The sequence below is a fragment of the Pseudophryne corroboree genome, chromosome 1 (genome assembly GCF_028390025.1).
Source record: "Pseudophryne corroboree isolate aPseCor3 chromosome 1, aPseCor3.hap2, whole genome shotgun sequence".
Taxonomy (NCBI): Eukaryota; Metazoa; Chordata; class Amphibia; order Anura; family Myobatrachidae; genus Pseudophryne; species Pseudophryne corroboree.
Window position 1 is genome coordinate 488,882,263 of NC_086444.1, and position 144,179 is coordinate 489,026,441.

A 144,179-nucleotide genomic window follows, 5' to 3' on the forward strand; every position below is an offset into this window, starting at 1 on the left:
AGCCACAGGGGTGGCAGAAAGAGGAGCAGAGCCATAGCCACTGGGGTGGCAGGAAGAGGACCAGAGCCATAGCCACAGGGGTGTCAGGAAAAGGAGCAGAGCCATAGCCACAGGGGTGGCAGAAAGAGGAGCAGAGCCATAGCCACTGGGGTGGCAGGAAGAGGACCAGAACCATAGCAACAGGGGTGGCAGGAAGAGGACCAGAGCCACAGCCACAGGGGTGGCAGGAAGAGGACCAGAACCATAGCCACAGGGGTGGGACAAAGAGGACCAGAGCCATAGCCACAGCGGTGTCAGGAAGAGCACCATAGCCATAACCACAAGGGTGGCAGGAAGAGGACCAGAACCACAGCTACAGGGGTGGCAGGAAGAGGACCAGAGCCATAGCCACAGGGGTGGCAGGAAGAGGACCAGAACCATACCCACAGGGGTGGCAGGAAGAGAAACAGAGCCATAGCCACAGGGGTGGAAGGAAGAGCACAAGAGCCATAGCCACAGGGGTGGGATGAAGAGGACCAGAGCCATTGCCAAAGGGGTGGCAGGAAGAGCACCAGAGCCATAGCCACAGGGGTGGCAGGAAGAGGACCAGAACCACAGCCACAGGGGTGGCAGGAAGAGGACCAGAGCCATAGCCACAAGGGTGGCAGGAAGAGGACCAGAGCCACAGGGGTGGCAGGAAGAGGACCAGAACCATAGCCACAAGGGTGGCAGCAAGAGGACCAGAGCCATAGCCACAAGGGTGGCAGGAAGAGGACCAGAGCCACAGGGGTGGCAGGAAGAGGACCAGAACCATAGCCACAAGGGTGGCAGGAAGAGGACCATAGCCATAGCCACAAGGGTGGCAGGAAGAGGACCAGAGCCACAGGGGTGGCAGAAAGAGGACCAGAACCATAGCCACAAGGGTGGCAGGAAGAGGATCAGAGCCATAGCCACAGGGGTGGCAGGAAGGGGGCCAGAACCTTAGCCACAAAGGTGGCAGGAAGAGGACCAGAGCCATAGCCACAGAGGTGGCAGGAAGAGGACCAGAGCCATGGCCACAGGAGTGGCAGAAAGAGGACCAGTCCAGTGCTATGTTATTCTGCATGGAGATTGTTCGGACAGAGTTGTGCAAGTTGCGGACCCAATTCTGCCTTGTGACAAAGGAAACCACATGTTGTACATCTCCCTGTTATAATGTGACATGCCTAACCTGCCATAACCATCTGCTGTTTGCTGCTTTTGCAGGGAGACCCCATGCTCATTATGCATCTGCTGTAGTGGTAATAGTAAATACAGAAAGTTAATGATGATTACTGCCGTATCTTTACTTCTACTGCAGTCACGTATTTAGTGTATTTCAAGTTGCTCATACCTTAAGGCTCAATTCTAATTTACATTTAGGCTGCAACCTTGCAAACCATATATTTTCCCATGACTCCGTTATTGCTATTTTAACACTTTCTTATTCTGATGATGTCATTACATTTCTGCAATGTACAGCACGCTTCCAGGTAGCTAGCGCAGTGTTGTAATGGAAGAAGGCCTTCTGAAAGTGAGACTTGCAATATCATTAGCACACTATGTAAGATCAAAGAGGACAAATGTAGCCAGTGAGATATGAAATCCAGACTTCTTGGTAGAGATTGGAATGGTAATCAGTGAATCCTCTGTAGATTACTGTTTGATTAATTTACAAAGTGAAAACTAATTGACAGTCAGACTAAATAATTATAACGGTGTGCTGTTGTCCCTAACTGTGTGTCTGGAAAAGTCCAGCTGTTAGCAGTGATAACAAGATACAGTATATGAGTTACCTATTGCCCTCTGCAGGGATTCTAAGGTCAGAGACGTCTGCTTTTGTGTTGATCACTTACATAACCTTCTGATTTTGGTACAGAAGGGCTGATATCTCTGCTATTGTTAAATATACTGATCAATCAGGTACATACATTCATTTTTCTCTAAATGGGCATTACTGTATTTCACAACTAAAAAAGATAATACATTATTATTTTTAGTGTATTTGAAATAGAAAAATACATTTTACAGAAAAGAAAATGAATTAATCCTAAATTAGCGCCATTATCATTTTACAATTGAGAAGAAAACATTAATAATTATGTTAATAGTTTCTGTACGGTACCTGCTGTTAGTGTATTGTTAGGAATACTCTGTTCCATAGAGTAGAAAAAGGACACTTATACAATATGATGGCACAAAGTATGTTGACACTTTCTACCCACAAGTGAATAATGTAAGTACTGGCAAGGAAATACTGATAATTTGGCCAAATTGAATTTACTAAGGGGGTCATTCCGAGTTGATCACTCGCTAGCAACTTTTTGCAGTGCTGCAATCAGGTTAAAACTCTGCAAAACTGCGCATGCATATGTACCGCAATGCGCACATGCGTCGTACAGGTACAAAGAGGATCGATTCTGGGCGATGGATTTAACAAAGAATCCATTCGCACAGTCGATAGCAATGTGATAGACAGAAAGAGGGCGTTTATGGGTGTCAACTGACTGTTTTCTGGGACTGTTTGGGAAAACGCAGGTGTGTCCAAGCGTTTCCAGGGTGGGTGTCTGACATCAATTCCGGGACCAAAAAGACTGGAGTGATCACAGCAGCTGAGTAAGTCCAGAGCTACTCAGAAACTGCACAAACTGTTTTTGTACCGCTCAGCTGCAAAGGTGTTCGCACACTTGCAAAGCAAAAATACACACCCCCATAGGCGGCGACTATCTGATCGCAGCGCAACAAAAAGTTGCTAGCAAGCGATCAACTCGGAATGACCCCCTAAGTAGCTTCTGATTTTAGTAGTAACACCAAGTGTATTATCTAAGAAAGTTTTCACAGTAAGGGCCGCCATGAGATCGGTTAGGTCCCCTTTACTTGAAGTGTGGAGTAAGGCCAAGCATGGGGGTGGGCTACAGCCCATTTTGTTTATCAGGAAGCTCTGAATAAGCTGTGTGCTAGCTTAGGGGGTCATGCCATCTTGTGGGTTACTCCTCCATGGTGTAACCTGTACCCGCCGCATTCTTCATTTCTCAATGTGAATGTTCTCCCATGTGATCAGTTTCAGAGCAACCTGTGCTGCTTAATTTTCAGCAGTAAATGAACAAATGAGCTCTGTGTTATTGATCTTCAGGACTGAACAATTAGTATTCAGGGTATTGATTTCAAATATTGGATGGATAAAAAAACGAGATTTATGGTAAGAACTTACCTTTGTTAAATCTCTACCTGCGAGGTACACTGGGCTCCACAAGGATTGGACAATGGGGTGTAGAGTAGGATCTTGATCCGAGGCACCAACAGGCTCAAAGCTTTGACTGTTCCCAGAATGCACAGCGCCGCCTCCTCTATAACCCCGCCTCCCTGCACAGGAGCTCAGTTTTTAGTTAACCAGCCCAATGCAGTAGCAGGAAAAGAGACGACAACGGTTAGTAGCCACATACACCACACTCTCACGACAAGAGAAGTGTCAGCGGCTAATGCCATACCAACCCAAAGAAGCTAAGTGCGTCAGGGTGGGCGCCTGTGGAGCCCAGTGTACCTCGCAGAAAGAGATTTAACAAAGGTAAGTTCTTACCATAAATCTCGTTTTCTGCTGCGGGGTACACTGGGCTCCACAAGGATTGGACAATGGGGATGTCCTAAAGCAGTTCCTTATGGGAGGGGACGCACTGTAGCGGGCACAAGAACCCGTCGTCCAAAGGAAGCATCCTGGGAAGTGGCAGTATCGAAGGCATAGAACCTTATGAACGTGTTCCCGGAGGACCACATAGCCGCCTTGCACAATTATTCAAGGGTCGCACCACGTTGGGCCGCCCAAGAAGGTCCAACAGACCGAGTAGAATGGGCCGTAATGTGAGTAGGAGCTGAAAAACCTGCCTTCACATAAGCATATGCAATCACCATTCTAATCCATCTGGCCAGGGTCTGCTTGTGAGCAGGCCAGCCACGTTTGTGAAATCCAAACAAAACAAAGAGAAAATCAGATTTTTGAACAGAAGCAGTTCTCTTCACGTAGATACTTAGAGCCCGTACCACATCCAAAGACCTCTCTTTGGGAGACAGATCAGGAGAAACAAGGGCTGGAACCACAATCTCCTGATTAAGGTGGAACGAAGAAACCACCTTAAGTAAATATCCGGGACGAGTCCTAAGAACCGCCAGGTCACAGTGAAAAATCAGATATGGGGAACTACAAGACAAGGCACCCAGATCCGACACTCTTCTAGCAGAGGCAATAGCCAGCAAGAACACCACCTTAAGGGAAAGCCACTTAAGGTCAGCTGAACCCAGGGGTTCAAACGGAGGCTCCTGCAACGCCTCCAAAACCACCGACAAGTCCCAAGGAGCCACAGGCGGGACATAGGGAGGTTGGATACGCAACACACCCTGAGTGAAAGTATGAACATCAGGTAAAGTCGCAATTTTTCTATGAAACCACACCGACAAGGCAGAAATATGAACCTTGAGGGAGGCCAGATGCAGGCCTAAATCTAGGCCCTGCTGCAGAAAAGCCAAAAGTTTGGCTGTACTAAACTTGGAAGCGTCATAATTATTAGATGCGCACCAAACAAAGTAGGAATGCCAGACCCTATAGTAAATCCGAGCAGAAGCCGGTTTCCGGGCCCGCAACATAGTTTTAATGACCTCTTCAGAAAAAACCCTTAGCCCTCAAGACGGAAGCTTCAAGAGCCACGCCGTCAAAGACAGCCGGGCTAGGTCCTGGTAGACACAGGGCCCTGAACGAGGAGGTCCGGGCATTGTGGAAGCAGAAGTGGACGCTCTGACGATAGGCCTTGCAGGTCTGAGAACCAGTGCCGTCTGGGTCACGCCGGAGCTATGAGAAGCAGATTTCCTTTTTCTTGCTTGAACTTCCGAATTGAGCATACTCCACCATGTCGAATGCTGAGACCATGAGGCCCAGCACCTGCATTGCCGAATGTATCGACACTTGCGGATGAGAAAGGAAGCAACGAATCCTGTCCTGAAGCTTTAGGACTTTCTCCTGAGACAAGAACAACCACTGGTTGTGAGTGTCCAATAGCGCTCCCAGGTACACCATGCTCTGAGCAGGGATCAGGGAGGATTCTTCCAGTTGATGAGCCACCCGTGGGCTTGTAGAAACCGGACCGTCATATCCAGATGAAACAGGAGAAGTTCTGGGGAATTTGCCAGGATTAACAAGTCGTCCAGGTACGGCAGTATCCTGACCCCTTGACGGCGGAGTACCACCGCCATCACCGCCATTACTTTGGTGAAGACTCGCGGAGCCGTTGTCAAATCAAAAGGTAACGCCCAAAACTGGTAATGAAGGTTGCCAATAGCGAACCTCAGGTATTGCTGATGTGACGCTGCTATAGGAATATGCAGGTAAGCATCCTGTATATCCAGGGAGACCATGTAGTCCCCAGATTCCAAGGCCAGAACTATAGAGCGAAGGGTTTCCATACGGAACTTGGAAACCTTCACAAACCTGTTCAATGCCTTGAGGTTGAGAATGGGCTGGAAGGACCCATTCGGTTTTGGGACTAGAAACAGCGGAGAATAGTACCCCCGGCCCCTCTGAGCAAGAGACACCTGTACTACGACTCCTGTATCCAGGAGGGTCTGTACCACCGAAATGCAGAGTGTTTGCCTTTGTCTGGTCCGACGGGACGTCTGTCTGGCAAAATCGATGAGGGGGTCGGTTTTTGAAGGCTATGGCCTAACCTCGAGTGACGACTTCCCGTACCCAGGCATCTAAAGTGGTCTTCAACCATTACTGGGTATACCCTAGAAGCTGGCCCCCCACCCTGGGATCCCACAGGGGGAGGCCCGCCCCGTCATGCGGCAGGCTTATCGGTCTTGGAAGCTGGCTGACGGGCAGCCCAGGCTCTTTTGGGCTTCGGCTTACCAGGTTTGAAAGTGCGGCCCTGCTTGTGGTACGCCAGACCTTTTGCTTTACCTGAAGGGCGAAAGGGGTGAAAGGACGTACCTTTAGCCTTCGACACAGAAGGAGCGGTATTTGGTAGACAGGCAGTTTTGGCAGTAGCCAAGTCAGCCACTATCTTGTTAAAGTCCTCCCCAAACAGAATATCTCCCTTGAAAGGGAGTACCTCCAGGGTTTTTCTAGAGTCCAGATCCACAGACCAGGATCTCAGCCACAATATCCGGCGAGCCAGGACTGACGTAGTAGAGGCCTTGGCTGCTAGGATATCGGCATCCGAAGCCGCCTCTTTAATATAGCGAGAAGCTGTGACAATATATGACAAGCATTGTCTAGCATGGTCAGAGGAGAATTCAGTATCTAACTACAAGGCCCACGCTTCAATAGCCTCGGCAGCCCATGTAGCTGCAATAGTGGGACTTTTCGCAGCACCCGTGAGGGTTTAAATTGCTTTCAGACAACCCTCCACATGCTTATCCGTAGGCTCTTTTAGAGACGTGATGGTAGTGACAGGCAGAGCTGAGGAAACCACCATCCTAGCCACATGTGAGTCCACTGGAGGAGGCGTTTTCCAATTCTTAGACAGCTCTGGCGCGAGGGGATAGCGAGCCAGCATTTTCTTGTGAGGCACAAACTTCGTACCCGAGTTTTCCCAGGGTTCCTGACGTATATCCACTAGGTGGTCAGAGTGAGGTAAAACTTGTTTAACCACCTTCTGACGCTGGAACCTATCTGGTTTCTTAGGAGGGACGGATGGCTCGGGATCATCCGTAATCTGTAGAATTAACTTAATAGCCTCCACAAGATCAGAAACATCCACATGTGAACTACACTCCCCATCAGCCGTATCTGAGTCAGAACCTGTGGGGTCAGTATACGTGCCGTCTTCATCAGACGAGGTGTCAGTGGATTGTGAGGAGACAAGCGCTCACTTAGAGGACCCCTTGGACTTAGGCGAGCGATGGTCAGACTTTTTAGTAGTCAGGGACTGGTTCAACTTCTTTAACTGAGCAGATAAATCGTCCGCCCACGGCGGGTTAGCTGCAGGGACCACATATGGTTGAAGGGGGTGTTAGTTTATGAACTAGCATATGCAGAAGCGTGGAAAAAGCATCCCACGGTGGGTCAGTATGTGCCTCCGTTGCCACAGTCCCACTGGGGGGCAAGGAGCCCCCAGAACCAGAGCCCACAGCTGCTATATTCTCCTCATATGGATCTGTGGCTTCAGCAACACCGGCAGTGTGTTCAGCCCCAGAACCGTTACCCTCAGAAGCAGACATGATATAACTTGCAGTATGAGGTAACACAGTACAATTATCAGCAGCACTATACCTCTAAACCCAAAACCCTGCGCAGTGTAGTCAGCACCAGCAGAGATAAAGGAGAGATATGGTGACTAAATCACAGAGAAAAATACGTAATACAGTATATCTTTGTGAAAATCCTATATTAGATAAAACCTGACACACCAAGCCCCCTCAGGTTATAGAATATAAGGATAGCAGGTTGAGTGAAAGACACGAAATGGACAACACTCAGCTATCAGATGCACACACAGATAGTCACAGTTTCTACAATGCAGAGGTTATTACTAACAATAATACTGCACTGGACTAGCTTACACAGCTATATAACAATAGATATAACAGTACACAGTAAGAACTGGATGTATATCACAGTCTTTATAATTGTACTATAAAACCCTGACTAAGTGCACTCTTTAAAAAGGCAGGTAGAATACTTAAGTGTCATGTAAAGTCACAGCACTGAGAACCAGGCGGCTTTACATAGGAGGATTTGCCCAAGCAGTCCCAGGAACAGTGAGCTGAGGGATAATGGCATCGCAGACACTGACAGGGAGTGTGGAAAAGACAGAGATGCAGCTCCAGGGCGGGAACACTTGCTAGAAATGGCGCCCTGGGGCTGGGGGAGGAGCTTCAGGTCTAAGCCTTATCCCCTCTGCTGGCAAAACCACCGGGTACTGTGGGCGATATAAGAATTGGTTTAGAGAGAAAACCTGACTTGCGCCCATGCCTTGATGATCTAGTGGGATCGCCTGTATCCACAGTGTCCACCGCCAGCGCGCGCGGACCGCCTCCCACTGACCATGCCAGATCGCGATAAAGACCGGGTCCTGCAAGCGGGACCCTCTTACCACCTCCCGAAGCGTGGCCACGTGATCCTGGAGAGCCCCAGCCGTGTGTGTCTAACGTGAAGAAAACAGGAGCCTCCGCTGTAGGTACCCGGCAACCAGGGCTCGGGAGTGTACAGCGCCGCTGGGGAGAGCTGGAGCTGCAGCAGTGAATGTCACAAGAAGTCTTCACTTTTTGCCTCATAAAAATATTTTCTTAGGGCTGCTTGGAGCAGCCCCTCTGTTAAGTGCCTGCTTACTGCAGCACCAACTTACAAAACTGAGCTCCTGTGCAGGGAGGCGGGGTTATAGAGGAGGCAGCGCTGTGCATTCTGGGAACAGTCAAAGCTTTGAGCCTGTTGGTGCCTCGGATCAAGATCCTACTCTACACCCCATTGTCCAATCCTTGTGGAGCCCAGTGTACCCCGCAGCAGAAATACAGCAAGTTGAATCCAGGGCAAATCCAGTATTTAAAGTCAGTGCAGTTAGTCATAGTATCCAATTATACTGATCAGTCTTTTGAGGTCAATTTGCATTAGCCTTGCTATCTGGTGTATACAGCATTAGGCAACACACCATTAGGGGTTTAGCGGTTGTACAACTGCTTGCTGGTTGTCTAATAAAGCAGTCTACAATCACAGTGATGGACAATACAGTCTATTTACACCTCCGGATCATGCTAAATATCTGAATAAATTGGATTTGATCTGGTGGAAAAGAATCTTTGAGTATGTCTTTATTCTAGTAGCCACTGACTGAATGCTCTATATAAAGGTAAATGAATATGGAACGGCTTATAATTTGGGACTTTACAATAATGATTATCTTTAGGCTACTCCTGTTATACTATGTATTTATTTATTTATTTTGGTTATCAACCAGTGTTATATCTGTCACATCTGGCAATGATGAATCAAGCTACTGTATACTAGGCATCAAAATATATCTAAAGTCACTCAACCTAATTGATAATTTAACATAAAGGTCTGTTTGGGATCTGGTCAAAATACAGGGATCCCGACAGTAAGAAGACCAACGGATGCCAGAGGTAAGTACGAGAGGTTAGGGTTAGGCACTAGGGCGAGGGTTAGGTTGCGGGAGGGGAGGTTGGAGTTAGCCTGCAGGAGGGGTGGGTTAGGGCTAGGATAAAAATACTTACCCCCATCTGTTGGGATTCTGAGCATCAGGATCCCACTGTCGATCTCCTGGCTAACAGGATCCCGACTGCCGGCATTTAGTACCCAACCCCAATGTTTTTCTTACCTAGATTATGATCACCAAATAACATCATCAAGTTCACCATAGCATCTTTTATACTTACAGCTGTCTTTTTTTACTTAATAAAGTAACCTCTTTTTGCTACTCACCTAAAATTAACATCGTCCATATTACTCACTCCCTCTGTTCTCTCCCCTGTTCTGCTCCTGTGATCTGTTTACATTTATAAACAGCCTCACGCCACCAACTCACATCACAAATCATATAAACCACACCACCATCTGCTTTCCTTCTTCCTTCTAATGCTTTTAGCAGCAGGGGACATTTCCCCTAAATCTGATCCTCCCTTTATCTCATATGTTCCTCATCTTTTTTTTCTGCCTGGCCAAGAAACCCCAATAACCTTATTAACATCTCCTGACAGCCCTCATTGCTGCCCCTTTTAAGTGTTCACTCTAGAACTTACATTCAGTGTTAAATACTGTAAACTTAACACGAACCATGATCTGTTCTTTTCCAAACCTCTAAACCTGTTGGCTCTCACTGAAACCTGATTCACTGACACTGAGACAGCCATCAGTCATACTTTCAAGGCTAGAAACAACAGAAGTAGATGGAATACTTCATTGCGCTATTCATTTTATCCTACCAGCCCCATTTTACCTTTCCATTCTTTGAAGTATACACCCTTTAAGGACGAGGCATATTACTGTAATATTTATAATATGATTTTAAAAACGCCTTTAGTAACATGTTTTTCAAACACAAACCTCATTTTTATTCATCTGCAGCAAAGTGCATGTGCCTTTATCGCACCTGACATGCAGTTAAGAACAAATCGCATGTAGTTTATGGCAAACTAAATGCAGACGCAGAGCTGTTTCCACAGAGCCCATGTTCATATGGAGATACTGCGTCTGCTATATCGTTGGTGCAAGTGTCAATGGTGGACGCAATCATACATCGATGGTGGACTGTCTGGAACCACCGGTGGTGCTATTACATACAGGGGTGCAGAAGGTGGGACGCTCAGTGCTTGCAGAGTCACAACACTGCACAAGGGGCAGGCTGATAGCATTTGCATCTTATCTCACCTGCAAATCCAGCAACGAGAGCTAGAGCATTTGCAGCAGCGTCCACCTCTGACCATGGGCGTGCGCAGCACATTTTATTAGGGGGTGCACCGTCGAATGGGGTGTGTCTAGCACCGCCTTTTGGGCGTGTCTAGCACCATCTATTGACGGTCATCGCAATATAAATTATCCACCCTTGTACCAATCCTAATAAAGCAGATACATTGTCAGATGTTGTGGTGTGCACCAAACAAACACCCCTGATGGCACTCACTGCAATTACACTGCTCATCCTCAGCCTGGTCTGGCTCCCCCTCTCTATCCCCTGCAAGCTGCAGCAGCTTACTTAAAAGTCAGTCACTCACTGACACTGACAGTCGCAGACTAGTACTGCTGCTGCTGGAAAAATGAGTGACGTGTCAATGCTGCTGCTGACCGCCTGCCAGTATTGAATTTGTCTTCCTAAGAGGAACGCTGGCTGCATGCTGCTTCTCATCAGTGGCTGGCATTGGCATAGAATAGAAGGAGAGAGGTGGGCGTGTGGCAGGTGGGTGTGTGAGCAGCATGACATAATCACGTCACAACACGCTGTTTTTATACATGGAGGCGGAGCCGGGAATTTGAAAGCCGGAGGCAGTGGCACACTTGATTAACCCAGGCGTCCGTTCAGTAATGCAGTCCTGGCAGGGTGCAGCGCAGAGGGGACAGTAATCAGCCTGCTCGGCTGCATCAGGCATGTGAGAAAGGGGTGCCGGACATTAGGGGGTGCCTGTGCGCACCAGGCACCCCCCCTGCGCACACCTATGCCTCTGACTCCAGGTCTGATTCATTATGGATTGCAAATGCAAAGCTGCTCGCAGCAGCTTTGCATTTGCAGTCTTAGCAATGCAAATGCAGGAGGAGGTGCATACCACCTCCTCCCTGCATTTGCAATGTGATTGCATATTAGATGAACATTGCGACCATCGGCTTACTCAGCCTTGCCGTTGCAGTGCGGCTTGCGGGGCCAAGGAAACTGTGTCTCACAACACAGTCCTCGGCCTTGCCACTCCCGAACGCCGGCCACCCCCTGCACCTCCCTGCAAACGCCTCTACCTATCAATCAGGCAGAAGCGTTTCACATATGTGCGCTACAACCGCAGGACACGTTCTGCACAGACGCAGAATGGATCCTGCGCATGTCCAGTTTTCCCACCATCGGGAAACTGTGCATAGACTCACATAAGTGATTGGTAAAGAATCAGGCCCTTAATCCACTGAAACTCATATAAATGTCTACAGATTATGATGACCACAATCATTATGTTTCCCCTAATATTTATTTTCCACCTATATGTATATTGAGAAAACCTTTAGCTCCTATAGTTATTGTTGAGTTTCCAAAGTATATTTGGTGTTGCTAATTTAGTGAACTGAATGTTAATAACTCCTATAACCTGAAGGACACTGCCCTATCCTGCCATCCTAGTTTTCATGTTTTCCTCTTAGCAATCTTTTAATGTCTTTTATTTTAACTCTTCCCCACTTCATCAGTTGGGAATCTTGTGCTGGACGTCTTCTGTTTTAGTTTCCTGTGCTAATTTGCCATTTCTATGTTGATGTCAATCAACTGTATGGCCGGGATGTAATGAAGTCCGAGTTTCGTGGCCATGTGGGATCCTGGCTGAACTCAGATGTTTTTTTAAAGGGGAAATCATGCACAAGGCTAAACCATAAAGAAAAAACAGATTGAGAGTGCGCTGTCAGCGGCAGCCTGTATAGGGAGGTCAATCCCTTATATATATATATATGTAAAGAATGGAGAAAGATATACTGGCGCCAGCTGATATTTCAAATGATAATGGACACTTAGACCAATACGTTTAAAAAACAATGCTAAAAATGTATTACACATACATTTAAAACAAAGGATTCTATCCCTATTTGTGCAAACCTAAGCAATTGCTAAAGGGTTAATCAGATTGTAATGAGGTACCACTGGTGATCCCTTCAGTAGATACTGTCCACTTTAGACTGGCTAGGAGTCTCACTCCACATTGCTCACAAGTTCAGTAAGTGCAAGTTGATTTACCAGACTTGTATCGGAGAAGTCCCTTGGGTATCTCTTTTATGCTGAAGATCCCATTGGCATACAGGGAAAGGTCCGGGTCTGCTGCAGAGCTTGTGTTGGTATTGAATCCGGTGAAAAACGTGAGAGTCCAAGAATGTCGCCAGAAATGTGGATGAAGGGAAACCTCACTTGTGGTCCTGCCAGGTATAGCTCAACGCGTTTCGCTGGACTGATGGCTGCCAGCTTCTTTAGGAGCATAAATCCAGTACTCAGTTGTCAGACTATATATACCCTTATAATCAAGGGACAATCAAGAACACATGTTGTCCCAATTCTAACACATCCTATCATTTTTAACCAAATCATTATATATTTAACACCAGAAGGCAGTCTTTTATTAGCTCACATATCAAATATATTTATTTGTAAAAACGAGGCTTAGAAACAAGTATAAAATTTAACAAATCTATTCAGACTATTCGTCATGTGATCATCCTCGATCACATGATTGTATTTCTCCAATAGGTATATAGTAACCTGGGCTTAAATCCGCCCACACATGGTCACATGACCCTCCTTGACCCTGTGAGTCATGGATGCGTCATCTTCCAACCACAAAACATCCTGGGTCTAAAAACATTGTCGCGCTCCGTGGAGCGCATACCGGAAATGACATCGCGCCCTATGGAACACACGCCGGAAATGGCGTTGCGCTCCACAGAGCGCACCGCCCACACCGGAAATGCTGTCATGCTCCGTGGAGCGCAGCGCCCACACCAGGATACGGACGTCGCGCTCCACAGGCAGTGTTAATGATACACGGCTGGAGACCAAAATGATCATAGAAACAGAAACAAATCTCGGAGATCCACTTATGTAAAAAATAAATCAACAGAAAAACATACAAAACTACTATCCAAATGAGATTTCTAAATATTTCATATACTCATACATTTATGAAACAAAGGTCCAAAATATAATATTTATATTCACGTGACCATTTTTAGACCACATGATGTCATAGGTAATTACGAGTAATTGTCACATCCCCATCTCCATTTTCTTAATAACAACACCATATTCAAGGAAAAACATAAATTAGTTCGTTATTATGGTGCTTATAATACAGCTCAGCAATTTATTCATTAATTGAAATTTCAATAAAGAAAAATGTATTTCTACATAAAAAAGATGGAGGGGGGAGAGAGAAAGAGAGAGATTGGAGGATGGAGAGCCATAAATAAATGAGGGAAAATCCTCATCATGAAAGGAGGAAGCGGGATGATACTTTCAAGATTCATATGTATATATGCACATGCATGTCCACACACACACACGCACATGCATATACACATGCACATACACATGCAGAACACATATCTATAGTTAAGGTTGGTTGGCCATAAATGACGCCATCCCTAAGGTATCATGAGCATCTAATATACCTATTGAACTGTATTTAGTTCAATACTTTCGTTTAGCCCATCTGGATGTAAAGAACCAAATTTCAACATCCAATAAATTTCCCGACTGCAGAGTTTGTTGAATCTATCTCCCCACCCTGGGTGTGGGGGCGATATGTTCAACACAAACTACAGATAAACTTTTTGGGTCTCCAGAATGAACCTGTCTAAAGTGTCTTGACATACTATGTTTCTCATTCCCATTAAGAATGCTTCTACGATGCTCCATAAATCTGGTGTGTAGAGGCCTTGTGGTCCTCCCTACATAGTGGAGCCCACAGCCACAAGTCAGTAAATAAATTACATATTTCATGGCACAGTTCATAAACGATTTTAACTTATATTTCTCATTGTCACCAGGTAAAGTCAGAATAAGTGTTTTCCTCTGCATGTAGGTACATGTTATACAGTGGGATTTTCCGCATTTAAAACACCCCATGGGTATAGTTGATAGCCACTTACATCCCATGGGTGTCTCGTTTTTCTTTTCAATAGGATTTAGATAAGTGGGGGCTAGTATAGATTTAAGAGATTTATTTTTCTTAAAAACCACTAGGGGTTTGGATGGTAATATTTGATTGAGTGTCCGATCTTGTTCAAGACCCTATAATTTTTGGATATGATGGATCTTATTTCATAAGCTGCATTATTGTATTTACATATAAAAGCTAATTGTTTCTCATTATTTACACTCTTTCTCCTATTCTCATTTTTATCATAAGTTTTAAGGATCAAAAGTTTAGTTCTATCCATGTGGTAAACTTCATCAAAAGCTTGTTTAAGTAGATATTCTGGATACTTTCTTTTTTTCAGGGAATCCATTAGTTCGCTTGCCTGTACTGAGAACATTTCTAGACTAGAACAATTCCGCCCGATCCGCATCAATTGTCCCTTAGGAATATTACACTTCCATGGGGCGTAATGTGCGCTCTCAAAATGCAAATAGGAATGTGTACTAACAGATTTTGTATAATTTGATGTAACAATTTGGTTATCTATGATCTCGAGGGTCACATCCAGGAAGTCGATACTTTCCCCACTGATGGTGGATGTAAAAACTAAATTATAAGTGTTGTGATTAAGATAAGAAACAAAAGAAGAGATACTGGACAGATCCCCATCCCAAATAATAAAAAGATCATCAATGTAACGGCCATAGAAGACCAGGTTCCCCTCCCAGCCGCTTCCCCACACAAGCGAGTCCTCAAGGTCTCCCATGTATAGGTTAGCATAGCTGGGGGCAAACCTGGTCCCCACGGCCGTCCCCATGACTTGTAGATAATAAGTGGATAGAAACAAAAAATAGTTGTGAGAAAGAATAAAAGAAATAGACTGAAGAAGAAACATCTGGTGCTCTGCGCTGAGGTCCCCATCCGAAGATAGTTTTTTTGAAATCACATCAATCCCTGCAGAATGAGGGATATGTGTATATAACGCTTGAACGTCTAGTGTCAAAAACTGATATGTGTCTTTCCATTCTACATGGGAAATTTTATTAAGAAAAAATTGTGTCTCTCAGATAGGACCTCAGCGCAGAGACCCGAGGCTGAAGATAAGAGTCAACATAAAATGAAAGATTACAAGTGATAGATCCTATACCTGAGATAATAGGTTTCCCGGGTGGTGTAGTGAGGGACTTGTTAATTTTAGGAAGAAAATAGAATGTGGGTAAAGTGGGAAAGTTGGGGAGTAAGAAACCGCATTCCTCCCTGGATATGACCCCCGACACCAACGCTGAATCTAACATCACCTTGATTTCTTTATGAAACACCTCTGTAGGATCTCCCTCCAATTTGAGATAGAATTTTGGATCCCCAAGTTGCCGATTGGCTTCATCAATGTAATCGGTTCTATTCATGATAACCAACCCCCCCTTATCTGCCTCCTTTATAACTAAACTACTGTCTTGCGTCAGATTCTTAAGTGCCCATTTCTCCTGTCTGGAAAGATTGGATGAAGATTTTGGATTCTTTTGATGTTGTCCTACCAACTCTTTAAAATCTTCAAGTGTGATTCTATAAAAGGACTCAATAGAGCTGCTCTTCGCATGTATGGGAAAAAACTCAGATTTCTTTTTAAATGTAATTGGTTCTCTTTCGCAATCATATATTTTTTGTGTGCGATCCCCTTCTATATGGTTCTGCTCCCATAGTTCTTCCAATGATGCCAATAAAATATCATCATTACTGTCCAGAACTATTGGGCTGGACAAATCATTGTCTCTAGATCATTTTTTATTTGCAAAGTATTTTTTCCTACACATAGTTCGAACAAATCGATTAAGGTCGACGAAAAGGTCGAACACGTTTGGTTCACTTGTTGGAGCGAATTTGAGACCTCTCTCTAGGAGAGAGATTTCTGAGCTGGTTAGATCCCTAGTGGATAGATTAAACACACTTCGTCTAGTGGTAGGGACATTTTCCACCAACCCTAGAATATTCTTGGATTTTTCCTTTCCTTTCCTATATCTACCTGCTCTTCTTCCTCTTGATTTGAATCTCTTCTCCTTTTGGAGTCCCCCATTGGTTGGTGTTCGGTACCTCTTTGAGTTTTGTTTTGGGGCGTGCCCCCAAAAAACACTCCCTGGATTCACTTATTTCACCACCTTTGGGGCTGTTTCTATAATTGCCCTTTTGTGAATAAGATCTCCTATGTTGTTGGTAGGAACTTTTCTCTCTATCCCAATAATTGGGTTCCCTCTCATATTGTTCTATAGATCTCTTGGTGGGGAAAGTGGTGGAGCGATTCCAGTTTTCCCCTCTATTTATCTGTGTCCAATTCCTCCTCTTATAGCCCTTTGAATCTTCCTGTTTATCCCCAGCTTCTATATCATTATGTCTCCCTTTCTCTTTGAATGTTCTTACTTTATTGCTCTCATAATCTGATAAATCTCTCCTAAATTTTTTCTGTTTCACTTCCATAATACTCCGCTCATATTTAATTATTTTATCATTAATTAACTTATCTTTTTCCTTCAGCCTCTTATTACTAGTGAATCTATCCATGGTTTTCTTAATATCCTCTATTCTTTTTCTATTGATTGAACCTTTGATGTTCTATATCTGATAACTAAACCAATCAGTGCAAAAGAACAATTATCCAATAATTGGTACCATTCTCTCTGATATTCCACATCATTTTGAAATATGGAGGATTTAAATAAACGAAGACCCCTAGGGATTATTTTCTTATCCAAGTATTGATGGAGGTTAATGCTATCGACCCAATTCCTTGACTCTGCTTTTAGCAAATACTCCAATTTATAAAGGTTTTTAAACATTTCTGATTCATCAGACACTGGAACATCCACACTGGGTTCTTCCAAATGTGACCAATAAGATTGCCTTCTGGTGTTACGTTCATTCAAATTTGAAAAACAGCTCATGACTGCAGCACTCAATGACCAAAACTACAAAGAAAAAACAGATTGAGAGTGCGCTGTCAGCGGCAGCCTGTATAGGGAGGGGACCTCAGCGCAGAGCACCAGATGTTTCTTCTTAAGTCTATTTCTTTTATTCTTTCTCACAACTATTTTTTGTTTCTATCCACTTATTATCTACAAGTCATGGGGACGGCCATGGGGACCAGGTTTGCCCCCAGCTATGCTAACCTATACATGGGAGACCTTGAGGACTCGCTTGTGTGGGGAAGCGGCTGGGAGGGGAACCTAGTCTTCTATGGCCGTTACATTGATGATCTTTTTATTATTTGGAATGGGGATCTGTCCAGTATCTCTTCTTTTGTTTCTTATCTTAATCACAACACTTATAATTTAGTTTTTACATCCACCATCAGTGGGGAACGTATCGACTTCCTGGATGTGACCCTCGAGATCATAGACAACCAAATTGTTACATCAAATTATACGAAATCTGTTAGTACACATTCCTATTTGCATTTTGAGAGCGCACATTACGCCCCATGGAAGCGTAATATTCCTAAGGGACAATTGATGCGGATCAGGCGGAATTGTTCTAGTCTAGAAATGTTCTCAGTACAGGCAAGCGAACTAATGGATTCCCTGAAAAAAAAGAAAGTATCCAGAATATCTACTTAAACAAGCTTTTGATGAAGTTTTCCACATGGATAGAACTAAACTTTTGATCCCTAAAACTTATGATAAAAATGAGAATAGGAGAAAGAGTGTAAATAATGAGAAACAATTAGCTTTTATATGTAAATACAATAATGCAGCTTATGAAATAAGATCCATCATATCCAAAAATTATAGGGTCTTGAAACAAGATCGGACACTCAATCAAATATTACCATCCAAACCCCTAGTGGTTTTTAAGAAAAATAAATCTCTTAAATCTATACTAGCCCCCACTTATCTAAATCCTAATGAAAAGAAAAACGAGACACCCATGGGATGTAAGTGGCTATCAACTATACCCATGGGGTGTTTTAAATGCGGAAAATCCCACTGTATAACATATACCTACATGCCGAGGAAAACACTTATTCTGACTTTACCTGGTGACAATGAGAAATATAAGTTAAAATCGTTTATGAACTGTGCCATGAAATATGTAATTTATTTACTGACTTGTGGCTGTGGGCTCCACTATGTAGGGAGGACCACAAGGCCTCTACACACCAGATTTATGGAGCATCGTAGAAGCATTCTTAATGGGAATGAGAAACATAGTGTGTCAAGACACTTTAGACAGGTTCATTCTGGAGACCCAAAAAGTTTATCTGTAGTTTGTGTTGAACATATCGCCCCCACACCCAGGGTGGGGAGATAGATTCAACAAACTCTGCAGTCGGGAAATTTATTGGATGTTGAAATTTGGTTCTTTACATCCAGATGGGCTAAACGAAAGTATTGAACTAAATACAGTTCAATAGGTATATTAGATGCTCATGATACCTTAGGGATGGCGTCATTTATGGCCAACCAACCTTAACTATAGATATGTGTTCTGCATGTGTATGTGCATGTGTATATGCATGTGCGTGTGTGTGTGTGGACATGCATGTGCATATATACATATGAATCTTGAAAGTATCATCCCGCTTCCTCCTTTCATGATGAGGATTTTCCCTCATTTATTTATGGCTCTCCATCCTCCATTCTCTCTCTTTCTCTCTCCCCCCTCCATCTTTTTTATGTAGAAATAAATTTTTCTTTATTGAAATTTCAATTAATGAATAAATTGCTGAGCTGTATTATAAGCACCATAATAACGAACTAATTTATGTTTTTCCTTGAATATGGTGTTGTTATTAAGAAAATGGAGATGGGGATGTGACAATTACTCGTAATTACCTATGACATCATGTGGTCTAAAAATGCTCACGTGAATATAAATAGTATATTTTGGACCTTAGTTTCATAAATGTATGAGTATATGAAATATTTAGAAATCTCATTTGGATAGTAGTTTTGTATGTTTTTCTGTTGATTTATTTTTTACATAAGTGGATCTCCGAGATTTGTTTCTGTTTCTATGATCATTTTGGTCTCCAGCCGTGTATCATTAACCCTGCCTGTGGAGCGCGACGTCCGTATCCTGGTGTGGGCGCTGCGCTCCACGGAGCATGACAGCATTTCCGGTGTGGGCGGTGTGCCCTGTGGAGCACAACGCCATTTCCGGCGTGCGTTCCATAGGGCGTAATGTCATTTCCGGTATGCGCTCCACGGAGCGCGACGATGTTTTCAGACCCAGGATGTTTTGTGGTTGGAAGATGAGGCATCCATGACTCACAAGGTCAAGGAGGGTCATGTGACCATGTGTGGGCGGATTTAAGCCCAGGTTACTATATACCTATTGGAGAAATACGATCATGTGATCGGGGATGATCACATGACGAATAGTCTGAATAGATTTGTTCAATTTTATACTTGTTTCTAAGCCTCGTTTTTACAAATAAATATATTTGATATGTGAGCTAATAAAAGACTGCCTTCTGGTGTTAAACATATAATGATTTGGTTAAAAATGATAGGATGTGTTAGAATTGGGACAACATGTGTTCTTGACTGTCCCTTGATTATAAGGGTATATATAGTCTAACAACTGAGTACTGGATTTATGCTCCTGAGGAAGCTGGCAGCCATCAGTCCAGCGAAACGCGTTGAGCTATACCTGGCAGGACCACAAGTGAGGTTTCCCTTCATCCACATTTCTGGCGACATTCTTGGACTCTCACGTTTTTCACCGGATTCAATACCAACACAAGCTCTGCAGCAGACCCGGACCTTTCCCTGTATGCCAATGGGATCTTCAGCATAAAAGAGATACCCATGGGACTTCTCCGGAACAAGTCTGGTAAATCAACTTGCACTTACTGAACTTGTGAGCAATGTGGAGTGAAACTCCTAGCCAGTTTAAAGTGGACAGTATCTACTGAAGGGATCACCAGTGGTACCTCATTACAATCTGATTAACCCTTTAGCAATTGCTTAGGTTTGCACAAATAGGGATAGAATCCTTTGTTTTAAATGTATGTGTAATACATTTTTAGCATTGTTTTTTAAACGTATTGGTCTAAATGTCCATTATCATTTGAAATATCAGCCGGCGCCAGTATATCTTTCTCCATTCTTTACAAGGCTAAACCATGCCTTGTACATGATTGCCCCTTTAAAAAGAACTGAGTTCGGCCATCATCCCGCACGGCCGCCGAACTCGAACTTCATTACATCCCACCCTATAACTCTTCTCGGGGGAAATATCCCACAAATTGTGCTATGGGATCTGCTGATGGTCCCCTTGCCAAGAGGAGGACTCTACTTTTCTGCCGTACCTATCTGAGCATGCATCAGACCCCATGCATGCTCAAAAGAACAGAGCTGAGACTTAAGTAGGGTAAACTAGCACTGGCAGACCCCCCCCCCCCCCCCCTCACGTCGAGGGGCCTAAATAAGCTGCACCCGTGCAGCGGTGGTAGTTCTGCCACTGCCTCCTTCAGTGATATGTCCTTCTCTTTTCACTAACCTCAATGACTATTTCCTAGCTAGTTTGTCTATCATGTCCCACAAAAAATTAATATGTCTAATACCAAACCACTTCCATTAGCACAAACACATACTGAAATCTCTATACAGTATGTGGGAGTAATTACCAATCCATTACATAAAAGCACACACACAAGTGCACTCTAGGACAGGGATGGATTAAGATTTGTGGGGGCCTCATGCCAAACTAACTTGTGGTTGCCCTTATCATAAAGGGAGAAATTGTTACACCTCTTTTTAAACAACCTAATTTAGATCATCCTGACTGCATGACCAACTACAGACTAGTATCAAACCTTTCTTTCCTAACAAAGGTTATTGAAAGTGGTGGCAACTCAACTAGAATCCTGCCTGCCAACCCCATGATATTTATAATCCACTAGCTGAATATCCTCATTATGGAATTTCAAGTATAATCCCAATCTTTGTCAGGCTGCACCTCCAGGGCGGGCCTTCCCCAGATTGATGCTGTCAAAAGGCTGACACTGAGGAGAAAAATCCGCCTTCTTCTCTGCCCCGCCCCACCTCTGATGCTGCCCTGCTTAGTGCTGTAAATGCTGGGATGACAGACCAAGCTCCGCCCGCTGTATGTTAAATATGTAAGGTTTGCAGGGATAGGCTGACTCTATTCCAAAGGGTCCTAGGTCTCCTTGCTTAACTTTCCGCTCTCCTTAGGGCGCCTGCTTTGAGGTAAAAAGGTAAAGATTTTTGCACAACACTTAAGGTCACTGGGAGAGCTGTCAGTACCCTTTACATAGCAGATAAGCAGTTGCTGACTATCAAGCTTTCCTTTAGTGTATTTAAGAGTCAAATTATCTATCTCTCCTTTCCTCCTTTTGCTCTCTGAGAGGTTCGGCAATGTTTAGTTCAAGTGACAAGTTTTCCTCTGATAAATGAGACACTATCCTCTCCTGTCTGGAAATAGGTTGGTAAAGTATTTAAAAGGCAAACACCACTGACTCATCACAAAATCTCCTGTACAATAAGGCCGGACTTCCTTGAGAGTGGCAGTTGCAAAGCAGTTCATTATTCAAATAGGGGAGGCACACCCATAGATGTTTGACAGTGTTTAGGGGAGGCAGTTGATGTGGCTCCCCTATTTCAATAATGGACTGCTGTGCAACTGCCACTGGTAAGGAAATCCAGTAACAGAGCATTGTGTCCTCCTCCATCCGCGACTTGGTATCGCTGGCAGCATGCATTCTTTAAAGCCCCGGTTGGGTGGGCTGTCTTAACTCTCATTTGTAAGGTGGTAATTCCCAATAATCATCTCACGCCTTTTAACCCCTTTTCTGGGCAGAATTTTTAAAAATCCCTTCGTAGTGGGTGTCCACGTCACAAAAGCAAGCTACTGTCCAAATGTCAAGTTCCTAGTCCCTATGGTTCAGGAGATTTTGTGATGAGTCAGTGGTATTTGCCTCAGATAGATAGATAGATAGATAGATAGATAGATAGATAGATAGATAGATAGATAGATAGATAGATAGATAGATAGATTCTATTCAGGATTCTGGAGAAGACACAGTCCTGAAACAGCCCTGGTATGTGTGCTTAATGATTTTTTGATGGCAAGAGACAAAGGTAACTGTTCAATCTTAATGCTTCTGGATCTGTGCAGCATTTGATACCAGGGACCACGGGATTCTGATTGAACCCCTGAAAATATTCTGTGGACTGGATGCTTCAAATCATTTCTCACCAGCAGGCCACAAAGAGTTTCTTCTGGTGCATACTCATCGTCGCCACTGCCACTGGGTTCTATACTATCTCCCCTGCTTTTTGCAGTATACATGCTACCACTGGGTGAAATACTCAGACATCATGACCTGGTCTACCACTGCTATGCAGATGATACATAACTGTACCTGTCCTTTGTTCAGGGTACTGATAGGAGATGTCAGCCCATGGCAACCAATCAGCTTTGAGGTAACATTTATCAAATGCTTTCTATAAAATTATAGGTATCATCTTTTAACTGCTTCATACGGGTGGTATTTAGTTTGCCGACTGTTGGGATCCCGGTGCACAGTAAACCAGCACCGGAATCTCGACACCCGGCATACCGACAACTTTTCTCCCTCTTGGGGGTCCGCGTAGTGCGCTACCGTGCCTACAAGGTGCTCATTTGCGCTAGCCCAGCTGTCGGGATTGCGGCGCTGGTATGCTGGCCGCCGGGAGCCCAGCCGCCGGCATACCATACTACACCCCTTCATACATCTCCCCTTGAGAACCCTAAATGGCTGTCTTGCTGAGCTCCAGGAATGGATGAGTGCCAGTTGGCTGATGATACAAACATGCATTTGTATCATCATGCCTAGACTACTGCAATGACCTCTACCGGGGTCTCGCAGCAAAAGAACTGCAACACTTGCAGTTAATACAAAATGCAGCTGCAGGCTATAAACTAACCAGCCCTGTTCCAGCCACATAATACCCATTCTCTACTGGCTGACTGTAAGGGATAAGGGATTCATTCAGGATACCTGCGTTCAGAATCCTGACTGTCGGAATGCCAACGTCAGCATCCCGACATGGATATAAATGCCGGCACCGGGATCCTGAATGTCAGAATCTTGAACAAGCCCTCTGCCCAGACTCCATTTTGGTAATCCATGGGGGTGGGGGCTAGGCTGCCGGAGAAGAGTTAGGGGGCCTAATTCAGACCTGGTCGCACGCAAGCGTTTTTTTGCACTGCTGCAACCAGGTAGTCGCTGCTTTCTTTGTTAAATCCGTTGCTGTCCGGTGATCCCCGTCGCCGGCTGCCGATGCGCCTGCGCATTGCAGAGCATACGCATGCACAGTTCAGACCCAATCGCACCGCTGCAAAAAAGCTAGCATGCGATCGGCTCTGAATGACCCCCGGGTTACGCTGCAGAGAAGGTAGGGTTAGGGTTAGGCTGCAGAGAGGGGGGTTAGAGTTAGGCACCCCTTGGGAGGGTTAGGCTGCAGTGGAGGGAGGGTTAGGTTTAGGCTACAGAAAGAGGGTGTTACGTTTAGGCACCACCGGGGAGAGTTAGGGTTCATCTTTGGAGGGGCTCAGGGTTAGGCTGCGGGAAGGGAAGGTTAGGGGGGTAAGGGGGAGGGTGACCATACTTACAGGATTCTCTGCTTCAGATTGCCAGTGTCGATCATAAGACTGCCGGCATCCCATCAGCTGGGATATTGGGGTTCATTCCGAGTTGATCTCTAGCTGCCTTTGTTCACAGCGCAGCGATCAGGCTAATAAACGGCAGTTCTGCGCACGCATGACGTACGGGCACAACGAACAATGTAGTTTTGCACAGGGTCTAGCAATGCATTTCAGTCGCACTGCTTGCCGCAGAGTGACTGACATGAAGTGGGTGTTTCTGGATGGCAACTGACCGTTTTCAGGGAGTGTGCGGAAAAACGCAGGCGTGCCAGGAAAAACGCAGGCGTTGCTGGGCGAACGCTGGGCAGGTTTGTGACATCAAATCCAGAACTGAATAGTCTGAAGTGATCGCAAGCGTTGAGTAGGTTTTGAGATACTCTGAAACTACACATAAAAATTATTGTAGCCGCTCTGCGATACAACCGCTTGCACTTCTGCTAAGCTAAAATACACTCCCAGTGGGTGGCGGCATAGCGTTTGCACGGCTGCTAAAAACTGCTAGCGAGCGATCAACTCGGAATGACGCCCTTTGTATGTATCCTGTCTGTAAGATGGCAAATCTATTCAATATTGATTTACTGATTTTCAAAGCCCTACAGGCAGGGCCGTAACTACGTGTGTGCCAAGGGGGCTTGGCACACAGCGCAGTTGCCCTGGGGGCGCAACGGCCAGCGGCATGTAATGAGTCAAATTGACTCATTACATGCCGCCTCTGTGTGCGCCGTGCGCCGCGCTGGAGGAGAGAGACCAGCGCCGGGTTCAAGGAGGAGGAGGGAGGGGGAGCAGGGAGCCGCAGCAGCGCTATTTGATTGGTAGTAAGCGCCGCTGCAGCATCCCCCTCTCCTTCTATATTGGCTGCCCGGCGCTGCTATGGATGCTGGGATGCGGTTCCTTCATCCCAGCATCCACAGCTGCGCCAGGCAACCAATACAGAAGGAGAGGGGGATGCTGCAGCGGCGCTTACTACCAATCAAATAGCGCTGCTGCGGCTCCCTGCTCCCCCTCCCTCCTCCTCCTTCTCACCTCACACAGCCTGCACCGAGAGGGAGCTGCACGAGGAGCCTGTCAGCAGGGAGAAGATAAGTATGTCTCTCTCTCTCTCTCTCTCTCTCTTTCTCTTTCTCTCTCTCTCTTTCTCTCTCTCTCTCTCTCTCTCTCTCTCTCTCAGGGGGACACCGTCTGCCGCAATGTGTAAAAAGGGGTCCTGGCTGCCGCAATGTATAAAAAGGGGGTCTGGCTGCCGCAATGTGTAAAAAGGGGGCCTGGCTGCCGCAATGTGTAAAATGGGGTCCTGGCTGCCGCAATGTGTAAAAAGGGGGCCTGGCTGCCGCAATGTGTAAAATGGCTTCAGGACAACTCTTTGAATGTCTTTGAGTGGCCCAGCCAGAGCCCAGACTTGAATCCGATTTAACATCTCTGGAGAGATCTGAAAATGGCTGTGCACCAACGCTTCCCATCCAACCTGATGGAGCTTGAGAGGTGCTGCAAAGAGGAATGGCCAAAACTGAACAAAGATAGGTGTGCCAAGCTTGTGGCATCATATTCAAAAAGACTTGAGGCTGTAATTGCTGCCAAAGGTGCATTAGCAAAGTATTGAGCAAAGGCTGTGAATACTTATGTACATGTGATTTCTTAGTTTTCTATTTTTAATAAATTTGCAAAAATCTCAAAAACACTTTTATCATGTTGTCGTTATGGAGCATTGTGTGTAGAATTTTGAGGGGAAAAAATGTATTTATTCCAGTTTGGAAATTGGAATAAGGCTGTAACATAACAAAATGTGGAAAAAGTGAAGCGCTGTAAATACTTTCCGGATGCACTGTATGTGTACAAAACAAAATGGAGGAAATGGATTACATGGACAAAAACCAGCATATATGATTATTTATTTATTATCAGTTATTTGTATAGCGCACACATATTCCGCAGTGCTTTACAGAGAATATTTGGCCAATCACATCAGTCCCTGCCCCAGTGGAGCTTACACTCTATATTTCCTACCACATGTATACGCACACACATTCATGCTAGGGTTCATTTTTGTTGGGATCCAATTAAACTACCAGTATATTTTTGGATTGAGGGTGGAAACCGGAGTATCCGGAGGAAACTCATATGAATCTGTGTTTAGTTAGCATGCAATGTGGATAGAAAGGATGGGACCTTGTTGATCTTGCTAGTAAAAGACACAATAATATGTAGTGGCCACTCCTTTAGAAGTTTATTCCTTCAATTTTCCATTGGACTGTGATAATCGTAGAAGGCCTTAAAAGGCATAAAAGGTCCACCTGTGTCTGTTTCATGGCCTTTGTTAATCTGGTATGGGCACATGTCATCAATGGTACTTAGGACTGTGAATGTGTATTGTGTAAACAAGGTGCATTTTATATTTGTTTATGCTGTGCTCCAACTGTGCAATGAACTGGGTATAACTCAGTGGTATCACTAGGTAGGTGCGAGCTGTACCTGGTGTCACTATCTGAGGAGGTGACACCAAAATAGCAGAGCTGCTGCTATTTTGATGTCACTGAGCAGTGGTGATAAATGACATACGTCGTCCACGCTGTGCCCGTATGGATGGAGAGGCTGTGGGTGTCTAGCAGCTGCCAAAGTGCTGTGTAAGCCCCCAGTGTGATGAGAAAAAACATCCTGCATCAGGCCCGTAGTTACTCCACCAAAATGTCTGGTTTACGTACAAATCCGATGGTTGTGGGGCTGCGCAGATGCAAGACCCGTTCTGCACCTTGGGTTGGGTATGGGAGACCAGCAGCCATCAAAATACCATATCCCGACTGGCAAAATCCCAGCAGAGCTGAGAACGGAAGGTAAGCCTAACCCTCCCTCCCCGCAGCCTAACCCTAATCCTGCCCCCCGTCATCCCAACCCAAACCCTCCCCCAGCAGCCTATCCCTAACCACCCCCAGATACATAAGTTTCAGATTCCGGCAGTCAGACTTCCAGGTTCAGTATTCTGACAGGTGTTGGGATTCTGGAACCAGTCTCCTGACCGCCAGCATCCTGTACGTCGGGAAGCCAGCTACATCCCCTTGTGATATTGCTCGCAGCACTGTCATTGATTGGGAGGGTTTACCCGGTCAGCCAAATGATTGAACAGGTGTGTACCCAGCTTAAGTGTTAGCTTAAATGCATGGTACCTGCTACTGGAAGCTACTGTATCTCTGCTTATGCAAAATACGATCATCAAACAAGGCTACATAAAGAAACTGGGCAGCTAAAAACACAGATTTTAACACTTGCTACTAACACATATCACTACAGGGCCCCATACACTTATACGACATGATGGTCCGTCATGTCGTATAAGATTTCCTCCAACCTCCCGGCAGCCTAACCGTTGGCAGGATAGTATTAGATACATTGTATGCGGGGTTTTTTGGCATACAATGTATCTTTTACTTTTCCATCCATTACTGCGGGATCCGACATATCACGAGTGCAGCACTCGTGATATGTCGGATCTATGGAGATCCAATCCGATGCACACGGGAGCGCGCTTCGGGTCGGATCGGGGGAAAAGCACACTGAAAATGCCCGATTTCACCCAATATATTGGGCCGAATGTCCGAATTGGCCTGAAATCGGGCATTATCGGTCTAGTGCAGAGGTTTTCAAACTTTTTTGAATCACGGTGCCCTAGAACATCAGAATTCTTTTCACGGCACCCCTAGGCCAAAAATTTCTTATTGAGAAATTTAGAAAGAAATATTACATTAAGTAGATTGTGTTTATATGTCATCCTTAGGGTCAGTTGTGTGGTGAGGGACAAGATTTGCTTCTGTTTGGCCACATATTTTATGACTGGCAGCCACCAGCACTGGTTTTGCCTATTATATTGACCATGAATAATTTGAATTGGTCCTGGACCACCAACCCAGGGCACCCCTGCAAGTGTCCCGAGGCACCCCAGGGAGCCACGGCACACAGTTTGGGAACCTCTGGTCTAGTGTATGGGGCCCTATCACATGTGCAAATGGCCCTAAAATTTCCAGTTTCCAAATATAAAAAAGAAAATACCTTAACATGAATACTAGTCCGTTTTAGACACTACCTGTCTGACAACTTTTTTTAGGTTACTCTACTATAAACATGCTTAAATGAAACAGGGCTTTGTGATGTCAGGGAGTTCATGTCAAATGCAATGTGATCTAATATGTGTCTGTAGTACGTTCACCATGTTATCTTATAATGTAGGCACCTGGAAATGCTTTATTTTGTGTGCGTATATATATATATATATATATATATATATATAAAATCTCCTCATGGGGATAGTGCGTGAGAATAGAGGAAACTTGTTATTTAGTAATAAAATAGGTCCCATGACTACAAATCCCCCTAACATAAGCGTAATGCAAATCTTTAACCCATTAGATAAGCTGCCTGGCCTGGGAATGCAAAGGCTCTTTGTACTCTTTTGTTTACATGAGCTTTTACTACAGCGCAGAACCTTGGTAATGTCACAAGTTATTGTGATGATAAGATGACAGAAGCGAGGCAATCAGTAAATACAAGGCATTTGCTCTTTATATATATATATATTATATATATATTACTAATAAGGGCAGAAAAAGTGGCCTTGTTTTTAATTTATTACTGCACATAATGATTGCAGGTTCATGTGTGCAATTATTAATGCTCAAACTGTAGGCGCTTAAGGCCCGAAGACTAACAGAAGGTCTATAAGCCAGCAGGAGCATTAATCACTATATTATCCCTAGTTCTGGAGGATTATTACAATTCTAAGCTAAATATGTTTTAATTAGACTTTAAGTTTTTAGTGTTATGTTTTTGCTCAAGTTGGATTTCCCAAGTAATTAATGCTCTCATTTAAACAAGGCAAAGAGCTCTGTATCCATATTTAAAAACACTTAGGTCTGTAATTGATGGTAACAACCTCACTGGCGTTCTATATACGCGGATATAAAAAACCCCAAGAGCTAATCGTGTTACGCTTATTATAAATAAGTCCGCTCTGCTCAAAGATCTTCCTAGAATTTAAAAGCACATAAACTATATGCTACACACCCCATTTCATGTGAGCTTGTGGTAAGGGTAATAGCTACATATATGTTTCCTTCAGAGAACTACAGCGCCATTTGGCACAGCATTTAAAGAGTGCGCATGCAATTACTTGAATGGACTATACAAAGGATTGGGAGCTATTGTACATGCACACTGATGGGTAATTGATTGTATTTTTTTTTAATGTAAGAGCACACACACATATCCACATTGTGTATTGTTATTGTGTATATGTATTATACATAATAACAGCAGTTGCACATCAATACACATAGCTAATCAATCCACAGAAATGACACTGGTGGGAGAGAAATAGGAAAGCTGTATGTAGACGGCTCTCTTTTCATCTATTTATAAGCAGCTAGTAGCATGGATGGCAGCCGCACAGCTACTCCCATAGACACATGAGCATATATTTTAGCATTATAGACCCTCACGCTGCCTGACGCTCTTGGCCCCACGTTACTTTGAGTGACAGCAGCCAGGCAGCTATTGCTCTGTCTCCCGCCCTCCCCTCTCTGCTGCCAGTTGGCCCCACCCCTCGCGCCTCCTGATTGGCTGGCTGTAGCACCGAGCAAGCCGGGTGGAAGGCTTCCCCGAAAACGACAAGGGGAGTATGGCGATTGGCTGCTGCGGCTAGTCACGTCACGACACCACGTTGGGACAGCGGCGCGGCGATTGGCTGTAACGTGCCGTGCCTAGAATGGCCGGGGCGGGGCCGGGCTCTGGTTAGCTGGAGGAGTGTGAAACCGCGTGTTAATGTAACCAGTTGTGGAGAGACAAGGGCGGGCCGAAACGTCTGTGTCCCGCGAGCGGAGGATCCCGCATAGCCGCTGCCAGCTGCCAGTCTCCGCCGGTGCTCGCGTCCCATCACACCCAGAGCCCGTACGGTGCGGGCTACGCGGTTGTGTGCTGCGCCCCGGTGTGCTGGGAGAAGTTTGCGCGGCAGGTCTGCCTGGCTCCGGTGCTGTGTGGCCGGGGAGGCGGAGGAGGGGCCGCCGGAGCTCAGCGCTGTTATTGTGTCTCTTCTGCCTGTTTGCCGGCGCCGGCCGCGCAGGATCTGTGCCCCCATCTGCCGCCTCTATCTGGATGTGTACGGATCGCTCCCGGGGCTGCAGTCACCCAGCCCCCACCCGTGTGCGCCGTCCCTCCCTTCCTCCTTTCGAGCATGAGTCCCCGGGGCCGCTGCTGCTGATGCCCCATCTGCTGGCTGGGGGTGAGCCGCTCTGAGCACCGGGCACACCGCCTCTGTGATCTACCTGCCCCGCATTTCCAGGGCCACTCCCGTCTCCTGCCTCCGGAACTTACCCGGGAAACTTTGCTAGGAACGTCAGCCCGTGCGCGGAGCAGCGGATCCCCGGGGAGCGATCGGGAGCGCCCGGGGTGCTGTCTCCTTGTTCTCTGCAGACAAAGGACGCCCAGGAGAAAGGAGGAGGAGGCGGCGGCAGGATGCTGGGCGGCTCAGCATAGTATCTCCGGCTCCCAGCTGTAGGGGCCCTTCTCTGCATATTGGGGCCCTCACGCTCTCACTGTCATTTGGAGTTTATAAAGTCGTCGAGAATTGAGCTGCAAAGGGTCAAAGCGGCGGCCGGGAGAGCCATGTTTCCCCAGAGCAGACACCCGGTGAGTTGTGTTACCCGTGGGGTGACGGATGGAGCCGTGTTCCCTTATTATATGTGCCCCCTTATTCTGTAACCTCATGGTGTGTGTATGAGCTGCCCCGGGGCCGCCGGCTGGCACTGCCCGCACCGTGTGCCACAGACCCCGTGGTCACTTCTTGCTATGGGCACATCCCTCTGTGGCTGTGCTGATGCCTAGTCTTGGATTCTATTGTGCCTATCAGGCCTGGTGTTGTGGTAACCATTTTCTCTTCCAGCCAGTGGGTTAACGCAAATCTCATGCCCACATGTCTGCCATCTGTTCTGTCCTCCAAATTGTTGGGAGGAGGGAGTCGTGGGGTGGGGGCCACTAATGGATGCCACATACCACCCACCAATCTTCTTTCTTGTTCTTCGTCATATGTTTGGAATACTCTTGGTTTTGAACTTTTATGCCATTTATTTAATTCGGTTGTTTCTGTGTTTGTGTTGCTGTTTTGTGGTTGCCAATTAGTCCTGAATTCCTGTTTAGCACAAATGCCCAGGGGTTTTGTCCTTTTAGAAGAAGAGGAATAAAACTAACAGGCCCTGTCCCCACGTGGGGAGAGCACAGCCCCACGTCTGTCTGCTGCCCCCTAGGTAGTTTGTTTAGATGTGATATGGCTTCATTCATCTTGGCCCTTCTAGACCATTGTTAAATGAGATAATTGCACGACTTAAAACGCACACTGCTCTGCAGTAATGTTACAATATTAATGTGTGTGCAGTTCTGCCTGCAAAGTGCTTTCAGTGTGTGGTTTTTCAATCAATGCCTTAGGAAGTTATAATAGTGAGGAGATTCTTAATATTGGTACTCCTACATTTTCTAGAATAGAAGTTATTTAATTTCACTTTTTGATGTACTTGTTGCTAATGTGTTTGTGCTCTAATGTACACTTCATGTATTAGGGGGTATCCAATTGGTGATGGATTTCTGTATAACAAGTTTGTAACATGTACAAAAGATATGCAGGATTATTATTAGTAGTATTGTTTGTTGTTGTTGTTATTATTATTGTTTGACTTAGCAAGTTCCAGTGAAAACACTTTTTAAACTAAGTATTGGCCTATTTCTTGTGCTGTTTTAAACATATTTTGCAAACAGTCATTTAGCTATCAGTAGTGAAGGTTTACAATGTTGATGATCAAGATTAGCCTTCATCATAATTTTTAATACATTCCCAAGGGACATGGGTTATGCAGCTTGTCATATATACATATTTACTCTTGCTCAAGTAGCCTGTTCCAGAAGTCAAACTTGTCACACAACATTAATATAATAATCTCTTTCCTGAGAGTCATTAGGGGGTGTGTATGCATTATGCACCTATTTATATCATGCAAGTAAGGCCTGCTCAGGTCTGTACTGGAACTTGGTTATGTATTTATTTTTTCTTTTACAATCTACATCTGTTATGTCTGCAGTGGAATTTGCAACAATGTGTGTCACACCTATTCCTCTTCTATTCATCCAGAGAACAATATTGGCTGTGTATGCTAGTAATGTATTCATTCTGGTGCTGGATGAGTTAATAGGCATTACTGCTTTGCTTGGCAAGTCAAATGGAAACATTTCTTGGTGGCTTCTATAAGACTGTTGTGGGAATAAGACTGCAGGGTATTATGTCTGCTTTGCCTTCAGTATCTTTCAAGTGGAAGCTGTATTGAAGTTTTTGTTTTTAATATTTAATTTCAATGCTGTCTTTTGGTCCTCCAGACGCCGCATCAGGCCGCAGGCCAGGCATTTAAATTCACCATCCCAGAATCCTTGGACCGGATTAAGGAAGAATTTCAGTTTCTGCAAGCTCAGTATCACAGGTGAGCAATTCCAAAAAGATAGCTGGACCCCCCTCCCCTCACTGTAGTGTATCTAGTTGATTTATTACCAGTTATTTATATAGCGCACACATTCTGTAGCACTTTTCAGAGAATATTTGGCCATTCACATCAGTCCCTGCCCAAGTGGAGCTTACAATCTATATTCCCTATCACATGTACATACATTCACGCTAGGGTTATTTTTTGTTGGAGCCAATTAACCTACCAGTATAATTTTGGTTTGTGGGAAGAAACCGTAGTACCCGAAGGAAACCCACGCAAGTACGGGGAGAATATACAAACTCCACACAGGGTCAAGGTGGGAATTGAACCCATGACCTCAGTGCTCTAATGCTAACCATTACACCATCTGTGCTGCCTACAGTGATGTTCTTTAAAAGCAAAGCAAACAAACATCCACGTAGAATATATTTCCTGGCATTGTAGACAATCTTTTGATATTTTATGTTTTGGAAAATTCCTAAAGAAAAATAATTTTAGCTATTTAGGATTGGCAATATTAGTTGAATGACGCAAATACGAATAGTTTATTTGTTTGCAAAGCATTGCTTGTGTTGGACTAGTCTGTTTTCTTTTTTATTTTATTATAAATGTTCTAGGAAATGTTTCAGTAGTATGATGCAACGTAGGTTCTTCCTGTTATGTTGTAATCATTTATGTACACTGGACAAATTTGCATTCAAGGCAGTTTTCAATTCTGTTCCTTGAATTTTGTCATTGAGCAGCTTATATTGCACTTCTCATAAGGGATCATGTTTTCTGTTTTACATATGCCTCACAATGAGTTTGAAAAATACAGTTTCAACAAAACAATTTTCCCTTTCATGATGAGTTCATTAGATGTAAATGTGTCTTGCATTTTTGTGCATCTCCAGTAGGTGGTGTTGCTTATCGTTTTTCCTCCATACTTGTTTCCAGAATGGATTGTCCTATTCAAATAACCCCCCCCCCCCTCCCCTGTTTGTGTTTTTTACCTGCCTGAGAACTGCCAATATTTGCTCTTCATTTTGTAACAAAATCATGAATTGAAAACACCACATGAGCCAAAGTTGTTTGCTACTGGAGCCTGCTTAGCAGTAATAAGACTTTGTTTAAATAGTAAATTAGTTACCATCTGTAAAACTGTCGGTTACACACCCAAACTAAAAAGATGAAAGCTGTAATATGTAGGGACTCCGTTTACAATACATTGAGAGTAGTGCTCTCCCCGTCTCATCCATTCCTTCATGTAGCTGTGTCTTCACACACCTAGCCTCAATATGACATGCAGCACAAGACACCTCGACTTGTGTAGCGTAGTGACTTTTGTTTTTAAATTTGCATCATCGTCACATGGCATACACAGCCAAACATCACTACACTGGACCAGAGATGTTGAGTTGTGACTTTAATCGATTCGGAATTATTTTTAAATATGTAAGAAGTCTCCGATGAAGGGCAATGGAACTCTAAATATGTACGAAGTCACAGATGAAGCGCAAAGGAACTCTAAATGAACAGCCGCTGCCTCTTAGAACTTTGCATACCCCTTCAGGCTGATTCATGCACAGATGAAGTGTTGCATGTCAAATTAATCAGTGAGGGATGCGGTCATGGGAGCGCCGCTCGGGATCCTGGCTATCACCATGCTGACGCCGGCATCACAAACAATGAAAATGCCGGCAAACAGAATGCCAACCCACAGGCTCTATTCCCTCGTGAGGGTCCACAACACCCATAGAGTGGGAATAAAACCCGTGGAGAGTGCAGCGAGCCACTGAGCGCGCAAGGGTCTCTTTTGCGCTCGCTCTTCCCCCCCCCCCCCTTCCCTCCTGCCGGGATCCTGGAGCCGGTATGCTGACCACCGGGACCCCCAGCTCCGGTCTCCCAGCAGCAACCCATATATGCAGTGTCATAAAGCCGTTTTATCACATCAGGCCTAAGGTGCACATTTCAGAATAAAAAAGCATTTTGGCACGACCACGGCAATATTGTCTGTGGACACATCTGTAGCAGCCATTCTTCTCTCACTTCTGTCTTTGAAGTTGGTAGTTGGGGGAAAAAAGTAGTAGTTGAGTTTTTATTAAGGTCAAGTACAATACAAGGTGAAAAAAAGCCAAGTTACTCTAGGAGTAAGTCGGCAAGTCCCATAAGTGCGCACATGTGGCACTAAAGGTAGCGCCGGATTTGCTTAGTGGTGTTTGCAGCTCTAAATACAAAAATCCCCAGGTCTGGGGTGAATTGATGTGACGTCAGTGTTTCCACGCCATTGCAATAGCATATTGCGCCAAATACACCTAACTGAATTGACCCCTAAACATAAAACTTGCTAGATACCATTCTTTCCTGGAAATGGTTCATTGTTTGGAGCCCCTCCTCTGCGACCCCAAACATTTCGTGTTTATCATTGTCCTGATACTTAAAACTGGCACGTCTAGTGATCACTTTTCTGGGGATATTAAAGAGCATTGCTCAGGTTTAGTTAGATATGCTGCTACAGTTTTCTCCCAGTACGGAGAGCACATCTGCATCATTTTCATGATTGTTTACGGTCCACAACATTTATGATTATTGGCTCTAAATTTTCAAGGTACCTCAAAGTCCACTATGCTGTACAGAGGATATGTAGTAACAATGAAACGTAACACACAAGTAAGTGAATTACTCTGATGTGGTACTTCCGCCATTCACTGTACTTAGCAGTGATCCATATATAAAACTATTTAGAAGGGTGAAAATTAAGTAAAAAAAACCCCTTTGTTAAGCCCCGTACACGAAGGGAGATTTCTCCCAGAGATGTGTGCTGAGCGATCTGGCACGGACTGCTCAGCACACCTCTCTCCCGCGCAGCATACAGCGCGATGTGTGTTGAGTGAGGGGGGGCACTCATTTCACCCAGCGGTGAAATGAGCGATGTGCTAGATTGGCCTGCATGCAGGCACAATCTAGCACCGGTGATAGCGACGCGTGGGGCCACGCATCGCTATAGCTCTGGGGCATACACAAGGAGAGATCAGATTGCTTAGCGTTTAAGCACGGATCTCTCTGTGTACTCCCGTTAGTTGTCATGGTTAAAGGCGTGAAAAACATAGGCCAAACCAAGGTCTGTATACAATTCTCATTGCTGGCATGTAGCTCCTGAATTAAGTGCCCAGAGCTATTGAATTGATTGCATCGCACCCAGTTCTACTTAACCTGGTAGATGCCCCTTACTGCACCTAATGTCCGGGTCTCAGTTGCGGTAAACTGCATTTTCTGGGCTGGATGTGATTGTAATGACGTCCGAGTTGACTGGTGGTGTGGGTTCTCGGCCAAACTGACCTTTTTTTTTATTTTATTTTTTATTTTTTTTAAAGCAGCAATCGTTTACAAGGCATGGTTCGGCCTTGTAAGTTATTTCCCGCTTTAAAAATAAATAAATTGGGTATCAGCTGGGAAGCTGCACCTCCGGCCAACTCGGACGTCATTACATTCGGCCTGCTTCGTTAAATGTGCAAGACAGAATGCTGTCGCCACACGGTATCGCCACCACTAGTCCTCATGCACTAGTTAACGCAGATTTTCTAAAACACACACACACACACACACACACACACACACACACACACACACACACACACACACACACACTGCTGCGTTCATGCACTAATCCGGTTTTCATTAAAAAGACAAATATCTGCCCCCACCTAGATATTTCACATTGCATGTTTTCCTAATTGTAATTATGCAGAATTGGCTGTAGGCCCATTATTACACAATTAAAGGTCATCAGTGGTACTTTTTAAACCACTTCGTTCAACGAAAACGGTTGTTTGTCTTGTTCATGTTACCGTAACTGTATCCTGTCACTTGTGGTCATTATGGAACGCTGCATGTCACAGACTTCACCTTTAACAAGAATGACTTCCCTAGCCTCTCCAACAGCCCTCCCCCATGCTAACATTGAGATTGTGTACTTACTCTGCCTTTCTAGTTTGCTCTCTTGTGTACCTTATCAGTAGTAATGGGCACATGAGAAATAATGTGAGCCCTTGTTTGCTGTGTCTACATCTTTTACATTTCAGGTTTCAGAAAGAAAACTTTTGTTTCTCTTCACAACTGTGTGGTTAAGGGCCATAAAAACAGGCAATACTTGTACTAATTACAAGTCTTGTGTTTTTCAGCCTTAAGTTGGAATGTGAAAAACTGGCAAGTGAAAAAACAGAGATGCAGAGGCATTACGTAATGGTATGTACCACTTATTGACAGCTTTTTGCTTTTCTGCAGCAATGGTGTGTGTTTTATTTTTCTCTTACGTCCTAGAGGATACTGGGGTCCATTTAGTATCATGGGGGTATAGACTGGTCCACTAGGAGCCATGGGCACTTTAAGAATTTGATAGTGTGGGCTGGCTTCTCCCTCTATGCTCCTCCTTCCAGACTCTGTTTAGAAAATTTGCCCGAAGGAACCGTTCACACTGAAGGAAGCTCCTGCATTTATTTTCTGTGTTTGTTGTTTTCAGGCAGGGCTGGTTGGCACCAGCCTGCCTGCTTCGTGGGACTTAGGGGGGAAAACGGTCCAACCTCCTTGAAGGGTTAATAGTCCTGTACTCCGCTGACAGGACACTGAGCTCCTGAGGGAACTATTCGCAAGCCCCACAACGGCGAGCGTACATTCCCGCAGCGTGCCGCCACCCCTATCAGAGCCAGAAGAATAAAGAGTGGTGAGTACTGAGCTGGCGTCCCGGTTAACGGGGCGCCGTCCATTATGGTGAAATGGGGTGAAATGCGTCTCCAGACACAGTACACAACTGCGTCTCAGTACGCTGTACACAGTACCCAGACTGGCAACGCAGCCTTAAAATGGTTTCTCTCCATTTTAAGCACCAGATTCCCCAGCCAGTATAAAAAAATGTGAGAAGACCGTTCGTCATTGAAGTGGTGGGTCTTCACTATGAGAGGATCCAGCAGCTCACCAGCGCCATTTTCCCTCTGCAGTCGACACAGACAGGACAAGGACGCGCAGCTCCTCCGGTGTGACTCCATATTACCTCAGCAGTACCAGGGGGTCATAGCAGGGGGGAGCGATTTACTAGTGTACTAAGTCCTCTATCAGGGTACTTAGTCTGCGACCCGGCTAAGCTTGGCATTCGTGGTAGGGGCTGCGTCCAAAGAACTCTGTCTCCCTGAAGGGCTCTTTGTGGGTTAATTGTGCTTAACCTTTTCCTGTGTGTATGCTGTCACATTTACATTATGTCAGTCAAAGCGTGTATTCCTTGTACAGTGGAGTGTTCCTCTTCACCAGGGGGCTCACTACTGGGTACTCGGTTCACAAGCTAGCGGGACTGAACCGGAATGGGTTTATTTTCTCAAAGGAATGATTTCCACTCTTTCTACAAAATTGTCCCACAATGATAGAGACGCAATACTTAAACTGTGGATGAGTTTATGAACAGATTCTCAGTCCCCTCCCATTTGTCCGCAAAAGCAATCTCTGGCCCATATCCTGCAATCTCCCGCTGATGGGTCAGACTTGGAGGAGGGTGGGGCAGACTGGGGGGTGGGGAGTGGCTCTGTCACAGAAAATAGAGGCTCTTATAGAGGCTCAAAGATGTTCTGCATTTTCCTGATAAGGTGTCAGAGGAGAGTGAGGAATCTTATTTTAATGTAAAGAAGACCTCTGTTACTTTTCCTCGGCACGCAGGGCCTTGTGGCTATGCCAGTGGACTGCTGACGCGGATTCCAGGAAAGGCGTGGAGGGCCTACCATTCACAGGAGAGGCCTTGTTTGGAGAGGAACTAGACAAATGGATCTCCATAGCTACTGCGGGTAAGTCTACGTATCTTCCTTCCGTAGCCCCCCCAACCAAGAAGACTTATTCAGCTTCTAAGTTAGTCCTTTTGGACGGCCATGTTCAAGGGCAAATCCAGAGGTGCTTCTACGTCCTCCAGCGGCGCAGGAGGTAAACCATGCTTCCTCAAAGACTTCAGCATGACGGTGGACCGCAATGCCTGGAAGGCTGTCAGGTTGGGAGCCCGACTACAGTTCTTCAGTCAGATCTGGTCAAATTCGTGCCAGGATCCCTGGGTCATAGATCTTATTTCCCAGGGCTACAGACTGGAGTTCCAAGAGCTCCCACATCACAGATTCTTCAAATCAGGCTTGCCAGTTTCACAAGAGGCAAGTATAACTATACAGCATGCCATCCAAAAAACTGGTACAGACTGTTCAAATTCAAGATGGAGTCTCTGAGAGCGGTGATCGCAGGTCTGGAGGAGGGGGAATTCCTAGTGTCTCTGGATATCAAGGATGCGTACTTTCATATTCCGATCTAGCCACCTCATCAGGCTTATCTACAGTTTGCACTGCAGGACTGTCACTACCAGTTCCAGGCCCTGCCATTTGGTCTCTCCATGGCACCGAGGGTGTTCACCAAGGTGATGGCAGAGATGATGTTTATACTCTGCAAACAGGGAGTGAAATTAATTCCGTACCTTGACGATCTCCTGATAAAAGCGCCATCCAGGGAGGGGTTGCTGGGACAGCATTGCTCTCTCAACCAAACTCCTCCAGGATCACGGGTGGATTTTGAACCTTCCGAAATCTCACCTAGAACCGACACGGAGGCTCCCATTCCTGGGAATGATACTGGACACGGAGTCACAAAAGGTGTTCCTTCCGTTGGAAAAGGCATTGGTAATCCAGTCGATGGTTCGGGATGTCCTGAAGCCAACCTGGGTGTCTATGTATCTGCATTCACCTTCTGGGGAAAATGGTGGCCTCTTACGTGGCACTTCAATACAGAAGGTTTTACTCAAGATCCTTCCAGCTCGATCTACTGGACAAATGGTCCAGATCGCATCTTCACATGCACCAGAGGATCTGTCTGTCGCCAAAGACCAGGATCTCCCTTCTGTGGTGGCTATGGTCTTCTCACCTCGTCGCAGGACGGAGGTTCGAAATTCAGAACTGGATTGTTAACTACAGACGCAAGCCTCAAAGGTTGGGGAGCAGTCACTCGGGGGGTGTAGTTTCAGGGAAGATGGTCAAGACAGGAAGTCATCCTTCCAATCAACATTCTGGAACTCTGGGCCATATACAACGCCCTTCTGCAGGCCTCACATCTTCGAGATTGGGCCATTCGGGTCCAGTCGGACAATGTGACGGCAGTAACGTACATAAATCAACAGAACGTAAGGAAAAGCAGAGCAGCAATGTCGGGTGTCAAGAATTCTCCTCTGGGCAGAAAAACGCTGTGGCGTTGTCGGCGGTATTCATCCCGGGAGTAGACAACCTGAGAAGCAGACTTCCTCAGCAGACATGACCTGCACCCAGGGGAGTGGGGCCTTCACCCGGAAGTATTCAGGTGCTTTACAAGTCGATGGGGATATACACAGATCGACATGATGGCCTCATCTCAACAAGAAGCTCAGGCGATATTGTTCCAGGTCGAGAGACCCACAGGCAGTGGCGATAGATGCCCTGACGACTCCATGGGTCTGAGATGGTGTATGTGTTTCCTCCACTTCCTCTGATCCCAAGAATTCTAAAATGAATAAAAAGGGAAAAGGTTCAAGCAATACTCATTGTTCCGGACTGGCCAAGAAGTCCCTTGTACATGGACCTTTTGGAGATGCTCCTTGAAGATCCGTGGCCTCTACCTCTTCGTGAGGCTCTTCTGCAACAGGGCCCGTTTGTCTATCAGGATTTACCGCTGCTACGTTTGATGGCATGGAAGTTGAATGGCTGATTCTAGCCAGGAGAGGGATCCCTATCAAGGTTATCCAGACTATAATCCAAGCCAGGAAGGGGGTAACGTCTAAGAATTACAATCGTATTTGGAAGAAATACGTCTCTTGCTGTGAGAGCAGAAATGATTCTGCGGTGGAATTTCATCTGGGTCGTTTCCTGCTTTTTCTGCAGGCAGGCATCGATGTGGGCCTGCGTCTGGGCTCCATAAAAGTCCAGATTTCAGCCTTGTCCATTTTCTTTCAGAAACAATTGGCTTCTCTCCCTGAAGTTCAGACGTTCTTGAAAGGGGTTCTGCATATCCAATCTCCCTATGTGCCTCCCACGGCACCTTGGGATCTCAATGTGGTGCTGCAGTTCCTTCAATCAGACTGGTTTGAACCATTACAGGAGGTGGACGTAAAATATCTTGCTTGGAAGAACTCGCATTGTTTACCTTGGCTTCAGCAAGATGTGTCTCGGAGCTGGAGTCTTTGTCTCACAAAAGTCCCTATTTAATTTTCCATGAGGACAGAGCAGAACTCGTCGGCACTTTCTTCCTAAAGTGGTGTCCGCATTTCACATCAACCAACCTATTGTGGTTCCGGTTGTCACTGAAACTTCTGCTACTTTAAAGTCTTTGGATGTTGTGAGGGCTTTGAAAGGGGTATCGGAAAAGAACAGCTCATCACAGAAAGATGGACTCGCTGTTTGTTTATGATCCCAATAAGATTGGGTGTCCTGCTTCAAAGCAGATTGCATGCTGCATCAGACTTACTATCCAGCATGCTTATTCCATGGCAAGTCTGCCATGTCCAAAATCTGTACAGGCCCACTCTACTAAGTCGGTGGGTTCTTCCTGGGCGGCTGCCCGGGGTTTCTCTGCTTTACAGCTCTGCCGAGCAGCTACTTGGTCAGGTTCGAACACGTTTGTCAAGTTCTACAAGTTCGATACTTTGGCCTCCTGAGGACCTTAAGTTTGGTCAGTCAGTTCTGCAGGAACCTCAACACACTCCTACCCGGTTTGGGAGCTTTGGTACATCCCCATGGTACTAAATGGACCCCAGTATCCTCTAGGACGTAAGAGAAAATAGGATTTTAATTACCTACCGGTGAATCCTTTTCCCGTAGTCCGCAGAGGATACTGGACGCCCGCCCGGTGCTTCGTTTTCCTGCACTGTTACTTGGTGAAATAATGTTGGTTCAGCCGTTGCTGTTCCTGTTTCACGCTTGGATAGCTTGGCTTTCCTCGTGTGTGTGTGTGTGTGTGTGTGTGTGTGTGGGGGGGGGGGGGGGGGTTCGGAATTTCATCGCTATCTTTATCTATCCTTCTCTCCAAGTATGTCTGTCTCCTCGGGCACAGTTTCCTAGACTGTCTGGTAGGAGGGGCTTAGAGGGAGGAGCCAGCCCACACTATCAAATTCTTAAAGTGCCCATGGCTCCTAGTGGACCCGTCTATACCCCCATGGTACTAAATGGACCCCAGTATCCTCTACGGACTACGAGAAAAGGATTTACTGGTAGGTAATTAAAATCCTATTTTCTGAACGCTCCTTTGTTTTACTTGCAGTATTATGAGATGTCTTATGGACTGAACATTGAAATGCACAAACAGGTAGGTTTAATTACACTTGTATTTTATTTTTGTTCTTATTTAGATGCTTTTTAAAAATGTAATTGTGGAACCAAATGGCTGTTGCATACAACTCATGGATGTTTGGAAGGTCATTGATTAGGTTTCAGTACAAATTATTTGTAATAAGCAGATTAAAAGAAGAAATAAACAGTCACTATGTTTTATAGGGTACATATACTGGACTGTTTGTGTGTGTGTGTGTATATCTATCAATGAATCTCTATTTATGTATAGATATGTAATGTAAAATCTCATTCTGCTGCAAGAGAAACTCAAGTTCTGTTTGTCACCTGCCAATTATCTTATGACACAAGTGTCTGTTGCAGCAAGTGGATTGATATGACTGGTGTATTATAGCATGAGATGACCTCAGAATATTTTTGACAGAACTGTGGCTCTGTTTTACTGGGGGGAAAAAACAAATAATTTCTAGGTAGTTACTTCATGATTTTGATACCGTGGACTTGTTACTTTTTTTTTTTTTTGTGTGGGTAGACTGTAAACGTACTAATTATTTTGGTGCGTTTTTGCCAGCATAGTGCTGCATTGCACACACTGCTGGCTGTTTCATGTTTATCACTCAACTGATTAGTGTTCAGAAGCTGACTATTTGCTGTATCAAGTGCATGTTGCTGCTAATTTGTGGAAATATCTGCACTTTAATATTAAAGCGAAGTCGTAGTATTGAAAACTTAAGGTTGAGCCGTGGTCTGTGTTCCCATAAAATTTTCACTTATGACCGTGTTAATGGTGAATAAGAAGTGTATTGAACTGGAACAAGGCATGAAGGGCCTCGTAAGAGAAGAGAAACTAAATGATTGCTCAACCCAGAGGACCTTCAATTGAGCTTATATTGTCTGCCAAAGAAAGCATTAATGGCAGGGTGTGAGTATTCAGCAAATATGCTGACGCGCTCCTTTTTTTTTTTTCCAACGAGATGATGGTACAATAAGTCTTTAAGAAATCGATTGCCTCTTAAAAAAGATTATCATTAGATGAAGTTGCACAGTTGGACACATCTCAAAGTGTAACAATACACTTCTTGCTTGATGTATATGTGCTATTCCGTCTAAAATTCTTGTTTCATTAAATTAAAGAGCATGGCTGACCGATCAGGGCGCAGCAGAGAAATTGATTAGTTCAGGCTTCAGGCCTCGAATAATTTCAAAGACCTTTAGCAAGCAATTGTTAGGAGCTGAAATTCAGTGGGGATTTTCCTAGCCCATGTGTGGCTGTAGAATAGACTTTTTAGCATTCACATGCCAGCTGGAAGTGTTTCCAAGAAAGTACTTGTGTGTTGTCACAGATCACGTGGGTCATTGCAGAAGTTATTGGTGGTCTTGTGCAGTGTGCTTTCCTCCTGTACACAATTGTGTAACACATGCCTGTGTGTACTTCATACAGTTATTTAAATATCCAGTTTATTTGTATGCACTGTGGCATGTTTGCATATAGATTGTACACACGGCATCGTTAAAAGATCTATTTGCATGCTGACTTGCCAGTAATGGCTGTTTTTACCTCTGCCCTTCAAAAAAAACAAAACACACAAATGGAATGTTTTCTTGGGTTTTAGCCATTAATAATTCTAAGGAGACATTTGGTAGCTAGTAATCATAATTCTTATTAAAAACTGGTGACATGTAGACCCCAGGGTGCAGGCAGGCTCAAATTGATGCTTTTTGCTGACGGATCACCAGCATGGCCTAAGTGCTCATTATGTTGTAGAGAGGGCCTTTGGAGCGCTCATTACGTTTGACAGGAATTCTCTCTAGGGGGAAACTGGGCATTAGCTAGACTCCTGACAGGCTGGAATTATTCCTGCTTTATGGCTTATAACCAAATGGTAGCAAGGAATCATCTAGGGACACAAAAATGTCATTTCTGACAACATCTTTGTTACTGGGAGTTGGGAAGGGGGGGAGGTGGGTGGAATTCCATAGAGGCAGCTTTAACATTCGTGGGGCCTGTCTGATGTGTGGATGCCACACATACACTTTGTGAAACACTTTGCGGCACTGTCTGGCTACTGTTGCATAATTCACAGCTAATGATATGTAGGATAAATATGTGCAATGGTGGGTTTTTTTTTTTTTTATATGTATTACATACAGTATGCTCCTGCATTATACAGTAGTATGAAATGTAGATTTATCAGTTTGTATGTCCGGGAGACCTAGAATATTACACACACCGATATAGAGAGATCTATCTTGTCACCCTGTCTGTCTACCCCTCCCCTTTAGAATGTAAGCTCTCGCGAGCAGGGCCCTCTTCCCTCATGTGCTTATCCTTTCTTACTTTAATAATCAACTGCATCAACTCCAGCAGTCTTCTGCCACCTGATACTTATTCCAGTGTCATCTGCTGATGTAACTGTTTATTTACCCTGTACTTGTCCTATATTGTCATCAACTGTAAGTTGTTGTTTTCCGGTTTGATTATTTATGTACTCTGTAATTGGGCGCTGCGGAACCCTTGTGGCGCCATATAAATAAAGGATGATAATAATAATATCTCTCTCACCATACAATCCCTCCCACCCTGCAGCACTATAGAGTGATTGTTACTCATCAGTAACTTCACCATCTGTAACTATCTTGAAAGACTAGCTTTATTGTAGACTCCCCCCCCCCCCCCCCCCCCCCCCCCCTCCCCCCTGTGGCATATAGCCTCAGGGAGATTAATCATTGCTGACCCCATTGAGAAGACCGTAAAATTGTCCTTAGTAACAGTACTGCCCATTGTTGAGGTGACAGTTTGGGTGTTTGTTTCTATGGGTGAATTGAAATAATCTTTATGACCTGGCCTGCAGTGAAAGTCTTGAGATTTTAACCCTCCAGCCACCTGTTGTATTTTGATTTTGTCTGCTGTATGTGTAGACTAGTGACGAGCAACCGAATGCATTTCAAATGAGAGTATTAAGTTCCAGGGGCTACACTTTAGCTTTAGTCTAATAGTAATGTAATGCTATACATTTAATCTAAGAAGAGGACCGTTCTGTAATATCATACAGCAGACTTATGTAATATAAACTAAAACAAATGTGACTTCTGGGTGCCCCAGTTTTGTATTTGCAGCATTCGGCTACTATGTGGCCTGTTGTAGGCCACTTTCTCGTTCATCTGTCAGCCAACACTCGCATAAAGGTAAGAATGCACATGTTTGAAAACTAAGCACTGAATGTGCTGGCTGCATGTGAAGTCAGTTTTGGTTCTAGCTACACAGTTGTTCGGAGGTAGAGACCCCAACAAAGTACTCTTGTTGGGAAGTGAAGTGTACGTATAACGATCTGTTGAAAGTGTTTAAACTTATGAGTGTCATGTGAGCTGCCAGCTCGCTCTCCTTAGGGACTGCAATTTTGGGAGGATTTTTGTAGATGTCCTCTAGTTCAGAAGAAGTTAAAAAGGTGAGCTAAGGGTTTATTGATAAATACAGGCACAACATGGAAGAAATGCATTAAAAGGTAGGCCACAGGGATTTGCAGTTAATGGATTAAAGAAAACAAGCCAGTTGCCAATACTGCTTGTTTAGCAGTTTACAAGGTCAGTGCTAATATGGATTTTTAAATTAGAAAGACCGACCCCCTTCATTATGTTTATGTTGGATCATTTGCTCGATGGATATAAAGAAGTTAAAGAACTGTTTTGTATTTTTTCCTATTACTTGGTCTGTTGCATTATAGAGCGCACTATTACTGGGATATTTGTTTGCTGATTATTAGCAATTAAATTTTTTTTGACCTTGTAATTATGGAATCTCTTAAATGGCAGGCGTTATGTAGTTTTTCATACCTAGATGGTGGGGAAGAGGCTTTGCTATGGAAGTATTCATACAGTTGGTTAACACTTGCCAGCTACTACCAATATGAACACACTGAGAACAGGCCCACAGGTACCTACTGTCACATTTTCTAAAGTCTTTACACTAGTAAGCTTGAAATCTTTTCATAGATGTACTTATGCTGTTACTAAATGTGTATTTCTGTGCATATATTTTAGTATTTAAATAATGTGCATAGAATAATAGAGCATTTACAGTAAACCGGAAGAGCTAATACTATTCCACCCAGATAAGGTACTGGTTGGAATTGGTCACAATGCTAGTAGACCGCAATGCTAACCACTGATTTTACCATGCTGGTTCATTGGGGTCGATTCTATTCGGCAACTAATGAATAGCGCCGGGAATTAGCTCCCGACGCTATTCAATTCAGCAACTAGTTACGTCGGCGATGGCCCGTTCTCGCCGACAAAACAGGTTGAATTGTCGGGAGAACGGACATTCTCCGACTTAACTCCCCGGCGCGAGGCTGATTCCCGACAGAATCAGCCTCGCGCCGGCCGCGAGGCAGCACTTTTGTCGGGTTTCTCTTCTCATCCCCCGGGGATGAGAGAAGAATTCCCGACAATTGCAGGTAATTAGTTGCTGTATTGAATAGCGTCGGGAGCTAATTCCCGGCGCTATTCATTAGTTGCCGAATAGAATCGACCCCAGTGTCTGTTTCAGAACAGCTATGTTTTTGTTTGATCATTGAGCTATTTTTTTATTGATATTTGGTGCTTCACTGCCTTTTTTTTTTTTTAGTTTTAAAAGTATTGGACTGCGCTCTTATGGAGAAAAATTGACTGGTCATTTTTAAGTGAAAGAGTAATTGTACTATATGTTTGCTTATTTTATGTGGTCCAATTTCATCTAGGCCAGGCCAGGCCTGGACAAAGCAATGGCTCTCCCGTTCCCAGCATACACTACTAGCTATAGGCTATATAGCAATGCATGCTTGGTATTGGAGAGTCACAGGCTGTTCAGGTCTAATTGATGGGAACCAATACATCCATTATCTGGTTATTTAGCACCATGCCACTAATTTGGCATTTTGCACCTTGATCAGATATGGTGCAGTGGGTTACCCTGCAAGGTTCATGCACATAGTGTAGTAATAGGATTATAATTGGTATCCTTATCTGGCTGTAGACCACACTTGATAGTAAAGATGATTCTTGCAGGATGCCTCAGTGATATCCTAAGTTTTGCCGTATCTTTACTTAGTTGGTAGTTGCTTTCTTCAAATTGGGGATGGTTGAAACCAATAGTTTTCTGTGGAATGTGTTTTACCGGCTGTTGGAATCCCGGCGGTAAGGATACAGACGCTGGAGTCCCGCCAGCCGGAGTCTCGGTGCAACAGGGCTATTCCCACTCGTGGATGTCTACAACACCTATAGGGGGGAAATCGAATGTTATAGCACCCCCAATCTCCCGTCTAAAGTTACGGGAGATAGAGCGGCGATCTTCAAATGCCCCCACTTATCGTGCTGTTCTCGCCCATTACACTCTGGTTTAGGCGCGCAAAGCACTTAAAGACGACTAAAGTAATGGGCACAAGCGTGTAGCGAGGGGGTAGCTAGCTGAAATGAACTTGTCACGCCCATCGGCAGCCTTATTAGAATTGCTGCCGACGGGCGCGATCACAGGTAGCAAGGGAGGGAAGATTTGAATCCAGCCCATAGAGTGGGAATAGATCCCTGTGGCGAGGAGACTCTAGTTCTCGCTCCAATGGTAGCTAGAAGGCAGCTGTTGGGATTTTGGCATCCCATCCGCTGGTAATCCATACTGATCCCGTTTCTGTATATCCCTTAACGAATATGTTATAAGTGGTCCATGTGAATACATTAAAGCATTAAGAGGAGTATTTCTAGTTAGTAACTCTGTAGATGTAATAGATACGGAATAAAGTTTAACTGGTAACTTTAATGTATGCCTGGTGATGGTCCAAAAGCAAATTAGGATTCAGTGCATTGTTCTGGTTGAAGGATCATTTGGTGCCTACTTCAGCTAAAAAGGAGGGACAGTAATACTGTTTACTTGCTCCAACAATTCCCTTTGGTGGTCTTATTGTCCAATAATTTATTGGTATTTGTTTTGCTTAAGTCATGCTAGTGTCAGGAATTCCAAGCACTAATTGTAGACTAATATTTGTGTTTTATCTGGTCCAAACCTTCAAGGTGTGCTTGGCCCTGGGCTCAGTTAGTGAAGGTATTTCAGTACCTGTTAGTAAACATACATTAATGTTGTTGGAAAAAGTTTTTTTTTTTTTTTTTGTACTAGCAAAGATTTCCTCTTCCCCTGTGATTTCTCACAGATCTGTTAGGCACTCTAGTTATCCTGTTTCAAACTACAGTTGAAAGTTCTGACATGCTGAAGATGTAAAAGAGCGAGGCTCTTGAGATCTTGACAAGGGTCTTATACTGCCAATTGGCTTTATGTCAGCATCATTTACAGCTGCAAGTGAGCTGGACAGCTATTACCATACCTGCTCAAGAACCTCGGAGTCTTTTTTTTTTTTTTTTTTTTTTTACACACACACTCTCACACACACACTCTCACACACACACACACACACACACACACACACACACACACACACACACACACACACACACACATTGTGACACCTAATGTTTTTGTTGCTAGAAGTCAAGTGGGGTTGAGTTACAGTTTCTGGATAATGATTTCGGACTTTCATCTTTGTTGTTAGTCTGACTGTGACTTCACTGAATCAGTACATAAAATGAAAGGCATAAATATATGTATAGAGGGCTCAATTTGAAAAGATAATGGTTCTCAGTCCCAAATGCTCTTTGAAAACCATCCTCTGCAGTTTATCATATCCCAGTTAATATGGCAGTAAAGAGGAGATGAATGTGGCTACTTTCCTAAGCCTTTTACTCAGGAGACCTGTAAATTTGATTGGCTGCTACAATTCTTGCAGAATCATTCGATTTGAGAGCAATCGAGAGATAAGATATCCAATTACCCAAATGATTTGCAGGGTTAGCCAACGTTGTCATGGAGACATGAGTTGGAACAAATTAAATTTTGAGCAATAAAATAATTTTAAAGCTCATTTGGGATCGGAGAAATTTGGCAGTGGCATATACCTGAATTGATTCTTAGCTTGACATGCTGTTTGACATTGATATACTATAGGGACTCTGGCTTCCAAATCAATCCGATTTTATTCTTTTAATGCATTGTTCCTGACAAATTTATTATTGCACTTTTTTTTTTCCATAGACTTTTTCATTGGCTGTTTTTCTGCTGTCTTTTTGGGTTTATGAAATAAAACACAATTTCGATATGAAAGTACTTCTATATGCCGCCCCCCCCCCCCCCCCCCCCTCCCTCGTAAAGCCTCTTTAAAATGCTGCTTGATATATAGACCTGACTTGAAATGGGTGAGAGTCTGCATGGCTGTGTTTTGTGTGGTTTCTTTTTAACCAATCAATTAATGGATTCCTGGTTTACATAATGAGTGCCAAGCATTTAAGAGCGGCATGGATTTAAAAAGGAAAAATGCTCATCACTGAGAGCATACCCCCCCCCCCCCCCCCCCTTTCCATATGTCTGCTGTTAGACAGATGGAGATGAAAATTGCTCTGAGGTCAATAAGCCATTTGCAGCGTTTCTCGCTGCCTTCGATTTTTCTCTCATCCGCCACACAGATTATCTCAAATGATTCAGTAATGACAAAAAGTGCAACATTGACCTTTATTCCTTTGTGGTTTACAATGTTGCATGGTATAAGTGGCAGGAAGTCCATTTTTCTGTCTAGAAGGACTTTTGAGTTATTGAGCTAGGCCTTTTAACCCTATTCCAGTAACATAAGGCTTGTAGTGAGTTATGATTTTGTGAGAAGAGACTACCAGTGGTGTAAAATGACTAGTGCATAAGGCAATTTGAACACTGATATGGCATGGGGATAATGTAGTGGGTAGCAGTTTGTGTACCATGAAAATGAACATGCATATGAAAATGCCATATGTGGTTTTTAAAGGTGTGGGCACTTAAAGTTGGCTCTACAGTAGTTTTTGTTGGGTGATCATTGCCTTTTATAATGGGTGTGTTTTTAATTTACGTTACAGTGGGGCAGATGTATGAAGCAGCGATAAGAGTGGAGACGTTTACCATGGCAACCAATCAGCTGCTACATATGTTACAGAATGCACTTGATAAATAGTTACTTCAAAACTGATTGGTTGCCATGATGCACTTCTCCACGCTCATCTCTGCTTCATACATCTACACCCCCCCCCCCCCCCCCTTCCCTCCCCTCCTTCTCAGATATTCTTACACACATTGTAATCACATGAAGAATTTCTTAATACTCTTATCAGAGAGTATAATGGGCAGCCCTAGGGGGTGCATGTGGTCCTGCAAAACTTTAAATAAGACAAAATCCCCCAAGCAATTTTTTTTTTTTTTTTTGTCAGATTTGTTTGTTTATAGGAAGAAGTATTTAATATGTATAACAGAGATTAATTATGTGCAGCACTTTTTTGTGGCACCTGAAGTGTAAGTTTGCCTATCCCAGTCCCAATGACGTGCGGTGAGGTCAATGGCTGGGGAGGCACCAAGTGAAGCCCCGTCCTCGGGGCCAGATTATAAGACGGGAGGGGGGTGGATGAAGTGGGCTACCAGGTGCCCTCACACATTGGAGTCCCCCGCACTGCAGAAAATATTGCCCTGATCTGGACAGTTTCCGGCAGCATTGCATAATGTAATATGCTGCGATGCTGCTATTTCAGTTATTGTAATAGGAGGTATAGAGGGATATAGATGCAGGGGGAAGGGTATACTGTGATAGGAGGGATATAGATGCAGGGGGAAGAGTATACTGTGATAGGAGGTATATAGATGCAGGGGGAAGGGTATATAGTAATAGGAGGTATAGAGGTACAGGGGGAAGGGTATACTGTGATAGGACGGATATAGATGCAGGGGGAAGGGTATATAGTAATAGGAGGTATAGAGGTACAGGGGGAAGAGTATACAGTGATAGGAGGGATATAGATGCAGGGGGAAGGGTATATAGTAATAGGAGGTATAGAGGTACAGGGGGAAGGGTATACTGTGATAGGAGAGATATAGATGCAGGGGGAAGGGTGTATAGTTTTGGCCAGTATATAAAGATGGGAGGAGACGTTGGTTGTAGCCAGCCACACTGACTCATCCCCCGGCAGCCTGGTTCCCTTTCCCTTGTATGAGAATATGAGCTGAAAGTGGAACATCCACACCATTTTCTGACACACATGCACCAGTGACACTCCGTCCGCTCCCCTGCCGGCCCCAGGTCACTCACCCTCCAGCAGGCTGTCCGCGTTCAGCTCTCTGCACCCGCCTCCTTGCTGCAGGCCAAGCGTCCTCCCCTGTTGCCGAGTAGATGTGACTGGCCTGGCCCCTCACAACCGGGTCGGGTTCAGCAGCTGCAGCACATCCCTGCCGGCCACCCACCCACCAGCACTACTGTCCTGTGATAAGAGGGGTAAACTGGGCTAGTGGCCGCAGCAGGCGTAGCGTGTGTGACGGGAGGCCGGGGGGAAGCATATGGGTGCTCGGCATTTTCCGAATCGGCGCCGACTGAGGGCAGGGGAGGAGGGGAGAGTGTGCCGGCCGCCGCAGGATGCACTTGGCTCTCCCTCTCACCTGGGTGCATGTGACCTTTGCAGAATCACAGATGCTGCTGCTGAGAGTACTGCCTGGGAGAGGGAAGGGGAGAGTGCACCGGCTGACGCACTTGGCTCTGCCCCCGGCGGGGTAGCGGAGATCCACCATGCATTTGAACTGCACCAGGGAAGAATAACTTGGGAGATCACCGCACGGCTGCTGCTGGGGTCAGGCTCCCACCACCAGCAGCAAGGATTCAGTCAGTGGGAAAGAGCCGAGGAGAGTGAAGTAATTACTGCTGGCACCGCGTATGGGTGATTGGATCAGCGGATCCAGCACTGGATCCGCTGGTCCAATCACATATGTATCACTGACAGGGGCGTGCTTTCATGTGAACTGAAAGCACGCCCCTGTCACGAGGCACTTGTATAGATGCCGCTTCCTCCGCTTTTTTCAATGGGCTTTTACAGCCCAGTGCTTAGCCCCACCTCCAGCTTTATCCCCGTTCCCGTTGTCAGCGGGAGGCAATGCTATCAGTGCCTCCCAAACTAATCAAATGTATTAAAATGATAAGAATAATATAAAGAAGATACTTATGACACATATTTTGTGTCAGAAATATCTTTTTATTATTTTAATCATTAATGACGGGGGAGGCACTGCCTCCCCTGACTGCACATCCCTGCCCAGTCCTATATCATTGTCCCTTTTGTGAGTGTTGGGTTTGCTATTAACCTGATGTAAGTGTTATGATAGGCAGAAATATCTGGAAGATGAAGCACATTTCCTGAGTAAACAATATTTGGGACAATAAAACAAGCGACCGTGCAGGTCATATCCGCTATCATACAGCAAAATGTTTTGTCTTTGGTTCAACTTGTAACCTGGCACCAATACTTTTAGATATACCAGCTGTTATTGTATAGTTAGCATTAATCATTGTTACGGTTTTAAATTACTATACACCGTATTTATGGTGTCAAAGGAATTCTAGCTTTTAGGCAACTCAGGATTAAATGTGACGTGCGAGTCTTAAATTGTGTAATTTGCTTCCTAAAATACACTTTCAATAAGCAAAAGCAATTAAGTATGAAGATGGTATGGACCCTGCCCCATGCAAATAGGCCTGAAATAGTTGTTCTTCCTTGCACATTTAATATAAACAAAGTTTAACGATGATCTAAGTCTAGTAAATGACAGAAGATGAAGAACATTTATCTTGAGTATCTATAAATGGCAGACACAGGCCATTGCATTGCTTTTGTCAGTCTACTAAATATGCCCAATTGACATAGATGTCAAATTAAAACTTGAGCATACAAGCTAAGCAACAGGTAGAACATTTCATCCATTGTTTGCCAAGAGCAGCAGCCAAAAATACCAAACCGGCTTGCCTCAAGCTTCCTGCTTCATTTTCAGAATACAGTAAAGGTTCTTCCTGTTTAGATTTTAATGATCCTTTAGATAGGAGGGCAGCTCTTGAACGGAGGGCACTGCTAAAAGCTTGTCTTCTGCAAATAAACCCATCTATCCTTTAGTTAGTGAAGACCAATGACTGAAGTTGTGTTGCCGCTCTTTGATAGGCTGTACACTTGAGCCTGCTATTAAAAATGAACACACTCAAGAGACTCTGCATTAAGAACATAAACAATTAAGAGCTCTTGAGATGTTCTGAGAGCTGCCATACAGATTCAAGAGCTCTGCCTGACATTGTAGGCTGTGGTTTATGGTGCCAAAGAAGTTGTACAGTTATTACTGTTCTGTCTGCCAGAGCTGCTTTAAGCGAGAAGGATTTAGTTTATTTCTGTTTATCTTGATTTGCAGAGCTGTATATGCACATTTGTTTTGTACTCTGACCACAAACCACTGTGAGTGCAACAAGGAAATATATAATGTCCTTAAACTACTTGGGGGATTTTACGAAATTGATCACTTTGACTACATAACTTTGGCCTAGCATAAAATGCATTCATACGCTACTACCCTAAGGTATTAACAATGTATGTCTTCATGTATAAACCTTGATTGCTAAAGTGGATGAGTTGCCCTTAGCAACCAATGAGATTCTAGTCAACATATCTAGTATATTCTAGAACACAGGTTTGATCAAACTCTGTCCTAAGGACCCCAAACGGTTCACGTTTTCCAGGTCTCCTCACAGAATTGCAAGTGCGATAATGAGCTCCACCTGTGGATGTTTTAAAATGTGTGGGCGAGTAGTGACTTGCAAAACGTGAACTATGTAGGGTCCTGAGGACTCACCACTGTTCTAGAAATGGTTTGCTTTGGGCAACACCTCTATTTCCTGGAACTCTTAGTGCAAAGTGCAATCTACGAGCAAATGCACTATGTTCAGTGAGCAAGTGTTTGCCAGTTCTGCCATAGAAGTAATTTATACATTGTGTGAGAGTGATTGGTGACTGTCTGGTACATAAAACAATTTGCTTACATGCTCTTTTTTTTTTTTTTTCCTTCTCCCACTGCAGACCGAAATTGCCAAGAGACTAAACACAATTTGTGCACAAGTCATCCCATTTCTTTCTCAGGAAGTAAGTAAAATGCAGGCTAGTAAAGTGAAATTATGCTACTTCTGTTTGCAAATTACTTGGCTTTACAATGTTAATTTTATTGCTGTGTATAAGTGTGGAGAACATCTGTTCTAGTTAACATGAAGCCCCCTGCTACTTCAGTTAATATATTGCAGGGCAATTTCGAAGAATGACAGTTGCTTGCTTAATTTACAAGCTATAAAACACAAGTTATTAAATAAAAAATAAACTTAATTTCTAAATATGCTCTGCGTACCTATCCCAACTTCTTAAAACATGGTAAATCTAAAACACAACTAGATTTGATATGGAATGACTAATTGTGATATTCACCAACGTGTAAAAGTTCATGTAAGATTTTGACTTTTTGCGTAACTTTCCTGCCTCGACTATTATGGACCAAAACCTCTCTTTCACCGAAGTCCCAGGTCTGACCCGAGATGTGATACACCATTCTAAACAGACCCGGGACTGGCCCCTTTCCACCACAGCTCCATCACGGAATATTCCTGGGTTGGAGCCGTTAACATTGCACATGGGTGCAGTAGCCACCAGGAGTCTTAGCTGCAGTGAGACTCTGGGTCCGCCCCCTCACATCACTCACCCCGCCCTTGGTTAGTGTCATAGCTGCAGGAAGCAGTCTGCAGCGTCGCTGTCCTCCCCTTGCTGTAAAGGAGCTGGGTCGAATAACCCAATTTAACCGTTTACACCGTCCCTTAATTCTGGAACTCCCCGCGACCACCCCTGCAAGCTAGCCAGGTTGGAATCCCGGGTCACTGGACCCGGATTAACCCTTTTCCACTGAGCCGCGACCACAGTTATTACAGCGATACCCTTTTTTTTTACTGTTTCTAAAACCCAGGTTATTATTGTCTGACTGTAATACATCTCAGAGATTTTACTGTGAGGGTATCTGTTGTGCACAAGAGGAAACACCTCTCTATAATGAAAACCCTAATTTTAAATGTTCACTGGTTTTTAAATCTGAAAAATTGTGTATGTGTAACATGAATAAGCACCTTGCGTGTTAGACTTAAAGGTCGTTCTTTAAATAACCTGTGAACCTAAAATACAAATTTTATCCCATAAAAGCTGATAAAACTGCCTTTTTTTTTTGGCAAGATTTTTGTGATTTAATCAGTACAGAAAATATTTGAGGTAACTTTATTTCCTCTGGCATTGTGGCTTTTTTTTCTCTCTTGCATTGCAAAACTTTAGCAGTCCCACCGAAAGTCTCCCCATGTCTAAAAACAAAACCTCTCCTGTTTTCAGCTACTTAAATGTCACATCTCACCTTACAGGTTGCTATTGCAGCCTCAAAAGCTTTTGTTCTAAACAGTATCTTGCACTGATTAGCTCTAGCAAGAATTAAACAGACCTCTGTGCTGTCAAACCAATGATTCAGGAGACATAATTAGTTGAATGATCAGTTGTATTTTACAGGAGCAGTCATGTGACCGGACGCTCTGGATCCCGGCGGTCACCAAGCTGACGCCGGGATCTCACCCGCTTACCAGCCCGACAGTCTGCATGCGACTGATGGGGACTATTCCCACACGTGGATGTCCACGACACCCATAGAGTGGGAATAGAACATGTGGCGTGTCCGCAAGGAGCCGTGTTGCGCTCGAGCCCCTGCCCCTCTGCCAGCATTCTGCTACCGGGATCCCAGCCCCAACCCTTTTACACAGCTGCCTACGGCTCCTTATTTTTTATCTAATGTCCCTGCTATTTTAGTTCTTGTTTATGAAAGCCAGCTCACAATAGAGGGTTATTTAGCACCTTTTAGCTCCACATCACACACACATTGTGGGCTTTTGTGTTTTGAGTTGTGAAAATTAAATTCACGGGTATATTTAGATATATCTATATCTAGCTATTATATAAAATATCTGCCTAGAAATGATGTTCCTTACTTTATACCAGTATGACACTGTGCATATTGTAAGCTAGGGTTATTCACGTTTAATGTCTGACAAAAGGCAGCTCCCACAAAGTGATATTTTGTGAATTAGTCTGCAAACCTTAAAGGGTGCCCAACTTTGGACAACCCCTTCTCAGAAAAACATGCCCATCATGAATTTGTGCCAAATAAAGCTACATCCTGTTCTATCTCAAAACGCCAATTTCCTTTAAATTCCACCTGTTTGAGGCTCCCAAATCGGGACTGTCCTGGTAACAGGGTAGATGGGGGTGGTATGTGTTACAGAGATTGTATTTTTTCACTCATGTGTCCCTTGAAATGGAAAAATGTGGTTTGTTCAGTGGCATAAAATAGGCCAAAGTTACATGAATTTAAAATCCTTACCCCCTTCCCCTTTTTCTGTCTATGTTAGTGACTACTGTCCCCCACTACATTAACGTAACACAGCAAACTTTACAGCAGGTTGGGAGGATGGGACGGCATGTTTTATTGAGTGGGTTTGTTCAATGGTGAACAGCTCCCTTTGTAAGATTGCTAAACCTAAAATACATAATATATAAGTGCTCCATTTAAAAAGGTTAGTGTTGACATTCACAAATATACATGAAAGAAATTTGAAAGATATAGAATGGAGCCTGTAAAAATTCTAGATATTTCTGAATGTTAGTAGCTGCTTTTATATAAGGCAACTGGTTTTATTACAATTTTTATTTTTTTTATTTTTTTTAAACCTCCACAGTATTTGAATGTTTCTTTTCACCTACAGCATCAACAACAGGTAGCTCAAGCCGTAGAGCGAGCCAAACAAGTGACAATGGCAGAGCTGAATGCCATCATCGGGGTACGTGGCCTTCCAGGTCTACCTCCTACAGTGTGTATATCCAGCTTTATTTACTTGTTTTATCAATCATGTTATGCATAAGCGTTTTGTGTTGCTGCAAATGTACAGCCAACATAATGTGCTCTCTCATAACTTTGGTTAGTGGAATAGCCTGCTTGGGGGGGGGTTAGCTTGTTAATAAAAAGTATATACATTAAATGTATAACTTCCTAAAGTGATCTTTGGAAGAGAACAGCCATGAGGCTAGTTTTACACCGTTTCTATAGTGTAGCGTGGGAGACAAATTTGACCTTTACCATCTGAAGTCTGTACGGCTTATTATTCTGAAGCACAAGGTGTCAATGATGGCCTTTGTTGGACATGCCGCCAGTCTATTCCACTGTAAATGTGAGTTTCATATATTGAGGACATTATTCTGCCTGACAGTCTTGATTTGGGATCCAACTATTAACTTTGTCTAAACCCCTAACTTTTAGGTATTCATCTTGCAGACTAAGGCATTTTGTGATCTTTGCCTCTATGCAGCTTCACCTGATGTCACCAGCCCACTTGCTTATATTTAGCTTATGGTTGGTTTATATAGTTTATTGTGCAGTTGCTGTTTTAGTATTTTTGATTCATGGCTTGTATTGTTGCTATAATGTTTTTAATTCATTGTCCCACATTTGATCGGGCCAGTATGTAAACGGAAGTATGCACTGTTGCAGGTGTTCAGCGCACAGGTTACTGTGATTACATCATTTTGGCTTTGGCTGAATAAAACAAACGGGTAAAAATACAAAAATTATTGCTGCCCAATACTTGCCACATAATTTCTAAATAAAAACAAAAGCTTGTCAGATGAGCCTACATTTGTCAACTCCACCCCCCCACCCTGCACGCACACACACTTTTCTTTTTTTTTAACCCCACCCCCCTCCCTTAATTATTGTGTATTGTGCAAGACAAAGGGCTGGAGAACATATTTTGTTCCCTTGTTTTGGGTAGTATAGCTATTTCCACTAGATTAGGCCAGACCAACCTGTGTCTCTCTATCTGTGAAATTACAAGGCCCAGCATGCCCTGCCACAGTTTTACTATTAGTAAATGCTAAAACTCTGACAAGGCATGCTGGGATTTGTAGTTTACAACAGCAGCTGAGCCACAGGTTGGCCAGGCTTGCACCAGATTACTTGTATGTTGTGGTAAGTTATTGGTCATATTATTTTTGGTTTATAGTATATAGCAATATTATATTTATTCCTGGCGATTGCAATACACTGTATGTAAGGTATTTGTAATCCTGAAATGGAAGTGGAGGAGCCACTGGAAAGAAGTATTTCAACTTGATACCATCCAGAAGCTGTGTTTTTAAACATTAGAATATGTTGTACTTTGAACCATTGAATAGATCTAGGGGGAGATTTTTCTAACTATTTTAAGAGGACAGGTGGAGAAGTTGCCCATAGCAACCAATCAGATTATACCAGTCATTTGGGAAACTCTGCTATGGATAACTGCTCCACTTTTGACTTGATGCGTTTCCCTATAATCTGTACATTGTTCACGTGTTGTTTTCCTGATATTATCGGTGGTAAGTAACACCCCTTTCACATCGTACAAATAACCCGGTATCGACACAGCATATTGCCGTGTCGACACGGGTCAGTGTGCGATGTGAAAGCACTTTCGGCGAATTAGCAGGTCGCCTGACCCGGTAATTCAACCCGGTATAAAAGAAGGGTTATACCCGGGTTGAATACCAGGTCAGGCGCAGTGTGAATGGGAGCCGCGTCGATGCGACACTGTTTCCATTCACAGGATAGGGAGAGGCGGCGCAGGAGATGAGCTCATCTCCCAGCGCTGCCTCTAACCCCGCCCTGCTGCTGCTGCGCCCCACCGCTGCCATGGCAACCGACCCGGTATATTGCCGGGTCGGAAAGCCAACAAAAGCAGAGCAAATGCCGGATCCCACCCGGTAAGGACACGTTTCTCTTACCGGGTGGGATCCGGCATATGTGATCTGAAAGCGGTATAATCGAGTCCAAGATTGCCGGAGGTGCAGGATGCAGGCCGATCTCAGACATTTTTTTTTTTTAAAGGGACAAACTCTTACAAGGCATGGTTTTGCTGTGTATTTGACCCCCCCCCAAAAAAAATAAATAAATAAATAATAATAATCCTAAAACTTTCCATTTAACGTTTTGTTAAATAAGCAATTGTAGTGGTACAACTCATTAAGTAATAAACTAGAAATGCTTCCTAAACTAGTGAAGTGTATTTGCTTTTATGGACTAGAACATTTATGAACCAGTGAATATACTTCAGCATCCATGACAAATATTTAGGTTGAAACACCCCTTTACAGATGGGTAGTACATTCCACTGTGTTTATTTAAACCCCTCTCTCAATAAAATGGTACAGTTAGTTTCTGTTAGCGGTGATGGACATTAATGAATTGGTCCCTTAGGGCTTGCTCCACCATTTCTGTTTCTCAGATTCAGTTTTGGATTGATGTTCTCTGAGAGCAGCTTTTCAGTGCTTTCAACAACGTATTTAATTGCCTGACATAATGTGTTGCAGGTTTTAGTAGATTTCTTACTTTTTTTTTTTCTCCCTCCATACCCCCTCCCTTAATCTGTTTATGGGTTAATGCTACCTCCCTATGACTGTCAATCACAGGTTTTGTTGCGCAATAATGAATTCACTGAACCATGCATTCCTCCTTCTGTGTGAATTCAATTATTCCCGCCACATCAAGTCTAGAGTGCTTCTACCAGTTTTTTTGGCCTCCCAGAGCAAGCAGAAAGCAGCCGAAACAAGAAGCTGTCGCTTTTGATTTTATTCATGCGAGCGGCTTGAGCCGATTCAAATTACTCATTTATCAATTTATGTTAATTGCTTGTGAGAAGATGCCCTGCTGGTCTTTATGGTTCCTTCAGACACTTTGTAATGATAATTAGACATGCTGCTGTATGGATTAACAGTGCCATAGTCCAGTGACGTCTGCAGACAATGGGACCAGTTAATCCATCTGTGCTTAAAATTACATCCCAACTGGAGATGGAGGGGGGAAAAAAAAAGACATAAAAACGCGGGAGGATTAGTGCTGATAAAAGAATGAGTCTCAGCTTGAAAACTCTCCTTTCATCAGTTTCTCAATTGCAGATCTGCAGTTGGTTTGTCTGTGGTAAGCCATTGGCAGTCAATTAGGTGAAATAAACTGGGAGGGTGACCTTCATTTCCTTTTAATAGCTTTTTCCTCCCTGAAATGGGAAGCTTCAGTGGATTTTCAGCTTACGTTTTATTCAAGCCGCTTTATTATACTTGACAGCTTAGCCTTGCATAAACATTCCCTCCCCCTAACCTCCTTCACTCTAACACCCTCCCCCTAAATGCTCCCTCATTTACATCCCCCCCCCCCCCCCCTTCCCCCATCCAAATGGCAGGGATGTTTCACATTTGAATTGCTACTGAACCAGATTTAAATCAATGTGTGATCCAATCAATATATATAAAGATATATTTATCTTCTATTTAATTCTGCATGAACACTTGCATATTTATATATAAACTTTTTCACGTAAGCTGGTATATTTGAAATAGCGCTTTAGTGTGCTTTGTTTGGTTTGCATATGTTAATTTCTTTTTTTCTTTTTCTTGTGTGATCAATAATTAGCTGGAGCAATGCTATAAGTCTTATCTTCTGTCTTGCTTGAAAGACTCCTGCAAAATCAATGGAGCATAACATTTGGTTGACTAATCGAAGAACCTTTGCTCCCGTTCATTGAAAATGCAGTGTGTCAACCTGTCTCCCCAAATGGGAGGAGGCATGAGGAGCTTCTGTCTGTTGCTACAAGCAGCAGCTGCATTGAAAGTATGCACTGCCCAAGTTGATAGCAGCTGTCAGTATTGTTGAGCAGGCCGACTTAGTAGGCAGAACAATAGGGAGTAGGGGGGGTATGCTCCAAGGGAGCAGCGTCTTTCACACCAAGTAAAGAAATAGTAATTTAACGGTTTAGACACCTATTGTGAGTATGAGAGATCACAAGTTTTATCATGCAAATAAGCCAGACATAATTCTCCTTTCTGCGTGATTCATTTCCCCAGCAGTATATGTGTGTATAAAATATATATATATATATATATATATATATATATGTGTATGTATTTCATTCATGCATGTGTAAATAAATATTTTGTAAACTCATTTGAGGCCTAAAATGTGACTAATTGTGTGACAGTTTGAGCAGTGTGTGTGTGTGTGTGTTCTCACCGTGCATGTACATAATGTGATCTGGCAGAGTGCATAGTGAATGGTGTTTATAGGTTTTCTGGCACGGTTTGCTACATATGCTGTGATCTGTTCTTGCATAATGTTTTAGGATGGTTGAGCATTCTGTCAAAAGTCGAACTGCATGCTCTGAGCCAGCTCTGTCCTATTGAGTTGTCTGCCTCCTAACAGGCTCACTTTGCATGAGGTGATTGGCTAAAGGATTAGCAAGATGCTGGTTTATTTCTCTCCTTGGCTGTGGTTGCTAGTCATATCTAGGATTGTAGTGTGTGAAGCTTAAGAGGATAAGGTTAACCTCTTGAGGGCTTACTTGTGTGAGTATCTACTTAATCCTTGCAAAGCCTATGAATAACTAGGTTGAATATATTGTCATACAAGAAACTTGCATACAACACATGGAGTGTTATATTTGTTTTTATGGACTTGTTTTGTTTTTGTGCTCCCTATTTTTCTTTCTTGGTTTCTCTTTCTGAAAGCTATCATTAGTGTTGTGACTCTTTAATTCAACTGTCATTTCTGGAATTAATCCTAGGCCTATTTTGTGTTCTAAAGTAAGTAATCTGATGGCTGTATGCTCCAAATCCCAGATTTAGTATGAAATATCCATTGCTGACCGCAGTGACTCTCTGCCACAAATTGGTACAAATTAATTGTACAGTTTCTAAAACCTATATTTATTGCATCTCCCAGATATCCTGCTGTGCATGATGCTTTATCTGCTGTGTGAATACTGTAATTTCCATTTTATCACATTTCTCCCCCCCCCCCCCCCCTTCCACCCCCTTCCTCATAGCAGCCTCTGTGTGCATTGTGATTGTGGCCTGAAATAGACTGCTTTGTGCAGCTGTGTAGTCAGGGTTGTTTCTTACGTTTTCCAGCAGCTGCTGTTCTTGTTGTGGTGGGAGGTATGTTGCAAGACGTATATTAGTGTTAATGTTATAACAGGTTGGTTGTTATTTGATGCCATAGTAGAACATTTGCTTGTACTGCATAAACTTTGTTTTTCCTTTTAAACTTGGAACACCCTCTTAGCATATAAATGCGTTGGTTGTTTTTTTTTTTTTTTTCTCTCTTTGACAGAACTTTTGTTTGTTGATTTGTAGGTAATGTTCCTTACATTGTGTATGCAACAGTGGAATGTTTTGTTAAATAAACTGAGCATTTCAGTGTAATAGCATTTTTGTTGTACAGCACAATAAGTGCTGTGTTGCAGTGATGTATAATGGTTACATTTCTAGTCTGGCAACTGGAAAATAATACAGTTTAGGAAAGTATATGGCGATATGTTATCATTGAATATTTTTCTGAAAACTGACTGTTAATAGGTCAAGGCAGGGCAGAGTACAGCCGCATCTGCCAGGTGTTACAGACAAAGGAATGCATTTGCCTGTGTTTTTCTTTATCCTTTTTTAAAATCTTATTTATGAATAAAAGCGCAGATTTAACAAGTGATATACTGTACTTGTTATCACTTGTTACAAATATTAAATGGTGCTCCAGCCAATCAGTTCCTGTCGTGTTTGAACAATGACAGGAGCTGATTGGCTGGAGCACCATTTAATATTTGAAATGAGTGATAAGAATGTCCTTTGTCGTTAAGTCTGGCCCTTAGTATTTTCATAACTGTAGTTGTGGAGCGAGAAAATCTAACCTTTCAACGCATTCCTTTGGACTTGACCTTATTGGTTACGTTGAACTGGTACATGGGTGACTGCCAGTAGGGTGCTTCAGTTGAATGCTGATTTGAAATGCATCGGGAGAAAACTCCCAGAGCTATTCAATTCTGTGCGATGTTACCCCTGATGAGGATTTCTTCTCACCCCTCCTAGGCTGTGAGCAGAAATCTGACAAAACTAGGTCCACAATGCTGTTTTGTGCCCATTCTCACGGCTCAACACCCTGTTTAGTCTGCGAGTACAGGCATTCTACTTGATATCACGCTGAATTGAATAACTTGGGAGCTCCCTCCCAGCACTATTCAATTTGCGTTCTATTGAATTGACCCTTTTTTTAGCGCTGTAATAAAATGGACTATTTATGGAAATATATATTTTAGCATGTGTAGATTTTCTTCTAATTCAAATGTGTTTTTCTTTGTATTTACTTGGATTACCATCTCTACCACACATCATCTGCTGCTACTACTACAACTACTACAGCAGCAGCAGTTACAAGCTCAACATTTGTCCCACAGTCATGGACCACCAGTGCCTCTAACTCCACATCCATCAGGCCTTCAGCCAACTGGTATTCCATCCCTGGGAAGCAGCGCAGGTCTTCTTGCCCTTTCAAATGCTCTTGGTGGGCAGTCTCACCTCGCTCTAAAAGATGACAAGAAACATCATGATACAGACCACCACAGAGGTGAGAGGCATGGCAAGCCGATCTAGGATGTCAGATTTTTTTTTTTTTTTCTTCCCAAATATCCAAACTTTTTGTGGCGTATGCTAAGGCTTAAGTGGTCTTGAGCACTTAAGCATCCTGTGTTCCCTTGCATTTTCTAAAATGCAATGGCCTGTTTTGGGGCACATTTAAATACTTTGTCACATAACTCCCAAATTGAATTGAATTTCTCTAATGTGTACGCTAGTTTTCTGGTTTTGCCTTCACTTTACTGTCCTTGGGTTGTACATGGTATTGCTATGGATGATATAAAACTAAAATGTTGCATGCTGTAAGCAGTAAGAGGGACATCTAAAACCACCTTTGAATTAAGTGAAATGGTTCCATAGTACATACTTTAAATTTTACATTATATAGAAAAATAAATCTGTCTTTCACAATAAAATCTGAAACACTGAGCTTGCTAATTTTGTCAAGTATTTGCTGTAAACTGAAATCTGTACAGCATTATTATATATAAAATCTGTCCAATAATGTACCGGCTGAAGATGCACTAAAACTTCATTTTCATTTAAACTTTCTTTTACTACTAGATTAATATATATCAGAATTTTCAGTAATAAAAGGAAAAAGTCTAATTGGTGGGTCTTCTGTAGCCAGAAATACCAAATGGACCATTATACTTAATGCTGGCTTGGAAATTGTTAACTCGTTGTTAAAGGTAATGCAAAGAAATATGCTCAAACTAGGTTGCAGCAAGAACTTCCACGCTATTTGTATGCAATGAAACAAATGGGCACATTTGCACTACTTTAACTTATTTTGGTTGGGGCTTTATGCAAATTGTATTTTCTTGTTTTTAAATGTTGCTGTACCTTGATAATTATTTGTATTAAAAATGTGCAATTTTTTATTATGAATGAAAAATAAAATACATTTTAAACCTATTGAGACTTGTCTTCTAATTTGTCCTCCCTTTTTTTATTTTTATTTATTTTTTTCTTCTTGCTTATGTGTCTGAACGGACATGTCTGCATTTCTGGAATTCTTCGTGAGCAGAAAGAGAACCAGGAACAGTAAGTAACTTCATGCTAATCTTACAATATGTCCATTCAGCCATATTTTCTAAAATTCTTTAACGATGTTTAAATAGGTGATTGTATATTGCTGTGTGAAAATGATCTAAATGCCAATTTCATTAAAACTCTTAAAAAAAATAGGTGGAGATGTACTAAGCGGTGATAAAAGTAGAGTAATGAGCCAGTAGAGAAGTTGCCCATGACAACCTATCAGCATTGATGTAGCATTTAAAATTTGTATACTGTAAAAGTATAATGCAGCTGATTGGTTGCCATGGGCAACTTCTCCACTGGCTCACTTCTCCGCTCTTATCACTGCTTAGTACATGTTCACCATAGTTTTGACAGCACAGTTGATCACAACTACCAATGTCCCTTCCACCTGCTGGTTATTACACTCTCACTTACACATACTGTACATGGGAAGACTATTCAAACTCCACGCAGTACGGGCTATGTCGCAATCATGATCTCAGTGCTGTGATACAACAATGCTATCCATTGTGTGTCCATGTTGTCCTATAATTAAAATATTGTCAAGGCAGTTGTGTGTAGTGTTCTAGTATCTCTATCTTTTATTTTATAACCCTTTTTTGTTAATTTTTTAATTGTTTTCATTTTTTTTACACTGATTTTTTTTCTTGCAAAAAAAAAAAAAGTGTGAAATGCAGCTGGGTCTTAAAACCAGATCTGACAAAATTAATATAAAGGTGCTGTAACTGATATAACAAAAGGAAATCTTGAGGCACTGTGGGCAGCATTCTTTATTTATCCAGCTCGTGTTTTGTTCTAAGTAAATACCAGTCTTTTATTGAAGTGCAAAGTTTTGTTTTTTGTTTTTTTGTTTTTTTTAATGTTCCAGCTGGGGGCTGCAACATCATCTGCCCAATACCTATCTGGTGTCATTTTCAACTTCCTATGCAGACTATCATTGTAATGCTGCAGTACAGTACATGCAAATGTTCTGGTTTTGTTTTAGTACACTGGAAGTAATTTAGGATCAGTACCCTGTTATCCTTATTCAGGGCTTTTGCTTACAGGTTTGGTAAACTCTCACGTTTTAGCCTTGCAGCGTAGTGAGCATAATAAGCTGCATGTACAGAAAGTTAGAGTACTGATCTATGCTAAAGTTTCTTTGCTCAAGTTCGCTTCATAAGGATGGTGTATACAGATTTGGTTCAATATTTCAATTTGTGTAAAATAGTGCTGGGTTTAAAGATGCATCATGTATTTTGTTTATCCTAAAGTGCATGGGATATTTTTAAATGTACCTGCCATTAGTGTCATCAGGTTTCTTTAACTATTTTGCAAATGTGTTGATGAACATAGAAAACATTTGGCCATGGACTAAACCCACGCCAATCATAATATAACCAGTGACATACTGCATTGCTTCACAAAAGTGGGAGTGAGGGCTCCAAAGTTTGTTCTGATTGCAAAGAATAGATTCAAAGATGGTTTCTCTCCCCTTGAATTGAGAAGACACAATCAGTGGTGCGGCAGAGGTTTCATTCTTGCTGCAACTGGAAGAACTTTGCCACCCAGTTCAATAGATTGGTGCCACATAAAGGTTGACTAGTACAACATTGTCTGGACACCTTCTCCACTCAGTTTGTTCAGTAGGTTTTATACTACTATCCAAGTGACCTGCTGCGATCTCTATATGTGTGCTATTTCACATGTTGCAACCATTGGTTCAATGCTATCGGTGACAAAGTATCCAGTGAAGGGATAGGTGCGAAATTATTCTGTTTAATTCAGAATTAGTGTAGTGAATGTACGGCCGTGCCTGTTCAACATTGCCATGAATTCCCTGTTTGGTTTTGACCCCAATAACTGTATAGGGGAGGTCCACATCTGATTGCCTCTGCCATTAAAACGATTAGATCATGTGTTACACGAGTCTTAAAAGCACAGTGAAATTATCAACTTCATATTCAGCTAGTTCTAGAGGAGATCTGTTGCTGTCCCCTTCAGTGTATGGAGTCTACTTAAAGTGTTAAGATAAAAATATGTAGAAGCAATACATTAACATTCAATTAAAATCTAAACCAACAAAAAAAATAATACAAAAACTACATGTACATCAAAGTTTTTCCTGTGTATTTGCACACAAAATGGTCACTCCAGAGACCAAAAATGAAGTTTGCTTTCAACATTTTTCTTCAGTCTTGTCACTCGCCAGTTTTTATTTTTATTTTCTAAGCTTAATAATGATGCTCCTGGGTGGGTGTGTGTGTGTGTGTGTGTGTGTGTGTGTGTGGCCTAGAAAGGGGGAAAAAAAACTTACCACCTGGCCATCTATGTTTATGGATCTGACAGTATCCGAAGATTCTACTGTCTGGTATAGATGTTTTCAGGAAGACTAGTGGTTTAAGTTCTGGTGTAAGAGTTTCAGATGGTTGTAATTGTGAAAAGATTCATGTAAAGTGTTTTGGTTATATAATGTCCATAAAGCGTTTTATTCTAATATACCATCAAAGAAAACACTACCTGACATGAGGAAAAGATAAATTGGTATACATCTATGATGCATTATGTGGCAGATTTAATTTATCGGTGGTAACCCCTTTTCAACTATTATGCAAATTCCCCAAAGGTAAACCCATGACTGATGGACGTTATGCCATAAATTCAGGGTTAAGGGCCCAAAATCTATTGGTTACCCTTTACATCAATCTTTAGAGGGTGCATTTAACGTGGATTTTTCACTTGCAACTCCTGAGGCTGAGGGGAAAAATCTGCATTTACGTGCCCCATTTACGTTTACCATGCAGGGTAATCTGGGGTTGATTTGAAGCTGTTTTAAGGATTAAAAATGATTTCTAGTGGAACTGCTTGATCAATGAAACATACAGAGGGATTAGTTTTAAAAACTCACACCTGCTGTAAGGGGTGGGGGTAGCATTGTCATTAACCTGTACTCTGAGAAGGTAGAAATACTCCACCTAAATAGATGTTTTATTTGGTTTCCCCAAACAGTACTTGGCTAGCTTGACGTTACTGAATGTTACCACGGAGTAAAAATGCTTTGAAAGCACCTTATACATACAAGGCCAATAAGCTTGATCTCTCCTTTAGTACAGTAGGAGCACATAACATAATTGAGTTACTTTTCGGTCCGTATCAACATTGTCTTAATAGATTCTGAAAATGTCAACACCCCCAAAAAAGTAAGGAAATGGTAATAAAAAAAAAATATATATATAGCACTTTGCGTTTGATACTTTAAACCTAAAACATGCTGGCATTAAATTTACATGCTTTTATTAGTGTTTATTTTTTTTAAACTGTACACACATGTGATTTAATGTGGTGTTAAAATCCTAGAGGACCGAATGCACAACTAGATGTACTACACAATTTGTAGAAGAATACATTCTACCTTGCTATGTACGTGAGACACTTTGTTACATCTCAAAAGTGTTTGCATATAGTATATGCACTGCTTGTTATAACCTAGCATATATGTTGTGCCTAGATTGTGCTGTGTAAGCACGGCATGTTTTCACCCAAACTTTTCTGACAAGGAGTGTCCTTAATTTAAAGCTTCCCTCCAACCCCAAGTACCATACGATTTCTAGAAAGATACTCCAAAAAACTTACTTCATCAGAAAGACACCTTTTCAGGATCATATATTAGATATCTGACCATAACTTATACTGTGCATGTTAATCTTGGATTTGCTGATACTTCTTTGTGATGGTGGTATTTATAGAAGTTTGAAACTGACAAAGTTAAAAATTCTGGCGTGTATACAGCAAAGGTACATTTAGATAGCTCAAAATAACACCACAAACCGTAAAGCACATAGGTATTTTAAAATGTTGAGAAGTCTGAGGAATGGATTGGTATACATCTGCTCAGATTAGTTATACTTAAATGTGTTTAAGTGGGATGCAGTTATGTGACCGCCGCTCGCTATGCTGATGCCGCAATCCCACCCAGTGTAAAGCCCGTCAGTCGGCCTGCCGACTGACTATTCCCACCCATAGAGTGTGAATAGAACCTGTGGCGAGTGCAGCAAGCCACTGAGTCCGCAAGGGGCTTCGTTGTGTGTGCAACACCCCCCCCCCATCACACACACACACACACACACCGGCAACCTGTACATCGGGATCCCAGTGTCTGTATGGTGACCGGTGGTATCCCATACCCAACCCGTTTAATGGGGACTTTGTGTAAAAACATTTTATGGGTAATGATTAAAAAAAAAAAAGGGGGGGGAAATCTTGGAATTAAAAAAAGAAAACTAGATGTATTACATGTTAACTTGCCACCACTTACTCTTAAACCTCTGAGGGTGCAGAGCAACTATTTGACGTCTTTGTATATATATATATATATATATATATATATATATATATATATATATATATATATATATATATATATATATATATACACATATACATACATACATATACATGACAAGGATGCGGCACCGGCTGCAGCTAAGCGTTTGAATTAGGAGTGCCAAACACCAGCTATTATATATATATATATATATATATATATATATATATATATATATATATATATATATATATATATATATATATATATATATATATATATATATATATATATATATATATATATATATATATATATATAAATTTTTTTTTTTTATGAATGGCTTTTCATGTTGTGTGTTTTTTTTTTTTTTTTTTTTTTTTTTTAAGAGCAATTCTCTGTTGGTTTCTGACGGTCTACGAGCATCAGACAAACGGAGGAATGGACCAGAATATTGTAATGATCTCAAAAAGAGAAAGGTGGATGATAAAGATTCAAGCCACTATGTGAGTTTAATACCCTAATAATGGCAGAGACTTTGTATATAGATCAAAACAGGTGGGCAGCATGACCAGAGCACAACAGTCTTGGCCCAGATTTATCAAGCCTTGGAGAGTGATTCATTGCACGGTGATAAAGTACCAACCATTCGGCTCCTAACTGCCATTTGTCAACACAGCCTGTGGCATGGCAGTTAGCAGGTGGTTGTTGCTTTATCACTATGCAATTTAGCACTCTCCAAGGCTTGTTTTTAAAAAATGCAAAAGTAATTTGTTTCCAATTTTGTTGACCGTCTACCCAAGGACTATCTTCTGAAACTTTTTTAATGCTGTTGCTATTACACTTGAAAATCATGTGTGCACAAAAAAAACCTGTAGTACTTAATGGTTATATCATCTACTGGAATATAATTAATAAATGTGCTAAACTGCTGTATGGTTTATTTTGATTTATTTTTTTCCTTAATTTTTTTGTCAGTCTAGTGTTGTGCAGACTTGTAGGCAGCAGGCTCCCTGTTAAAAGATTAGCTTTAGCAGAGTGATAGACTGTTTTTCTCTATTGTATTGCAAGGCAGGGCTTACAATTAGTGTTTTGTTTTTTAAGGGGCTAGGAGCCAGCGTTAAAGTTCAGGAAATGTGCAAATTAAAATACTAGCACATGATATTTTTTTTAAAGCTGACCATACATGTAGTCCACGGGGTCTATTCAATGGGTGTCGGATCCTCTTTTTTTTTTTTTTTTTTTTTTTTTTTTTGAAGTAGGTTTTGGCTTTGTCAAAAACGGGCCAAAAACTTGTCGGAAATGTCCGCAAATCCAACAAAACATGTGGATTGGCAGCTGATCCACGTGTTTTCCGACAAGTTTGAAAAACGGCAACTGACTTGAATAAGTCGAATCCAGATTCAACCTAAAAAAAGTCAGAAAAGCTATTTTTTTTTTCCCCGACTTGCCGGATCAATTGAATAGACCCCTATATTACACAATACTGAATAATTATAATTACTTAATCACCTTTTGTCCTCTATCAACATAACCTAATTATCAATTTTGCTTGCAGCCTTTAGAAGTCCACTGCCACTTTGTCATCAATCATTAAAAGCTTTATTTGTGCCTTATTATTAATCCTCCTATCTATGCCCCTCCGAGTACTAACATAAGCAAGCCTTTACCAGCTTGATTACAGTGGAACTGATTACTTTATTAGTTCCTCTCTGAGGATGTTTTAAATTTGACACTCCAGAATGCAGGGCAGTCAGCACTATATTAGGGGCCATCAATTGCTCATAACAGAGTGCTCTGTCGCTGTAAACATTCAGCCATTTAATTTGAGATCAGTGCTACACATCCCTTTTGAAGGAGGACGAATCTTGATTCAAGACCATTTTTTAGGCATTCCCATCTTAATCACAAACTAATATCTATCTAGATAATATAATGTATCTACATCTCTAGTTGTGATAAGCTTCTGAAAATTGCCTGTTGGAAATTGCAATTAAAATGTAGTAACGAGTGTATGTGTGTGTATGTATTATAAAAAAAAAATGCAATTCAACATTTTTCCAGAAATATTTGGCAGTACACTTGAGATGTATTTTAGCCCTTTGATAACCCTGTCTCACAGAGCATAGTTATTTCCTGTTTGTCTTTCAGAAAGCCAGACGGTTAACAGTCTTGGTTTTCCGGTTTGAAAAGCATTTCCAGTAGTTTCAAAAAGTATTATGCAAGCAACAATAAATACAGTAACAGCAGGGGTCAGATTTGTAGAACCTTTGAAATATCTTCAGGATTCAACATTGTATGTGGATTCCTGGGGTCTGCAGTTTTTGGTGTTTTTTTTTTTTTTTTCTATCTACAAATGAATTTGATGGCATATTTGTAGTAATGTGGTTAAATAATTTTATTAAAGCCTAATGTGTGTGTTTTTTTTTTTTTTTGCAACTCCCTTGTCCCTCTTATTCCTTTTTTCAGCTGCTAGCATACTTGTCCTAATCCCACCAAAACCTACAAATCTTTCTTCCTTTTCAATTCATGCAAAATATCTTCTTTGACCATGTTATATTTGATTACATTGTAAGTTATACTCCTAGCGACTGGATTTTATTAGCTTGTGGCCTGTCATTACAGGATAGTGATGGCGACAAAAGCGATGATAACTTGGTTGTAGATGTTTCCAATGAGGTGAGACTTTTTTTTTTTTTTTTTTTACCCCACTCCTTTTATTCATAATGTAGACTCCTAACATAGCACATTACCAATAATGGACACTTTTTTCTGGCACACACTAGAAACTGGGGCAGATGTATTAAGCCTGAAGTGATAAGTGGAAGGTGATAACGCACCAGCCAATCATTACAGGTTTGAAAAATGATTGGAGCTGATTGGCTGGTGCGTTATCACCTTCCACTAATCACTGCTTTATCACTTCTCCAAGCTTAATACATCTGCTCCTGTGTTACCAGACACTCTTTTTCAAAAACAGATGCTGCCTTATAGTTTAAACTCGCCATATTACTATACTTTAATGTTCCATGGAGCTGTGTACACACTGGGCAACTTGACGGTGGGCTCCATGTCGCACAGACAGTTTATGCAATTCAGGTAAGCATATACGCTTACCTATCGGCTGCTTGATATGTCTGCCCTCATATCGCAGCATTTGAATCTGCATCAAGTGTATGGGTGGTTCATGGTCTGCCTACTCACACAGTCAGATGCGCAGATCTATGTCTGTGTATGATGTTCAGACATATCAGGTGTAAACACCTGCCGACTTGTTATCGAGATATATCGTCCGTTTGATCAATTTGAACAGCTGATCTATCGCCCAGTGTGTACCCAGCTTGACTCTCAGAAATTCCTAAACTGCAATCCCGTTACAACATAATAAAAACTGCATCTGTGTGTGTCTAAAGGATCCATCATCGCCAAGAGCCAGTCCAGCTCACTCACCCCGTGAAAACGGTATTGATAAAAGCAGGTTAATGAAGAAGGATGCTTCTAGCAGTCCAGCTTCTACAGCGTCTTCAGGGAGTTCAACATCGCTGAAATCAAAAGAAATGAGTTTGGTAAGAAAACAATATTTTTAATCTTGTGATTTTTACAATTATGATATTGTTAAATTCATGTACTCTACTCTGAAAGTGATACATTTTTATATAACATGTCAGTTGTAACCAAACTCGATCCTCGTGGCACCATACAGTCCAGATTTTAAGGATATTCATGGCTGAGCGCAGATGATTAAATCTAATTGACTGATGTAATTAAGTCATTTGTGCCTAAACTTGGTTATCCTTAAAGCCTAGACTGATAGTGTGCCTTGAGGACCAAGTTTGGGAACCTCTGGTATAAGTTAATAAGTGTTAACACTGGTGGCGGATAATAGGAGGAAGGCAAGCATGTTATTTTTTTTTTTCGTTTTTTTTATGGCAAAAACAATATTTGATTTGAAATGCTGTTATGAATCTTGCTTTAAAATTAGCATTGAGTTTGCATTAACTGGCACAAAGTGGTAATTGAGTAATGTATTGGCAGATGCTTTGATGTTACCATAGGTTCACAAGCTGTCCTCAGGACCCCAAACAGTGCATGTTTTCCAGGTCTCCTCATAGAATAGCAACTGAAATAAGTAGCTCCACCTGTGGGTCTTTTAAAATGCGTCTGTGAGTTAGGAGTACTGACCTGGAAAGCGTGACCTATCTGGGGTCCTGAGAACCACTGCACTGTACAATTCCATTGAATTTTGGACAAAAATGTTGTTGAGTTTCTACTTTATTGTATTTTTTATTTTTTAATTCATAAATATTCCAAATTTCTTAACATTTTGCATTAAAAGAGATAATATGCGGACTCCGTTTCTGTTTTGTAATGTGTAATTTGTATGCTTGTGAGATCTGCCTGTGACATGAATGCATTTTACTGGAAGAACGACCCACATTGAACATGGAGTTTGGCTCTGATCCTTGAATTAAGTGATGGCAAATTCATGAGACCTTCATTTTCCACTGAGCTTAGTAGGCCAATTGTAAATGTATTGGATGTAGGAAGAAGAATTTTTTTTTTTTTTGTTTTTTTTTGCCAAATAGACCTTAATTTGTCAAACTCTGAAAAGACCACATTGAGGAAATTATCTGTGGGTTAGAAATTAGTTTGAAACCATCTTTTCTATGCTGCCGTAGCTATAAAAATGTGTAAGTCTTTCTACAGATCTGAGTTTTCATTTTGGCAGAAGAATTAAAGGTCAACATTTCTTTCTCACAAGTTAATGCTGTCAACATTGTGTGGATTTATGAAAATTGGCTGAAGCAGTTGGTAGTAGATGCCCAGTATCCCAGCTGCTGTTGTGATAAATTGTGTAATATGGCCTGGATTAAAAATAATACTCATTTAATTTGTTTAATGATACTAGCATGAAAAAGCCAGCACGCCTGTTCTGAAATCAAGCACGCCAACTCCTCGCGGTGATGTACCGACTCCCGGCACAAGTGCTACGTCAGGTCTGCGCACAGGACTTGGCAAGCCTCCTTCCATGGACCCTCTGGTTAACCAAGCTGGTAAGAATTCTCCTTTTCTTCGCTGCTCTGTTTACATTGCATATTTTGCGTACGTTATACCCTATGAATCTTAAATATGTGTTGTGCGTGTCTCGCCCCATCTCCCATGGAAGAGGCCTGATGAATAACAGATGTTTGCGCTCGGTTTCTGCAGCTGCACCACTTTCAGTCACTGTTTACACTTGGCTTTATTTTAATTCCAAATACTCCAGTTTTCAGAAAGGCAGACAGAAGATATCCATCTACTTATTCTCAATGTAATGCTGTTCTCAGATCCGTAATTCCCAGTGCCAGTTGGTTAATATTTGCTATATGCATACAGCAAATGAACGCAGTGATATTTACTTTCACAGGCAAGTCCTTTCATGTAAATCCTGGAAGAAATCTATTTTTCTTTTGTGAAGGAGCTATTAAAATTCGGGAGTCTGGTCTAGATTCATTCCAAATCGCTCAACCCCTTTTTATGTATTTTTGTTTTTTTAGTTTCGGCAAATAAACTGTAAACAAATATCGGACTACGTAACGGGTAGAAAAGGGATGGAGTTCTTACTATAAGAAATGCTATTCTGTGGAAATCTAGGGTGTTTAGCAATAGAAGTTATGTACACTGCAACAGCAAATTGTTACTGTAATAGCTTAAACCGTTTTCTAACCATATTCATACATGTTCTATTGTGCATAGAAAGAGGTGGCTCAAAAATAATACAAGTGCTTATGCTAAAGCATTCATTACCTGTTAGGTATGCAGGCCAGTGTACACTAATAAATGTAGATGTTTGTATATTCTTATCGTGTTTGCCGTAAGCAGTTAGAGAAGTTATGTAGTGCTGACTATGTTAACTCCCTGTATAGGCCAAATATGCAGGTAATGGACATTGTAATAAAAACACCTGGCTAAACCTATACATTTCAAGGACTTCCACATAAGTGAAAGAGGGAGACCTCAATGATCGCGTCAGCACACTTGCTAAACACAGCGTGGAGCTAAAAACTAGTTGATCTGTAAAGTGCAACTGTAAGCGGAGACGAGGCAAAATATGCAAGAATCTACAGATTATAGTGTTGTACCAGCTGGTGCTTAACCAAAAGACACTACATTTTTAATAAAACTTTTTTAAGATACTAATATAATCGCATAAAATATCATGCACACATTATTCAAGTCAAATATAATTATCTTTCTGTACTTATACCTGAAGAAACACCTGATAATGTTTAGTATCACCGTCCATTAATTGGATAAATATTAAGTAGAATCAATGTTCAGTAGTGGAGATACTCGGTTGTCAGTCTATCTCACCGCTATATTACTGTATATACTGGTTGTACAGCAGAGACACTCAGTTGTCACAGTCTATCTCCACGCTGTGTCAGTGAGGTTTACAACAAGGTATCCTTATCCCGTTTATGTGTGGGATTGAGTGGGAGATTTCATAAACAAAGGTGGTGAGGGTTGGGTGCACACCAACCACTAACCAACAAGTGGAGTGTTCTGCTCTTACCAGCCACAGTGTAGCTTGTCACCGCTCCCCAGCATGTGGGGCGTCCGGTTCTCAGCGGCCGTAATGTGTCCAACTGCAGCGTCGCTCCCCAGCGTGTGGAGCGTTTGGTTCTCAGCAGCCGCAGTGTAACCCGGCATGGCTTGCCTTGCTCTCCCAATCAGCGTAGCACACATCTAATTAAGCCTTTGTGGTGGGGCACCGTGTAGTAGATGAAGTGCAGAAGAGAGCTGGTTCTCCTCACTGTATGGGTGATATTGGTAGTTAAGTTGTTCAGCAGGTACACCAATATCACCCGTACATCGAGGAGAACCAGCTCTTCTGCACTGGACTGACTCTCTCCAGCCGGCTGCTGACTCTAGACATTCCCTGACACCAATCCACACAGTGCCACCAAACTCTGTTTTTTGTATTACTTGTTGAGCATCTACAGATCATTTAGCTTGACTTGTCAACTGGAGGGGCAAGCAGGCAGTTTCCTTAAACCGTCCTTTGAGGACTTATCACACCTAGTGGTGCAAATAACGCAGCCAATGAACTACAGAGTAGTGGAGCAAGGGGGATATCCTTCACCATATTCTTGGTTTTTTTTTTTTTCTTCTTTTTTGCTCGTCTTCGGTACAATAATTTCATGTGACGAAAAGATAAAAATGACTCGCTGCTCAATTCTATTGAAGTAACAGATTTATACTGTATTGTAGCTCCTTCTTTATGAAAGAAGTGTATTACAGGAGTCAGCGTTTCACACCATCATTCAGGCATTATGAGTGTATTGTAGAAGCATAGTGCTGCACATTTCCAGCCATTGGCAGACTCCCAGCACATACAGGCCACAAACGATGGCTCATTGATTATTTTTGCATCCACTACCTGTTGCTGTGCAGTCCTTCTTCATTTTTTTTTTTTTTTTTTTTTTTTTAAATATGCTTAAATATACAATTTATTTTTCTTCTTTCTTTTCCTCATTAAGTAGCTGCTGGATTGAGGACACCACTAGCAGTTCCTGGCCCCTATGCTACTCCCTTTGGAATGGTACCTCATGCTGGTATGAATGGTGAACTAACCAGTCCAGGAGCTGCATATGCAAGTTTACATAATATGTCCCCACAGATGAGTGCTGCCGCTGCTGCAGCTGCTGTTGTGGCATATGGACGTTCCCCAATGGTAAGAGCAAAGCTAGAAAATGGCTAGGAGTACATTTTAGAATTTCTGATTGTAATACTGATTTCTTTTGTGCACCTTATCAGAAAGTTTTATAGTTCTGAAATAGCTTACTGTGTATTCATTATGTAACCTCTTTCACTCATATTCCTATTTTGAGAATTAGTAGTCCTTGAAAGAGTTCTGTTCAGTTTCATTTACTTTTCTTCAGGTTGGGTTTGATCCTCCACCTCATATGAGAGTACCTGGAATGCCTCCAAACCTAGCTGGAATACCTGGCGGAAAGCCGTAAGTACTACTTATTCTCATCTTGTAGGCTAAAGTTCATTATTATTCAGTATAGTATATATAATTATGTAATATGCATTAGTTTGTTCAAGTTGAATACTCATTTGTTTTTTGCTAAGTAGTAAATTCAGAAAAAAAAAAATCCCTTAATTTAAAGATTATGAAATACAAAGTTGTGATTTTAGCTGTACACATTCCACACAGCCATTCTAATTTCAGTGGGACATTGATTTGAGGAGAATGTTCCACTGCCCCAAGATAGGCAAATTCAGCCTGGTTTCACATGATGTGCGTTATCCCCCTTCCAAAGCGTAGCACAGACGGTGTTTAGCACGCCTCCATGGGGTATGGTCGCACTCCAGCATAACACAGCCATGCAACCATGTCCCAATTATGTAATTCAGATGCTATGCTGTACCTGACTTTCTCACTGTTTTGTGTGATTTTCGGAAGACACACCAAAGGTTGACCAAATAATTTTCCATCTACGTGCCAAACACCAAGTTCCAGTCATATTAAATTATTTTGATATAGTGTTAATCTTTGATTTTGCATAAGCAGATTGCCAATGTGCGGGGTTCATTATTTTTCTGCAAAACAATATTCCTTTTTAATTTTAAGGAAGACCTGTCACCTCTGTTTATTTTTTCCCAAACACTGCTCTCCTGTCCTATCTTGTTGAGGTAGAATGATACATCACAGTCTATGGGGCTTGCAAATGATTGCTGCTTTAAAAATACAACCCAACTTGCCAGAATTCTTACACAGCCTCCAGCTCGCAGGCTATTACTTAAGCCTCTATAACTTACAATTACTTTGGATTTGGCCTAATGGCATGGGGCTGGTTAGGTTATTGAAGAAGGGGTATAACAATATAAAGGTGACTAGGGGGGTCTGTTCATGAAACAGTGAAAAGTGTGGAGAAGTTGCCTATGGAAACCAATCAGCTGCTTTGTATAATTTGACAAATATTACATGGCATCTTATTGGTTGCCATGGGCAACTTCTCCACTGGCTCGCTTCTCCACTCTCTTCATTGCTTTCTGAATAAACCCCTAGTTCTGGAAACTTATCGAGACAGAGTAGGCAAAGTCATAATAAATGCATGCCTTTTAATCTGGGTACACAGACAGATTTTCTTGATCGATTGGTCATTTTCCAATGGATCGGAATAGCAGATTGTTCTCATCGTCCAGTGTGTACGCACTTTCACATGGTATCAAGACTCTAGGTTGATAGCACTTAGGTCGACACCCATTAGGTTGACCGTGACTAGTTTGACAGCATAAATATGTCGACATGGTCATTAGGCCGATGTGAACAAGGTCGACCTGTAAAAAGGTCGACATGCGTTTTGCACTTTTTACATTATATTTTTTTAACTTTTTCATACTTTACGATCCATGTGGACTACGATTGGGAACGATTACCTGTTCTGAGCACAGCGGTAGAGGAGCGAGGCACCTTGCCCGAAGCATGCCATGCGAGGGGACACTGTGCACTAATTGGGTTTCCCGGTCACTTTACGTAGAAAAGACACACACAAAATAAACTCATGTCGATCTATTTCTGGTGTCAACCTAGTCACTGTCGACCAATAGGTGTCGACCCTAAATCCCATACCCCTTTCACACGCTCCCATGAGTTGTTAGTCGCATCTTCATATTGGTTGTGCATGCAAGTCATTCTGAAAGTCAACTATTTTCAGTGTGTATGCACTACCTACATATATATACCTGATATATCGTAAACTACCAAACAACACACAATATATATTGTTCAGCATTTGTAATGTACTGTATCATTTGTCCGGGAGTTCTAATGAAATCGGGACAACCATTGCGTCGTTTGCACGTTGTCTAATGTGTACCCAGCTTTAGTTTATAATTTTAAATGTGTATGTCTATAAAACCTGTGCATTGTTTAATTACGCAAAAAGTAACTGTCTAATATGTAACTAATGGGACTTGCATGTACTGCACAACTAAAGCTTGTACTGCTGTGTGTCTACCCCATTGAGTTCACATAGCAGATAAAGGATTTCTGGTTTTTATTATGAATACCAAACAGAAAATAACTAAACCTTTGCAGTAATTGTTCAGAATGATACCCTAAAGCCCCATACACACTAACGAACGAGAAAGTGAAAGATCTTGCTCAGAAGGGCCAATCTGAGAGATCTTTTACAATCTCATCCAGTGTGTACACTCAATGTCGTTAATGACCCTCTCCCTCGTCTGAACATGTACAGACGAGGGAGGTCCTCGTTAACGGCAGCTGCAGCATGGGTGTCGTAACACCCCCCCTCTCTCCCCTCCCCCAGCCGTCGCTCCTTGACCCGCTGGCATCGGCAAATGTGTATGCACTTGCCGATGCCAAGTCCCCGCCGCGCCAATATCTGCGTGGGCTCGGCTAGTGTGTATGGGGTTTAAGACCCCTTAACAATGCCATGTTATATCAATAAGACAGTTTTATATAGCTAAAAATAAAACACTTGAATTGTTGTAGCCTGTAGAATGTAAAGCTCTCATGCTCAGGGCCTTTCTAGACTATGGGCTCGCTTTACTAAGCAGTATCTTTTACCTCCAAGTTTAAAGCATTACTAATATTAAATGAAAACAGACTGCTGCATTTAATACTGGTGCTGCTTTAAGTTTTGAGGTCAAGCCACTGCTTAGTAAATGTAGCCTTATGTCTCAGGTCAATCTACTTCATATATTGTTTTCTAATGGGTCCCACAGATCAGCAATCACAAAAATTCTGAGTTGCTTTCATTTATCGATTCACCAATCCACCAATATGTGCCCATACGGTGCAGATATTTTACAGTGATTCACAGATCATTTTCATCAAAAGGTCCGCTTTGCTTAACTTGAAAGATAGTGCCCATTTTAATAGTAAAATACTAGTAATGGTCTGGAAATCTGCTGATCATGACCATACACCACAGGTTCTCAACTCTGTCCTCAGGACCCCACACAGTGCATGTTTTGCAGGTTTCCTCGCAGAATCACAAGTGAAATAATTAGCTCCACCTGAGGATCTTTTTAAAATGTCAGTGAGTAATTAATACACCTGTGCTCCTGCTGGGTTACCTGCAAGACATGTGCCATACACTATCAGTCTACATCCCCATGTGGTCGGTGAAATCCAACATATTGGGCAACCTGTTTTACTGATACCGATCACTTTTTGAGGAATCTGCAATCATTGAACCTCCTACATTGCCAGGCCACATTACTTTGACTTTATGTAGTGCCCGACTAATGGATAGACTGCTATGCAGTAGAGCTCCCACTTCTGTTTGTATCACACGTCTGCTGTAATGCGTGGTGTTAATGTGTTTGTTATACTTATTTGTTTTTGTTATGCTTAATTGTATGGTGATTATGATAGTCTATTCTCTACAATGCACTTTCACACAGAATATAATCACATCTCAGCTCTGTGTGGGCGGCATTGACCCTAATGCTGATGTAGTAAAGCTTCATTAGGACACAGTCACGCTCTGGTAAAGACACTGCAGTGACTTGTTGAAAAACACATTGCTAATTGCTAATAGTGAAGGGTTTGGGCTTTAATGTCAGTTACATGATTGTTTTTTTTTTTTCTCTCCCTGTGAAATCTCAAGTGATATTAATTTGCGACAGTTTACATGTTCTACTAATTGTAGTTGGATATTTGACATCTACTCTATGAACAAGCATGTGAGATTATTCAAAAGTGGTGAATGTACCAAAACAATCACTAATCCGTGCTTGCTGCAGTGCAAAGAACAGATAGACTGGGAAATGGATAGTGGATCTGTTTTTGTAATAGACTTTAGGGGTAAGTAATTAGGTCCATTTTTTTTGCCTAGGTGGAAAAACGTGACTCTGCTATTTTTAGGGCAAATGAAGATTCGCCCTATTCAATCGCAGGGCTGTTATTTCGCTTAAGTGAAAATTTCAGCAGGAGTGAAAAACATGTGGATCGGTGAATTCACATATTTTCTCACCTGCGCTGGCCAATCCCTTTTCACAAGAAAGGTAAAAAGGCATTGTTGAAAATTTCCCCCCAAAATGGGTGATAACGGGCCTCAATTGAATAGGCAGGGGGGTGAAATCAATAGCTCTGAGATTACGGGGTCACATTGCATACCCCCCTTTGTGCTAATTCAAAGTCTGCCATTTGTTTTTAATTGAAACCAAAACATTTGGGCCAGTGAATTGATTGAACATGCATGTTTATATACTGGCAATTGGTTGTATTTTTAATTTTTGACTGTTAATGCTCGGCAACAATAGTTGGTGTTCTATTAGTAGACGATGTAGAAATGATTTAATAAATCTGTGGGGGCTATTCAATTGTTGGAGAGATCCATGTGCGTCTATCGGAGCTATTCAAATGTTGCTTCGATCAGACTCCCATTAGCCGCAGCAGTCACATTTCAGCTCGCACCTCCAGAGGCTGTAAACTGAAATGTGTGAAAAGTCAGCTATTTGGCCGACCAAACAGGAATTTTCCCTGCCACGCCCATTAGTTAGGTTTTGCCGCTTTACGAGGCTAAATTCTGTGTAACTGGGTGTGATGAGCATGATCATTAAAGGCAGCCCAGAACCATTGAATAGCAACTATGGCCGCCCTTTAATTATCGATAAACAAACCTTTTAATTGCACCTTATGCGTGAATGGTGGATTATGCTATTTGACTCAAGACCTCTAATGAGATGGTTCTTAACTCAAATTTAAAACGAGAAGTTGGAATTGCTGTAAGTGCCACTGTGATTACTGAATAAATGTAGGGTTAAAGTCCAAATTAAATAGCAGTACCCAACCATCATTTCAATGATATTGAGGGTATGTTTACATCAGGCCATTATCGGCACAATTTGCCTTATTGGAACGTCAAATTGTGCATATTGTCCAATGTGAACACTTGATTGCACGCTCCCACGGGTCACATGTCACATCTTCCGGTTGGCTGTGCTGCAACCGAATGCAGCGCAGTGCATATTAATGAAGGACAAAGTGATCGTTCTATCTTTCATGAAGATTTAATGGTGTGTACTGACAATATGGCATTGTCTGGGGCTAACTGACATTGCCCTGACCATCGGCCCGATTGCCGGTCAGTGTGATGCGTAGCCGACCTTTCTCTGTTTACTCATAAATGGAAGTACTTTTATATGCTTAACAAATCATGTTTAAATATACAGGAAGTCTTTACTACAAACATACCATTTGGTTTGTGATGGGTTTTTGATGCTCACAAATAACATTTAAAAAGTAAATCTTACCATACATCACACCAGCTGGAAATATTGTTTTGACACTGCTGATTCATGAAGTATAATCGGTATAAACACTTACTCTGTAGAGAGGGGGCATCCTCTGAATGTCCTGCTGTAAGTAAAGTGCTTGCGGTGTCACAAGTTGAAGTATTTCTTACAATAAGTGGAAGCGCAGATGTTCTGACTTAGATTGTTTAGCAGTTAGAGGGGATGTATGTCAGGAGGGAAAATACTCCTATATTTATAGGTTTCTAATTGTTTTCCACGTGTCAGGCCAAACCGTATTGAAACTGAATCAATGTTAAGTGTCTCTTTGCAATGTGAAACGTAGTAAGACGTTCTGCCGTTTTTTTTTTTTTTTGTTTGTTTTTTTAGCAATAGTAAATTTTGCAATTAATGAGCTACTTCTGCTAGAAATTAGGCATTAAACGTATGACTATTTCTTTGTGTCTTCCAGGGCTTATTCCTTTCATGTTACTGCAGACGGCCAGATGCAGCCTGTACCTTTCCCTCCTGACGCACTGATTGGCCCAGGAATCCCTCGGCACGCACGGCAGATAAACACTCTAAATCACGGAGAAGTGGTTTGTGCAGTTACCATCAGCAACCCCACAAGACATGTGTACACCGGTGGGAAGGGATGTGTCAAAGTCTGGGACATTAGCCAACCTGGCAACAAAAGCCCCGTTTCCCAGCTGGACTGCCTGGTAAGAGAACAGGAAGTTGTGTTCTACGGTCATTTTTCCTTTCTAGTCCTCAGCTTGTGCTATAAAATCCTGGATACTGGAATCTTCAGCTTAACATTTCATTTTTATTTTTTTTCCTACTTATTTGAAGTGGGGTGTTTTTTTTTTTTTTTTTTTTTTTTTTTTTTTTTGTGTGGTCGGTTTCTGTAAATTATCAATGGCATAGCCTTAAGGGAGGTATTGCGGATGCATTTCTTTATAAGCGTTGTGTGCTTAGTGTATTTATCATTGTACAGGCCAGCTTGGGTATTATATGCAGGCTGCTTATGGTCATTTGCCTTGCGTGAAGCTGCACCTGAGTACTGCTTTATTGTGTTCTTGTGTAGTAAAAAGGATTCTGTTTCAGTGCACTTATAGTCCTGGTGATCTCCAGTGTGTGTTTACTCTTCTTGTTTGCCAAGTAGGTGGTTGAAAATTGTTAGATGACGGTTATGAAAAATAATCTTAGGACTTGGCGTTGCTACGATGTTTGTTTACCCAGGCTTCTACAGTCATACACAGTCGGCTTTTGTCATTAATTTCATGGAATGTACCTGTGTAAATACCCTTTTATAGTTTTAATAATAGCAGAGCATATTTTTTTTTTCTTGTTAAATTCAACTTAAATCCAAAGGAAACTGAGGCCCATAAAAAGTACTGTGCTCTTTTTCTGCAAACATTGCAGATGTATTTGTTTAGAGGCTTTGTGTTTCTTATGTGTGAATGAATTAGTGATGAGCGGGTTCGGTTTTACTCGGTTCTCAAAACGGCATCTTATTGGCTATCCAAAACACGTGACATCCGTGAGCCAATAAGATGCCGTTTTGAGAACCGAGTAAAATTGAACCCGCTCATCACTAGAATGAATACATGTCACCTATACCAACATATCCATTTTGTGAGCTACAATAAGATGCAGCCAGTTTGCTGCTGATGTGATGACATTGAGGTAGTGCCTGACTAATATTCATTAGGTATTGGTTCAGCCACCTATAATAATGTCGTCTTCCCCTGCCACCCCTTTGCAGGTGACACATAAACTTTTTTTTTTTTTTTTTTTTTTTAACGCTTCTTCTCTCCGAATGTAACAATAGAGGTGTCAAACGCACCTAAACAGGGAAAAATAAATGTATACAAGCAACGCAAACTGGGTAGGCCTGTAGATTCTTTTTTGCTAGTGCATTTGAGGGTTTTTATATTTAACAAATACAAAATATGGAAGTTTTTATTTATGCAAGTTCAGTCACTGGTTGTGTACACTTTTAGAATGTATTTAAGCTATCTGATCTCCTTCCTTTACCATAGCCGCAAATGTTAGTTTTACATATGAAAGCAACGAGCACTACACTTAAGTATTATAGTATAGTTTTAACAGAATAACAAATTAATGTGTAAATATTAAAGTTCCATACTCGCTATTTGTTTAAACAGAAAGTAATTTGTCTCCCTTTTTACATATGATCATGTCAATTATAAACTAGCACAATGAATTGTATAGCTCCTATTCTCAGTACAAGCCAAACCTCTGGCATAGTGCTGATGATGCATCATGAATGTTTGTTTTTTTTGCTATATTATTAGGAAGGTGGGGCAAGGGTTTGCAGTGCCACAACGTTTTGTGTTTAAACGAACGTTCAGTCAGTTTGCTGTATCTTTTTATTAAAAAATGAGACCCAAACTCAAAGCAGTGTATTGCTGTACAATATTTTGTGCCGGCTAGAAGGAAGAAATATTTGTAAGTGATTTCATCACTATTCTTTCTCTGCACCCCTCCCTTCTTTTTATAGAACAGAGATAACTATATCCGATCATGCAAATTACTCCCTGATGGCTGCACCTTGATTGTTGGGGGGGAAGCCAGCACGTTATCCATATGGGACCTGGCAGCTCCTACTCCACGTATAAAAGCCGAGCTGACATCATCTGCTCCTGCCTGCTATGCTCTGGCTATAAGCCCTGATTCCAAGGTCTGCTTCTCCTGCTGTAGTGATGGCAACATTGCAGTGTGGGACTTGCACAATCAGACTCTTGTAAGGTAAACCAAAGCAAATGTATGATCTCATATTGTAAGTTCCTTATTTGAGATGTTTTGTGTTCACGTAAAATGGAACTAATAATTACCTAACGACACAAAGCCACTTACTCTAAAGTACAAGCTGGTCTAATATGAAAGGGAATGTTGTATAACCTTGTGAGTTTCCATGAAAATATTTGAACTTTGTGTAATTGCTGCACATCTACATGTTCTTTCCTCTACTAGTCTCTGGATGGTTGTACTGTGTTTCAGTATGTTTACTTCTAGGTAGTCTGGTGAGCACAGGAAAACTCTCACACATTTCATTCTGAAGTTCTTTGCTCTTTTTATGTTTTTTTTTTTTTTTTTATTTATCCCCCCCCCCCCATATAACCTCTTACATTTTAGCCTTAATGATCCACCCAGCATTGTTGGGCCTCTGGTGCTTCAAACCGTTACAATCACTACCTTTCAAATTTTCTGTCACCACATTTTGATGATGCTGTAGCCATGAATAGTTCTCCTTTATGCCAAGGATATACATTTTCCTTCAGACTGCTTTTTAAATAGGCGTTTGAATATATTGGGCCTAACTACTAGGTTTTTGGGGGTAATTGCCCTGTGGAGCTTTTCCTCAGAGCGCTTTTAGCCATTGACCAGATCAGCAATGACTGTATACTGTTTGGGTGCATATTCAATTACTGTCAGATCCTCTCAGACAGTTCCTTATTCAATGTGTGGGCATTTTCACCTACTTTTGTCTTGTTTTTGACATGCCAATCCGACACTTTTTTTAAACTCGAATTGGCATGGGCGAAAATGGGACAAAAAAAAAAACTGTCAGATGCCTGCAACTTCGCTAAAACGGTGTATCGACGAATTCGCCGATCCACCTGTTTTTCGACATGTCTGAATTTCTGACAAGTCGAAAAAACAGCACTTATACTGAATAAGGCGAATCAAAATTTGCCCTAAAAAACGGCGAAATGTGCAATTTTTTCGACCTGTCTGAAATTCCGACAGGAATTGAATACCCCCTTAGTGTCCTACATGATTCAGCACTGTTTTGAAAGTTTTTTTTCTTTTTCCTGCTATGGATTTTTTTTGCAGTTCTGTGCAAAGTTTCCATGTCTGAGCGAAGAATTTAATATTCGTACCTTTAACACAAGAACCACGTTTATCTTAATAATGACTTGTATATCTGGATTTGATTGAGGGTAATATTCTATAGCAGAGGAATGCTGGCGCATAGTTCTTTGGGAACTGACCTTTTGTATTTTATGTTCCATGACCCTGGCAGTTGGAATATCTTAATACCAGCAGTGAGTGCCAAAAGGGTTAAATAAGGCTTAGCATAGATTTTTATTTAATTGCTCTTAGAGCTAGGTTGTATGTAGCACACATATTTTGAATCCTATTAGGTTGGCAACCCTGCTTGTATAGAAGGCCAGCAAACTATTCTGTCTGGAATAAATCCATGAGGCTTTACAGGCTGTTTGGCAGGCACATGACAGATTTGGGACTCTGATAATTTTTCTCTCAATCTTCAGATGTAATTTTAAATAAGCGCAGTCAGTGTCTTCTTGGCATAACCTCCTCTGATTGTTTTATTCCTTCAGAGTGCTAGGATTCTGCTAAATGCATTTACCGTTTTGGTGTTTTTTTGGTTTTTTTTTTTTTAATTTTAGTTTTTACAAACTTTTATATATAAAGCTTTTATCGCAGAGTGAAAAAATGTACCCATGGTTTAGTATGTTTTTATGTGAATAGTTCAATGATTGCATGTTTAGCATTATTTCATTTGCTATGGAGATTGATGTTTGGAAGTTACTTTTAGTTCTTGCTCCCTTACTTTAATATTCGGTGCTTCATAGCTTCCATCTTACAAGTGTGGCTGTTTTATACCACTTTCACAAATGCATGGAATTGCTGGGTCTGTCAAGCCGGCAAATTTCCGGATCTCGACCTGACCCTGGTAAAGAGCAGGGTCGGGGACCTGGGACTCATCTCGGGTAGTTTCTTTCACACATACGAAAAATCCGGGTTGGTTGATCACGTGCAAAAACACAGGGTTTTTGCTGCATTTGTTAAAGAGGGTATTAATAATTTGCTTCTGTCTCTGGAAATAGGTTTAGATCAATCATTCTATGGCCAGCTGGGATAAAGATTTAAACACTTTCGGTATTATTGTATACAGTATTTCACACCTGATGTTCTGTTATTTAAGTGCAAGCTCATATTAGGAAAAATGTAGTTAACTACATAGGTTTTGTTTTATTTACTGATCAAATTTAGAGAACACAACTGGCATGCTGATCAGTTATTTATGCATTAGACTTAATAACTAGTTGGTGTTTAGTTGCAGTCAACTGAAGGACTTCTGTATTATAATGGGTGGTATTCATGTGACCGGCGGTCTGCTGACCGACAGTCACATGACCTCCTCCACCATCCCGCCGGCTCAGTATCCCGATGGTCGGCATGCAGACCAACAGGGACTATTTCCACTCGTGGGTGTCCACGACACCCATAGAGTGGGAATAGAACCCGTGGCGACCGCAGGTCGCCACCGAGCCCGCAAGGGGCTTGCTGCACTCGCCCCTCCCCGCCGGGATCCCGGCATCGGTATGCTGCCGGGATCCCGGCGTCGGTAAGCTGACCGGCGGTCAGGAGACCGCCGTTCAGACATACTACACCCATTATAATATCCGTCTTTCCTATCCGTGTGGGAAAGATTTTATCCTACTCTTCCTCACAGCTTTCAGTGGGAAAGATTGGTTGCTTTTCAAGCATGAACTGCTAGTTTGAGGTCTTGGTACAACATCTGTTTTCTGGAGCAGAGTTCAGGGTTCCTGAAATCATGGCAAGTTGTCCTGAGGTACTGAAGAATCTTTACACCATCACACTGCTGCCACCATGCATGACCGTTGATATGATCGTACTGGGATCCCTGTAATCTAAAAAGCTGTGCTTTTTGACACATCTGTCCATAGAACATTCTCCAGTGAGGCTCGTGGATAATCTGAGTGTTTCTTGGCAAATGAAAGAGATTGAGGTTTTTGGTTAGCATTGGTTTCTGCCTATCTACTCTCCCATATTTGACCATAGTTGTCTACTTCTGACTGTGGAGTCCTAAACACATTCACAGAAGCATGAGAAGCCTGCAGTGCATTTGGATGTTTTATTTATTATTTTATAGAATTCTTTGAAACTTCATGGATGATTTTACACTGTACCCTTGGAAATTCTGGCAGCCCTTACACTCTTACAACAGTACTGAATCTCCCGGAGTGTTCTTATTTTGGAGATTATAGTAGTGAGGTTCAGTGAATTCTCACAGCTTTATAAATGGCTTTGTTTTGCACCTCTTTCTCTTTTTGTACCTTTCTCTAGCAAAACGGTTGATCATTAAGGCAGGATTTGTTAGGCTTGTATTAATACCTTACAAAGGAGAGAACATCTGTAATGATCTTGGAAGTAGTTGCTGTTCACTTTTCAAGTCTGAATTTGATCATTGAGCTTATTCCCCTTTATACTAGACTCACATGTTTCCTCTACATTAGGCTATCTGTCAAACTACTAATACTTGGATATAACTGGCATACCAGCAAATATGACAGTGACTGATAAAAGAACAGGGTTTTATTAAAAATAAATTCTCCAATCCAGTCCAGATCCTCTAGTATAGTGATGGGGGATCTTTGGCACTCCAGCTGTTGGTTGAACTACACATCCATTAATGAACTAAAATAGTGATTTAATTGAGACAGAATTCCTTAAATATGTTGTAAAAAGGCTGAAACATAAACAGAAAATTATTACTTTTATTCTTGATAAAGGTTGCTCCACAAACTACTAAAGCAATTGGTATACTTTTTCACACATGGCTTGATGTTGGCTTATTTTTTTTTTTTTTTTTTTTGCTGAATAATGACAAAGTTAAATCTGTAAATCTGTTTGTTACATTTACAAAAGACATCACATGCATGGAAAAGTCCAAAGCTAACATCAGTGATGTTTACCTAACTTACTGGCAGGAAATCATTATTCAATTTTGTTTGTCTTATCAGGCAATTCCAGGGCCACACAGATGGAGCCAGCTGTATTGATATATCCAATGATGGTACCAAGCTCTGGACAGGAGGTTTGGACAACACAGTGCGATCTTGGGACCTGCGTGAAGGGCGACAGCTCCAACAACATGACTTTACGTCACAGGTAACTATTTTCTTGCCTCTTATCTTGATTTTCATGATCACTTATCACATTTGCTTCAGTGATCTCATTTATGCTTTCTCTACTTAAATAATCCACACTTTTATTCAAATTTTATGTACTTGCATTGCAGAATCATGTTCTTCTGTTTTTTTTTTTTTTTTTTTTTATATATCCTTCACATGTTACTTAACGCAGCATCTTCACCAAGGCATGAAATTCTTTAATAGGTTTACACAATTTTGTCTATGATGGGTTTTGAGAAGGACATTTTTTTTCCCTTACTAATTTATGGTGCTTTCATTTACATTGACTCTAAAGCAGAGTCTAAAGATATTGTTTAGTGTGTATTTAAGGTGAGAGAGATGGCACTAAGAACTTACTAGAACTTAACCACTTAAACCTAACAGTCACTGGTCAATTGCACGCTGCTTGTGCGCAGCATTTTTTAGCTGGTTCAGTATGAAACGGATTGCTTGTGTTAATATCTTGCAGCTTACAGCAGCTCCTGTTGTCTGTATGTTGAGAGGTTACCAAATAGCCATAACAATTGGTGGTCTACTGTTCCAGAAGTTCATTAGGTCAGGCACATTTTTGGGGACCGTACTCTGTAGTCTCACATGTGACCAGTAGCAAAGCATTGAGTAGTGTTGCCTTAGACTAAAACCTATGCACTTACTGTTGCCTTAGACCACAGGTACTCAAACTCGGTCCTCAGGACCCCACACAGTGCATGTTTTGCAAGTAACCCAGCAGGAGCACAGGTGTATTTATTACTTACAGACACATTTTAAAAGGTTAACAGGTGGTGCTAATTATTTCACTTGGGATTCTATGAGGAGACCTGCAAAACATGCACTGTGTGGGGTCCTGAGGACCGAGTTTGAGAACCTGTGCCTTAGACTAAAACCTATGCACTTACTGTTGCCTTAGACTAAAACCTATGCACTTACTGTTGCCTTAGACTAAAACCTATGCACTTACTGTTGCCTTAGACCAGTGGTTCCCAACCTCGGTCTTCAAGTATTCCCAACAGTTCATGTTTTCCAGGTCACTCAGCAGTTGAACAGGTGTATTCATTACTCACTGGCACATTTTAAAAGACCCACAAGTGGAGCAAATTATTTCACTTGGAATCCTGTAAGGAGACCTGGAAAACATGAAATGTTGGGGGTACTTGAGGACTGAGTTTGGGAACCACTGCCTTAGACTAAAACGTATGCACTTAGTGTTGCCTTAGACTAAAATTTGTTGCAAGTCATTTTTATGTGAAGATTTTATTTTCTGTGTTTTAAGTATGTTTTCTATTTCATTTTTGTGTGTCTAGATCTTCTCTCTTGGATACTGCCCAACTGGTGAATGGCTTGCAGTAGGAATGGAGAGCAGTAATGTGGAAGTTCTACATGTAAATAAACCAGATAAATATCAGCTGCATCTGCATGAGAGCTGTGTGCTGTCTCTGAAGTTTGCCTACTGTGGTAAGTAAGAGCATTGGAAGGCTCATGTGCTATAGTATTCTAGCTTTTGTTACTGTAATTACAGGTAGATTATGTATAACTATAAATATATCCAGTCATCTTGTTCATCAATTTTACAGAACAAATAACCTTAGACATTTTGATTTTGCTATTGTCATTTCAAGGTAAGTTTTGGTTAGGGTCTGAGCATATTATCCGCTTCACCTGGTTCCACATAATGGCTACCATTGCTGCCTCACAGCGCTCGGGGTCAGGTGTGCGATAAAATATTTTGTATGTTCTCCCAGTGTTTGCACCAGTTTAGATTATCTGGGACTATGTCTCTAACCTCTAAAATTGGCTTTTTTGGACACTGTTCATCCAATTATCATGTTCACTTGTTATGGTGATAAAATAATTAATGGCATCCTTGGGTTTACTATATTTTGTTTCTGGTTAGTTTCCCTCCACATAGATACACAGATCCCAAAAAATGTGCTACTTCCGGACTTGTATTGAAGTTTTGTGGAATGTTGGCATTGTTGTTCAGGCTTCCACAGAATGTCTCTAGTTCCTCCTTCGAGCCCCTCCAGGATAACAAAATGTTGTCTATATATCCGTGCCTTGCCACCAAATTCTGGCCCTAAACTGTTGTTCCAAATCTGTGTTCCCCGTGTGCCATAAATAGATTAGCATATTTTGGGCAAACTTGGTGCCCATGGCTGTATTTCCTATTCACAAATGCTCTATAGGATACCACCATGATATCTGGTCTAACTTTACATTTACACTATAAGCTTATCTCATATGTGATGGCTGTATGAGCTACAAATTACCTTTTTTTTACGAGTCACTGAAATAATGTAGTTTTGTACCTCGTCTGACTTATCCTGTGGCTGCTGTGTGGCTAGTTGAAGTAAACCTCTACATAGATGCCTTCATAGCTGCTGATTACAGAAATTATTTAATATTTAATAAATATCTGACATTAGTGTCAAAATTGTATGTTTTAATGTGTAGCATTTGACTAATCTCTTTTTGCTATGACAGGTAAATGGTTTGTAAGTACAGGGAAAGATAATCTTCTTAATGCGTGGAGAACGCCATATGGAGCCAGTATATTCCAGGTAAGTGTATAGAATAGTGTTACTAACTAAAAAGCTATTTTTTTTAGTGTTTGAGTTCTAAATTCATCTACCTTGTCCTTTTTCCTACAGTCCAAAGAATCCTCATCAGTGCTGAGCTGTGACATCTCTGTGGATGATAAATACATAGTTACTGGATCAGGGGACAAGAAGGCTACAGTCTATGAAGTGATTTACTGAAAATGACTGGGATATTATTACTTTTTACAAAGATTATCTGGGCCAAAATCTGCTTGCTTCTGTAGGAGTAGGAAGACTGTTCTAAGAATAAAGGATGTTCTTTTTTTTTTTATCACGGATATTAAACATTTTACCTGTGTATAAAGAGTTGCAAACTGACTTTCTGAACCTCCTATACATATGGTACATATGGATATAACTGCCTGGAACAAACTGAAGTCAAGAATGGACATCAAATGTCTTAATGTGTCTGCTGAAGAATGTTTTGGGTTTTTTATTATTATTATTATTATTTTTTAATCTAATTTTGACCTCTTTTTAATGACTCATACAGAGATGACAAATGTTCTGAACATGGGTAATTTACCAGTTTCTTGAAATACAAACTCCTGTACTTCGTAGAGAAAAGTTGTCAATTTTTTATTTTTGTTGAAGGTCAAGTATTTGTATAAAATGTAAATATATTTGGTTTCCTACAGTAAAGGCTTTAGTACCAACAACTTTTTTTTTTTTTTTTTTTTTGTAATTGTGTCAATATGTAAAATGATGATATGGTGTATATATAGAATTTGTAATTAACTAGTTTCCGAGATTGTAGAAAGCTCATCTACTTTTACTACACTGTAATAGGTTTAGTCTAATTGTGTGTGTTTTTAAATAGCCTATTCATTGATTTTCATATCTACTTAGTATGCTGCATATTGACTTATGCCCCTGTCTCTTAAAGCAGTGTTCTGCTGTCTAAATCTGTTCTTATAACGTGATCAAGTTTACTTGCAGTAGGGTCTTCCTTGTTGAATCCAATATTTTCAGGATACTTTCTCACTGAAACCTGAGAATTTTTGCTTATCCTGAACTTGAACAATATCTCCTTGTGTATATACAATTAAATGTGTTTAAGATTATTTCATATGTACCTATTCATATTATTTTCAGATTTGATGTCTATTTAGATCGGTGTCTTCATTTATTGGCATCTAAATTGAATACCTGTTAGGTTGTACAGTGCATGGAATCCTGTTGTGTTTGAATTTGTATAGTCTGCTCATTAATCCGTAATATAAGACTTTCCATTGTGTTAGTTTTATATCAATTCTAGTATGCAGCGTAAGCCTTCTGTTACTCTAGTTTAGTTTAATGTTGGTATCGAGTAGATACATATTAAACTATGATGCTCAGTTTAGATGCGTGTATAGATGTCCACATACAAATCTTGGAACCTAAGCTTCTATAATAATATTGTGGGGGGAGGGGTTCTTTAATTTCAGCTAGTTTTGTGAGACTGCATTTTTTCCTAGGGTACAGTCACACAACAGATTTATTTATTGAAAGTAAGATCTTCAGTAAGTGGTGATTGTAAGGTTCTTCCATTGAGTTGAGACACGCATGCCATCATCAATGGCTTTTAAAGCAAAAAATCTGTAGGGTTTTTTTCGGTTAATGAAGTACTAACGTCATTACCACATCCAAATAAACCTTTATACAGTATTTTAACATTAAACAATTTTTTACTTTTTTAAATTTTTATTTAAAAGTTAAACGACCATGCATTGTTCTGGTAAATTCATATATGCTTGTGAGATAAAGGAAGCGTTAATGATAAAGGGTTCCAAGGTATAGGTCGACAGGTAATAGGTAGACAGTGCTTAAGGTCAACAGGTACAATAGGTCAACATGAGAATGGTCAACTTTTTTAGGGAGTTTTCATGTTTTTACAACTTCTGCTTGATTTACTATTAACGTGGACTACAATTGGGAATAATAACTTTTCATGAAATGTGGTGAGCAGAGCAAGCCCGCAAGGGTACAAGTTTTCAGTGATTGTCCCATACAATGAAACATACAAAATGACTACCAAAATCTAAAAGCAAAACTTGTATCGATCTTTGTCATGTCGACATTACCCACTATCTTCCTTTCACCTGTCAATCTTTTGACCCTGTCAACCTAATACATGTCGACCTAGTGACAATCCTAGATGGGATCAGTGCGAGATCAGGAGCGTGTCTCCTTGCGAGCTCGCTGCGCTCAACATACTTCGGGCCCGAACTTCTATTCCCCTCTGGTTGGTGGCGTGGACCACCACCCTAGAGAGGGGTAACCAGCCGGCGGTCAGAACTCCGGCTGCCGGTATTTCAGCTGGTGTCATTATTCCGGCATCTGTATCCTGGCCGCAAGGATCCCAACAGGCGGCCAATTGACTGCCTCCCATCTAGACAGTGTATATCTTCCACCCCACACCAATGATAAGTGTCACTCATGAATATTTAGTCTTTACTATGTAAACTCACCTTCTTGTTTTAAACAGCAATTAGCTACTTAAAGTCAGCAAAGCTTTTAATAAATAACTGGCAGAGTAGTTCTAAAAGGTATCTGAATTGCTTTCTATACTGAACCTGCTTGTTATACAAGACTTATTATGTTAATGGATGCAAAGTTGCCAAAAGCTCTTAAAAAGGTATTTGTAATATCACAAGTAGAACTTATAGTACTACAATTACTATCTGGGTACTATGATCCCTTCCCCACAGTACCGTTTGAGTATGCTTGAAAATGTGTCGCTAGATCCCAGAGCAGCAATAGGTCTTCAGTTTCATTACCCCCCTAGCAGAGCTCCCCCATCCACCAGTGTCCATAGGTCCACACTGTGTTGGTAAACATTCCCATGTGTCACTCTGTATGTATGTCGTTGCCAATATGGGGGAATGGATGTGGAGGGCACGGTTACTAGGGATGCAACAGTGTAGGCAAAAGCCTATCTGATTGTGACAGTAACAACAGTGCCAGATAAGTGGTTACAGATGCTAAATTTATGGGAGAGATTAAATACTATCATCCCTAGTGTCTTGATCTCATAATGACCTCATGGGAAATCTAGTGAAAGACAAGTAGCATTTCATCTGGGGGACACTGTGTCCATGTAGTGTAGTGAGGTATAAAAGTTCCTTTAGCCGGACACCTTCCTCAGTGTAAAATGAAGTGCTCATGGTGCGGGTCAGCACTTGGGGGGTGAATCAGAGTTGGGCAAAGAGCACAAGCAGCTGCGAGTTTTGTGACAAATTGTGAAAATTGTGCTAATGCTGCGGCTGATAGCTTGTCTGTTGAGACACCCAACAGCCGCAGTTCTGACAACCTGTGGTGCACACCATCAAGTGAATATTGACAGCACAATCAGATTTCTCAGAACAGGCCTGGCCAACCTGTGGTTCTCAAGCTGTTGTAAAATTAAGTACCAGCGTGCCTTGTCACATTTTTTCATATTAGGGAATGCTAAAAACGATGGCAGGGCATGCCGGCATGTGTAGTTTCACAACAACTGGAGAGCCACAGTTTGGTTAGGCCTGGTTCTGGACATGTATCAGAATTTGGCTGCCACCATCAGGGGAACTGCATCTCCTAAATCAGACTGACACAGGCACACCCCTGACATGCCTGATGCTTTGAACCACACCCCTTTATCATCACCCAGGAACGCCTATCAAGTCCATGCCATTCTGACCTGCATCCGCTGATAGTCACTTGTTGGGACACATGCATAAGTAAAACATTCGGCGCTTGTGTCTGACTGAATTAGTGCCTACAGATATGTTCTTATACATTTTTGCTGCAGTCATGACAAACAGCCACTCTAGGCATGCTGGATGCATTAGAATCTTCCAGCACCTGCCTGCCATCTTTGTTTGTTCTCTCTTGCTAAAATTACATATTGGTCCACATGCAATGCAACTAGGACATGAGGAGATTGTGCTGAAAAAATGTGATGTGACACACATCTGTGTGGGACCAAGTCTGAATCTGTATACAAAGTGCCACAATTTTTTTTTTCCCCCAATACAACTTCTGTTCTGAAAACCGATTCAGTCCCACATAATATACAAGTGTCCTATATCAAATTAATCAGCACAGGGTCCACATGCATCTTGGTTGCAATGCGACTAAGACGTAAGCAGACTTGCATCGGTACCTGGTGCTTCACTCATGCCAGGCATCTTATGCTGCATTGCATTTTGAGGCTACACGTACAGTATTAGGATGCATTTGTAGGTTAGGTAAGTTTTTTTTTTTTTTTTCTTCCCCCCTTAACCTGCACCAAATTTTTCTCTTCCTATCCTTACCTACAAGTGCCACTCAGGGCTGCTGTGTACCTGGCCCAGAAATGGATTTAAGGGGGTGGGTTCCTGCAGTTCACAATAAAGGGGGTGGGGGGTTTCAGGGGCAGCTAGGGTCCGTCGAGCCATGTGGGGTCCAGTATCAGAGGCCACATTCAGGACAAGGAGGTGTGCCAATAGCAGGAAGCTACTGTAGGGACAGATGCAGAGAACAGTACCTGTGGCATTTGGTATCTTCTGGCCATTACAGATGATATTGGATGGCAGCAGGAAGCACATCCGGATCAGTCGACACTGCCTAGTGAAAGGAGTGGTTGCTGCATATATGGTAATGTTAGCGGTTCTCACCCTACTGAAAGAGCCAGAGTGCTGTCCAGGGCCTATCCTTAACTAAACAGGTTAAGCTCTAAGGAGGGGTGGTCTTCTGTATGCCGACTGATGGGATCCTGACAGCCGGCATACCGACACATTCTCCCTCGTGGGGGTCCACGACCCCCCTGGAGGGAGAATAAAATAGTGTGGCGCGCCCGCAAGGGGCTCATTTGCGCTCGCCACACTGTCGGTAAGCCGGCGGTCGGGCTCCCGGCGCCGGTATGCTGGTCACCGGGAGCCCGACCGCCGGCATATCGTAGTGAACCCCTAAGGAGATGCAGCAGATTGTAAAGTGCAACCTTTAAAGAAGCGTGAGTGATGACTGCTGTGAATCTCTTTCCACTTCTCTCAGGGGCTTCACATGGCTGAAAGCATGGGATAAATACAAATAATAAAACTTGAGAATTTTTCTATTTATGTTTGCTGTGTAATTAGTATAATACTGCTTTTCTAGAATTGTCTCAGGAGGAGAAAAATCTAGTTTGCATCATTTTTGTACTTGTTGTCAAGCTAAATTACTAGCTGGTGACCTGTATGCGATTAGCAAGGATGCTTGTGCTCCATGACTAGTTGCGGAGGTACTGTCAGACTCTGTGGAAGAACCTTCCTTGCCTAGGTCTTTGCCTCTATCCATATAGTCAGTTGTGAGAGAGAAACATTGTATTTTTGTATCCAGCCAACATAATTTAATAGCAGATACCCAGATTGTGCTAAGATGGACCAGGTTGGTACACAGGCAGAGGTCTTTTCTCCTGGGTTTCTGGGGCCAGAACCACTGTGTACTAGAAATTGCCATCTTGAGCCAAGGCAATGAAGAGGACTGCTTTAGTTCTTGAAAATATTCTCGAACGAGTATTTGATTTGGCTGAAAAATTAACATTAGCGACAGTGTAACAGATTTATTTGTAAGATTTTTCTCCGTTTGAGGTATCCTTCGATGAGGCAGAACATCAGGAATCCTCCTAATTTTGAGGATCCCTTATTGTTAGTAGATTGAGTATTTGTTCAGGGGATAGGTGACGTGGCCAGAACCTGTTCATCAGTTCTTGGGCTTTAGGGATGTAGACAATCAGACTCCCTCTAATGATTTATTTACAACCAAGAGAGTAAAGAGAAAATCTGTTACAAATTATTTGTTTTGGTGGCTGAATCATGGCTAAACCCTGATAAGAAATTTCTCAAGCATCCATAAGGGATATTGGGGAGACGTAGTATGTGTCCAAAGGAGCTGGTGCACTTTGTCTTCAACTGGGTCTGCTGGCTCCTCCCCTCTATGCCCCCTCCCACAGGCAGTTGAAGAGGCAGGAGAGGATGCACATCACTGCAGCTCAAGGGAGTTTTCTTCAGTTTATTTTAAATCTTTATTATTTTTGGTATGCTGTTTGGGCAACAGCATACCTGCATTTTGGGAGTTAGGGGTGGGACTGTCACCGGCCTTGTGAGGTGTCAGAGCCGCTTCCCCGCTGCAGCACCACCGTCCTGAGAGGTTGTACAGCGGTGCACTGTGCCTTGGTGGTTACAATCGCAGCATGCTGCACACCCCCTAACAAGAGCCTGAAGGTGACGACAGTGGTGATAACAAAACGGGTCCCCGCTAGGGGGGTCCCCTGGTTCAAAGTGTAGCTGACACGCAGTGGAGGCATATGGGCCCCTCCAAGGGGGGTCCCGCTCTAGCCCACTGTGTACACGGACTAGCGGTGGCTTAAACTAACACTTGTGTGATGTTTTTAAGCTATTTGGGAGACATTGCCAGTATAAAAAAACACTGTAGCTATGGCGTCATTAGGAGGGCTGGAGCTACCACAGAGCAGAGCGGCATTTTGGTGCCTTCCTCTGCTTACAGCTACAGCAGCATGCACACACAGCCCCTCCAGACACTCATACAAAGGGGAAGAGCCGCTATTGTACACAATCTGTGTCCTATAAAGGACAGTAATCATAGGTGTTTCACGGTGATATAACAGCTTACAGCCTCACTGGGGCTGTGTAGCTGGGGTGTTCTAGTTTCTTTCTCTCTGTCTCCCTCTCACATACAGTAAGGTCAGGCTTGCTAATTTATTTCTTGACTGTGTGCTGTGAACATTGGTAAACACAAATTATGCACTGTGTGTCACCAGATTATCTCCCTCGACATCTGATTCTGTATCCTGTGAACAATGCAGCCAATATGCACAACTCAGTGAGGGGGCTGGGGGGAGGGAGGATTGGAGGGTCAAGAGCCTTCCTGGCTCGGTGCCTTTAAAACTCTGATGTCTGATAGGTCATCACAACTCACTGCTAAAGCTCAAAAAATTCAGCTACTACAGCAGACTGTTGCAGACCTAGCTGCCAGGGCAGATGTTACACAACCCCCCTCTCTAACTCAAGATGAAGAGCGAGAGGATGACGGGGAGGACTTGGATCCCGTTAGTGGGGATTCCACTTCTGCTCAGGGTATTGAACCCCTCATTACGGCTATACTGGATGTGCTAAAGCTCCCTCTAGAGGACGCGGCATCACGGCAGTCATTTTTCTTTACACAGAAAAAGCCTAATGTTCCTTTCCCTGATTCTGCAGCGTTAGATGACCTAAAAATTCAGACAAAAAATACCAAGGGGTATTTTTACTAATGTCCCGATTTTGACCGAGATGGTGTTTTGTCTTCAAAGTGTCATCTCGGGAATTTACTAAACACAAATCTCGGCAGTGATGAGGGCATTCGTATTTTTTTTTAAGTCAAAGAAAAAAAGTACGAATGAATACACCATCGGTCAAATACGACTGTTATTTTATACAACTCGTTTATTTACCAAGAATTCGTATTTGTATTTTTCCCCGTGAAAGGTCCATTACGTTCGTGTTAAAGATAAATTCGTAAAAAAATACGCCCAAACAGTAGACCTGCTTTTAAAAAGCGTGTTTACATGTGTTGCACCCTCACCAAAAATTACACCTATAATTGTGATACTTTAAAAGGTCAATAAGTCAATGATTAACATCTCACCCTCAGAAATGGAAGAAATACCGATTATCCACAACATTTTTATGTTTAAACAACAAATATGTTTATTAAAGTGTAAAGTGTGTACATTGCAAACGTCAACAGACATTGTTAACCCCACTTACGCATCTGCAGAGGCTGCCTTTATGTTTTTTCGTGTGGTCTTGGAGGCTTCAGAGGCGGGGCCAGGTACATGAGCTCGTGATCTGCTTGACCTCCTTATTGGGGAGGTCACTGGGGTATTTATTGGGGTTGTAGTTCCTGAGCTAGTGCTCATTTGTTGGGAGTGTAAAATACTTATGTTGTGGCTTAGGTTACTGAAAGAAGCATTTAATTGATTATTGGAGGCTGTGTTATTGTCTATAATTCTACCCAGGCTTTCTGTAAGGCTATTGTTCCTTTCAAGGAGATGCTGGTAGTTTTGGTGTAGCCTCATTTGGTCATCCATAATTCGCTGTAAAGTGGTCATCATGGTGCTGTTTTCTGCCCGCATTTGCTCCAGACAAGTCGCCACACGTCTGGTTTCCAAATGTTCTCTGCTGAGATTTCTACTTATGCGTGGCATGTAATGTGGCAGACTTGCCAGCAGCTGATTTTGTCTTTGGAGACACTCTGAATTGAGCCTCTGGTGGTTTGCCCAGCTGGACCAAAATGTCTGCTTTTCAGTTTGAGCCAGTGGTGTACTTGGGCTCATTATTGGTTGCGGACTTGTTTATTGTGGAGGCGTGGCCACAGGTCCCATGCTAGGTGGCGTCTGTAATGGGCGGAGATCCAGAACAAACGTGGCATCAGTTTGCAGTGTGTGCTGGGCCGTGGGCATGCTGTCATCATTTGTGTGGTATAATCATACAACATTGTATTAATATGCAACATGTATGTTATACTTCTATCATATAGCATTGCATTTATGATTATTTTTTGGTTAAAAAAACACATATGTTTGTAACAAAAGCCACAACAAATATTTAGCTTAACGGAAGACCCTATTTTGTTTTAGGTTCGTGGTTTTGCTTGATTTTAAAACCTTTGACAATCAGGAATAGACAAAAAAACAATCATGTACAAATCCTGTTGAAGTAAGATGAGGCTGAAAACACAACATGAATGGAATAGTAGACCAACAGAGTTTTTTTATTTATTTTTTAAGGTCGCAGGAGCAGGGACTTCTTTCCTCATGTTCCTTTTCTTTTCTTACTTACACTATCTTAAACTCCATACTCCCTTTGATGGCACCTAACACCGGCTTTTATAAACCTGTCCTATTTTGTCCTGTAGTATAACTGTGCTTTTCAAGGTTTGCTGATTTTATTATGTACTGTGTTATGGGCGCTGCGGATCCCTTGTGGCGACATATAAATCTTGGAAAATTTTAATAATAAGATTAAAGCCCAATAAGCAATGATACTCATGTGCTGAAGCTTGCCCAGAAGATTGTGTTGTGTACTTTAGTAAGCATTAAATGACTGTATACCACAAGTGTGCACTCATGTAGTTTGGTAGTTTTAGTGAGGAGGTGTTCAGGCCTTTACATTAATGTTTGATTTATTTGCCAACAAAATTATACTGACGCTGCATTACTGTGTGTTTGTTTTGTTGACATAATTATCAGAAGTACACTGTGTTTGTAAGTGTTCAGATGTGTTATTTTATGGACTCACCAGCCAGATGAGGGGATTCTGGGTCGCGTGTTGGGGAAGGTGCTAGTAAATCTGATGGTGGCCTTGACGACACAGTAGAGATGCGTCTGTGAGGGGGAGATGCAGATGTGGGCATCGGGAGATCTGGGCGTGGTCTTTTCAATGCCACGTGTTTGCGGCTGGATGTTGGTTGTCCTTTGCGCATTTGGAAAAACGTAAGACATTAGTGTATTTTCATAAAAAAAATTTGATTCAAAAAACCCATAAAGGATACTTTACCTGTAGTAGCAGCAGCATCCTCCTGTGCAACATTTGTCCTGCTACTGTGGCCTGCTCTTCTTTGTGACACTGAAAAATATATTGCATTATGGTATGTATTTTTCAAAAAGCAATTACAACATGATAAACAACATTAGCCATTAGGAAAAACAAAACCATACCTGTGTTTTGACATTTGATATTAAAAATAGTCCACCATATATTGTCGACAGCAAGTACAGATATAATATACATCTAAAAATACAACAACATGACCACACCTGCTTACTTTACCAAAAAAACCTATGCATACTACAACATAGATGTTTGACACAAACAAGGAATGTGCAGTAAAACACTACATAACAAATGCTATATTCAAATACCACATATGCTTACAACTAATACATACAGTAGAACTTACAAAACTCAGCTGCAGCAAATATACCATCTGATACTGAAATACCAATCCATGCTAAGCACATTCAACATAAATGGATAAAGGTAATGGTTACAACTAGGAGCACAACGTTTTACACACATCACTACTTAAACAATTTGTACCAGACAACGTTATGCAATATTATTAGGTTAAAACTATAAAACTGGGAGCATACAAATTGCAATAATTACAGTATTGTCTGATCCGCATATGGCACACATAATCTTTCCTTTTACATAATGAAAATGATGCTGAAAAACCAAAATTAAAAAATAAAAAGCCCACACAAACATTTAATATTTCATAATACATATACCTCACACAAACACATGAAAACAACACATCCTCAAAGCAACAAATATGCCAAACACTAAAAACAGTTTTGTCCACATTAAAACACATTTTTAAAACAATTACACTGATAACAACAAACAAAACAATACTCACCATCCTGCCTGGGCCGATCAGAATCTCTGACATGAGTGGCACGAACAACTTCGTGTGGAAAAATGCGACGCACGGGCTCCTCCCACTCAGCATATGTGGCAATGAAAGGATGGCTACCCCCAGTTTGTCGGGCTGACTTTGCCTCCTTGGCCATTTTTGCCTTTACCCTGCGCTTTGTCATAAAATCTCTTTCGACAAGTGTCCTCAGTCCGCCTCACCACACCCTCGCAGTTCACTGCCGAAACTACTTGACCCCACAGCCTTTCTGCGAGATGTCACCTTGGAGGCCTGAGGGCCAAACAGGTGCCGATGATGCCGCATTAACTCATTCACCAATGCCACATTTTCAGCGTGACCAAATTTTACATTTCTGCCTGTCTTCGTAGTGGTGCGTAGCTGCGGAGCGGCATCATCATAATCACTCTCACTGGAGGCCGCAGCAGCAACCTCACCCTTTTCCGCCTCACTCACCTCCTCCCTCTCACTCACCTCCTCCACCTCACTCACCTCTGACTGGGACATAATAGACACTAACAACAATTAACACAGAGGAAAAAAAAACAACAAAACACCTCCTCTACCACTACACATCAACACACACACACACACACACACACACACACACACACACACAAACAAACAAGAACAACAGACTTTAAAAAAAAAACAAAGACCAAAAATTATACAAACTTTAAAAATACTATACAACAATAATCACAGGACTTTTCACACACACAATACAACACTCACCAATCAATTTCTCACTCCAAAAACGCAATCCAACTCTCCACAAACTAACACCACTTCCTCTCACCTCTCCTCTAGCTAAACCTACGAGGTCCGGCCGGTTTGAGGCGGATTTATACTAATCAGCAGACACTCCTCCAACACAAACAAAACCAATCATGTTTGAGTGACAAAAACGGAAGCCGCTAAAAACGCGTACGTGAACTACATAAAAACACTGCCGCGAAATACAAATACGAATCCGTAATCAAAATCTAAATACTACGGCCGCAAACTTAAAACACAACCGTAAACTTAGAAAAAAAAAATACGAATCACATCGACATCGGAAAATACAAAAGAAGCCAACTCGGCAGCTTAGTAAATTATATGTACTTTTTTCAAAAAGTTGGAAAACAACACGAACGATGTAATTCGAGTTAAAACTCCCTTCAAATCACTGCAAACACGAATTTTAGTAAATATACCCCCAAGTGTCAAAAAGACTTTCCCATTTGCTCCTGAAGGTAGGAAATTTTGGGAAGAACCCCGGGCAGTTGACGTATCAGTCTATCGCCTGTCTAAAAAGGTAGTGCTGCCTTCCCCGGGCTCCTTTACCATGAAGGACCCTGGGGACAGAAAAATAGAGACTACACTAAAGTCTATGCACAGCAGCAAGTATATCACAAAGGTCGGTCATAGCAGGTTGCTGGATGACCCATGCCATTCATACATGGGCTACTCAAATTTAGGAGGGCCACTCCGGGGATATGCCCCTGGTTACTTATGGTATCTCGCATAAGGCACATCCAGGACACTGCTCGCATCCTGCGTGACTCTCTCAAGGAGATGGGCAATATTAATGCTAGGACCTCTGCCATGGCAGTGTCAGCGCACAGGGCCTTGTGGTTGCATCAATGGATAGCAGATGCGGAGTCTAAGTGCAGGGTGGAATCCATCCCCTTTACTGGGGAATGGCTCTTCGGGGTTGAGTTGGATACGTAGATTTTTAAAGTTACTGCGGGGAAATCCACGTTTCTCCCCTCTGGCCAGGCGTACCTACCCCGGGGCCGTCGGTTCAGTCCTTTCGGTGTAACAGATTTCGGTCTAGGGCCAGAGGTGCCTCCAATGCGGCTACAGGCACCAGAGGTAAGACAAGAAAACCTGCAAGCACCAGTTCTCAGGAACAGACATGATGGCTTCTCGACTCAACAAAAAGCTCCCGAACCAGGGACCCTCAGGCGAGGGCAGTGGATGCATTGGTGTCACCTTGGCCTTACGGGCTGGTCTACCTGTTTCCTCTGATTCCATTACTCCCAAGGCTGCTAAAGCAAATCAGAAATCAAGGAGTCCAGGCAATTCTGATTGCCCTGGATTGGCCTCGGAGGGCGTGGTACGCAGATCTTCTGGACATGTCCATCGAAGACCGTTGGCCTCTACAAATATGAAGAGATCTTCTACAAGCACCATTCATCTACCTGAACTTACGGCAACTTCGTTTGACTGCATGGAGGTTGAGCGGAACATCCTAGCTCACAAGAGCCTTTCCAAGAAGGTCATTGCTACCATGGTGCAGGCCAGGAAACCTGTGACGTCAAAACACTATCATCATATCTGGAGAACATATGTCTCTTGGTGCGAGGACCGCACATACCCGCCTGCGGAGTTCAACTTGGGACGTTTCCTACATTTCCTACAGGCTGGTGTGGACAAGGGAATATGTCTGGGTTCCATTAAGGTCCAGATTTCAGCTCTCCCATCTTCTTCCAGAAGAAATCAGTGTTGCCAGAAATTCAGACCTTTTTCGCAAGGGGTGCTTCACATACAACCTCCTTTTGTGCCGCCCACGGCACCATGTTGTTTTGGAGTTTCTATAGTCCCCCTAGTTTGAACCATTGATGGTAGAAGACAAGTACCTCACGTGGAAGACGGTGATGTTATTGGCCTTGACTTCTGCTAGGCATGTCTCAGAATTGGGGGCCTTATCGTGTAAAAGAAGTCCCTACTTGGTCTTTTATGAGGACAGAGTGGAGCTCAGGACTAGGCAGCAGTTCCTGCTGCAGGTTGTCTCTAGATTCCACTTGAATCAACCTATTGTTGTTCCATCAGGTTCTGACACTTCTGCTCCGGAGGCATTGGATGCTGTGCAAGCCTGGAAGATCTATGTCAAGAGAAAGAACTGGATCAGAAAGATGGATTCTTTGTGCTATATGATGCGCAGAAAAAGGGTTGCCCTGCTTCAAAGCATTCTATTGCTCGTTGGCTTAGGCTTACTATCCACCAGGCCTATGTGTCGGCAGCCTTACCTGTTCCACAGTCTCTGAAGGCCCACTTTACAAGATCGGTGCGGTCTTCCTGGGGTCTCGGCTTTGCAACTATGCCGAGCTGCTACATGGTCGGGGAAGAACACCTTTGGGAAGTTCTACAGGTTTGATACCCAGTTTGGGCAGGCGGTGCTGCAGAAGTCTCCGCACATTCCCGCCCGTTCTGGAAGCTTTGGGACTTCCCCATCATACTAAGTCTCCCCAATATCCCTTATGAATGCTAGAGAAAATAGCATTTTCTCCAGCAGGGTCCACAGGTTATCCACAGGATAACATTGGGATATGATGGAGCGACAGCGGATTGGCACCAAACGATCACAAGCTCCAGCGCTAGGCCTTAGGGATCATAAGGCACCAGGATTAGTTTGAGGTTGCAATCCCTAGGGTTGATGTCAGGAGTGGGGAGTCGGACACTCGCCTGGTTGCCCCTCCCCCCAGCTCATGACCAGTTTCTGCGCGTCTCCTGCCATGAACTGATTGCCTCACTTCCGTCTCAGACGCTGCCACGAGGGGTCTCGGTCGCAGCATAGGCTGCTGCATCTGTGTACACTAATGTTTACCGCTAAGAGACCGGGTCGCAGACATGAGCGTCTGCATGCACTAGCATTAACTGAGCGTCTGTGTCCACTAAAAGTTACCGGAGCAGCTGTGTACACTAGTAGCGTCTGGATCCACTCAGCGTTCGCTAATGTATTGATCAATCCTGGAAATGGGGTGAGTCTCCCTGTATCCCACTCTACGGAGTAAGGGTTATACAGCACTAAATTTCTATCTGCTTTTTGTCAGTATGAATAGTTAAGTTTAGTGCCTATTGCATATGATTTTGTGTACATTACTGTGGTTTTCTTCGCAATGCGTCTGAATACGTTAAATAACTGTAGAACATAATTCAGTAAGTGTACTCCTACATACTTGAAATGTGTTCGTAGTTGATAATTGCTCATATGACAAATACATGACTAATATATAACGTGACTGACTGCTAGTGTGATTGCTGACTTTATATATGTTTGTCAGTCGTTTCTTCTGAGCCTCAGTGCTGGTGCTTGAGTTGGGGTCAGATTGATATCACTTTTATACAAGTAAAGTGATTACAGTCACAGATTATGCACATGCTGGGTTATGTGCAAATTGTTTTGCATTTCAGCAGATTGTAAGGCAGATCCCTGTTCAACGACAAATAGATCCACCTTGGGCTATGTTTGCACGAACCTTATACAGTATAGCTGACAGGTTGGTCCCTGCAGCATCAACTTCAGGAATACAGTACACTATTAACCCATACATGCAGCTCCCATCTTATGGTATAGCCCCAACAGCTTCTACAAATCAACAAGCTGATAAACATCATCAAATTCACAGGCTACACAGGATGATACATCAGATGAGGATAGCTCCATATACTCTACTTCACCATATAAAGAACAAGTGGAAGGTTTCAGCTCAGAGGATATAGCTGAGTTAATTGGAGCAATGAAGGCTATTCTGTCTCTAGAGGATTCAGCTGAGCCAATAATAAAAATTAGGCACCTGTGTTTAAACGTCTCAAAACAGTTAGGGTTGAGATTCCAGGGCCAGAGGAACTGACGGAAATTATGGAGGAAGCTTGGGCTACACCCAATAGGAAATATAGAATTCCAAAAAAGTGGGATTCTTATTACCCTTTTCCAACTGGGAACTGTTTAAAAAGAGAAGTACCTCCTAAGGTAGATACGCACGTCATTCGATTAGTGCGAAAATCTATTTTGCCTTTGCCATCTACGTCATTAACTGATGTCACAGACAGAAGAGTGGATGGTTTTTTGAAAAACATTTTTTCTGTCAGGGGCAGTCATAAGGCCGGTTATGGTCTCAGCCTGGATGGCAAAAGCGGTAGTTGAATGGGCTGACGAACTGGAGAACGGTCTCTCAGCACCTACTAGGGAGCAGGAGTCCCATATAGCTCATATGAAACAGGCTGCGCTATTCTTAGAAGAAGCAGCAGCAATGGATATGGGTACGATTGCTTCTAAAGCATCAGCCTTAACGGTAGCTGTTCGCAGAGCAATTTGGCTACGTACATGGGAGGTCATTCCGAGTTGTTCGCTCGCAAGCGGATTTTAGCAGATTTGCTCATGCTAAGCCGCCGCCTACTGGGAGTGAATCTTAGCATCTTAAAATTGCGAACGATGTATTCGCAATATTGCGATTACACACCTCGTAGCAGTTTCTGAGTAGCTCCAGACTTACTCGGCATCTGCGATCATTTCACTGCTTGTCGTTCCTGGTTTGACGTCACAAACACACCCAGCGTTCGCCCAGACACTCCTCCGTTTCTCCAGCCACTCCTGCGTTTGTTCCGGAAACGGTAGCGTTTTTTCCCACACGCCCATAAAACGACCTGTTTCCGCCCAGTAACACCCATTTCCTGTCAATCACATTACGATCGCCAGAACGATGAAAAAGCCGTGAGTAAAATTACTAAGTGCATAGCAAATTTACTTGGCGCAGTCGCAGTGCGAACATTGCGCATTAAGCGGAAAATCGCTGCGATGCGAAGATTTTTACCGAGCGAACAACTCGGAATGAGGGCCATGGAAAGCTGATTCAGAATCCAAGAAGGTTGTAGAAGCTTTGCCTTTTGTTTGGAACATTCTTTTTGGTAAGGAATTGACAGATATTCTGGAGTCAGAAGCAGAATCCAAGAAGGTCAGGTTTCCTGCCAGTTATAACCCTAAGCCTAGGGGTTCGGGGTTTCGGCCATTTCGGTGGCAAGGTAAAACAAAAGGTAAAAATGAATCAAAGCAAACTCAGTACAATAAGTCTGGTAAAGCAAAGAAGCAATGGGCCACCAGAGGTCCAGCTTCCAAACCAGAGCAGAAACCATCAGCCTGATTGTGCGGGCCTCCACCTGGGGCACTCCAAGGTAGGGGGCCAACTTCTTCAATTTGCACACATATGGCAGCAGTCGACAACAGATGCTTGGGTGCAAGAAGTGGTATCTGGGTTATGTTTTCCCTTTCAAGAAGCAGCCTCCTCGAAGATTTTTTTTTGCACCAGCCCGTCTCACATAGAGGCGAAGGCCAGGGCCCTGCAAGAAGCAGTTCAGAAATTGCTTCAGTCCGGGGTAATTATTCCAGAAACCCCGGCACAATGGGGGCAGGGTTTTTACTCCAACCTATTTTTGGTCCAGAAGCCAAATGGGTCATTTCGGCCCATTCTCAATCTCAAAATGTACAAGTACATTTGGGTCCCAAAGTTCCACATGGAGACGTTACGCTCCATAGTTTTGGCCATGGAACCGGGGGATTACATGGTATCTCTGGATATACAGGATGCTTACCTGCCTCTGCCTATAGCATTGTCCCATCAGTGTTACCTCAGGTTCGCTATCCTCCAGCAACATTTTCAATTCCAGGCCTTACCCTTTGGGTTAGCCACAGCCCCCAGAGTATTTACCAAGATCATGGTGGTTATGGCAGCTTATCTCCGCAAGCAGGGGATAAGAATTTTTCCATACCTTGACGATCTTTTAATCCTGGCACAATCCTAGGAATTGCTCTTGGTCTATATTCAACAGACAATAAGTTGTCTACAGAAACATGGATGGATCATAAATTGGGCAAAGTCGTGTCTGATTTCGTCACATCGGATGATTCACTTGGGAGCTGTATTGGATGCAAGTCTGCAGAAAATATTTTTACCTCTGTAAAAGATATCCAAGGTGCAGTTAATGGCTCAGGAATTGTTGCACAGTCAAACAATATCAATTCACGCAGCAATGCGAGTGATGGGGTTGATGGTGTCAGCATTCGACATGGTGGAATATGCACAGTTCCACTCAAGACCTCTGCAGCATCTGATTCTAACAAGATGGAATGGAGTACATCAGACAATAAAGAAACAGATGATGATACTTCCAGTAAAGGTAAAAAGGTCATTAGCCTGGTGGCTACAGACATCCCATCTATACAAGGGGAGACCCTTTTGGATATCAGATTGGGAGATCCTGACAACGGATGCCAGTCTACAGGGCTGGGGAGCAGTGTCCAGAAAATGATGGTTCCAGGGACAATGGACCACAAGAAAGTTGCCTGCCAATAAACCTGTTAGAATTTCGGCCCATATACATGGCACTGATTCAGGCAAAGGACATTCTGCAAGGAAAACCAGTCCAAATCCGCTCGGACAATGCAACTGCAGTAGCGTACCTCAACCATCAGGGAGGAACTCGCAGCCAAAAAGCAATGAAGGAGGTAAGTCACATACTAAAGTGGGCAGAACTCCATCTTCCAGCATTGTCCGCAGTATTCGTTCCAGGAGTCCTAAACTGGGATGCGGACTTTCTCAGTTGACACACAATTCGGGCAACCGAATGGGCTCTACACCCGGAAGTATTTCAGACTCTAGTAGAAAAGTGGGGGTTGCCAGAGAGCTCTCATGGCATCCCGTCTGAACAGCAAAGTTCCGACATACGGGTCAAGAACAAAACACTGTCAGTGAAATGGGTCTTTCATCTGGCATATCTGTTTCCTCCGATCACCCTGTTACCCAAGGTGGTGAGGAAAATAAAACAAGCAAGAGGTGCCGTGATTCTAATAGCTCCAGCTTGGTACATAGATCTGCAGAGAATGTTAATGGATGCTCCAATTCTCCTCCCTCAACGTCCAGATCTACTAATGCAGGGTCCTTGTTATCACAGGTATCTGGATCGGCTGTCTTTGACGGCGTGGCTATTGAAACCTCTATCCTGAAGTCAAGAGGTTTCTCACAACAGGTAATTCAAACTATGCTCAGAGCAAGGAAACCCTCCTCAGCTGCGCATTTATTACCGAATATGGCATGCCTATATTCATTGGTGCAGTGAAAGAAGTATGGATCCAAGATCTTTCAGAGTATCCAGAATCTTAGATTTCCTTCAGGCAGGAATGGATAAGGGTTTGAATGTGGCTTCCTTGAGAGTTCAAGTTTCAGCATTGACTGTATGGTTTCAAAAGAAAATTGCCACTTTACAAGATGTGCGTACTTTTTTTTCCAGGGAATGCTGCGAATTCAACCACCCTTTGTTCCTCCTGCAGTACCTTGGGATTTAAGTCTGGTCCTCAAAGCCCTTCAAGGGGCTCCGTTTGAACCACTTAATAAAGTGAATCTTAAATGGTTGACAGCTAAAGTACTCTTTCTACGGACTATGACATCAGCTAGAAGAGTATCAGATTTAGGAGGGCTGTCATGTAAGTCTCCTTTTCTGATTTTTTATCCAGATAAAGCAGTTCTCAGAACTAAGTCTGGTTATCTTCGAAGTGGTCTCAAAGTTTCACCTTAACAAAGAAATTGTAGTCCCGGCTTTTCAGGTATCGGGACTGTCTGCGGGAGAAGCGTTGCTGGACATAGGGGGTCATTCCGAGTTGTTCGCTCGTTATTTTTTTGTCGCAACTGAGCGATTAGTCGCTAATGCGCAATGTCCGCAGTGCGACTGCGCCAAGTAAATTTGCTATGCAGTTAGGAATTTTACTCACGGCATTACGAGGTTTTTTCTTCGTTCTGGTGATCGTAATGTGATTGACAGGAAGTGGGTGTTTCTGGGCGGAAACAGGCCGTTTTATGGGTGTGTGTGAAAAAATGCTACCGTTTCTGGGAAAAACGCGGGAGTGGCTGGAAAACGGAGGAGTGTCTGGGCGAACGCTGGGTGTGTTTGTGACGTCAAACCAGGAACGACAAGCACTGAACTGATCGCACTGGCAGAGTAAGTCTCGAGCTACTCTGAAACTGCACAGAGAAGTCTTTTCGCAATATTGCGAATCTTTCGTTCACAATTTTGATAAGCTAAGATTCACTCCCAGTAGGCGGCGGCTTAGCGTGTGCAAAGCTGCTAAAAGCAGCTTGCGAGCGAACAACTCGGAATGACCCCCATAGTCCATGCAATAAGAATCTACGTAGATCGTACCAGTGCCATCAGAAAGACAGATTTTCTCTTCATTCTCTACGGATTTTACAAGAGGGGATGGCCTGCTACTAAACAGACGCTAGCAAGATGGCTTCGAATTACGATTTCAGAAGCATATTCTCGAGCTGATCTCCCTGTTCCGGCTAATGTCTCTGCTCACTCTACACGTAAGACAGGTCCTTCATGGGCAGCACAACATGGTGCTTCAGCAGAACAGATATGTAAGGCAGCCACATGGCCTTCCATTAACACATTTATTAGACATTATGCCTTGGATAACTTTGCCTCTCATGACGCTGAATTCGGGTGAAAGATTCTCCTATCTAATCAGGAGCATCCCCACCACTAAAAATTGCTTTGGGAAGTCCCAATGTTATCCTGTAGATAACCTGTTGACCCTGCCGGAGAAATATACGTTATGGTAAGAACTTACCGTTGATAACGGTATTTCTCCTATGTCCACAGGTTTCCACAGGGATCCCACCCTGACGCACCTGATTTGAGAATCTTTATACTCACTTACCTCTTCCCTCTTGCATGGAAGGGTGTGCATGTATGTTCTTCTCGCCTGAATAGGGTTCTACATAATGCTCCTGCCTAAATGCTTTGGAATACAACTGATTTGGCTGAGCCAGTGGGCGGGAATATATGGACGAGCCCATTGCATCCTGGGAGGCCAGAAAGCTTGTGATCATTTCGTGCCAATCTGCTGGCGCTCCATCGTATCCCAATGTTATCCTGTAGAAACCTGTAGACATAGGAGAAATACCATTATCAACGGTAAGTTCTTACCATAACGTATATTTAATTACCTACTAGTAAATCCTTTTCTTGTAGTCCATAAGGGATATTGGGCGCCCACCTCAGTGCGTTGACTTTTCTGCAGGTTGTCTTTTCTGTTTACCTGTTCAGCTGTTGCTGTTTTGTTACCAGACATTGCTGGTTGTTTTATGTTAGTGGTGTGCTGGTGTATAAATCTCACCAGTCGTTGTTATGTTCCTTCTCTCATGTATGTCCTTTCTCCTTCGGGCAATGTTTTACCTATAACTGCCTGTGGGAAGGGGCATAGAGGGGAGGAGCCAGCACACCCAGTTGAAGAAATTTAAAGTGACCAGCTCCTTTGGACCCCATCTATACCCCATCGTACTAAGTCTCCCCAATATCCCTTATGGACTACGAGAAGAGGCTTTACCGGTAGGTAATTTTCTCTATCGTCCTAGTGGATGCTGGGGTTCCTGAAAGGACCATGGGGAATAGCGGCTCCGCAGGAGACAGGGCACAAAAGTAAAGCTTTCCGATCAGGTGGTGTGCACTGGCTCCTCCCCCTATGACCCTCCTCCAAGCCAGTTAGATTTTTGTGCCCGGCCGAGAAGGGTGCAATCTAGGTGGCTCTCCTAAAGAGCTGCTTAGAAAAGTTTAGCTTAGGTTTTTTATTTTACAGTGAGTCCTGCTGGCAACAGGATCACTGCAACGAGGGACTTAGGGGAGAAGAAGTGAACTCACCTGCGTGCAGGATGGATTGGCTTCTTGGCTACTGGACATCAGCTCCAGAGGGACGATCACAGGTACAGCCTGGATGGTCACCGGAGCCTTGCCGCCGGCCCCCTTGCAGATGCTGAAATAAGAAGAGGTCCAGAATCGGCGGCAGAAGACTCCTCAGTCTTCTAAAGGTAGCGCACAGCACTGCAGCTGTGCGCCATTTTCCTCTCAGCACACTTCACACGGCAGTCACTGAGGGTGCAGGGCGCTGGGAGGGGGGCGCCCTGGGAGGCAAATGAAAACCTATTTTGGCTAAAAATACCTCACATATAGCCTCCGGAGGCTATATGGAGATATTTAACCCCTGCCAGAATCCGTTAAGAGCGGGAGACGAGGCCGCCGAAAAAGGGGCGGGGCCTATCTCCTCAGCACACAGCGCCATTTTCCCTCACAGAAAGGCTGGAGGGAAGGCTCCCAGGCTCTCCCCTGCACTGCACTACAGAAACAGGGTTAAAACAGAGAGGGGGGACACTAATTTGGCGTTAGAAATATATAAAAAAGATGCTATAAGGGAAAACAGTTATATAAGGTTGTCCCTATATAATTATAGCGTTTTTGGTGTGTGCTGGCAAACTCTCCCTCTGTCTCTCCAAAGGGCTAGTGGGTCCTGTCCTCTATCAGAGCATTCCCTGTGTGTGTGCTGTGTGTCGGTACGTGTGTGTCGACATGTAGGAGGACGATGTTGGTGAGGAGGCGGAGCAATTGCCTGTAATGGTGATGTCACTCTCTAGGGAGTCGACACCGGAATGGATGGCTTATTTAGGGAATTACGTGATAATGTCAACACGCTGCAAGGTCGGTTGACGACATGAGACGGCCGACAAACAATTAGTACCGGTCCAGACGTCTCAAAAACACCGTCAGGGGTTTTAAAACGCCCGTTTACTTTAGTCGGTCGACACAGACACAGACAGGGACACTGAATCCAGTGTCGACGGTGAATAAACAAACGTATTCCTTATTAGGGCCACACGTTAAAGGCAATGAAGGAGGTGTTACATATTTCTGATACTACAAGTACCACAAAAGAGGGTATTATGTGGGATGTGAAAAAACTACCATAGTTTTTCCTGAATCAGATAAATTAAATAAAGTGTGTGATGATGCGTGGGTTCCCCCCGATAGAAAATTATGGGCGGTATACCCTTTCCCGCCAGAAGTTAGGGCGCGTTGGGAAACACCCCTTAGGGTGGATAAGGCGCTCACACGCTTATCAAAACAAGTGGCGGTACCGTCTATAGATAGGGCCGTCCTCAAGGACCAGCTGACAGGAGGCTGGAAAATATCATAAAAAGTATATACACACATACTGGTGTTATACTGCGACCAGCGATCGCCTCAGCCTGGATGTGCAGAGCTGGGGTGGCTTGGTCGGATTCCCTGACTAAAAATATTGATACCCTTGACAGGGACAGTATTTTATTGACTATAGAGCATTTAAAGGATGCATTTCTATATATGCGAGATGCACAGAGGGATATTTGCACTCTGGCATCAAGAGTAAATGCGATGTCCATAACTGCCAGAAGATGTTATGGACACGACAGGGGTCAGGTGATGCAGATTCCAAACGGCACAAAGGTGTATTGCCGTATAAAGGAAGAGGAGTTATTTGGGGTCGGTCCATCGGACCTGGTGGCCACGGCAACTGCTGGAAAATCCACCGTTTTTACCCTAAGTCACATCTCTGCAGAAAAAGACACCGTCTTTTCAGCCTCAGTCCTTTCGTCCCTATAAGATCATATCTGCCCAGGGATAGAGGAAAGGGAAGAAGACTGCAGCAGGCAGCCCATTCCCAGGAACAGAAGCGTTCCACCGCTTCTGACAAGTTCTCAGCATGGCGCTGAGACCGTACAGGACCCCTGGATCCTACAAGTAGTATCCCAGGGGTACAGATTGGAATGTCGAGACGTTTCCCCTTCGCAGGCTCCTGAAGTCTGCTTTACCAAGGTCTCCCTCCGACAAGGAGGCAGTATGGGAAAAAATTCACAAGCTGTATTCCCAGCAGGTGATAATTAAATTACCCCTCCTACTACAAGAAAAGGGGTATTATTCCACACTATATTGTGGTACTGAAGCCAGAAGGCTAGGTGAGACTTATTCTAAATCTAAAAATTTTTTGAACACTTACAAAGGTTCAAATCAAGATGGAGTCACTCAGAGCAGTGATAACGAACAGGAAGAAGGGGACTATATAGTGTCCCGGGACATCAGGGATGCTTACCTCTATGTCCCAAATTTGCCCTTCTCACTAAGGGTACCTCAGGTTCGTGGTGCAGAACTGTCACTATCAGTTTCAGACGCTGCCGTTTGGATTGTCCACGGCACCCCGGGTCTTTACTAAGGTAATGGCCGAAATGATGATTCTTCTTCGAAGAAAAGGCGTCTTAATTATCCCTTACTTGGACGATCTCCTGATAAGGGCATAGTCCAGGGAACAGTTGGAGGTAGGAGTAGCACTATCTCGGATACTGCTACAACAGCACGGGTGGATTCTAAATATTCCAAAATCGCAGCTGATCCCGACGACACGTCTGCTGGGCCTAGGGATGATTCTGGACACAGTCCAGAAAAAGGTGTTTCTCCCGAAAGAGAAAGCCAGGGAGTTATCCGAGCTAGTCAGGAACCTCCTAAAAACAGTGCATCATTGCACAAGGGTCCTGGTAGAAAATGGTGGCTTCCTACGAAGAAATTCCATTCGGCAGATTTCACGCAAGAACTTTTCAGTGGGATCTGCTGGACAAATGGTCCGGATCGCATCTTCAGATGCATCAGCGGATAACCCTATATCCAAGGACAAGGGTGTCTCTCCTGTGGTGGTTATAGAGTGCTCATCTTCTAGAGGGCCGCAGATTCGGCATTCAGGATTGGATGCTGGTGACCACGGAGCCCAGCCCGAGAGGCTGGGGAGCAGTCACACAAGGAAAAAATTTCCAGGGAGTGTGATCAAGTCTGGAGACTTTTCTCCACATAAATATACTGGAGCTAAGGGTAAATTTATAATGCTCTAAGCTTAGCAAGACCTCTGCTTCAAGGTCAGCCGGTATTGATCCAGTGGGAAAAACATCACGGCAGTCGCCCACGTAAACAGACAGGGCGACACAAGAAGCAGGAGGGCAATGGCAAAAACTGCAAGGACTTTTCGCTGGGCGGAAAATCATGTGATAGCACTGTCAGCAGTGTTTCATCCCGGGAATGGAAACTGGGAAGCAGACTTCCTCAGCAGGCACGACCTCCACCCGGGAGAGTGGAAACTTCATCGGGAAGTTTTTTCCACATGATTGTAAACCGTTGGGAAATACCAAAGGTGGACATGATGGCGTCCCGTCTGAACAAAAAACGGGACAGGTATTGCGCCAGGTCAAGAGACCCTCAGGCAATAGCTGTGGACGTTCTGGTAACACCGTGGGTGTACCAGTCAGTGTATGTGTTCCCTCCTCTGCTTCTCATACCTAAGGTGCTGAGAATTATAAGACGTAGAGGAGTAAGAACTATACTCATGGCTCCGGATTGGCCAAGAAGGACTTGGTACCCGGAACTTCAAGAGATGTTTACAGAGGTCTTATGGCCTCTGCCGCTAAGAAGGGACTTGCTTCAGCAAGTACCATGTCTGTTCCAAGACTTACCGCAGCTGCGTTTGTTGGCATGGCGGTGGAACGCCGGATTCTAAGGGAAAAAGGCATTCCGGAAGAGGTCATTCCTACCCTGGTCAAAGCCAGAAAGGAGGTGACCGCACAACATTATCACCACATGTGGCGAAAATATGTTGCGTGGTGTGAGGCCAGGAAGGCCCCACAAAGAAATTTCAACTCGGTCGATTCCTGCATTTCCTGCAAACAGGAGTGTCTATGGGCCTCAAATTGGGGTCCATTAAGGTTCAAATTTCGGCCCTGTCAATTTTCTTCCAGAAAGAATTGGCTTCAGTTCCTGAAGTCCAGAACTTTGTCAAGGGAGTATTGCATATACAACCCTCTTTTATGCCTCCAGTGGCACTGTGGGATCTCAACGTAGTTCTGGGATTCTTCAAATCACATTGGTTTATAACCAGTCAAATCTGTGGATTTGAAGCATCTCACATGAAAAGTGACCATGTTCTTGGCCCTGGCCTGGACCAGGCGAGTGTCAAATTGGTGGTTTTTTTTTTCTCAAAAAAGCCCATATTTGTTTGTCCATTCGGACAGGGCAGAGCTGCGGACTCGTCCCCAGTTCTCTCCCTAAGGTGGTGTCAGTGTTTCACCTGAACCAGCTTATTGTGGTGCCTTGCACCTACTAGGGACTTGGAGGACTCCAAGTTGCTAGATGTTGTCAGGGCCCTGAAAATATAGGTTCCAGGACGGCTGGAGTCAGGAAAACTGACTTGCTGTTATCCTGTATGCACCCAACAAACTGGGTGCTCTTGCTTTTAAGCAGACTATTGCTAGTTGGATGTGTAATACAATTCAGCTTGCACATTCTGTGGCAGGCCTGCCACAGCCAAAATATGTAAATGCCCATTCCACAAGGAAGGTGGGCTCATCTTGGGCGGCTGCCCGAGGGGTCTCGGCTTTACAACTTTGCCGAGCGGTTATTTAGTCAGGGGCAAACACGTTTGTAAAATCCTACAAATTTGATACCCTGGCTAAGGAGGACCTGGAGTTCTCTCATTCGGTGCTGCAGAGTCATCCGCACTCTCCCGCCCGTTTGGGAGCTTTGGTATAATCCCCATGGTCCTTTCAGGAACCCCAGCATCCACTAGGACGATAGAGAAAATAAGAATTTACTTACCGATAATTCTATTTCTCGGAGTCCGTAGTGGATGCTGGGCGCCCATCCCAAGTGCGGATTATCTGCAATACTTGTACATAGTTACAAAAATCGGGTTATTATTGTTGTGAGCCATCTTTTCAGAGGCTCCGCTGTTATCATACTGTTAACTGGGTTTAGATCACAAGTTGTACGGTGTGATTGGTGTGGCTGGTATGAGTCTTACCCGGGATTCAAAATTCCTCCCTTATTGTGTACGCTCGTCCGGGCACAGTACCTAACTGGCTTGGAGGAGGGTCATAGGGGGAGGAGCCAGTGCACACCACCTGATCGGAAAGCTTTACTTTTGTGCCCTGTCTCCTGCGGAGCCGCTATTCCCCATGGTCCTTTCAGGAACCCCAGCATCCACTACGGACTCCGAGAAATAGAATTATCGGTAAGTAAATTCTTATTATAATCCTATTTTCTGATCCAATGCAAATTTCCTTAAATGTATCTGATACCTGAGTGTTGATTTTTCCTATAGCTCATATCTTCTACGGCACACAGATACATATAGATTTTAAAATACTTTTGCACTTCTGGTCTGAGACTTACCTTAAAGAGACACCATCCAGAATAGGGAGAGCCATTGCCTTAGAACAGGCATTCCCAACCTGGGTCCTCAAGGCACACTAACAGTCCTGGTTTTAGTGATGTCCAGGCTTGAACACAGGTGACTTAATTGGTAGCTCAGTTATTTTGATTTAACCATCTGTGCTGAAGCCTGGATATCACTAAAACCTGCACTGTTGGTGTGCCTTGAGGACCGCGGTTGGGAATGCCTGTTCTAAAGCAATGGCTCTCCCTATTCTGGATTGTGTCTCTTTAGGGTAAGCCTCAGACCAGAAGTGCAAAAGTATTTTAAAATCTATATGTATCTGTAGGTACAGCTTTAAGGCCCAGTATTGCTTCATCTTATAAAAAGAAGGCAATGGAAAAGTGGGGTGATCTTTTAATTAATTGTTTCCAGTTAGCTTTATCAAAGTCTCAACCTTTATCCATTGCAGAACAGTTTAAAGCTGGAAAAACAAATTATTTGAGTGCATCTTGGTCTAAAATTTCTGGGCTAGCAGTTATGGCAAAATGCATTCTATAGTTAAATTCATGGCGTGCGGATACTGAAATTAAGAATTCTATGGAAGGCTTGCATTTTTAGGGAAAGCGTTTGTTTGGCCCTGATCCAGATAAAAGATTCTCTGAGGTCACCAGGAGGTAAAACTTTGTTTCTACCTATAGGCAATTTCTCCAACTCTAAGATTTGGTCTTTTTTTCCCCCATCCTTTAGATGGGTGTAGTAATTTTTATTCTTGTTCTGATGTTTTACAAGTAGAGGAAGACACCATAAGATGAGCAGTAAGGTGATTAGGCTCCAGGGTGTGACAAAATTGTGAGAAGTCTTCAGTTATTCAGCATCCAGTGGAAAAGGTCCTCTTTAGACAAATGTTTGACATGTACAACAGAAACAGGTTAGATTCTCAGTCTTTCATGTCCTCCACCAAAAAGGTACTTTTGAAAAAGATTTCCAAGCAATAAAAGTGTCTGGCCTTAGATCAAGCAATTACTGCCTTTCTGGACTAAGTAGTTGTTTTCACAGTTCCAGAAAGTCAAATATCAATGGGATTTTATTCCATTCTATTTTTGGGGATATGGTCATTAGGTCAACCACTATTGGTCGACATGCATTAGGTCGACAGGGTCACTAGGTCAACATGTGTTAGGTCAACAGTTCAAAAGGTTGACATGAGTTATTCACATTTTTTAAAAAAATTTTGGACTTTTTCATACTTTACGATCCACGTGGACTACGATTGGGAAATGTAACGTGTGCCGAGTGCAGCGAGGCACCTTTCCCGAAGCATAGCGAGCCATGCGACGGGACGGTGCACTAATTGGGGTTCCCAGTAATTTTTTACGAAGAAAACGACACCAAAAAAGGAAAAAAAACTCATGTCGACCTTTTGACCTGTAGAACTAATGACCATGTCGTCCTAGAGACCCTGCTGACCTAATGCATGTCGACCAACAGTGGTCGACCTAATGACTGTCAACCTAAGTTGTGTCGACCCAATGACCCATACCCCTATTTTTAGTCCCATCTTCAATCCAAAGGATTTAAATACAGGACTGCAGGTAGACAGGCTCAGGATAGAATCTGTAAGAGCAGTCCTAAAGGAAATGGAGGTGAATGAGTTTTTTTTTGGCATGTATACTCATCAGACTCCTACCTCCACATGTTCATTTGGAAAGGGCATCAATGTATTTTAAGATTTGTGGATGGGTGGGACCCTCACATTTTTACAAAAGACATGGCAGACCTGCAAAAATCGGTACAGTTCATTTTTTTTTTTTATACCAGAGACCAGACAATCAGAGGACTAGGGAGGTCAGTCAGACCTGATCACACGCTTCCATTTTTTGCAGCGCAGCGATCAGGTCACTACTGCGTATGCACCGCAATGCGCAGGTGCGTCATATGGGTACAAAGCGGATCGCTGCTGTGCGATGGATTTAACGAAGAATCCAGTTGCACAGACGATCGCAAGAAGATTGACAGGAAGAAGGCGTTTATGGGTGTCAACTGACTGTTTTCAGGGAGTGTTTGGAAAAACACAGGCGTGTCCAAGCATTTGCAAGGCAGGTGTCTGACGCCAATTCTGAGACCGGACAGGCTGATGTGATCGCAGCGGCTGAGTAAGTTCAGACCTACTCAGAAACTGCACAAAATGTTTTTGTACTGCTCGGCTGCACAAGCGTTCGCACACTTGCACAGCTAAAATACACTCCCCTGTAGGCGGTGACTATGCGTTTGCACGGCTGCAAAAAGTAGCTAGCAAGCGACTAACTCGGAATGACCCCCTAGATCAAAGGCAGGTTTTTCCTCATCTAGGATTCATTGGTAATTATGACGAATACCAGTCTCTAAGTATTGGGGCAGTTATTTTCACGTACTTTGGTCAAGAAAGACTTTCAATCAATCAAAGCAGTTTTAAACAAATTGAAGGAAGCACAGTCTCTTATTGAGGGAAAACCCACAAGAATACACTCAGACACTGCTATAGCGATATCATACATAAATCAGGGAGGAACAAAGAGTTTTCTGGCATTGAATCTTGGGCAGAGCGTATTACAGAGATATCAGCAGTTTTTATCCCAGGACTAGAGAATAGTAAGTTGGCAGTCCATTCTTCCAGGAGAATGGTTTCTGCATCTAGAAGTTTTCAACAGTCTAGTAAAATGGTGCCAACCAAAGGTGAAAAACTTAATGGGTCCTACTTTCAGCAACAAACTGGACTGTTTTGTTGTTGAACAGAGAAGCCATTAGATCTAATAAATGTAATTATTGTGCATGGATGGTTCAGCAACCTTTTTATGGGCAGATTAGATGGGCCAAATGGTTCTTATCTGCCTTCATATGATGTGTTTCTGTGTAACCTTAAACTTTTCTGCAGATACTTATGTTGACTCGAGTACTTTGGAATATAAAAAAAAGGAAGGAATTTCAGTAATCTCACTAGATTGGCTCAAAAATGTTTGGTACGGGGAGGAACTAAATATGGCAGTCTATGTATCAGACGTCTACTTCAACAAGGTCTGTTATTGTAGGAGCTAATTTTCAGGACATCCGTTTGTTAAATTTATTGGCCTGGCTTTTGAAAAAAAAAAAAAAAGTTTAGACTATGGGCCTGATTCTGGGAATCCGAAGCACCCGCAGTTGCATCCATTGGCAGCCGCCCATCTGTGACTTTATGCAAATGTCACTACAAAGCCCTTCCCTTGTGTACATCTAGCATCTCATTGTGAAAGGATTGAGATACCCGTTAAAAGCTGTAGATGCTGAAATACCTATTTCTGCAGCCTTCTATGCCACCGCAAGTTGAACCATCTTACGAGTAGAGTGGGCCTTAACAGATTTTGGAGACGGCAATCCTGCCGTAGAATATGCATGCTGGACAGTGACCCTGATCCAGCGAGAGATCGTCTGCTTAGAAGCAGGACACCCAATTTTCTTGGGATCATACAGGACAAACAGAGAATCTGATTTTCTGTGATGAGCAGTACTCTTCACATAGATTTTCAGAGCCCTTACAACATCCAAGGACTGTGACAGAATTGAGGAGTCATTAGCAACTGGCACCACAATAGGTTGGTTGATATGAAAAGCCAACACAACCTTTGGAAGGAATTGCTGACGTTTCCGTAGCTCAGCTCTATCTTCATGGAAGATCAAGTAGGGGCCTTTACAAGACAAAGCCCCCAACTCCGACACACGTCTAGCAGAAGCTAAGGCCAACAAAGTGACAGCCTTCAACGTGAAAAACTTGACCTCAACCTACTGTAAAGGCTCAAACCAATCCGATAGGAGGAACTGTAACACCACATTAAGATCCCAGGGTGCCGTAGGTGGCACAAAGGGAGGATGGATGTGCAGAACCCCCTTCAAGAAAGTCTGAAACTCAGGGAGGGAAGCCAGTTGTTTCTGGAAGAAAATGGATAAGGACGAAATCTGGACCTTTACGGATCCCAACTTCAGGCCCATATCCACACCTGCTTGCAGGAAGAGGAGAAACCGTCCCAGTTGAAACTCCACCATAGGAAATTTCTTGGATTCACACCAAGATACATACTCTTTCCAAATGCGATGGTAATGTTTAGACATTACTCCTTTCCTAGCCTGTATCAGGGTAGGAACAACCTTGTTCAGAATGCACCTCCGAGCTAATACCTGGCGTTCAGCCTCCGTGCCATCAAATGCAGCCATGGTAAGTCTTGATAAGCGAATGGCCCCTGTTGCAGCAGGTCTTCGGATCTTCCAGCAGTAGATCCAGAAGATCCACGTACCAAGCCCTTCTTCGCCAGTCCGGAGCAATGAGGATTGCCTGAACTCTTGTTCTCTTTATGAGCTTTAGAATCCTGGGAATGAGTGGAAGTGGTGGAAGTGGAGGAAACACGTACACTGACTGGAACACCCACGGAGTCACCAGAGCATCCACCGCCACTGCTTGCGGGTCTCTTGACCTGGAACAGTACCTCCGAAGCTTCTTGTTGAGACGGGAGGCCATCATGTCTATTTGAGGTACACCCCAACGATTTGTCACCTCTGTGAACACCTCCGGATGAAGGCCCCACTCTCCTGGATGGAGATCGTATCTGCTAAGGAAGTCCGCTTCCCAGTTGTCCACTCCCGGAATGAAGATTGATGACAGCGCCAACGCGTGCCTTTCTGCTCAGAGGATGACTTTTGTTACCTCCGACATTGCAGCTCTGCTCTTCGTTCCGCCCTGTCAGTTTATGTAGGCCACCGTCGTAACATTGTCTGACTGCGCCTGAATGGCCCGATCTTGTAGAAGATGTGCTGCTTGCAGAAGACCGAAGATTCAGGATCCATCCATGTTCCCTGAGCAGTCGAGTCGTGAGAGCAATGGACGTCAACAACCTCTCCCTGGAAGATGCCTTTATCAGTTGATCGTCCAGATAAGGAATTATATTCACCCCCTGCCTGCGGAGAAGGATCATCATCTCTGCCATTACCTTGGTGAACACCCCCGGTGCTGTGGAGAGGCCAAACGGCAGTGCCTGGAACTGATAGTGACAGTCTATCAGCACAAATCTGAGATAAGCCTGGTGTGGTGGCCAAATTGGAATGTGGAGGTATGCATCTTTGATGTCCAAGGATACCAGAAACTCTCTCTCCTCCAGTGCTGAGATCACCGCTCTCAGAGACTACATTTTGAACCTAAATTCCCGTAGATAAGAGTTTAGCAACTTAAGGTTCAAAATTGGCCTGACCGAACCATCTGGTTTTGGTACCACAAAGAGGTTTGAATAGTAACCCTGGTTTACCAGATGAGGTGGAACTGGAACAATTACATCTGCCTTTTCCAATTTGTGAATGGCTTCTTGAAGGATAGCCCTGTCTGCCAGCAAAGCTGGCAGACCTGATTTGAAGAACCTGTGGGGTGGGAGTTCTTGAAACTCCAGTTTGTACCCCTGGGACACAATATCCTGTACCCAGGGATCCAGACCGGACGACACCCAGATGTGACTGAAACGTCTGAGCCTCGCTCCCACCTGCCCGTTCTCCCGGCAGGGAGGTCCACCATCATGCTGAGGATTTTGAGGACACAGAGGCAGGTTTCTGGTCTTGGGAACCTGCAGGTGCCAGTTTTTTGGATTTAGCTCAGCCTCCCCTGAAGAACGCGGTAGGAGTCTTGGACTTCTTAGCTTTTGCAGACCGAAAGGACTGCACCGAAGATGTAGAAAAGGGTTTCTTCGTTATCTGAGAAGCTGAGGGAAGAAAGGTAGACTTACCATCTGTTGTCGTGGAGATCCACGCATCCAATGCTTCCCCAAAGAGAGCCTGACCTGTGAAGGTTAGGTTCTCCACACTTCTCCTGGATTCCGCGTCTGCAGACCATTGTCGTAGCCAGAGTCCCCTGCGTGCTGAGACAGCCATGGACGAAGTCCTCGCAGTCAGATTACTCAGGTCTTTCATGGCCTCTATCATGAAACCTGCAGAATCCTGTATGTTACGTAAAAACAATTCAATGTCACTTCTATCCATAGAATCCAAGTCCTCTAGTAATGTGCCTGACCACTTAACTATGGCTTTAGAAATCCATGCACAGGCAATAGTGGGCCTTAACGCCACTCATGAAGCAGTGTAGATTTGAGCGTAGTTTCAATCTTGTGGTCTGCCAGTTCTTTCAACACGGTAGACCGCGGGACAGGTAAAACCACCTTTTTAGATAGTCGCGTCTACTATAGGCTTTCCCACTTTTTCCTGTCATCCTCAGGGAAAGGAAAAGCCACAAGAACCCTCTTTGGGATCTGGAATTTTTTCTCTGGATTTTCCCAGGATTTTTCAAATAATGCGTTTAATTCCTTAGACGCAGGGAAGGTCAGGGAGGCTTTCTTATTGTCTGTAAAGTAAGCCTCCTCTACCTGTTCAGGTGGTTTGTCAGTAATGTGTAACACATCCCTAATAGCCTTAATCATGAGTTGCACCCCTCTTGCCAGGGAAGCCTCACCCTCCCGCAAATCCGCATCACCCTCTGCCGTGTCAGTCGGTGTCCGTGTTGACCTGCATAATCTGAGCAAGTGCACATTTTTTGGACACACCAGGGGATTTTGAGGGACAGAACCAGATAAAACCTCCACATTTTTAAAATCTGTGATTCAGTCTCATAATGTGCTATCCTAGTAGAAATCTGGGATATCATTCCCTTAATAGAAGTTACCCACTGGGGCTCGGCTTCGGAAGGCTGAGACAAAATATTACATTCCTGAGTACATGGAATGGATTCCTCTGGAGAAGATACATATTCTGCCGCACAAGACACAGAGTCCCTGGACATGGTTATGTGATAATTTGCGCGCGCGCACACACACACACACGAAAATGTCAGACACAGTTTCCCCCCAAGTACCTTCAGAGAAACACAGAGATTGGAGCCAGCACCCACACAGTGCCCCAGTCGACAGTTACAGAGTAATTGCCTGGCGTTGACTGTGTACCTTGATAGATTACACAGTAATTTACAGCCTCCCCCCTTCTACAACCCTTTGGTACCGCACAGGATAGCTGGAGTCATGTGGAGGGCAGCGCTCCCTGTCAGCGTCTCTTAGTGATGAACTGCAGGAAGAAAATGGCGCTGGTGAGCTGCTGAGGAGAAGCTCCGCCCCCAAACATGGCGCTGCTTTTCGCACTTTACAGGATTATACTGGCCTGAGGTAATGCATTCTAGCAGTAGAACTAACGTCCCTGATAGGAGAGGTGACCTGTTTTTAGGGTATATACGCTTGCCCAGGGCGCCCCTCACAGTGCCGCACCTGATGTACTGTTGAGCCATCTGGAGCGCAGTGTAAGTACTGCACTCCCACCCTGATGCTGGGCTTGTCGGGTCATCGTGACACACTCACCACCGCGATCTTCTGGCTCTGTTAGGGGGTGGCGGCAAGCTGTGGGAGTGAGCGGTCGCCTCGGGGGCTAACGATCATCACCCTCAGGAGCTTAATGTCCTGTCAGCGGAGATAGTGGCCATTAACCTCTGAGGGTTGGACACTACTCCCCCCCTAAGTCCCACGAAGCAGGGAGGCTGTTGCCAGCAGCCTCCCTGTGCCTAATATCTTTAAAAAAATAATAAAACTAGAAAAGCTCTAAGAGCTCCCCTAGCTGTGACCGTCTCCTCCGGGCACTTTTTCTAAACTGAGTCTGGTAGGAGGGGCATAGAGGGAGGAGCCAGCCCACACTATCAAAGTCTTAAAGGGCCCATGGCTCCTGGTGGACCCGTCTATACCCGTCTATACCATACTAATATGGACCCCAGCATCCTCTAGGACGTAAGAGAAATATTGTTTTGAACATGTATTCATTTTTTCACCATCTCTCACTATACTGTTGCGGTCATATCCTATCTGGTATTCCTTTACCTCATCTTTCCATGATTCACTATATGTACCTCTCTGGCTGCTCCACAACAGCATGAAACTACAAATTTATACACTAGCTTCCCATGTCCCTCAGAATCCAATTCAAATTGCTCACTTAAAAAGTCTTCAACAGCACCATCACCATTTTTCTTTACACATTCCTATATCTGCCTCTGACCTTAGCAACCACCTCATCTTTGGAAACCACCCCAACCTCTATCTTATGATGCTAACAACATCAGATATTTTGGGGGTCATTCCGACCGATCGCTCGCTGCAGTTTATCGCAGCACAGAGATCGGGTCGGATCTGCGCATGCACCGATGCCGCAGTGCGCTGGTGCATGTTGGACTGCCGAAGGTCGTTGCTCCCTAGCGATCGCCTCTGCCTGATTGACAGGCAGAGGTGGTCACTGGGCGGGAGGGGGCTGGATCGTGGCGTTAAGCCGCCGTTTAGGGGGCACTGTCCACTCAACGCAGGCATGGCCGGACCGTTGGGGGGGGGGCTGTGGCGGCTGCGTGACATCACACGCAGCTGATGCAACCCGGGCAGCAAAAAGGTTCTCCCGGCCAGCCGCAGGAGCTGCGCTGGCCGGGAGATACTCCTCAGATGCAAAAGCATCGCCGCTGTGCAGTGCTTTTGCACTTCTGCGGGGGGGCGGCTCTGACATGCGGGGCGGACTAGCTTTGTGCCTGATCGTAGCTGTGCTAAATTTAGCAAAGCTACGATCAACTCGGAATGACCCCCTTTGTACCATACGTAATCAAACTCTTGCTCAGTTCGGAATCTTTTTAAAGTCCTGTGAATATCCATTTCTTTACTAGAGCCTACTACCATCTACACTACTCACTCTTGTACAATGTTGCTGCTGTTCCAATCTCTACTCAAAGCAATTTTAACTCCTATTTTCCCTCTAAATTGCAAGCCCTAAAAAGCAGGCTTTTAGTAGGCTTTGATTTTGCATCTGCATTTTGTTTTGTCTGTGTGGCTTTTTTTTATGTGTATTTACCCAGTGTTTGGCACAGTGATGTCTTACAATCAATCAAATCAATGACAATAATAATTAGTTAAGTCTCTATATTTACTGTAGGTTCTTCAAAAATCAATAAAGTTTTACAAATTAAACGCTGCCAAGGCAAAAATAAATGTCATAATTTCAGCCTTTTCTGTGAGAATTACACAAATGCAATGTCAAAAATCCATTATAGTTTTTATTTATAAATTCTAATGTGAAGAAATAGAATAAAACTCTGCTCTACAGTTATATTGTCATCAAAGGGGTTAAGAATTACTAACACGATTCATGCCAAACCAAGGATAGCTTGAGAGATCATTTTAGCAGTCGAAATTCATCAAAAATTAAATCCATCTGCTCATTTCACACTCTTTGTTACACTTCCCTGAAGAAATTCACTGTGGGCTGCTCCATTACTTTAGAAACTGGATGTAATTATGATAAGCTAATAACTCATATTTTCTGGTTAACTGCATTGTGCTCTTTTGGAGAACTACCAAGGTGTTTTTTTTTCCTTCTAACATCTCAGTAGCTTCATATTTAAAACTACTAATCATTCTTTCAAATGAGGTTCAAGACAAACATATGCTATAGGGAACATCTTCTCTTTGCAAAAAAACTAATTGTATGGGGAACAGATTTTTTAAAAAAAATATCAATATATTTATTTGTTGTTTTTTTATTTTGCAGTGTCTGGTCAGTGTATAATATATAATTAAAAATGGTTTATTGGTGTAATCAGGGACATTAGAGTTCAAAAACACCTACAAAAGTATGCCAAAGTATTTAGGGGGGAGTTCAGTTACCCTCGGTAAATTACTGCGGTGAAAAAGGGAGGTAGTTTTGTGCTTTGAATACACAGGTTCTATGGCTGATTAAAACCAGGCGAAATGAATTCAGCCAGCCACAGAACCTGTGTAATTCATGAGTGTCCTGGATTAAAGGGATAATATGGTAAGCCTAAATAAATATAGTGTCAAATGACCAGTAATAAATCAGTAGTATGTAGGGCATGGCATCCCAGGTGGCAGGATATAAGGAGTATAGACATTAATGGCCATTAGTCTCATGACACGGACCATAACAAGTCTCACACCAGTGCTATTACCAGTTATTTATATAGGCACTCATACTCTGCAACGCTTTACAGAGAATATTTGGCCATTTACATCAGTTCCTGCCCCAGTGGAGCTTACAATCTATACCTACCACATGTAAATGCACACTCATTCACACTAGGGTTCATTTTGTTGGGAGCCATTTAACCTACCAGTATATTTTTGGATTATGGGAAGAAACCGGAGTACCCAGAGGAAATCCACGCAATCACAGGGAGAATATACAAACTCCACTCAGGTCCATGGTGGAAACCAAAGTCATGACCTCAGTGCTATGTGGCAGTAATGTTACTATTGCTCCATCTGTGCTTTCCAGCACAGATTTGTGTTATTTGTGGACAGCATTTCTATTAGCATATAAGTATCTCTTACGATCAGCAATATCATTAACAAGTGCCTTCCACTTATGCGGGGTTTAGATGCAAGCGAAGTTCTAGCTTTTATAACTTTGTTAGAATGCTTAGACAAAACACATATTTGTAAATAATGGTATCCACAGTCTCGTCAAGTGTGACACCAAAAGACAAGAAGTGGGTTGTTTTGGGTTGGCCATAGGAGCAGTGTTTCTAATATAGTTCTACACATAATCTCAAAACTTGTAAACCCGTGGGCATTCGCAGAGCATATTCCAAAAGACACTCCATAGGAGCAGTGTTTCTAATATAGTTCTACACATAATCTCAAAACTTGTAAATCCGTGGGCATTCGCAGAGCATATTCCAAAAGACACTATCAATCGAATTGTGCTTTGAACAGACAGAGCTGGCATGGTGGGCCCTCCTAAATTGAGATAGAGGAGAATAATAACCTCTATGTATAGAAATGAATTTACTGGTGAAGGCAAAAAGTAACTTCCCTAGAACACCGAATAACCTGCATACAGTATTCATTAGAGAAGGCACCAAGTTCCTCCTCTCACTTCATGACAAAGAGCAGGAGCCCCTCTGTGAGAAGCTGAGAGATAAGGCTAGAGCAAAATAGAAGATATCAGCTTCCTTCTGCCCATCTTTTGAAATAAGGACAAATTTGCGTTTGAACCTCACCAAACTCGGTACCCAAAGCATAACAGAGTTATAAATAGTAAACAAAATGCAGTAAGAGAAAGGCCAAAATATTCCCAGAGTTGCCACACTGATTTAAGTTACATGATACATTTGACCAATAAAATATATAAATATGACAGCCATATATAGTCAAAACTCAGTTTGCCAAGCTTGGTGAAGGCTGCATAGAACTCTGGTATGTCCGGATCAATACCAATATCACCAAGGAGAAATGAGCAAAGCCCATATTTAGAACTCTCTCTCAGTTTCATGGATATTTGCAGATGGCAAAACAATCTGTGGAGATTTTGGGTGGTATATTTACCAGGGATGAAGCCTGTCTGGTCAGTGAGTGCAATTTGTGATATTCAGCATGGTGACAACAATGTTAGGAAGGACCTTATCATCAGTAGAAAAAGTTAAGAATTAGGTCTGTACGACTTCATCTGGAGAGGGTCTGTACCTAGTTTGATAAGAATGACAATCAAAGCCTCAGACATGGAAGAGGGAATTGTACCAGCACTTCTGATATAATTAAATGTGTCCAAGAAAAATTCTAAAATTATTTATAAACCAATATAAGCCTATCAATCTCCAGTGCCTTATTATCCAGGAAACGGCCATGGCTATGCCTAGTTCCACTAATATAAAGGGTGCATCCAGTACCAGATTAATAATGGGGCGGCTGAAGCTACAGCTACAGACTTCTACATAAAAATTGGCCCATTACCATAACATCATGATGATCACCAGCCACCAGCTGGGCACACGATCGGATATATAATTCCACACAAAATTATGCAATTTTTGTGCTTTTACATATTTAGGGGGACATTGAGGCTGATAGTGTATGGGGTCTACATGGCACTGGCCACACCCATACAGCACTGGCCACACCTCCACTGCATCTCATAATAAGCCATTGAACATTTTCAGCCCCATGAGACCCTTAATCCAGCCCTGGGTGCATCAAGAAAAACAACCAACTCCTGAGACAGTATCGGCAAGACGAAGCTGTCATCATAATAAAGGACTTGTGTGTTGGTATAGGTTGCCATAGTAGCTTACTGAGAATTTTTAATTTTGCAAGAACATGTGTGAAAGGACCCATACTGCTTCACTACAAAAAATAGAATTAGGTAGCCAGCAGTTTTCTGCCACGCATTAAGCTCTGTCACTTTCTGTAACTGAAGAAGCGTGCAGCAATCTGTGAAATACATAATACTTTGGAAACAGAAATTGATATAAGCCTATGAGATTTAAGATGCTCATAATACTTCCATTTTGGAATAGAAAAATATTTTTGGAAAATATTAATACTGTACTTATATACTTTTGTCGAACTATTCACTCCCATTTCTACCACTATTGGACTTCAGTATTTATACTAGCATACAAATATCCGGAAGATTGGCATGCAATAAAGATTCAACTAACAAATCTGTGACCAAGGGTTAATTTCTTTTTTACATTGTTACCCCCAAGGGGATTCTGCATTCCCCTTACAATACACAGTGGCAGCAAAATGGACTAGATTTCTTCTGTTTTAAGGAGTGGCGCAGACCTTATCTTCTACAAAGATTTTGTGAGCTATTTCAGAACCAGAAAAGCATTTAACATTCTGGGAGTCCGGTATAGCAGACATATTACTAGACTGATCCCCTCTAGCCAGATGAGCTAGATAACTGCTCCCACAGAATCTGCCTGAGAGTAATGATAAAAATAGTGCATAGTTACCTACATTTGAAGTCTCCTCTCTGGGAGAAGCCCAAGAGGAGACGGTGTTTGCGGTGGGAATTGTCATGTGGTATTGAATTAAAGAAGTGTGCTGAACTGTTTATAACCCAGGCAACAGACAGAAAGGGGGGGGGGGGGGGGGGGTTGCAAATCCCCACCCCTAAATTTCCCCCAGCACACTAAAAATTACCTGTAACCATACCTGGACCTATCTGGTAATAGAAATTCAGAGAATTAGTCACACATGTTTGCAAACGCATGTTTAAGCTGCTGAGCCACTTCACGGCTTCTCTGATATCAGCAGTCCTAACACTACATAATAGCAGTGCCCACATAGGGCCATGTAATTTGTCACAGTAGGCCTCATGATAAAGGCTATTACTATAACACATTCAGACAGAGAGCTAACTTACCCGGGAGCCACCCCCAGGATCTCCCATATACATATATATATTTAACAGTCCACTGTAGGCGGCACACTGGTCAGAAAAGGTACAAGACAGCAGGTTGCAGCAACAACGTTTCGAAGTTTATTCTTCGTCCTCAGGTTACAAAATAACAGAGAAAGACATACCTTTTTATTCCCCCCACACATGTGCAGTGAGCTCCAGAGTGGTTCTGGTATTCTGACGCCCATTAGTGACATCATCCAGCCTCCCCGCCTACCAGAAGCATCACATTGAGATAGTATCAAAATACTATCAACAAGTAGTATAATGAAAATGACTCGCCTTACATTTAAAAACATTTCAGGACTCACAGTTAAAAACAACACATAAGACAGAGACAGATGCGGTGTATATACAAAACAGCATGTACAGTCACCATCTAAACTCCACAGCTACCCCCACAGGTGCTGATGATCGTCAAAGACTTGCTCATTAACTCATTCAATGCTGCACATGATGGATACTCACTACATGGGCTATAAGAAACTATGTAAACCCAGAGATTCATTAAGCCCTTTAGGTGCTAGGGTCTGCAACTCATAAATCCATTTAGATTCTTTTTGCAACAAACGTAAAGATCTATTGCCCCCTCTTAATCTAGCTGGTTCATGATCAATAATCATATATTTTAGGCAGGCTATGCTGTGCCTAGCCTGCATAAAATGACGAGCGACCGGCTGGTCACTTGTACCATGTTGAATTGCATTCCTGATGGCCATTTTATGATTAGCCATACGCTCCCTCAATGTACAGTCGGTTTTACCGACATAATGAAGTCCGCAAGGACAACTGATCAGATAGATGATACATTTAGTAGTACATGTGACTCTATAATTAATACTATATTTCCTACCACTAAACGGATGATTAAAGGTATTGCCAGTCAGAAGAGACCTACAAGTGATGCAATTTAAACATCTAAAACAACCCTTGCGCAGGGACAAAAACATATTTTGTTCACTTTGACTGGATTGTAACCCCGTTACATCTGTTTTGACTACCCAATCCCTTAAATTTCTTCCTCTCGTATAAGTGGGCATGATAGTGATATCCGTCAGATTTAGATCTTTGTCGGTCTGTACAATTGGCCACAACGCTTTCGCTGTACGGGCAATTGATGTACTATCAGTGTTGAAATGATTAACCAATGGTAAGCGTTTAGAAACAGGTTTCGTTTTCTTAGATAGCAACAGGGAATGTCTATCCTGCATAAGGGCTTTCCCTTTTGCTGCTACCAATTCTTTCAAAGGATATCCCCTCTGTCTAAATTTTACTATCATATCATCAATTTGAGAGATAGCATCCTGTTTGTTACTACAAATCCTCACCGCCCTCAAAAACTGAGAATAAGGCAGGCCTAATTTAGAGGAATGAGGATGAAAACTCTCAAAATGAAGTAAGGTGTTGCGATCAGTGCTTTTATGATATAAACTTGTAGTCAATATACCATCAATACACTTAATCTGAACATCCCAAAAATTCACACTTTCCTTGCTGGTATTAAAGGTGAACTCAATAGGGTGTTCAGACAAATTGTGAGTGTTAACAAAAGAACAGAATTCCTCCTCTGTATGAGACCAAATAATCAACACGTCATCTATGTAACGTAAGTGCAAAAAAATTGCATCAGATACAGCTATATCATTAAAGAAAATTTCTTGTTCTGCTGTAAACATGTATGCATTGGCGTACGACGGGGCCACAGGGGACCCCATCGCACAACCAGCAGTCTGCAGGTAAAACCTGCCATCAAATACAAAGTAGTTGTGTGTCAAGGTCATATTCAAAAGATCCAACACAAAATCAATATCAGGACCGGAATACAAGCAATTATCCTGAATTAATTTGCAAACTGCCAATAAACCAGCTTCATTGGGGATTACCGTATATAAACTAGCAATATCAACACTACATAAAATGCTACCCACAGGAATATTCTTCAAGGATTGTAGATGATTAATCAATGAAGTAGTGTCTAAAAGATATCTATCACGGTTGACAATACACGGTTGCAACAATGAATCAAAATAAGTTGCCACATTTTGAAATAAGCCCTTGCGGGCAGCAATAATAGGCCGACCCGGTGGATTGTCAAGCCGTTTATGAATCTTAGGTAGTGAATATAACACTGGGACTACCGGATGTTCCACAATCAATGCCTTCATAAGTGTATTAGAGATAATCCCCGACTTTACTGCCATCTCTAATTTATCATGTAACGCCTTGGCATACCTAGTGGTGGGGTCACCTTCTAAAGCTCTATACACAGATGTATCACTTAATTGCCGGTACAATTCATCTTTATAAGTACCCAAGTCCTGTATCACAATACCCCCACCCTTGTCGGCTGGGCGTATTGTGATATCTGTATACGATGACAAATCTCTCAAAGCATCATACTCAACTTTGCTAAGATTATTATAACCTTTGATGTTCAAATGGGAAATCACATCAGTAGATACATTATGATCGAGTAAGCGTCCATAGGTTTTAATAGCAGCATTATATGATACTGGATCAAATTTGCTGCAATTTTGTAAACGAGACAATTGGACAGGTAATACTTCAGTCACAGTAGGGCTCTGACTCGACCTTGCCCCATTGAAATGTTCATGTAAGTTCAATTGTCTGTTCAGCTTATACTTCTCAATTTCCCATTGTAATGGTTTAAATTTAACTGTAGGGACAAATGACAATCCCTTGCTCAAAACCTGTAATTCAATAGATGTAAGAACATGAGAAGATAGATTAAACACTATTTCTTCCGGAATAGAGGGGGTCGACCCACTCTGCCGCGACCTCGACCTTTTCCACTGGCCGCCACGGCGCGTCCACCGCCTTTGTCGTTGGCAACATCTTGGGTGCGCACCCCCAAAGGGGAATGAGAGGAAGATGGAACATTATCAGAAGGAATATCGGAATCACTGTTGGTATTTCTCTCTGCTGACGAATCAGATTGCCACATCTGTTTATAGTTGCGTTGGCGATAGTAATGTTGGCGTTCATTGCGGGTCCCACTCGCCCAGGTATATACACGGTTCTGTTCATAATCAGAATTCACTTTCGCTAATTTCTTGCGTTTAAACTGGATCAAATCTTTACGGTACGTAGAAATTTGATTCTCCAATTTTTCCAGCCAATTACATCTGGTATCACTGGTGATAATGTCTTTATATTTGGTCTCAAACACGGAGATCTTATCTCTTGAAATAGCCAGTTCACGTGTCGACTCTTCAATAACCAGCAAGAGGAGATCAAAGCTGCACTTATTGAGTACCGCTATCCAGCGCTTACAAAATGTGGTGTTAAACCGGCCAATAGTCGGTGCGTTTCTAATTCTGAATCCCCGCGGTATACGTTTTTCTTTATAATAATCACTGAGGGTAATACCGTGATAGAGGTAATCCACCTCTTTTTGTTTCAGTTTGAGCCAATCTCTGTATAGCAACTCAACAGATTGTATATCAGAATCATCAGCTAGACCTTGATCACGTAATATTGCCTCAGCCTCTGTCTCTGAAAAGGTGAGTGTAGACCCCTGAGTCAGCAATGAAAGATTGACATGGTCGACCGCATCTGTGACCCCAGACACTTTCACTTCAGCCATGATAGACTGACAGAAAAGAGGCACAGTGTGAGACAAACGTTTTCACAATTGGGTGCTTAAGCCATAGATACCTTGTTTCCTGCAAACACCGGTATCCACATGTACAAACGACTTTTGGCAGCACTCCCAGGTACAAATAACTCAGTCCCGATGCCCTCCTAGACCCGCAGAGCCACGGGTCAATACAACAGTCCACTGTAGGCGGCACACTGGTCACAAAAGGTACAAAACAGCAGGTTGCAGCAACAACGTTTCGAAGTTTATTCTTCATCCTCAGGTTACAAAATAACAGAGAAAGACATACCTTTTTATTCCCCCCACACATGTGCAGTGAGCTCCAGAGTGGTTCTGGTATTCTGACGCCCATTAGTGACATCATCCAGATAGTATCAAAATAGTATCAAAATACTATCAACAGTATGTTTTTAAATGTAAGGTGAGTCATTTTCACTATACTACTTGTTGATAGTATTTTGATACTATCTCAATGTGATGCTTCTGGTAGGCGGGGAGGCTGGATGATGTCACTAATGGGCGTCAGAATACCATAGATTCTCTGCAACTGAGTCTACTCAGTGTAGGGGTGCACAATTTGAGAAGCTTATATGTAATTTAATTTAGGTTATGGTTAGGAATGTTATCTTTTCAGACGTTACTGATATACCCAGTTTGGACAACATGTTTTTTTAGACCTCTTTGGATCTGCCACCTAATAGACCATTATAGTGTGTTGTAGATCTGTGGAAGTATAGTGCAGAAAACACATCTTGTAGTTTTTCACAAGCTTTATAATATTTTTGGTGACAACCAGTCCCTTAGCAGAGTGTCTACTGCTGAACTACTCAAACCAGGGCGGTCTTTTCATATGGGTTCAATGGGCAGTTTCCCAAGGTCCCCAGGAGTATAATGGCCCAAGGTTGGTAGCTGAGGGTCCCCTTTTTCCAAGGGTAACAGATTTTGGAAAATTGGACCTGGGGAACCAGAGATATCTGACTTCAAAGCAGTGGTCCCCATCTGAGCCTGTTAATTGCTCTACCCAGCTAGATATCTCAGGTTCTGTCTGACTTAGAGTTTGTCTGAGGAATTACCCCAAAAGCTGGACTCTCCCTCTTTCGGTGGACACCAGCAGCTTGTCTCTACTATACCCAGAACCAGAGATATCAGCCTCCCAGCAGCTGGTCCTTGCTCTAGCTACACACACTTTGTATGCAGTTTTATATTTTCATCGGTTGATTACTCTGACTCCTAAACTCTGATTCCCAAGTCCCCAGTACCTGCTGAAAGGTGAGACTCTCTAGTTTTTACCATATTGAAAGCTAAGAATTATATTTCCAGTAACTGGAGATATCTGCAGTCAAGCAAGCTGCCCTCCCACCAGAAAATTATGAATATTAAGCCCATGCCACTTTCCACCCCTCCCCTGCATATTAAACACCCCCTACTACCCTGGAAGTCATGTTCTGGGGCTCCTTCATTCAGCCCAATGCCCGCTTCTATAAGTTTAGTGTTCTCCCTCCCACCCCATCTCCCACCATCTGTGCAGTAAAAGAGTAATTAGGACAAATTACTGCTCCAGGTCCTACATGCTGAGCGAAAGATAGAACATCTCCTACTGCCCGCGGGACATCAAAGCTGCCACTGATAGCACAGCCCACCCCTACCGCTGGAAGATGGGTATGGGCCCCAGTGCATTGATTTGCCCAGGGGCCTACACTGCTGTTAAGACGGCCCTAATTTAAACAACCAGACTCCATGACCTCCTGAATCCCTTTGTTGTTGTAAAGCTTGACTCACTTTCAGCCTAATAGTTGTGTGTCATTAACAGGGTATAGTAGGAACAACAATTGAGAGTCTATTAAGACTACAAATTGTGGTATTAATTAGAGATGAGCGGGTTCGCTTAGTTGAGATCTGAACCCCCCCGAACTTCACCTATTTTACACGGGTCCGAGGCAGCCTCGGATCTTCCCGCCTTGCTCGGTTAACCCGAACGCGCCCGAACGTCATCATCCCGCTGTCGGATTCTTGCGAGATTCGTATTCTATATAAAGAGCCGCACGTCGCCACCATTTTCACTCATGCATTGGAGATTGAACGGAGAGGACATGGCTGCATTCTCTCCCTGAAAAGCTCCGTATCTGTGGTCAGTGTGCTGGAAATATCTGTGCTCAGTGTGCTGCAAATATCTGTGCTCAGTGTGCTGAAAATATCTACGTTCTCTGCCTGAAAACGCTCCATATCTGTGCTCAGTGTGCTGCAAATATCTGTGCTCAGTGTGCTGCATTGTAGGGACCACCAGTATATAATTATAGTAGTACAGTAGGCCATTACTGTATCTTGCAGCTCTGTGTCAAGTATACTATCCATATCTGTGCTGCATTATTGTGAGCAGTATACAGTAGGACAGTGCAGCATTTTGGTGACCAGCAGTATACATATACAGTAGTACAGTACAGTAGGCCATTGCTGTATCTTGCAGCTGTGTCAAGTATACTATCCATATCTGTGCTGCATTGTTGTGAGCAGTATATAGTAGGACAGTGCAGCATTTTGGTGACCAGCAGTATACATATAGTACAGTACAGTAGGCCATTGCTGTATCTTGCAGCTCTGTGTCACTTCTAGTATCCTGATCAGTGCTCAATATCTGCTGCATTGTAGTGACCAGTATGTATACTGTACTGTGCGACGTGTGTTATACACCTGGTGATTTTATACATCCTGTAATCTGTACTGAGCGATGTGTGAGATACACCTGGGGATTATACACCCTGTATACTGTACTGTGCGGCGTGTGATACACCTGGTGATTATATACCCTTTATACTGTACTGTGCAACGTTTGTGATACACCTGGTGATAATACACCCTGTATACTGTACTGAGCGATGTGTGAGATACACCTGGGGATTATACACCCTATATACTGTACTGTGTGATGTGTGTGATACACCTTGTAATTAATTATACACCCTGTATACTGTACTGTGCAATGTGTGTTATACACCTGGTGATTATACATCCTGTAATCTGTACTGAGCGATTTGTGAGATACACCTGAGGATTATACACCCTATATACTGTACTGAGTGATGTGTGAGATACACCTGGTGATTATACATCCTGTAATCTGTACTGAGCGATGTGTGAGATACACCTGGGGATTATACACCCTATATACTGTACTGAACGATGTGTGAGATACACCTGGGGATTATACACCCTATATACTGTACGTCCTGTAATCTGTACTGAGCGATGTGTGAGATACACCTGGGGATTATACACCCTATATACTGTACTGAGTGATGTGTGAGATACACCTGGGGATTATACACCCTATATACTGCACTGTGCAATGTGTGAGATACACCTGGGGATTATACACCCTATATACTGTACTGAGCGATGAGTGAGATACACTTGGTAATATCTGTGCTCAGTGTGCTGCACTGTGGTGACCACCAGTATATTATAGTAGTACACTACAGTAGGCCATTGCTGTATCTTGCAGCTCCGTGTCAGACTCAGTTCTAGTATCCTGATCAGTGCTCAATATCTGCTGCATTATTGTGACCAGTATATAGTAGTACAGTGAAGCATTGTGGTGACAACCAGTATATAGTAGTACAGTACAGTAGGCCATTGCTGTATCTTGCAGCTTTGTGTCACTTCTAGTATCCTGATCAGTGCTTAATATCTGTGCTCAGTGTCAGTGCTGCATTGTGGTGACCAGTATACTACAGTACAATAGTCCAGTGCTGTTCTCGCTGCTCAGTGTCAGTTCTCCGTAGTATCATCAGTGATCAGTATAATCAGTTCTCAGTATAATCAGTGCGCTGTTAGACGTGTGCCCGTTTTCCGCCATTAGTGCAGTGGGATTTAGACAATTGATGAAGTTATTGTGTCCCCGGTACAAAATCCCATCTAGATTCCACTTCACTAGGCAGGCGATAGCGAGATTTTACCAATTAATATCAGTGATTTATAATTATTAATTACAGTGATCTTGCCAAATAATTCCAGTGATTTTGTCATTTTCTTCCAGTGATTTGGACCAATAATACCATTGATTAAAACGAATAATTCCAGTGATTTTGTCATTTTCTTCCAGTGATTTGGACCAATAATACCATTGATTAGAACAAATAATTCCAGTGATTTTGTCATTTTCTTCCAGTGATTTGGACCAATACTACCATTGATTAGAACGAATAATTCCAGTGATTTTGTCATTTTCTTCCAGTGATTTGGACCAATAATACCATTGATTAGAACGAATAATTCCAGTGATTTTGTCATTTTCTTCCAGTGATTTGGACCAATAATACCATTGATTAGAACGAATAATTGCTGTGATATTGAGGTGTTTGTGTCGCTTAGCTTAGCCATCCAGCGACCACAGTGCACCTCTTTTTCTCTTTTCTTGTATCATGTGCTGTTTGGGGCCAATTTTTTTAAGTGCCATCCTGTCTGACACTGCAGTGCCACTCCTAGATGGGCCAGGTGTTTGTGTCGGCCACTTGGGTCGCTTAGCTTAGTCATCCAGCGACCTCTGTGCAAATTTTAGGACTAAAAATAATATTGTGAGGTGTGAGGTGTTCAGAATAGACTGGAAATGAGTGGAAATTATGGTTATTGAGGTTAATAATGCTATAGGATTAAAATTACCCCCAAATTCTATGATTTAAACAGTTTTTGAGGGTTTTTTGGAAAAAAAAAACACCCGAATCCAAAACACACCCGAATCTGACAAAAAATTTTTAAGGGAGGTTTTGCCAAAACGCGTCCGAATCCAAAACACGGCCGCGGAACCGAATCCAAAACCAAAGCACAAAACACGAAAAATTTCCGGTGCACATCTCTAGTATTAATAAAGAATAGCATGTGATTAGTAATTATATACTGAAAATTCAACTGTATGCTCTAAAATTGAGTAAAAGCATTGCATATACCTATGTGTGTGATGTGTGTGTGTGTGTGTGTGTGTGTGTGTGTGTGTGTGTGTGCATGTGCATGCGTGCATATGTGTGTGTGCATGTTTATGTTCATTAAACGATAGACCTGGCTAAAGTACAGTACATTCCCTGCTTAGCTGAGCAGATTTTATAGTGCTCCCGCTACTTACTAGCTCTATCTCCTGTTACAGATTATTACCTCACTAAGAAAATTGGTGCCAAATGGCCTGCAGATTGTAGGAAATTGCATCTCCAGGTTTTGAAAATGTGTACAATAGCATGACACTGACTAACCCAGTGCAGCTATTAATACGGTAGGAAAAGGAAACCTTTGGCTCAAAGTCAATAATTTTTCTGCAACATTACATGCAGTTTAAAGTGAGACTCAAGCGTTTTATAGTCATTGATAAAATACTTTGCATTTTTGGAGAAATCTTTATGTATATTTAAATTTTCATTATTTATATCCTCTCTTGTTGTAAATATTTGTCTTTAGACCAAGGTTTGTTAGCAATGTCAGAACAAGGGGAAGTTCTGTTAGCAAATGATTTTATTGCTACTTACAGTATACCTGACAATGTTTCCGTGATTTCCCATATCTAGTAACTTAACCTATGGTTCTCTCTCGATTTCCAGGCCACCTGGAACCCTACATATCAACTGTCCTTAATGATGAGATTCAGAGAAAAAAAAACAGATCGCTTCTGGATTTTTATAAGACACCTTTTCCTTGTGACAGATATTTAAATGGCAGTGGTACACAACATGGATGTAAGGGAAGCATAGAGAACAAAGTGTTATGTAAATTATGTAGTAGGTTCCAATATTAGGGGATTTTGGGAATTTCAGTGAGTTTGTCACTAAATGTAAAGGCAGTTCTAAGGCTGATCTTACTTTATAATTTAAATTTAGTGAAACTTGCTGAAATCCCACCTGTCCATTATATTATAACTTATTATATATCACCCAAGAAGTGCCGGAGCTCCAAACCACCGAAATATGGAGACTCATTAACTTTTGCAGAACTGTTTATCTCAACTCCATGGGAGATATATAGCGCCACTTAATAACAAGTCTTTCTACCAACGGCATTTAGTTTAGTATCACAGTGATTTCAAAGAATATGCCATAGGTATTTAACATTACTTACATCTCTGTCCAGTGATGTCCCCTCCTTGGCGCTGCCCTCCACTCTGTTGCTGGCACCTTCCGCTGCCAATGAGGGGCTGCTGTGTCATGGTCATGTGCAAAACTGGTCTGCATACATGCATGACACTTTCACCCAGCAATACCTGGAAGGCTTCACTGAAGACCAAAAGGATGTCGCTGGTCCTCGGTGCCGGCAATGTAGACCACATCGCACACCATCTTTAGATGGCATAGGTGGCACAGGTGCAAACAGCAGTAAACTAAGCTTACTGCTGTTCATTAAATACCGAAAGAAGGGCATAATCCCCTTAACAGATGCTAAAGGGGTTATGTCTTATTGTTATTGTCTTATTGTTAAATGAGGCTCATTGTGTCATCATTGCCATTATAGGATGGCTCCCATTCTAAAATTATACACTGGAAGCTCTTGCAATACCTTATTTTATGACTGGTAACCTTCTCCTTTATTTTTATTTTAGGATGATTCACTTTATGGAATTTAGTTGTAGGAGACATCAGACATCCCTCACTTTATTAATCTTTATTTGCAAGGAATTTTTAAGTTACAAAAGTAATGCTAATAATGCAGCAGAGATTTGCACCACTTTGTGGTAGGTATGTAAATATTTGGTAATTTATGTTTTACTTTCTTCCTAATATAGAGTGAATGATTATTTAAGACAGGGCTGGCTTAAGGGCCATCAACAAGTGCAGCAAACAGGGGCGCTATCCTGAGGAGGGCACAGTGTGGCAGCAGTTGCAGGGACCCACCATAGCAACAGTTGGGACCTGGCTGGCCAGAGCAGGAAGAAGAGTGGCATGGGATTTGTAATTTATCGCTTATTACTCAGATTCTGAGCAGTAAAAGATAAACTACAAATCCCATGAGGCTATGCACTCTTTACAAAGATGGCTGCTACTGGAGCAGGACTGGGAACTATGGAGATACTATTTTATGTATTGTATGGCACAAGCCTGGACTTACTAATATACAATCATACAGGTACACTTTCTCTCTCCCTATACCCTCATTAGCACTGGTTCTTATAGGCCCTACACACTGGCCGATTTTCTGAAAGATATGAACAATCTCGTTCATAAATGAACGAGAACTCGTTCATATCTTTCAGTGTGGAGACTCCAGCGATGAACGATGCGCGGCCCCGCGCTCGTTCATCGCTGGTCTCCCGTCGGCTGTGCATGCAGGCCAATATGGACGATCTCGTCCATATTTGCCTGCACTTCAATGCAGCCGCGTGACGGGGGGAGTGAAGAAACTTCACTCCCCCCGTCACTGCCCCCCCGCCGCCGGGTCGCTCGTCGGCCGTTTCGGCCATCGGGCACCTCGGCGGCGCATCGTCAAATGTGTAGGGCCCCTTAGTCACTGCCCTCCAATGCATCAGTAACAGGGCTACTACCAAAACAACCAGCTAAAAGCAGATACAGTCTTATCTCCATCACACCAGGCAAGTCTGTGATCACTCTCTCACTTCATTGATTAATGTTGTGCAATCAGTGAAGCAGGCGAAGTGATACATCGGCAATGCCTTGTGTCTTTGCAACTCACACTATAATATTTCCTCAAGAATCATCTGCAGTTTCTATATTACCTTTATTAATATTTCTTTCATACATTTGTGAGAAGAACCTGAAGTATATGGGTGACTAACCATTATGTATGCTGAATGTTATTACAGGTTACAGGAATATGCGCTTTATTACCATACACCCTCTCCCCCATCACCCTTTGCCTCTTCAGGGCATCATCCTCTCCCCATCATATGGACACAGCATTCCCCATGAGGCCGCCATGCTACTTGTTGCGAGACCACGCCCACTTTTGCAGGAGAGTGCATGTACGGTAATACCGCCGATGCCTTCTGCTACAGTAGTGATCTGACCTGAGTCCTAGGGCAAAGTATCAGATCTCTCACCCACCATTGGGTGCTTACAACACCCGTGGTGACGTGCAAGCCACCCGTCGCAGAGTCCAGGAAATCTACATCCAACAATGGAGATCCCCGACCTCTTCCCTCCCCCTAAACGGTAGCACAATTTTCACAAACAGAGGCCATCTCTTCCCCCCAGATGGCAGCAGACTGTCAATCACTGATAGTCTGCTGCCATCCTGCTACCTTTATCGCAGGACCTGTTTGCGCACACGCAAACCGATTCCTGCATATGCGCAAAGTACCAATAGTGTGCACATGATGTCGCACCTCCAACCACATCAGAATAACCTCCAGTGTTCCATTATATAAAAAAAGAAGAAAAAATTGGGCGCCAATGTTTGTATTGGGTGATAGCCGCACGTTCCTAGGGTCTGGTTTCTCTGACCCCAATTAGTGAAACAAATATAAAAACAAAAAAAATAGAACTGCGCATATCATCCAAATAGGGACATTTATTCAATATCACAGTATATAAAAAATACAATTACTGGCTGGATTTAAATATATTAATCCATAAAACAAATGAGATACTAGCTAATATCCCAAATAACCTCTCCTAAAAAAACTTTAAAATGGAAATAACACACACGTTGGTACTATACTCTAAGCACATATAATCATTTCACTAATTTATACAACCATTCATGGGTAATTCCTATAACTTTGCAGGCGTCCCTGCAATGCACAAAGGTGATTAAATGTCCGCAGGACTCATTAATATAGCAGCAAAGCAGTGTTAGACATCAATTGTTATACCCCTATATCACTGGGGTTATATTGAATAGCAGTCTCCTATAATGAAGTGTCCACCGAACTAGTTAGTATAGCAGCAAAGCAGTTGTTATAAGCTCGTAATTGTTATTCCCTTTAGCACAAGGGTATTTGTTAGAAGACAGTCTCGTCACTAAATTAGCTGATTAAAGCACCCTGGTCTGGGAGCACACTCCCTATTCCTCCTTAGCACTGGGGTCCAGGTGCCGAGGTGTTAATAAACAATCATGCAAAATATGGCCACGGAGTTTAATATTTTAAGAGTTTGGCCAGCCGGCTATGAACACACGTATCAGACCTCCACATACGCGTTTCTCCGCTTTAACTTATCTTCAGCGGCTTCCTCAGTGTGTATGGAGTCTCTCCCCGTTTCACAGGTTTAAATACCGGGTTCGTATTTACGTTCCTCACATGCGCACGCACACACGCCATGCGCCGTGCTACAAGCCTCATTTCCATTTAACTTAGGTAGAATGAAGATCTTCAGTGACTTCCGTCTTAGACTGAAACTCCTTCCCAGCACTCTCCTTATAGCATTTGAACAATTTTTTCTTATTAATCGTAGTCCCAAATAGTCACCTATATAATTACCTTCATATGTGCATATTTTAAATCCATATATATTAGAATCCTTTCCATATCACTAAATATTTAAATATCTCTCATATAAACATGCACAGTAAAACTTTTTCTTTCTCATATTTCATCCCTTAATTTCTGTTCTGGTGTTGGTCACTTATCACAAAAATAGCCCTTTAATATGTATCCAAACATTTATATCCCATTATTGTTTATTTTAAAAATTCACATTCACATATATACTTAAACCCATAATTAATAATTCTAACATA

The 144,179-nt window shown here is 42.7% G+C and overlaps 1 protein-coding gene across 9 annotated transcripts; it reads left to right on the forward strand.

Moving 5' to 3' along the window:
• The first annotated feature begins 29,586 nt into the window (after nt 1–29,586).
• Nucleotides 29,587–92,806, forward strand: LOC134895135 (transducin-like enhancer protein 1). 9 transcript variants are annotated; one of them, XM_063913813.1, is made up of 20 exons: nt 29,587–30,621; nt 32,353–32,453; nt 36,617–36,680; nt 41,730–41,774; nt 53,726–53,788; nt 56,452–56,583; nt 62,987–63,191; nt 64,230–64,246; nt 68,936–69,052; nt 71,172–71,225; nt 71,960–72,112; nt 73,456–73,600; nt 76,070–76,263; nt 76,472–76,548; nt 82,279–82,528; nt 84,334–84,581; nt 88,631–88,778; nt 90,103–90,253; nt 91,283–91,359; nt 91,450–92,806. In XM_063913813.1, the coding sequence occupies exons 1-20, from the start codon at nt 30,598–30,600 to the stop codon at nt 91,555–91,557; spliced, it is 2,373 nt and encodes a 790-aa protein (XP_063769883.1). In that variant the 5' UTR covers nt 29,587–30,597; the 3' UTR covers nt 91,558–92,806. The 9 variants fall into 9 exon arrangements, with proteins under 9 accessions (XP_063769883.1, XP_063769884.1, XP_063769890.1 ...); XM_063913814.1 differs by having other exon boundaries at nt 76,073–76,263; nt 91,450–92,805; XM_063913817.1 differs by having other exon boundaries at nt 29,589–30,621; nt 56,452–56,553; nt 91,450–92,479.
• The last annotated feature ends 51,373 nt before the right edge of the window (nt 92,807–144,179 follow it).

Coding starts and splice junctions, on each gene's coding strand:
- LOC134895135 (XM_063913813.1), top strand. CDS start 30,598: ATGTTTCCCCAGAGCAGACACCCG. Junction 72,113..73,455: donor AATCAAAAGAAATGAGTTTG/GTAAGAAAACAA, acceptor TAATGATACTAG/CATGAAAAAGCCAGCACGCC. Junction 90,254..91,282: donor TCTGAAGTTTGCCTACTGTG/GTAAGTAAGAGC, acceptor TTGCTATGACAG/GTAAATGGTTTGTAAGTACA.